Source organism: Apteryx rowi, unplaced genomic scaffold (assembly GCF_003343035.1).
Source record: "Apteryx rowi isolate R43461 unplaced genomic scaffold, aptRow1 scaffold_958, whole genome shotgun sequence".
NCBI lineage: Eukaryota > Metazoa > Chordata > Aves > Apterygiformes > Apterygidae > Apteryx > Apteryx rowi.
Window position 1 is genome coordinate 124079 of NW_020451269.1, and position 110496 is coordinate 234574.

Here is a 110496-nt window from a genome sequence, read left to right on the forward strand (position 1 = left end):
GAATAACCCCATGCACCAATACAGGTTGGGGGTTGACCTGCTGGAAAGCAGCTCTGCCGAGAAGGACCTGGGAGTGCTGGTGGACACCAAGTTAAGCATGAGGCAGCAATGTGCCCTTGTGGCCAAGAAGGCCAATGGTCTCCTGGGGTGCCTCAGGAAGAGTGTTGCCAGCAGGTGGAGGGAGGTGATCCTCCCCCTCTCCTCAGCCCTGCTGAGGCCACATCTGGAGTACCGCGTCCAGTTCTGGGCTCCCCAGCACAAGAGGGATGTGGCACTACTGGAGCAAGTCCAGTGAAGGGCTACAAAGATGATTAGGGGACTGGAGCATCTCTCTTATGAGGAAAGGCTGAGAGCGCTGGGCCTGTTTAGCTTGGAGAAGAGAAGGCTGAGAGGAGATCTTATCAACGTGTACAAGTATCTGAAGGGAGGGTGTCGAGAGGATGGAGCCAGACTCTTCACAGTGGTGCCCAGCCACAGGACGCGAGGCAACGGGCACAAACTGAAACACAGGCAGTTCCATCTGAACATGAGAAAAAACTTCTTCATTGTGAGGGTGACAGAGCACTGGACCAGGTTGCCCAGAGAGGTTGTGGAGTCTCCTTCTCTGGAGATTTTCAAAGCCCGCCTGGATGTGATCCTGTGCAAGGTGCTCTAGGTGACCCTGCTTAAGCAGGGGGATTGGACTAGATGGTCTCCAGCGGTCCCTTCCAACCTCAACCATTCTGTGATTCTGTGATTTAACCTGCTGATAATGGGGGAAGGGGAAAGAGTTGACACCGCAGAGAAAAATCAAACGATCAAAAAAGTTTTCATATGATTTCTGGACATCAGAAGTTTGTAACAAATGCAGGCCTTCAAGTTATATGGGTTTAACACCATACCTATTCTATAGGTTCTTTGTGGTGCTGGTACAATAATACTTTATAGAACCGAACAGTATGTTCTGATTTAACAGTTACCATTGGCTTGTCCTCAACAGTTTGAGAGGAAACAGCAATTCTGAAGTAGGTGTGTGTGTGTGCACATGTGTGTATGCCTGTATATGTGTGTATATATACACACACACTAATTTTTTAAGGGAATATATCTGTTTACTATGAGTGTTAAGCCCATCAGCAGCATATGCAGAACATGTTTGACCTTGTTTATATTCACAGGTAAATCAGGCTCCTAGTTCCACTGCAATCACAGCTGTCACCTGCTGTTAAAAACAATTGTACTAATGCAGACAAGGATTAGCACACAAGGATTAAGGACATAACACCCTCTTTGAAAGATTCTTCCTATGCAAATCATGTCATTCTACTTTATAAATCCTGCAGTCTTCCTGCTCCAAAGCTTTCAGGAAAAAGAAAAAATCTGTAAGCTAGTGTAGTAGCCAAATAAGGGATCTTCAGTTATTCAGAGCACTTTGAATTGTCTGAACTGGACTTTCTGTGCCTTAGGATTATTAGCTGTCCCACTCCTTCTGCCATTGTTTCTCTACTGTTTATTTAGACGGTACCATTTACAAGACAGACCACCTCTTATGAATTCATTCACAGTCACTGTGTGCTGGCCCTCAGGTGCTCCAATAATAGAGATTAGAAAAGTCTATTAAAAAATTTTTTTTGTGAGCCATATGTCAGACAACTGTGTCCTTGAACTCTTACTAGTCAGTGACTGATACTCTCCCATCGTAGTTTTTAGGCACATCTATCAAACTTATCAAAAGTTTAGGCCAATATGATAAAATCTGAACATCACATATTATGCTAGCAGAGTAGGGACTCAAAATTCTTATAGGAATTATCAACATGATGCAGAGCAACTTGTAATGCACAGTGCCCAGACTAACAAAAAGTTTTAGCAATACCTTTGTTAGTTATTAGGAGATCTTTTTCTTCCCTTTAAGGAAAAAGTTAGAGTCTGCTTAAATTATTCTAAAACACATGCCCACCTGCCAAAATTTAAAGGCTGCAAAACAACGTCATCATATACAGTACAAAAATATTTCTAGTCAGTATAAAAACAACAGATCAACAATTTAATTAACAAGCCTTTATGCTCTATTTTTTAAGGAGGACACAAAAACATGGGCTAAAGTTCAAATTGTTCAATTTCTTCTACCAAAAATCTGCCACAAATGATGTTGAAAGAAACAACTATTACCCAGAGACATAAACAAGACTTGTTCCCAATGAAATCCTGTGGTATTTTGAGGGAAGCTTTTCTTGAAAAAACAAAGGTAAAAACAATGCATTTAATTATGCATTTTACATAATGACTTCAGCAGTTAGCAGGGCAGTTTACATGGCAGGGGGCAGGATGGAGGCCAAGAAACTCTGCTCCAGATAACGTGGGACTGCACAAGAACAGTGATGAGGTGCCTCAGCGCTCAGTCCCCAGAATCAGCTGAAAAAAGTATCCTCAGTGCATCAGAGGCCTTCACCCAGACAGAGCTCTAGAGGGAGGATGCAGCCAGCCAGTGCTGGGGCTGCAAGAAATGCCTCAAGCCTCTCCCTTGGGCTGGGGGAAACAGTGGCCTCACCAATGGCCTCCCAAGATGGAGGATATCTAGTAGCACATCTGGTAGCAGCAGAAGGGTTCCTTCTCTGCCCTCAGATCTGAATTTACAGAACTGGTACCATGCTCTAATAACCAATGCAGGAGAACAAGCTAGATTAAGTGAGGTCTCAGAGCCAGCTGGGCCTGAACTAGCACAAAGAGGAGGCAGCATGTTTTAGGGGCTGGAGATTTCCTTTTGCAGAGGATGGAAACACCCAGCTGCTAACCAAAAAGGCTGTAACGAGAGGTTTGTTGCTTGCAGTGGCCTGGATTTGGGGTGTTACAGAGAGACTGCTGAGGCTCAGCTGGCCTCTGATTTCTACTTCTTGGTGTTCATCCACAATGGCACCACTGACACTGTCAAGGGAGACCTGGAACAAGAGGAAAAACAAAGAGGGACTACAGAGCTCTGGAGGCAAAGGTGAAGGACATGAGAGCCCAGGTGTTGTTCATCTCAATTCTACAGGTAAAGAATAAGTGCTTGCTGAAGAGTGGAAGCAACCTGCAAGTTAACAACTGTTTGTGTGGCTGGTGTTGCAAGCACTGCTTTGACTTCTGTGACCATGGTCCCTCTAAGGAATGAGGATCACTAGTGAGAGACAGTATCTATTTAACAAAGAGCATCTGTGCTCATGAACTTGCCTGCATAGTGAGAAGGGTGTTAAACTCAGTATGTCAGGGACAGTAATAACAGCTTGCAGTTTAGTAAGGGAACAGAGATAAGGCAGTAAGTGAGCGCAGGGTGATGGGAGCAAGAGAGCCCGCAGTTAGGATAGGTGGCAAAGAGCCCACCTCAAGTGCCTGTACACAAACACACACAGCCTGGGAAACAAACATGAGGAACAAAACCTCTGTATGCAGTGCAGAACTACAGCACTGGGACAACTGAGACGCGGTGGGACAGCTTGCACAACTTGCAGCTCTGTGATGGATGGATACAAGCTGTTCAGGAAAGACCAGCAGTGAAGATGAAGAGGCAGGGGTTGCCCTTTATGTGAAGCAGCTTGAACATATGGAGCTCTCCTAGGAAGGGGTGACAGGCTGGTTGAGAACCTATAGGTCAGGATCAGAGGAGAGGCCTGTAAGAGAGACACTGTAATGGGGAGGATGGGATAAAGTCTTCCTTGAACAATTTGAGAAAGTCTTCTGATAACATACCGTTTCTTACGGGAGATTTAGCCTCCTCTGCTGGAAGGGCAACATGGCAGGATGGAAGCAATTCAAGAAGATTTCTGAAGAGTATCAGGTACAACTTCTGGGAGAACCAGGGGTAATGCTCTCCTGAACCTGCTGTTTATGACCAAGGAAGAACAGGTTGGAGACATGGTAATAAATGGCAGCCTTGATTGTAGTGGCTATGAAATAATGAAGTTGAGGATCCTGAGGGGGGTGAGAAAGAAGAGTCGCAGAGTACAGATCCTGGATGTCAGGGGAGCAGACTTTTCCTTATTCATGGAACTGGCAGATGGAATTCCATGGGAGGCAGTTCTGAAAGACAAAGGAGTTCAGGAAAGCTGGCAGGTCTTTAAGGACAACCTCCTTTAAGCACAAGAATGAATCATCCCCACGGTCAGAAAAGTGAGTGTATGTATCAAGTGACCAACCTGGCTAAACAGGAAAGGCATTGTTGAGCTTCAATACAAAAAGTATGTATCAGGAGGTGGAAGTGAGAGGAAGCTACAAGGAAAGAATGCAAAAACACTGCCTGTGCACGGATGGATCATGTTAGGAAAGCCAAAGTTCAGCTAGCATTGAAACTGGCAAGGGACATCAAGGGCAACAAGAAAAGCCTCTATTGCTATTTTAACAGTAAAAGAATTAACAGTCCCTGCTAAAGACTTAATCACTTTAAGTGAATTAATGCCTTCTTTTCTTCACTCTTCACCAAACAGGTCTCCTAGACCTTTGTGCTGAACATATTAGAGTAAGAGGCTGAAAGGAACTTCATGAAAATCAACACAAAGGTGAAGTCCTGCACCTGGGACAGACTAACCCCCTGCATTGACACTGGCTGGGGAGAAACGCTGCAGAAAAGGATATATGGGTCCTGGTTGACAGTAGGCTAAATATGAGTGCACTGGTAGTGATGAAAGCTAACACAGCACACCAGGCTGCACCAACAGGAGTTCAGCCAGACTGAGGGAAGTGATTATTCCCCTTTACTTAGCAGTCATGAAACCGTATCTAGAATACTGCATCTATTTTTGGATCTCCCAGTACAGGACAGACATTCATAATCTGGAATGAATTGAGCAGAGAACCACCAAGATGGTCAGGGGCTGGAGCACTTGCCTTGTGAGGAGAGGCAGAGGGACCTGGGCTTATTCAGCCTGGAGAAGAGAAGGCTTAGCAGGGACTTAATAGCAGCTTTCCCAGTACCTGTGAAGAAGCCACCAAGATGATGGAGCCAAGTTTGCTATTGAACTCCATTATGGGAAAGTAAGAAACCATGGTCATAAAATGAAAGAGGAGAGATACCAACTTTTGACTGCTAAGATAATTAAGTAGTGGAACAGGTTGCTCAGAGAGATTGTGGTACTTCCATCCTTGAAGACTTTTAACACTCAAATGGTCAAAGTCCTGAGCAACCTGTTCTGAATTGAGCGTTGACCCTCTTTTGACTGGAAGTTGGACTAGAGATGTCCTGAGGTCCCTTCCAACCTGAACTATACTTTGATTTTATGACTCTGTTTCATTCTGTTAAAAGTAGCTGGCAAATCCTTTTCTGTAAAATGCTGAACTTAGCACCTTAAGTCACAACAGTTTCTATTGCTGATTGTATTGCAGCTGGACCAAAATGATTTTAAATTGCACAAATAGGAGTCAAATTTAATGATTTTAACAATTAAAAGTCAAAACAGAAATATTCTTCAGATTTATAGAGGCAAACTCTTTCTATTGCAGTTTTAAAATAAATACTGCATACAAATGAGAGATCTGTTGAAAAAAGAGGGGTACCTCATTCTGAAACTCCACTGAAGGCTACCCTGTCTGCTCTCCAGCATTTCAGTCATATCTATTTCTTCCTACCTACAGCCAATTACACAGTACAACATCATTTTCTTAAATCCTATACTTTTCTTAACAAGTCTTGCTTCTCTATTTTTAGTGTCACACAAATAAATAAATATTGCCATTAATATTTACTGCCTATTCAGCACTGCTAAACACAAACCTAATCTTTTGAGTATTTTGATAATTTCTGTATTTTTTCTAAAATGTTATGTTTAAGTTCAAGAATAGTACTCTGATTAAAAACAAAAAAGAATATCTTCTTGACAAGCTTTCTGCATCTGTGGAGGGCATATGGAAAGAAAATAGTCAACGCAACTGAGATCCCAATGGCAAAAGCAAGACTGTAGACAGCAGAAGACCAACATATTAAAACTGAATATTAGTCCTAATCTAGTTGAAGAGCCCCTTTATTTGCTCCTGGAGGTCATATTCTCTAACATCATATCACCTAAAGATAGAAACATTCCTTAAGCTACCTTGTCATTCTTCTCTTCTCCAACTCGTAACAGTATGGAATGGCCAGTAAATCAATACCAGTAAGGTATGTTAAATAACACCACAAATCATCCATTGGATCTATTTGTCAAAAAGTAACCATCTCCCAGTGCAGACCATCTGGGAATATCAGCTGCACAAACCTGACACACTGAGCTGCTGATGTGGCACAAGCCGGCTAAGAAATTTCAGAGGCAAACACTGCAACAAAATCTTGCCTTCTTTAAATGTAACGAGCTCTTATACAGCACCGCATAAGCTGTTTTTAATTGTCCTTGTGAAATACAGGGAAGGCAAGGACCTACTAAATTGCTCTAAAAGTTAAATATCATAATAATTTGGCAAGTTATGAGTCTTATTTTAGCTATGAGGGTATATTTTTACAACACATTCTACAGTTACGAATGACTTCTACTTTGCAAACACAAACCATAAGGAAATATTTTGTCAAGAACTAAATAATTAATATTATTAGCAATCAGCCAGTTATTTCTGGAAAGCATTAGAAGGTATACTTTTAATAACCATCTATCCTTATACCAATTCCAGAGATACCGGTCACAAACAAATGAAAGCAATGAATAACACAGACATGAAGAAACATGGAGCTTTGCTTCACCATCAACTATTATAACACAATTTTAGCAGCTGCATGAGTGATTTGTTGACTTTGGTCCAATGTTCAATTAACAGCTATTCACATTTTAAAACCAGAGCCCATTCAGAGTATTCTTATGGTGTTTCAAATAGTACAAGTTGGTATATACTTGTTTCCCCATTAAAGACTAAGGTAAAAATCCCCTAAACACTTTCCAAATACAGTTTTCCATACAAGCTGTTAACAATGGATATTACTGCTAAACCCAGTCAAATTTTGAAAAGTATGTCCAATCCTACTCTTACAGGAAACAGCCCAATACCGTTTCAGAAAAATGTCTGCAATGGTGGCATGTAGATAAGGAAAAAATGTGGTCGTAACCGTTTCCTGCTTGGAGCGTAATGTATCCACTCTTCCAGGCTTATTGCTAGAGTGATCAGCACCAATCAATCTGGTTGCATCAACTTCTGATGCCCATCAGAAGCAAGAGGTTTGGAGGAGTGGGGTGTGAATGATCCCCCCCCCCCCAAATACAGCATGAAATATGGTTCCTGAAGAACACTGCTGAAATACACTGCAAAGGCAGTATCTGGAAGCTGTGACTGATCAGTGACTAGAACATTTTGTTTGCTTTCTTGTGAATCAAGAAGCAATAATACATATTAAAATTCAACTATATTTTATTTAAAGCTAATTTAATACTTTGACTGCTATCCTCTAATTGAAAAGGCACCCCAAATTTGCAAGAACAGCCTTTTATAGCTATTAAATGTGAATTTACAACTTCTACATTAATTGATCTTACATGTAAGAGATTTTTATATTAATCTTATATTCCATAAATATTAAAATTCAGTACTTATAAATATTAAAATCCACATGCTAACATTCATGCATTCCATAAATATTAAAATCTCAAACTCAATAATCCAGTATTTTTCCTGTTGTTCCCTTAAGGTATTCTGGTCTAAGTCAAAGATTATTTGGAAACTTGTTCAAGAATTACAGTGCAAAAATCCTTTCCACATCCCTGCACAAATATTATAAATACCCAATTTAGATAGAACAAGTTATGCATGCTTTAAAAGGAAATATTTTTGCAATCAGCTCTTCTAAAATTCACTTTTTGGCAAAATTTGCTGTTCATACATGTGCTTATATGGTATTTAACTGTCAATCTGCATGTCTCGGACACCATAAACTGTTTCCCTGTTGCAGAGAGGGAAATATATTACACATAACGAGTTCTTGTGTGAAAGAAGATATTGGCATATGTACTGTCAAAAATTTTAAAATGAACAAAAACTTTATAATTTCTAAGAAATAACCCTGCTTATCTCTACAATTTGTTGTTACAACTCCTAGCAATTTGTTGGATAAAATCATTTCAAGAAAACACTAAGAATATTTACTTCACATCTCCCATTTTCAAAAGAAATCATAACATGTTAATCCGGATTTAAAATATGCACACCATGACTTTCAGTGGTGCCTGGCAACTGAAGACAAACAGCTATTTATCTGTTTAACCAAAAACATGTGAATTACTGTAATGAAATGCTTCTTAATGCATGTACCTTAAAAATGTTTTAAATTACGTTTCATTTAGGGGAGAAAACTATAAGCCTCTGTACAGATGTAAATTAGGAAGAAGGACTGCTTACACCTAAAATTTTCTCTAAGTATCAATGCCATCCAACAGAGAACATAGATATCTAAGATTTGTAATGAAATATTCCAACAGGAGTGGGAGGAAGAACTCTAAAGTAGGTGATTCATGACCCATAGGTAAACCAAAGAGTCTTTGCTAGGACAGCACCAAAAGACTAAAAATTCCATCAGCAAGTACAAAAAAAAATTTTTTTAAGGGAAGAGGCATGAGTACTGTTCTAAAACTTGGAGAATTCTCTTTAATTCTTTCTTTGTAAAGACAAAGACAACTCAGTCATCAACCTCTTATTCAAAAGGCTTATTTGTCAGGTTTTATTCAAGAGATTAGGATCATATTTGTTCAGCCAGAAAGCACATATCAAATCAAACAGAACCTGGACAGTAGTTCTTTAGAAAACCTTCAGGAATTTATTAGAAACAAAGATATTGCAGTAATCAAATAACTCCCTTCCTCCACAAACTTGAACTATTATTTTGACAGCCATATGTAGTAGTAGTAGTAGTTGTATCAGAGGTTTCTTTGTGCACAGGTTGCAGGGCAAAGGCAAAAGACAAAGACTTCTTGAACGTTTCCAGGAAATTATATGGGATTATTAAYTAAAAATTAGTAACATATAAGAGAGCAATTCAAATTGCATATTCTCTCTACCCCAACTACAAGAAACAAGAGTTTGACTTTTCTATAGATGTTTAAATAAAAATGAAAAAAGTAAAATTCTCTAAGCAAAAATAATGAAAATTTTAAAGTGCTTTCCATTTAATCACCAGAGGAAAATTTGCTTATAAGCTTGCAAATTTGGAAGCATATTGGTGATTTGGGATCAAGTCAATAAGAAAACGTTACACTGCAAAATTATCTCACTCTGTTTGTTAAGAAAACCTCCTGAGGAATGCAGCATTTCGAACCACATTAGAACATTTATGGCTTGCAGATCAGATTTACTGTAACCTACTACATTCAGAGATGCATCGAAAATAAAGAATTCAGAAGGAGGAAGTTTAAATGACCTAAATGAAATGCCTTCTTGAGTTTACCATGACATCAAATGCTACTATTACATTGGTGTAAAAAAGGGGGTATCTCCATGAAAGTTAAAATTATTTTGTCTGAAWCATGTCATAACATAAAAGAACCAGGCTTCCCTTATTTTTGTAGAAACATGCCCAGATGCCCTTAATTAACCTGTACTCTGGCAAAGCACAGAAGAAATCTTAATCCCATTTTCTCATACAGTAGCAGCAGTTTAATGTTAAACAATCCACCTCTACCATGCTGCCCTAAATCTCCTTTTCTTTAATGCTCTCATTAGTCCTGCAATATGTACAATGGAGCATAACACATCCATCCAAAACTTTCATTGTTCTCACAACTCTACTTATTGTCTGAAAGGTCTCATTATTTTGAGTTAACACAATGAAATCATAATTTCTCTCAAGACAACTGCTTTAGGCACAGAATTTATCAATTTATCAATTTTAGCAAGAGAGAATAAGCTGAAGCCACACTGGAATTCTTCTGTTCTGCCTTCTTTGGGAATCCCATCTTCTGCAAAGTCCTCATCCTGGATTTGCTCCTAAATTGCTCAGCAAAGCTTGATTTGCCTCAGTTCCTTAATTATCTTATTTGATTTCTCTTCTGATTGAAACTGTTTTCTTCTCACTGATTGAAAAAAAAAATGCTGTAAATTGTCCAGGTTTTTATGTAACACTGTTTGGCTCTTAAACAATGTCAATTTTCATTCTTGCAAACCAATCTCCCAGCTAAAACTATACAAGCTGTCACTAAAAAGTTGTTGTGATAATGTCTTTACATTTTTTTTTGCTAACTAAATTAAATTAGTTCGGCTTTCTGCTCCACTTCTCTATCTCCAAAGCCTTCAAAAGTTTTAATAATCCGTATTGAAAAAGTAAACAAGGTTAAAGCTGCCTGAGTGAAAACAAGTAGTCCCTAAAATTAAATCCCAACTTCAACTTGTGTTGCTATCTAAATTTTGCCATTACTTAAGAAAATGTCTTCTGGAATGCCTTTTAGGAAAAGAACAAAAAATCATTTTGCTTAAAACCAGTAGAACAAATGTCAATTTACCATATTGTATCTGGATATAATAAAATAACCACAGCACCAACAAGGTTGGTAAAAGCTTGGTAAAAGCTTTTTGCAAAAGCTTGATAGAAGACAGTAAATTAAATAAAGATTATCTAGCTAGAAGAAACATAAGCTAGCATCTGAATAAAAAAAACTGTTCATATGGATTGATAGTGAAGTTCAAAACAGCTTCTGCCAGAATTTCTTTCTTCTTTTTTTCTGACAGTTAACAGATTATAATTATGAAAAAAATATGTTAACACATAGCCTATTATACTACCCCTGCTTAAGGCATAAGGGATATACCATTAGGGTCTGATGCAGGATTACAATGTACATTAAATTATTCACTCACATGCTATCCTGATTCTCTGGACATTGAGAAAGTAGTCCCAAGGCCACTAAAAAGGCCACTCTCAGATTACCTGCAACAAAGATGGCTGAATACTGAAATTCCAGAGTCAAAACCACACTGAGCATCTGATCTGCTATGAGAAGAAAAACATTTTCTCACAGAAACATGTAGACCTACTCTTCTCACTTGGGAGACCTTACCTTTCTTAAGGCTACGATCTGAAGGCCAATAGACCATGAACAGGTCTCAGAATGTCCATACCATTTTTACTCCAAACCAGTTCATTTCCCTGCATTTTTCTTTATGCTTTATTTGATTTCTGTTATGATTCTCATTTAACATCAGTCAATTTAGTTTGGTGACTACCCTGCTATCCACCACCACTGATGAATTTCCCCCTTATTTTATAAATGAAAGCAAGTGTTTTGGACAAAATAATTTCTTCCCTAGGATTTAAATTTGGGCAAAATTAATTCTCTCTGTATTAATTTTGCTTAATATGTTTTCTACAGATTTGAGTGCCCTTTTGTGAAAGCATAAGATATGTTTGTGAGGAAAAAAAAAAAAGGAAAATTCTGAAGCAGCTGAATTATTGTGTAAGCTGAATTAAAGCAAAAAGGAGTAAACTGTTTGTATACTGTTACTTGCAATTTCAAGATCTGAACTCATTAAAATTCCAGAGTTAAGTGGAATTAAAAGCTTAATTTAGATAACCAATACAATCAATACAAAGTCTCTGTCTGCTAATTTCTTATTGAAGATAGCTGGTGGCATGCTTGTAAGGGGGAATGGTTTGGATGAAAAATTCTCATACAAGAACTATGTGAGTCATCTTTAAAGAAGGCACCACACAAATGACAGGGAGAACAAACACCTTTGCAACCCTTATGCAGTACTAGCTACACTGACTGAAAAATACTAATGATCACCCCGTCGGCCTTCTAGGAAGAAGATCACTAGCATAAGATTACCTCCTAATATAAACAAAATCAAAAAAAAGGTAACAGTTTATAAGTAGTGAATCTCCTAAGGTTCAGGACACGAAATTCACCAGGATGACCTGTAAGACTGAGGAGTTCACTGAGGACTACAGATCCTATGATGCCTCTGATCAGTTTTGCATAGTGGGCAGAAATTTACCATTCCCCTCCTCAAAGGCTTGAAACTGAAAAAGATGACACAGCGATACCAATCTTGTATAGAGTTATGAACAGCTGATAAAATTTGGACCCAGCATGTCAAACAAAACAATTCCTTCCTTGCGACAAAGAAGAAAAACCCAGATGTGTGCATACACATGTACAAGCATACACTCTATGTACATTTCTATCAATGTGCATGTATCTTGCAGTATAGATGGGCGTCATCTATAAACATGTACTAGTCACACTATTTACAGCTTGTGCAAACAACTGAAGAAATGCTTAGCCCAATACTATTCTCTTATATCATAACAGATTAAACTAACGAATGGAAAGCGTTTTGAGATCTCTGCGTGAGGAGCATTACAATTGCCAAGCAGAGATTTCAAATAAGAAACTATATATTTTAATGACAAATCTGAAGGCAAATTGGACAGTTATATATGGAAAAAACAAAACAAAACCAAGAACAAAACCACAATGCCTCTAAATTTTGGACGTTTTTGTTACTAACATTTAAATAGCAATTACATTTTATGACATCTGGAATAACTTCCCCATTACAGGCTTTATTTGATGCAATGCATACCACCAGTTCAGATGTAAAAAATACTGTCTCCTCTCTTAATTAATTCATTCTTCCATCAAATAAAAATACACATCAGGTCTGAAACCAAAAAAAGAAATCTGAGTATGGATGGTGACAAAAAGTGCTGCTCTAATGGTAAGTTTAGCAGCTTACCTGTCTATCTAAAAGAAGGAATGACACTTGTGTTTACACAGTTTGTCAGTAACTTGTTCATCCAATACAGTAACATCATGAGATGTTAACGACAGACTTGCAGTAATATACAGATTTGTATACCAAAAAGAATACAAAAATCCACAAAGGAAAATTCAGTTTTGGGCCAACTACAGAAGTACCAAACAAGATAATGCAATAAATTATCTTCACAAAAAACAGAATCAGAAAAAAGGTCTATTGAATCTTAGTCTTTCTACCGCCTCAGTTGCCAAGAAACCAGTGAGTTGGTGCAAGACATCAGCTAAGGATGAATTTGCAGAAATTAACACATTATATTATAAATGCAGGACATATCTGCAAACTAGAAAAGACATAAAACAGTACGGAGTTACTGAAAAATAAACTTGTCCCCCCAATCTCATAGAAATATTTAAGATGACAGATTGAAACAATACAAATGAAAAGCTGTTATTACTCCCCTAGCCACACGCACAAAGTAATAATTAAGCTAACATACTAGACTAAAATCTAAGATTACTGTTAATGTTTATTTAAGATTAAACCTAAGATTGAAAGCTGTTTGTCAGCAGTCTAATACTTCAAAATGCCTGGACTAGATTTCTAGCAGCAGCACAGAGTTTCTCTGCTCTTGGGCAAACTACTCACTTTCTTAGTACTATGCTTGTAAAATAGGAAACAAATCTTTTTCTCTTCCATGGGATTTTGACTTATGTTTATAAACTATCTGCAGTAGAAAAGTAGAATCCAAATCATGCTTCAGATAATTAGATGATAAATAATGCATATTTGACCCCTCATCATGTTTATTTTAAAAATTTTCAATTGAGGGCTTTTTTTTTTTTTAAGCTCTTCACAGTGAATAAATAATGGAGGTGATAAGTGAAGGCTGTTTTTTCAATCATCAGATTTCTTTCTACTTTAAATGCCTGCCTTGCTTCATTTATTTTTGAGAAAATTTTACAAAATTTAAGTTCACTAAATATATTGATATACAAAATCTAAATTTTATTAGAATTAATATTTTATGTTTATTCATGCTTCAAAATATGAAAGTTAAGCACATCGCATAAGCTTTTGTGGATTCTGAAGTTTAGTGTAGCTCTTAAATTAGAAGCCCAAGGAAATTGTAAAAGTATAGTACAGTACTGCCTAGTCTAAGAAGGTCCTGAAGTTCAAGATCAAGAAGCGGCTGTCTTAAGCCTTGTTAAAAGAGTCCATGAGGATTATTAGGAATTTTCAAAAAGTGAATGGGTTTTGGAAAACAGAATGAAATTAAATTAGTAAATAATTTGTACCTACAAGAAAATTATTTCATCACTAAACATCAAAAATGCATTCATATACAATAGCATAGACTTTTCACAAGAAAGATGTTACAATCAAATATGAAAAAGGATTTTGCAACAGCATCAGAGAAATAGTCAACTCTCAGCAGCTCCTACTGCACACAGTTTGCACAGAGTATTTTGAACTGCTAACTATATCCAAGAACTAAATTAACTGCGAGGGAGAAATACAGCTCCACCAAAATTAAGAGGAGAGGCAGAAGGAACTATTGCCACTCTTCCTACCAGTAAAACTATACTTTATCTCCCCTTCCTTTTTCATCCACCAACCTTATCGCTGACATAGCAAGCAAAATCTCCCACCCATCCTTTTGGCAACAGAAACGTCTCAGCTTTGAGGAATACCAAGACATCAGGTCCTACACACTGGGAGTGCCACGACCACTGCATGATGCGATAGACGCTTCAAGGCACATGACAAAGAAAGAGCAGGTGCACAAAGCTTTAACTGGGAAATGCTTCTTCAGCCTAGATTCCTGTCAGCAGAAAGTCCTGTGAAGAGAGACTTCGCAGACCGGCAGCAAAGACGAAACTCTCTCCCCCAGTCCTGAATCAATAGTGACTGGCTGAGTCATTGCAACCCAGGCTGACCAGGTGCATCCCAAGAGAGAAAAGGAGAACCAGCTAACATACTGTGCTGCAAATACTTAAGATGCAACACYAAAGCAGGGGAACATGAAACTAGATTTAAACAAGCATTTCACTTTTGAAAGTGTCAAATTTAACAGATTTGTTAACAAGACCTTTCCTGGTGTCCTTCAGTCTCAGGCTACAGAATTTTACTGGCTGAATTTTACATGCCCCTCATATTTTCTACTCTGTTTCTATCTCTCAGATCTCCCTGGCACTAGGACTGAAAGTTTCCTGCTGAGGTACAACAGCATCTCCAAAATTAAAGCAACCTTTGCACTGACTTTTGTCATTCTGACTCATTTTGACAACAAGAGGCTAGAGCGAGCTACAGACTCTGATCAAAATACTTCAAATACTGGTCACACAGCAAGCTGCCAGTTGGGCCACCAAAGGAATTTTTCTATAAGCATTATAGTACATGCGTTCAACACTCTGCTTGTGCTCAAATTGGACCAAAGAATGGCAGACAGGTTGCCCAGTAGCTGCCACCCCTTAAGACACAGAAATGAATTCAGTCAAACGCTGTCCTTGATGATTGTTAGAGCTATCATAAAGAAACATACGGCATTATGACCTTTCCAAATTGCTGAAAGAACAGATGTTCTCTGAAGTATGCAGAAAATGACAGCAAAAGCATACAATTTTTTCAGTGAAAGGGCTTATCAAGGATACCTAAAGGCAAGGCTGGTAATAAAAGTCAATTTAAATTAGGCATCACCAATCAAGTAAGAAAACACTCCAGTTTACCCTAATCTTTAAAAAGTTTGTTTCCAGTTTCTGTGGATGATTACTCTTGGCTGGTATTAATGCACTATTCTTAAGATTAAAGAGCACAAAATGTTTTTGAAAATATCTGCATCCGGAGATTTTCTTGTGCGACGCAAAGCTTCAGAAAGAGTTCTCCTTCCATGACTTGGATCTCATGTTTAAACATCACACTACTAAGGTTATAGAGAACTAAGCAGAGTTTACAATTAATCTACCTCTTCGCTTTTGTTCGCTTCTTATTCACTCGAAAGAAAAAGGAGGCAAGTCTAACCCCAAGAAAGAAAATGTAATTCAGTCTTACAGCCTTGGCTGTATTATTAGACAGAACCCTAATATGCACAGAAATCACTATACATGGACACACAGGCATACAGTAAAATTTCAGAAGATCAGGAAGTGAAAAATGTAGGCATTGGAAAAAACTATGACCAGGGGAAAGTTGTGGAGAAGTTTTGCATAGAAGGTGAGTTTTTCTAGAGAAATAAACAGAAGATTTGTTGCAAATACAAACAAAAATGAGCCTATCTCTACGATAATTTCTGTTTTTCATTCAGGCAATGCGTATCTGACTAGAAAAGGCTCAGGCAAGAACAAGACCAGGCCTGGTGCACTGCAGTAACATCCTCACTGTCCACACCCCACCAAGGTTCCACTAACTAGGCCACTAATTCGGAAAAGCACACGCTGGTTTAACTCTGCATCTACAGCCTGGATCCTACAGTGAACTCTGTGGTAGCGGCCCACAGCAGCAGCACGGTGCTCGCTACAGGCTCCAGGCCTAATTGAATGAGGTTTCAAAACTCTGCGCAGGAGCACAGGCCCGTTGCTCATCTCAACTGCAAGAAACGCAACTTCTCAAGGGCGCTCGCTGCACCTGCCCAGGCCGGCTCTGATCCTAGGCTCATCGCCACTGAAGGATCTGGGGGAAGGGGTCAGAAAGCTGAGAAAAGAGGTGGAAAAAAGCCCCGACGAGGCAGGTGCACCAAGCAGCCGCCGTGCCCACCCCCACCCGGCCGCCGCGGGGGTGAGGGGGGCGCAGGGGGGCTGAGACCCGAGGGCGGCCGGGGGCCGGAGCGGGGCTCGGGGGCGCAGGGACGAGCCGCGGCGCGGCGCTGGGGAGGAGGCGCCCGGGCTGCGGGCCCCCCGCGCGGGCCGGGCCGGGCCGGGCGGGGCAGGACGGCCCCGGCCCCCACCCGGCCCCGCGGCGCGGCTCGCTCACCAGAAGAGCAGGTTGGCGCAGAGGAAGCCGCCCAGGCTGTGGAGGGGCCGCTCCCAGCTCAACGCCGCCGCGATGCAGCAGCCCACCGCTAGCCCCGTCTCCCCCAGCAGCGCCGCCGCCGCCGCGCCGGCCCCGCCTGACACCTGCGCCGCCGCCGCATCCCCAACCGCCGCCGCCGCGCTCCGCTCCTCCAGCGCCGCCGGCCGCTCCCCGCCCGCCTCCGGCCGCCGGGGCGCGGCGGGCGCGGCGCTGGCCATGGCTAGGGACGGCGGCGGGCCGGGCGCGGCTCGGGCCGGGCGCGCTACCAGCAGGCGGCGGCGGGCGCGGCGCGGCGGCGAGGAAGCGCCGGGGCGGGGCCTGAGCGCGCAGCCCCCGCCCTCCCTTCCACCCACCCGGCGCCAGTGACGTCACCGCGGGCCGCGCGCGAGACAGGGGTGGGGGGAAGGTGTCCTCGAGGCAGGTGTCACGAGGGGCCGCGCGTGCGCGAGGCAGGTGCTTGCGGCGGGGCGGGGGAGGAGCGCGTGCGCGAGGGGCACCCTTAGCGGCCGGGGCAGTTGGCCGTCGGCCGTTGTGGGGGCGCGCGCGGGGGGACGTGAYCCCCTCCATCTCCCCCCAGCTCCGCGTGCCGGTTGCTCGACCGTTAGTGCCCGGCGGCGGGGCGCGCTGCCGCGCAGTTCTGTCCTCGGCCGCAGCGCGCCGGCTCGCTGCTCCTGTCCGCTGCGTGGCCTTCCTCGTCCTGAGGTGACAAGCAGTACGGTCACGCTCGGAGTGGATTGTCGGAGTAACCGGTGCCTTCCGGTGAGTGGTGAGGGGCTGCGTGGAGGGGTGCTAGGTGTTTGCCCCAGTTGCAGAAACCGCCAGGTAAAAGTTTTGAGGATTTTGCTTTGCGGTGTGGGGGGAACTAGAGAGCCAGCTGCCTTATTAATTCGGTAAGCAGTGTGCAGTCAAACTTCCCCCAAAAATGTTAGCACAGGGACTCTTTCATCTTCTTCTTACGTATATCCCACAGAGAAGCAACAGTCACCAAAATTCTCCAAAATTGCAAGTAGAACGATGTTGACGTTGTGCTGGAAACTTTTGGAGACCCTGAAGAGGACTACAGGAGGCTGTTTCCATCAGCATCTGAGGTCTCCAAGAAACATACTGAAAACCTCTTCCGTGTTGTGCTGTCGTCTGGACTGCTAAAGATCTGGCCAGCCTCAAATTCAAGATGGAAGCTTGGTGCAGTCTTTAAGGTGATGACATGCATTAATAGCTAATATTGTCCAATCTTGTGTTTCGTGAAAAACTTTGGGTGGAACTGTGGAGTAATTCTGATGGCAGGATTAAAAAGCTATTTCCAGTCTAAACGTGCTGAATATGATGACTAGGCAATTCTACCTGACAATCAGTTAGAATTATATTAATTATATTATTATATTAATATTATCTTATATTCTTAATTGTATTAAGAAGTTGAAGTATATTGAGGGAAAAAAAGCAAAGTGAGTGTCTAATAAAAAAAATCTAAGAAAGTGAATATTAAGTGTGCAGTCTGATAACAAATGGAATATTAAAGTTCTTGTTTGCCTCTGAAGAGGTCTATGTTGTTTGGATTTACAAGCAGATTCTGATTTTCTTTATACTGCACTTTAGTGATACTATCCTGGGTTTTCACATTTATACAAAATCTACCAGCTGTGGTTTTAATCTGTTAAATCTTTGGCACTAAAGCAGATATTAAGTGTTGCAGCTAAAAGTTTGAAGATCTTGTCTGCTTCTCTGGATAGTCTTCATAAAATAGAAAAAGTAGGACCGATGGCGGACTGTGTATTTCAATGGGTTTTTGCTCATCAGCCACAGATCTTCCTAATTTCTCAATCAGCGTTTAAAATATTGTTAAGGGTAGCTTAAAAATGACTCTTAAAAAACTTTTCTGTATTTTCTAAGTTGTTTCTTTTTATTAGTCATTTCAGGCGGGCACTTCTGAGAATTGAAGACACTGAAAGCCAATGTACAAAGCTAGAATGCCTCTGGAAGAACAGATCATGTATATATGATGCTCCTTTCACTTCCTCAGTTCTCTCCCAACCTCCAGCTATTCTGTTCAGACAATTTCTTCAGCCTCATATGATTTGTCTATTTAGCAATTCTCTACCGAATTTATCTTCCAAGCATTCCCATAGTCCATCTTTGAACCCCTGTTCTTGGACACACTCCTTTATCAATGAGTTACACAGGTCTGCTACCTGTTATGTGTAGATTCACCTCTTTGGGTTTTTTTTGTTTTTAACTTGCTTTCTGTTTGCTTCATTTCATCACTGAATAAGTTAGTTTGGAAGGAACATCTGGTAGACATTTTGGTCCAACCTTCCCCCCGTCCCACACACATGCTCACTCAAAACACCTTTGCAGTTGCATCAGGTTGCTGAGTGTCATGCCCGGCCAAGTTCCGAATGTCTCGGAGGATGGAGATTCTACAGCATACTCAGGGCAGCCTGTTCTAATGTTTGACCACCTTAATTGAGAAGAATGTTTTCCTATTTAATCGGAATATCTTATGCTGCAATTTGTGCCCATTACTTCTCATTTGTTTGCTGTGTACCTCCAAGAGGATTCTGGCTCTGTGTGCTCTATAACTGTACAGTAGATACTTAACATTTAGATCCCCCTTCACCTTTTCTCCTCCAGAGCGAGTAACCCCAGCTCTCTCAGCCTCTCCTTGTACATCATGTGCTCCAGCCCCCTGACTTTCTAGGGGCCCTCTGAACTCAATCCAGTATGTCAGTGTGAGTCTTGTATTGGGTAGCCCAAAACTGGACACAGTATTCAATATGTTTTCTCACAAATGGTGAAAAGAGAAGAATCACTTCCCTTGTCCTACTGAAGAACCATAGTTATTGCACAGCTGTTGACTCTCTATGCAGTCTTCCCCATGCCACTTCTTGTCCCTTTTTTGAGGCTGAAGAGTCCCATTTTAGTCACTCATTCTATGGTAGTAATTCTGTGATTTTGATCATCCTTATTGCCCTTCTCTGAACCTTTTTTAAGTTCTAAGATATCCTTCTCAGGCAGTTCCAGTCACATCATCACTGCATTCAAAGTGGGAACAGCTCGTGGATTTGTATAGTTTCGTAACAGTCCTCTGTGGTTTGTTCTCTATGCCTTTTGTAATAATTTTTAACATCCAATTTCTTTTTCTTTACTGGTGCTGAACATTTAGTTGATATTTTCCTAGAACTACTAAAACCTCCAGATTTTGCCCTGTAGAGGTAATGGTCAGTTCAGAGCTTGTTGTACAGCTGAAGCTGGGATTGAGTGTCCTCCCCCTGCCCCCCTGCATCTCTTCATCTACTTTGAGTTCTACCATTTTATTGGTCAGTTATTCAGTTTCCTTCTCATGCGGCTGCATAGCTTCCTTAAAAGCCTTAGATGATGAATTTTGTCAAAAGACTTTTGGAAATTCAGGTAGACCAGGTTGCCCTTATTCATAGCCCACTGAGCCCTTCAGAAAACTCCAAGAAGTTTGTCAATCAGTCACCTTGCCAAACACTTTATTTTAGAGGCTGCCCCCTGCTGTTTTTCTCAGCCATTAGCTTTGCTTCTTGTTTGTTTTTTCTTTCCTGGAAGTAAATACAGGATAGCAAAATGAACATATTTTTAAGTTTTGCATGTCAAATGCAGCAAAGTGTATATATATTGACCCAAATTATATTTTACAAAAACAACTTGAGTCACTAAGACTTTGCTTGGTACTGTATGAGCATTGTGTGTTGTTTTTTCTTCTTCCTTCTCATATCTTCATAAATATGTGTTCAATTTTCTCTTTCTCTGAAAAGGAAGGGCAGTTTATTGGAGAACATCATTTAAAAAATAACACACTGTCATCAGCAAGATTATGCTGTTTGAAATGCTTGCAGTGCCTCTGCTGGCTTTTTAAGGTTGTACTAATCTGGAAAACAGCACTGGCCGAGAGTGAAGAGACCTGCATTCTGCTTCAGTACTCCCATGTCCTGCTGTGTGAGATGGGGAAGATTGTTTCACCTCTTCCTGACCTGCTCTTTGTCTTCTCTGTTTGATTGCAGTCATTACAGACTGGGTTGACCTCATAATGTGTTTTTGTACAGTGCCAAGCATAGGCAGGGTGCAATCTCAAACAGATTTCCCAGGTACTTTCCCAATAGAAATAATGAAAAACATGAAAACTTGTAATTTAGGAATCAAAACTGTGGTTGATTTATAAAACAAATCTAAAAAAGGCCTGTGCTTGCAAAGGCTTGTAAGTGACCTTAAAATTAAATATTTAGTTGCCTGAGCTAATGACACTGCTTAGCAGATACATAATTATGCTGGATTGTGGTAGACAATATTAGTTGTTTAAAAAAAACAGTAGTACAAGATTAAAACTTGGTGCTTTCAGCAGCATGACTGCAAAGACATATATTTAGGGAAAAATGCATGACCTTGCATAGCATACTAAGCAAAATTTGAAGTTTCCCAATTCTGACTTTTCAAAATGTTCTTATGTTACACTGAAACATTGTCTATTGGGCATCTAGAATCCATGTGGCCTACTCATCATGTAAGCCAAAGCTCCCAGGTGATAGAAGATGAAAAAATATGAAAGAGTGCATATTTCCCTGAGGGGGAAAAAACACCTTTTATGGTAGGATGGGAAGAGATGAGTTTATACTACTTGGAAATTTCTGTATCTAAAGAAAATCTCTGATCAATGCTTCAGGGAAGCACTGTCTCTTTTTGCCACCATAGGTGTACCAAAAACAGACTTGAAATCAATAGAATTAGGATTCAGTTGTTTGAGACTAAATTCCTTAGGGCATTATGTTACAGTTGTTTAGGTAGTTTCCAGATCTGCAGTGAGATGTTTGTGGTTTTTAATGGTTCCTTCAAAATTTCTGCTAGTCTGAGAGATCTAAAAGAAGCTGGAGATGTGCAGATCTTCTTCAGGTGTCTTTATTCAAGGTGACTGAGCAGAAATACAAATAGTGATTGTATTAGGTGCTTTTAAACCACCTCTGCCTATTCCTTCCACTTGGTTTAGTTCACTGTCTGTACAGAGCTATTCAATTATGGAATGAAGATGAAGTAATGATATAATACAGGACTCTGGTACTGCCATATCATATCTTCAAAGGATTAATTTTCATCTGTGAGGTTAAAAAACTTTTTATTTGTCTCTATTAACAGCTGTTATTGAGTGTGATGACTAGAAATATTTCAGCTGTGAACTATTCAAAACAGTATTTTAGGAAATTTAGGAAATTTAGGAAATTTTAGGAAATTTATTTGCAGCAGCTGCAGACTTCTCAATGAAATTACATGAATGTTGATGTTGCTTCTTATCCAGAAATGTTAGTATCTGTTGTTTTTTTTTCCTCTCCATTAGGTTATGCTTCTTTTTAATGCTTGTGAACTCAAAGCTTTAACAGTAAAACCCAACAGTATGGAACAGTCATGCTTGTTCAGTTTTGCTTCAGGTTTTTCTGTGGTACAGAACACGATCAGGATACTGTGATATCCCTGCATCAGATATTCCTTTTTGTACGGTTAACATGTGTGAGAACAATAGCAAACTTTTTTTCTCAAATGCAGCATTGTTCTTTTCTGAATCCAGGTATTATAGAATTGAGCTAGATGACAATATGCATTTCTACATTTTGAGCTACATTTTGATTGCTTGGATAATAAGGACAGATCAATTTTACTCTAAACAAGAAATCAAGATCTCTCTGATGTAACTTTCTAGGATCTGAGACAAAGGAATTTGAAGAAGGTATATGCTGAATGGCTCAACAGCTATGGTTAAGCCAGCTAAGAAACTGCTCACAGCATATGTTTTTAGTCCAGAAATTGTATAATGGTCATGTAATATGAAATATTTATGCAACAATTTATAGATGTTGTTCAGTACCAAAAATGTGATGTGTTGCTGTTCTTGCCTGTTCAATCATGCCATGTGAACGATTAGCAAGATTAGTAGATTTTCATGGATCTAATTCTGGACCTAATTACTCTAATCTCTTATATAGCATTACCTGTTTGAATATGTGTGGTAGAGTCTATGACTTTATTGGTTTAACTCCACTCTTGGGTCAGCTTTGCCTGAGAGCAAGCCAAGCAGCCAGCAACCTTTCTAAATCTAGCAGTTGTTTAGAATTTATAAAGCAGGTGCATTTATATGGAAGTTGTCATTAGCAAAGAAGAATCAAAATCATTGGCAGTCAGCCAATTCATACATTTTATTTGTAGGGAGAGTGATCTAAGCCAATACATTATAATTGTGGTCAAACCATAAATGTCTTAAATATTGGGGATACAAAAGTAATTGTATACATTAGATGGACTTTCTTTATGTCTTTAGATACAGGCTATATGGTGGATCCATGCTATCAAGATTGGGCATTTGAAACAGTGTTTGTTAAAATATTTAGTTCAAGGGATCTAAGAGAGGTTCTTAAACTGGGAAAAAGAATGGGACACACAAAATTGGGAGAAATGGGAATGGAGAGAGTATGTTTGTTGTGTAAGTAAGTAGTCAGAACTGCACCCCTAGTTGGTGTCAAGGAGAGTGCTACAAAATCTGCATGGCTAAAGCTGCATGAGGACAGTGGATGTATCATCTGTGCTCTGCTGCACTGGGGAGGGATAGTAGCAAATACATACTTTCACTTGACAGTTAAAGGCAGAAAGACAAGAAAAAGTGCCCCTCTTTACCAAGGACAGTCTGTGGAGAGGACAGTTGGGCGGGATGTTGGGTTTAGCAAATTGGCAAGCTCCTTATGAGGAGGAGACGAAGGTAGTGCCTAGCTAGAGAAAACTGGATTGGGGCAGTGTACTCAGAAGAAAGTGACTAAGCACTGTAGTAGCATGGGTGGGGAAATACTCTCTGAGAGCATATGTAGGAAAAATGATGGGGAAATGTCCTCCCAAAGTCTTAGGAAAAAAGGGAATGTGATCTAAACAGTTTGAGAATTGCTGTTTTAAGATACAGATGGAAATTCTTACCAAAATAACATGGGTGAGAAGGTGCTAAAGGGGGAATTTTTAGGCATCCTTCTAATATAAATCACTAAAGTTAATTGTGTTTTCAGGGATGGGTTGGAGATCGTTTCTAGATGTTTTTATTAGTGACCTGACTATAAGAACAGTATTTTTCATGTGGATGAAGTAAAATTAGGTAGGATAATCATAAAGGACTGGATAATTTTATGTACAGCAGAAAGAGAAATGAGAGGTAACAATGCAGAATGAAAAGTCATATACTTGGGAAATAATTTTAAGAATTTCTTCTATAAACTTGTCTTATCAGCTGATTAAATTTGGCCCTTTGCCCCCTCGTGTTATCTTTATCAGTCTAGAATTCCCATGAAGAATTAAAGGGGTGTCACTGTGAATAAGACTAGTGAGATTATAAGATGCAGGTAAAGTACTTTTAGTAGATAAGAGTATTAGTACTGCTGTATAAAGCAATGGTAAGGTGTTTAGAACACTGTACAGTTATGATCTACTTTTTTCAAAGAACTTGAACTGTAATAGGTGCCAAAAGAGGCTATGAGGCTGATTATGGAGGATAGAGAACTTGCTTTTGATAAAAGTTTATTTAAAAAAAAAAATCTTAGTTTGAGTAACCTGGCAAAATGAAGCTTGAAAGATGATGCAAATACTAATCAGAACTTATTAGAGAAGAGTAGGTAAAAATATATACATTGAGGAGAAAATTCTTAAAATAGAAATACTGTGCTGGAACAGGAACAAATAGTTTGGTCACGAATCAACTTTAAACAAGAAATTTTGAAAACAGGTCTGTCTACAGAGGACTCCAGGAACAGCCTTCTAAACAGGATAATGGGGGCAGTAGTCTAAATAAAGCAAAACAAAACACCCCTCTGTCTTCAACCTCATAGAAAATGTATTAATAAAGAGGTGACTGTTCAGTTAAAAACTTGTAACTTTGCCCTGTGAAGTTTGACTGATCATTTTGTTGGTATCCCCTTTTCCAAACTCTTTGATGCTTAATTTATTTTTCGCTTTCTTCTGAAGTATTAGTGATTGGCCAAAGCTAGAGATGGATTGGATGTTGGGATGTCTGAGAGACATCCTGAGTGTCTAGCTCCTTGTCCTAATCATGTGCGTGGTGGACAGAAAGAATGAAGAAAGGAATTCGTCTTCCTTCTGCTACCCCTTGTAGTCTTGTGTGTGTGTGTTCAAGTACAATTGTGCCAACTGCACAGTTTATAGCTGTATCCCTGTATCTGATGAAAGGAAATGTAGTAGATTTCCAGTTCTGGGCACTTTGCAGAATTACTTATATTCAAGACAGTGCTGTTAATCCTTGCTTGGTAGTCTTCTGTATTTACTTTGCAGAGCTGTAAATGATAATGATAAATGTGCACATGCTATAAGAACTAGGGTCTGTCTGTATCCGAGAAGTTGCCAGTGTTCTGCCTGGATTGCTGTAAGATGGACGTAAGCCAGCATGATTTGCAGTTCTGTAGCATGTCTGTTAGGGATTTGTACTGGTGTAAACCTGTGTGTACCTATTAGAACTATATGGCTCAGAAATGTGGGGCTTGAAACATAGGTCCTGATGCAACACTTTCTGGGTGAAGCAATTTCCTGTGCATAGCTTGTATAATTAAGTTTATTAAGAATTCTGGCACCCTTACAAATGAATGTATTTATATTATAAGGCACAGGGAATGTGCATGTTAGACTGCAGCCTGAGGACAGAAGTGGAATTAACGCATGGCCAGCTCTTAAGGGATTTGGATACTGGATAAGATGCTACAGAATCACATTTCCTTTGCAGCTGGTGCATTATTCTGCAGCTTACCTGGGCCGATTGCTAGGCCTGATTGAATAGTTCCTGCCTGCGAGGGGCTCAGGTAGTTTATCTGCCTGGTGGGGCCCCAGGGTCTCTCGCACTGTGGTTATATGCGACCAGGTGCAGGCAGGGTTTGTCCCCCAGGGGGTTTGGCAGGGTCAGTATAACTGCGCAGAAGCTGCTGAGGCGACCCGGAGCGGAGCGGCCGCCGCGCCGCGGGCTGGGGCCGCCAGGGGGCGCCGCCAGGCGGCGGGACGCGGCCGGTGCAGCGAGCGGGGGCGCCGCCCGGAGCGGCTCAGGCGGGGTCTGCTTCGGGCTGGCAGGTGGGAAATGGAACAGGAATCGCTCTTCCTAACTCTCTCGGAGAATATGAGCATTTCAAATTCTGAAAACCACAAAATAGTAAAATTACCCTTCTCTCTGGTGGAATTGGATCAGGCACTGTGTTTGTCCTAGAACCCTTAAGCAGCTTAATATTCTGTACTTTGTGATTTCTGATATGCTCAACCTGTGGCAGCCACGAGCCAGCACCATCAAGCCCCAGAAGTTAAAGGAATTCCTAGCATGGCCTGCTTGCTCGTACTCCATCACTAAGTTAACTGAAACAGAGGCTGGAAGAGTGAGAATAGAGCTGGTAGAGGAGAATGCGTATAGTCCCTTCTATTTCCATTCTTCCTTCCTTAGGTGCTGCGAGTTCTCTTTAAAGAGGTTAACTGATCTTATAAAACCAGGGATCTCTTGTTTTAAGTGTCTCAGTTTTCTGGTGGCACTCACTACAGGAGAAAGTTTAACTGAATGTGACTTGAAGTCTGAAGGTCTTTAAAGGCAGACATACTTCTGTAGACCCAAACATACTAAGACAGCAGAAAGTATCAGTTGCAATCCTATAACCTGCCCAGAAGTATAGATCTACTCTTTTGTAAGCAGTGGTAAGCTTCTACAGAATTGTTTTTCTGAAAATACATGCCTTTATTTCAAACCTAGACTAACAGCAAAAACTTATTCTGATTTATAAAGGACTATTCCTCTTCTCTGTTCAGATAAACTTGACTGCTACTGTAACAGAAGAGAGCATATGCAAGAGATTAGTTCTAGCTCTCACAAGAAATGCCTTGTATTATTGGAAGAAACCTATTACTGAAACCCCCCAAAATTGCAAGAATGGATCACCTTCTAAATCAGTGTTTAAATATTTTATAATTTCAGGGACACTGTTCTCATGTCCAAACCCAGGTTTGTGTTAGGCAATACTGATTTTGATAAATTGTACATTCTTCCTTGTGAGTATCAACAATTATGAAAGCTTTTATTTACCTCAGCAGCAGTAATTGAAAGGAGGTGTGTGGCACGTTAGCAGAATTGGCATGAATGAAGAGAAACTCTTATATATAGTGACAGGCTGTTCTGTGTATTGACTAAGAGTGAACATACCTCCTAATGGTTGGTAGCATTCACAAGTTAATTAGGAGGTGAATGAAATGGGACTGGAGATGTGGCTTCAACTACGGAGGGTGCGACCTTGAACAAGACTGTCACCTTATATTCCTGGGGTTTTTTGACCAATTAATGATGATGTTGTGGCAGGGACTTCTCTGAGCATGTTTATGAACAGCACTTAGACAAAACTCAGCTTTGCTGCATTGACTTGAATGTGTACGTAGTGTCATTCCAAGGATGCCTTGCTAAAAGCAATCAAGCTCTTTATAAACAACTTATATATGGAAAAAATCAGAATGGTTATGGTCACAGATACTGTATGTGTATATAATATATACTGGAGTTACAGAAACAATGTAGTTCTATATCCTTTTTTTCCTTGAAGAAGTTCACCTTCAGAGAGGAGGGAAAAACATGAAATGTGGAAAACATTTAACATCATTCTTTAGCAAGCCTTATGGACTGAGGGGCAGCTTCACAGACTGAATGAATAAATGTATTTGCCAGGAGGATTATTCATTGCAAGTGTTGTAGCCTATGAAAGCTATGTGTGCTTATAAGGGCAGCATATGCTGCATATGGCTAGTGAAGACAATCTATATTAAATCAGGGCTGCACAAATAGCAAAAGCTTTACTTACATGTTGCTTGTGGGGACTCAGCAATTCTTCCCTTCTATTGTTTTGGTGTTATTGACACACATTACATTATCAAGTAGATCATTTTGATTGCAGATGGAAACTTTCCTGTTACTACAGAAAGCACATGCACCCTTCCAAGCAAAAGCGTATACAGCTTACACTATGTTCCTGTTGGCTCCTGAGAAGTCAGAAGGTATTAGAGCTGTGCTGAAAGTCCAAGTCAGTATAAATGGGAAACAAATCATATTACATATGATATTTTCTTTATTGCTGGACTTTAAGTAAGTAGGCATGATTCCTTAAAGGCTTAGTTTTTTAATAATGGTAAGGTTTTGGGGTCTGTTTTTTTTTCTGTGGACAAAAAGATACCTCTGATCGAAATTTTGCTTTATCTTACAGTATTTCTGTACAAAAACAAAAGTCCCAAATCAGCTTATTACTAGCTGATATCCCCCAAGTTATTTACAGGTGTCAAGAACCTTCATTAAGCAACCAGGTAAAAGAGAGCTCTATAATAAAGCAGTTTGACTGTATAACTGTGCATTCTCTAGTAAACTCTGAAGGGCTCTGACCTTTTCCAGGTAGTTTGGGTTGGAGAGTCCAGCTAGAATTCTAAAAGAATAGTGTCTTTTTAAAAGAAAAGTTTTTAATATTAAAAACTTTAGCTGACATTATGGAATATTGAACTGATAATTGTATTTCCATATTAGGGTAGTCTATAAATATTCTCAGCTACATCTCTCTTTATAATACAGCAGGTACAGAATGCAGACTTCTGCTACATATATGGTAATACATATTTGCGATAGTAAATCAGTGTATGAAAATTTCAGAATTTACTTGTTAATAAAACTGCTTATAAAGTAACCATACAATTGTAACAACTATACCTCTGAACTATTAAAATGTACAGAAAGACTGTTTACATCATTGCACATACTTATTCCCTTTGCTTCAAAAGACTTGTGAAATACAGAATAAAATTAGTCAAATTTTCCTGTCAGCTCAAATATGCACATGCAATGTGCATATCCATGGAAGCAAGGGGAAACAAAATGTTGGCATCTGTAAGGAAGGCTGCCAGCAGCTCCCCCAAAATATACCTCCCTCTTCTTCCCTCCCCCATTCCCACATGTATGGAGGCTAGTAGGTTAGTGCAGAATGGATGAACTTTGTTTTCAGTGTTTTGATTGGAAAAAAAATAATCTTGATTTTTATCAGCAATTGTAGGTTAATACAAATTGGTTTTAATGTTGTAAGGCACTTTTACTGCTTGTATTGCAAGTGGGTCAAGTCTTAAGGCATTTGTTGCATAAACTGAAGATAATAATGCTTTGGAATTTTTGAATGAGCCAGCAGTTCTAGTATGTGACTATTCCAGCTGATTTCCTTCCCACCCCCCACCCTGTGGTCTTTTTAAAACAAGGTTTGAAGGTATTTTCCTTGGAAATTCTGGTTCTTGGTTAGCTTGTTAACAAATGTGATCGGTATCATCAGGTCATTTTGAGGCCAAGCAGCGATAAGTTCTATTTAGAGGACATTGGAACTGGTTTTGTTTTCACCTGGAGCTGCCTTGACTTCCATGACTACTCACTGATCGAGAGGTGCTGTAGCGCTTTTTCACAATCATACTGATATAGGCTTTCATCAGCTTTGCAATGTCAACCACCTGCAAAAAGAGTACAAAGAATCCAAAGCCCTTAGTAAGGTAACAGTGTGTGAATGAATTTCTTTACACAACAGTATAAAACTGTCGAGCTTTCAACAAAAGCCCTTGCTGTTAAACAAATGCAACTACTCAAAACCTTTGTCCATCTTACTACCTCTTCTCTTTAGCTTTACAGAGGTCTTGAATGAGTTTGTAACATTTGCAGCTATTATTTTAATTAAAAAGTAGCCTAGCCATCAGCACAGGAATACAATACTATTAACAAAATTCCTTCTTTCTCTTACCTCACTAGTCTCAAAAAGCAGTTCTCTCTCATCCACCACAATCTTGTAGGTGTTGGCAAGTGGTGCACCAAAGGACAAGATATGTTCATACTGAAACACTTCTAAAGGTCTTCCTTCCCCGCGCTTATAGACAGAGACTGCGTCAGCGCTGACTCCAAGCCACAACTCTTGTGGAAAGCCCCCTTCTTTACACTAGAGAAAAGAATATAAATTAACAACAAATGGAACTGGGTGAGTTGCATGACACTTACTGTTGAAGTCCTTTCTGTACTCATTTTAAAAGAAAAAAGTGCAGGTTGCTTGTCCATCTTTGAACACAGCCTTTACACATCTCCTAACTTGTATGCAACTTATAAGGCTAGCATTCCGTTCCTCTGAATTTTATGGGGTTAAAAGGCTACAGCGTATGCTAACTGGAGTATGTTTTAGTATGTAATATTTAATTATGTCATCTCTCTGAGCATTGTGATATGGTATTTAGGAAACTACTCTGTAATGTAACCACCAACTATAGCAGTATAAACTATGTTGTGAGTGTTGAGGAAGTCTTACCTCTACATCAAACAACGTTGACCCATAGCCAGGCCATTCCTTAATCAAAGCCATATACTTTGCCATAGCCTGCTCCTGGTTCATTCTCTGCAGTTTTTTCCATTTGTCAATAATACTAGTCCTGGAAGCTGAGACTTCCTCTTTGACCCACATGTCTAACATCTGATCCTCCTCAACCTTCTGTTTGCTGATAGAGCCACTGCGGAAACTCCTCCGCAGTGTTCCTTCGAGAAAGCTGGCTCGTTTCTTCTCAGCCTTCTCTGCTGCAGTAAAGGTTTTGGTGGATTGTGTAATCCGAGACTTCAGCTTTTGCAAGGGATAGACTTCCTCCATTTCTGGTATGGTGGTATGCAGAGTGTAATCTCCCTGAAGGTACTGAAGACGCAAAGCTGCAAGGACCTGAAGGGTTTCTTCTGGAGCAGGATAGTGTCCTCTAATCACTGCTTCATGAGCCTAGAGAAGGGGGAAAAAATGTATCTTTTTATGTACAAACTCAGTCTTTGAAAGGACAGAAATAGAAATGGGAAGTAGATTTACTGCCACACAAACCCATGACTTGAAATAAATGATCCACTAAATAAACCAAGTATGATAAATTTGTTAGTATCGGTAAAACAAGGCTTTCTACAAGAACTGCAAAACAAATGAGGAACTTGCTAAAGGAGAATTACTGCTACTAGTACAGCTCCTAGAGAACTGGAATATGTAAGAACCAACTGGGTTACTAAGAAGGAAAAGAAAATGTAAAGGGGAGAAAATCAGGATCTAAAACACCTGATGGGAGGGTTAAGGGGGTGGAGTTTAACATCTGTGTTAAAGGACATTAGGAAGAAATGGATATCTAGACTTACTTATTGCTCTTAATAATCTGGCCGTGAAAACTTAAGTTGCTAGCCAAATGAGCAAACCCCTAGGACATTTTCATGATAAACCTCACTGAGGGAAAACAGTGAATCTTAGAAGGGATCTAGATAAAATTAATAAAATGTTTATATGGCATAGTTGTCTGGAGCACCAGGGATCTGACTGGGAAGTAAGATGACTGCTTCAAATCCTAGTTCTTTCTTTGTACACCCATTCAAACCTTTGGAAATGTGTAGCATCTAGGATTTTTTTCATATGAAACTAATACAGGAAAAAAACATGCCTCATGTCTGGAGATGCAGGAACTGCAAGCAATTTAGTAAAAGCATAGAGATAATTCACATCAAAGTAAGAGCAAGTTCATCTAGGCATATGGTTAAGATGGAGACAGAATCTGCCTGTAGACATGCAAGACAGTGTAACTGGGATTGTATATATGCAGAAAGAGCTGTATTGTAGAAATGGAAGGACAGGATTTTAATAAGGAAGAGGAACTAAAAGATTTTTAATCAGCATCTTATGAATCAATTCATATTTTAAAATAGTGAGAGAGAACTAAAACTGAAGATGCAAGGGAACTCTTAATTTATCTGCTGAAAAAGATTCAATGACTGACAGCAAAACCAGGCAATTAAAAAAGAAAAAGATCAGAACAACTGATGTTAGAATGTAATTAATTACCTCCTTTAGCTAGTGCTGTGATATTAATCTTAATGATTGAATGTGCCRTGTTGTCTAACTGAAATACTATTGGTCTTGGCATGATGTAAAACATTTGGCTAACCACCAGTCAGCATAGACTGCTGCATGAAAACCATCTGCTTTAGTGAATGTGCTTGTTTCAGTAGTCCATATTGCAAGCCACATAAAGCTGCCATTTAAACCAGTTTCAAAATGTAAAATTACTGATGCAGAGCTCTTATCAATTTTCTTCTTACTGTTTAAACTTGATTCCAAAACAGAGGCATTAGCTGCCTGATTCTTCAATATGTAAAAACATTATGTCTTCAGGCTGGCAACACTTCTAAGCCCAGCCAAGGCAGTCTATCGCCCAGATCCTTTAGCTGGTAAGATGCAGTTGTGGGTTGAGCTACAGTAGTGGGCTCTGGAAGGAGACTTTTGGTAGACTCATGCTGTAATATGATGCCTTAAGTCCTAAACTGAGAACAAGGAAGCAATGCTGTATTACAACCAGGATGTTTCTGATCCTGCAGAAGGGGAAGAAGGCTTCATTTATAGAAAAAAATGAAACATATGTCAGTCCCTGATTATATCAGGCTTGCTTAACCTTACGCAGCAGTCTTCGACTGTCTCTAGTGGGTACTTGAAAGAGGCTGTCCACTGGAAGTTTTCTTAGCCATTTGCAATATAGTAGAAAAGAAAGCAGTCAATCTACAGTTAAATGCCATCAGTGAGAATTTCTGAGTAACTGCAGCACTTCCTGTAATAGAAATCCAACTGCTAAGACATTTAATTTTCTCTATAAATCTGTTTCACTTTTATGTTTTGCAATGTGGCCTAATTCTGAGCTCAGCACATTCATTAACTGGATTTTGGCTTATCATAGCTATCTTATGATTACTGCTGAGACCTGACTGCTTTGTTTTTTTATGGTGCCTACCAAATCCTAAACAATTTTTGAAAATAGAAAAGCCACTGTCTGATTAGTTGTGTGCAGTTGCCAGTATGGTCTCTAATGGTTTGCTTGGCAATTACATATTTTTACTTTATTTCTTGCACTTTAAGTAAATGGATTCATAAGAGCAAAATTAGAAGCAAGTATTATTATTTGCTCTCGTTCCAGATATAAATTATCCAGCTTAGATCCAGTTAGCCTATCTCTCTCACTGCAATACATAAAGCAATTCACAAGTAAAAAAGGTACTGTAATGCACAAGCAGAAGGGTCAGAACACTAAGTAAATCATATTCACTTCACTTGTCTCGGATAATCCTATTTTGACCAGTAAACTGCTTTCTTTGCATTTGCTGCCTGAGCAGTATGTTTAGTTAAAAACATAACCAAAACTCTTCCTGTGTTGCCTAAATCTTTTGCTTTTTCTCTCTTAAAAACTCTTCACAACAGAACCTTGTTTTTTACCTGCTCAAACATAAAGGCAAATTCCACACTGTCTTTTGGGACGTTTTCTGTGTCCAGGAAGCAGTAGAGCTTGAAATAAAACTTCCAGTGCATCTCTCCAGCCTCAGCAGAAGCAGCAAGCCTACATGTTTGGGGGGGGGGGGGGGGGGGGGAAGAGAGAGAGAGAGAGAGAGAGAGAGAGAGGGAGAGAGAGAGAGATATCAGATCTGTGCAATCAAACGCCTTTCTGAATTGACACCTGAAGAATCTAAGCACATCCTTGGCTGATTTTTTCTTTGTTACATCAGGTATAAATCTGATATTGGTGACAGGAGTTATTTGTTTTCATCAGTATACTGATCAGTAACTATACAGTTTCAATTCCACTGGTAAGAGAAATGTTCTGAGCTGTACTGTGGTGGCTTCCATGTGAAGTCTATATGAAGTTATGCAATAGGCAGTCAAAAGGGCAATGACTGCCAAGAGTTCAGTTCTCCCAGCAGTGGGGCAGCCACAGTGCTAGTAACGGTGGAAAAAATTGTAGTAGTAGAACCCAAGTGAATAGGCAGCTCATTAATTCCTTTAAGGAAAAAAAAAAAAAAAAAAAAGCTTTTTTCCAGAAATGCCTGCGTGTTGTCATTCAACAAACAAAAAAGGCACAGGAAGAGAAAATTCAGTATTATTGACATTGGAAATGTATTTAATTGCTACTTATTAGAGGAGAGAGAAGGAGAGGCACACTCACTTTTCAAACTTTGCCAAGATGTCAGCCACAATGGTTCTGCTTTCAATTGCTTTATCAATAGTTCCATTGTATTCAAACAAAGCGAACATATTTCTGCTATCCTCCATGGCCAAGCCACGAATTAACTTTTCAACCACCTAAAGAAAAACAGCACATCAACAAACCCATAGCATGAAAAGGTAGTATCACAGAGTTAAGGCACATATTCAGGAGAAAATTAAAAACTAGATTTTACATTAGGATAAAAATGTTCCTAAGATGTTCTTATCAGGTGTATTCATTGTTCTCAAATACAGCTTTAATTTTTATCCTAAATACTTCTAATTCTTTTAGAAGATAGATATATATATATATATATATATATATATATGCTACCACTTGGCCAGATATAATCCCTGTATTTCACCAACTCAGCTAGTCTCTAGCTTTAGGAAGCAACTTGGCTCTCATACACACCAATATGTACTGAAGTTATTTCAGCACTGCCGCTATTGCATTGTTCAGTCTTTCCAGTAATTTTTCCTGTAAGAGAGGACTGGAGTTGGGTAATCCTCTGCAGCGTAAAGACAGTCTTCATAGCAGGGATTTCTCTAGATCACTGGGGAGGGGAGGGTCTGTAAGCCTCCCCTCCACTGAACGGAGAGGTGGTAATCTCTCAACTGGACGTCAATTGGTAGCCAGAAATCCTCAGTGTTTCCAGAGTTTAACACCACTACTGTCTGCATCTGTCACATAAAGAGAAACACCAACTGATTTTGTGCCAAAGCTGTTTTGTCACCACTTCTTACCTCTCCAGCTGTAGTGTGAGAGTTGATTGTAATCTTACAGGAGCCACCACCATGACAATAAACTGTAGATGTCATTTCCTGTCTGCTGATCAGAGCTTCTATTTCATCCCGCGATGGCACAAACTCTCTGCATTTGTTTTTTTTGAGAGATTCGTAAGTAAAAAGTGCGTATTTTTCCATTTCAGTTCCTGGAAACTGGTCACGAACCCTGTGAGACAAATGTTATTACTTTAAGTTGCCAGTGTGTGAAATAGAAAATTTACTCATTTGAGAATGGTTTTTTCCTTAAAGTGATAAGGTATTTCTGTATCCAGTATGCTATTTAATTAGCACAGTCAAAGGTTAATCTTCACTGTCAAGGAAAGCATCCTAAAGTGTGTTTTACTGTGGGATAACTTACATACATTAATCATTTTATTCTAAAAACCTAACGGAAAGCAAAAGCTTATAGCATTAACTATAGGAACCTTGTAATAATTCAGATTTGACAGCAAGATAACCATAATAATGTTACTGTAATCAACTCTCCTTTTTGTAATTGTTGAATGAAGACAAAACTGCATTGAGGTAATACAGAAACAAAGCAATGAAACAGATTTTTGACTACTCACTTTTGCAGTAGTGTCACTTAGGATGCTTGATTTCTATTCCTGATTTTCTTACAGATTCTCTCTAGACCATACTGTTCAGCAGTTACTCTTAGGAGTATTCAGTAACAGCTTTAATGAACTCAGCTCTAATTATTGCAATTTTCTTAACTGGGAGGCTATTTTATGGACTGAGTTAAATTGAGAAAGTGAATCAGTTAGATTGTTTTAATTTTACACACTTGGATATAAAGTGATTGGTGTTTTTCACTATATTTATTTTGATTGAAAGGTATAGCTTCAATACGAGCATTTTACAAATATTTATAAAATAGTTTAGATTTAGTAAAGTGACTTACCAAGTCTGTGTACTAGCACAAATACAGACATAACTTTTGAATTATTGAGAACAGTTTGTTTTTAATGGACTAACTTTTCTAATGACACTTTGCATTCTTCTGATGCATTAGAGCAAGAGGAACTCCACATTCTAGTTAATGCTCAACTGTCACAAATGAGTTGTTTTTTTTTTTAAACAGTCATTATCATATTAAAATTAGATTTACAAGCAGACATTTTTACCTTAAATGTAAACATCATTATGTTCTTTTATGTACATGATGCATGCTTTATGAAACTAAACAGGATGAAGAATTTTTAACAGGTTAATTTGGACAGTTAGGAGTAGGACCTGTGTGCAGTGGCTGTAAGTCATTTAAGCAACTTTATACAGTTGTTTAAAGCTCCACTTTTGTCAACATTAAACAATGCATTCAGTTTAGTGGGACTTTGCTTGATTCTTCAACTGAAAATAATTCCAGCTAGATCAACTCATACACCGCTTTCTTACAACATTTTTTTAGATTTTTTTGGATTCCTCATTTGGCATAACCAGTTCACCAAGTTGAATGCATCTTCAAGTCTCACCTCAAGATGTCTAAACACTCTTAAATGGAGGGGGAAGAGAGAAGCAATGAGTGAAGGAACTTTGTCTTGCTCAAGCAGTTTAAAGCTTCTCACCTTTTGAGATGGAACTTGAGGTATTTGAGGATGCTGCGACTGGGCAGAAATGTGCAACTCATGCAGGTGAGTATCTGCCAACTATACAGGTTCCCCACGCTCCCAGGGTTAGGTACTTTATTGGTCTGCTTGATGAGCTGACAGTAGAGCTCATCTCGAAGAGGTCGTAAGTCATGCCCGGTTTGGAGGATACCTTGAATTATAGGGATGGGATCAGACATAGACTCTAGCTGCTGTAAAGAATTGAATATCTTGATGGCTTCGTCCTGCAGAGTGGTGTAGCCCTTGTCTTTCAGCACTACAAAAGAAAAAAGAAGGGTGTTTAGACTGAGATATGAAAGAGAAAGCACTAACTCAGGCTTAATGTAGAAATTGTTTAGTGAAATTCTGTGACCCTTCTTATGCAGGATAGTAGATGGATCTTTTCCATTTTATATCTATGAAATAAACTTGTTTTGTGAGCTATTTTGCTATTAAGATTTGTTTTGAATTTAATGAAATTTTGAAGTTTCTGACAGCATAATTTAAAATGTGTATCTTACTTGATCAGAGTTTTTTGATGGAAAAACTTCCTTCCAGTGATTATACTGTTGAAGTGTCTATCACTTTTTCACTGTCACAAGAAAGTGCAAAGCTGATAAGGTCATAAGCAAGATAAAGCATGATTGTGTTATGGAAGGTGACAAAGATGCCAGACATCAGTTTTGTCTATGGCAGCAGCATTTTGTTTAAACCCAAACAGTGCTACTAAACTAAATCATTGTCATGATAGCTGCAACTTGCTTTTCAAGTGCAGGACGGGTGATTGTTTTTTGCACTACAGTTTATTCAGCATGGGCTAATGACTTTCACAATCTACTTAGRAGCACCATGCAGTGCTGAGGTTCAAGGGATGGAAGGGATTGCTATGATGTCTGAATCAATTAGACCTACTGCCCATCAAAGCACAAAACCATACATATGTATCTTACTATGAATAAAAATTTTCTAAGCTGACATTGTAAGATTACCAAAAATAACTGGAGTTCAACTGCAACTCCAGGCAGTAGCCCAGCATCAGCCCTTCTATGGAGCAACATTTCGTATGGGAAGACTTTGGCAAGACTTCTGCCTCAGAAGGAAATAGCCTTTTCTGTCCATGGGGCATACAGAGCATCTGTGCTGCACTCGCACATGGGACAAGCAACTCAAGTAATGGGAAGATTAGACCCGTGTCTTGCCACTGCACAGGAGGAGGTAGGGGAAGAGAAGGAAAAGGTTTCTTCAAGCATTTTCCTTTTCTTTGTCGTGTTAGCAGCAGGGTATCATTTGAGTTATTAGGAAGTATTACCCGAAGTATCTTAGTTTTTAATCATCCATGACTTCCCACTGTCCTTCCAAGGATGAGACTTCTGATCTGATTCATCTCTTGTTTAGTAAGCAGTTTCAAAATAACATAAGCATATTAATTTAAGGACACCAAATTCACAACCAGCTCTGAACCATTGGTTCAAAACACCCTTCTAGCTTAGTGCCTTTTAACATCCTTGGCTCAATCACTACTACACCTGTTTCAGGAGTAATGTATCATTACTTTTTCCAATCACGTCTACTTAAATCTTTTTTTATATATATAATGCTTTCTACCACATATGATGAAACTTACAGTTGTGGACTGGAAGTTGTGGCAGCTGCAGCTGATGGGGTAGGAATGATTTGAGAAGGGGAACATGTTGTTCAAGGAGACTGAATGAACTAGGTTTTGTTGCTTATTTTAGGCTTCTCAAACTTGGTCTGCTTAGCTGGGTTGGAAGTGAGGGTAACAAACTTGTATCATAGCAGCAATAGCAGCCTTCCTTTCCTTATCACCCATGTAGAAGCAACAGCAGCCTATGGTTCCATGCTAGACAAACTGCTATTCTCTATCTTTCATAACAGAACAGTGAGACTTGTTTATTCATACTATAAGAATATATATTTTGCTTACTGGTATTGCACTATAGCACATGGACTGAAAACTCCTGTCCTATGGTTTAGTCTATCATAGGGAAAAATGTTTGTTTCTATAACTGAAAAACTTACAGTTTAGATTGATGTCCCCATATGGCAGTGGCAGTAATGGCGAGTGCAACGGATGATGAGTGTAACGGAGAATAGGGTTTCTCTTATAAATTTGTTCAACCACCTCAGCATTTAGGCAGTTTTCCTGTTGGGGTAAGAAAAAAGCTTAATTTGGGGCCCAGCATTAACAGTAATACAATACTTAGTGCCTGTAAGTTGGCTGTAGAAAAATTAGTCATTAATGTTAACAACGCTATCTGGTGCTAAATCCAGTTGTGGGTACTGTGGCTCCCATGGCACTCTGCATGCTATGAATGCTCAGTGGCTGCTGACCTCATGCCTTGCATAAGCTTACCTTGTCTGTGCACTAAAAAACCGCAGCAGAGCTGCAGGGGACAAAAATGCAGTTTCATAAAACTTTTTGAAATGTGTTTTCATTCTGCAATTGTTTTTATTCCAGTCTTTCATAACTGGAATTATATCAAGACATCTGTCTTTAAGTTTTGTTTAAAAATGTTTCTCTAGCATAACTAATCAGCCTTTTCAGTTGCAATCTAAAGGAATTACCATAACAAAATAGTCCAGAAAAACAGCTGCTGCAAACCTGATGCACCCATTCTGCCTCTGACATCTGAACACTGTTCTTAGTCAAAATTTGTCAGATGTGTGAGAACTGTCTTCTGTCACCTATGAACTTCCCTACATTTTCTCCTGTTCTAAAGAACAGTCTTCATATTCTTGAAATCTAGGATTTAATATGTCTTTTYCATGGGGAAAAGGGAGGACCTACTATGGGAAAAGCTTAGTAGCTGATCTTACCCCTTCCCCCCTTTTTGGTCTCTCCTGAGAATCATCATCCTGAAGGGGGACTAGCAGAAATCTTCAGAAAGACCTGGCTGGCTGTGCACGCAGTATCTCCAGAAGGACCATAAAGCAGTAAGCATTAATTGGATACATTTGCCATTACTCAGAGGCATGAAATGCTTAGGTCAAACTATTCTAGAACAAGATTTGAAACATAGTGAAAAAACATCACAGGACCTGGCCAGTCCACATCCTGCCATGCCACTTACTGTGGACATAGCCAATCAGGTCTGCTAACCCGCAAATTTCCACACTGCACTCTACTGCCTGGTATAGCAGCATCTGTTAAATTACACAAACAAGTAAAGCTTATTACTGTTTTCAAGGAAAAGAAGTTATCCTTCTTTCCCTTCAAGTTACACTTCATATTTTGTTCTTAGACTGTTTTAATAGAAATTCCTTTAGCAGGTGAATGACTACATTCAGGTTCTGCAATTTCAGTCCATGTCACTGTGTGATTAAAACTCACATTTTCTGCTTGGCAAAAGGAACATAAAAAAGACTGATTTCAAGTATCTAAATAACCCTTCTTTCCCACCCACCTCTGGTTTGTTCCTACCTTAATATCCTGAATAAGTTGCTGGGTTGGTGTATCAATTGGTGCTTTTGTGTCAATCACATTCTGGATGGCACTTGACCAACGAGTAGCCTCATTAAGCAATTTTGTATAGAGACGGTAACAGTGTTTGCGTCCGTATACAGTTACATTCCAGTAGCCTAGCACAACAGTAAAAATCATTCATCATAAAAGGTATATCTATAAAAATACCACAGCTTCYAGCTAAAAACAGGTGCAGTCTCATCAGACCTTGACTGCTGATTTCTGGGACCTGCTGGCAGTTTTTTTTAGGAACTAAGAAGTTTTACCAGTAATTAACTATCCTAAAACAGACTACAATTGTAAAGGAGAGAATGAATGCAGAAGGGTAATATCAGAATATAGCCACCAACATGCAGCACTTCATTTTATCCAGTGATCATAGTAAAAGTGATCAAAACACAACACCATGGAATGCTGTTAGCTCTGTGTGGCTTGCAGGCCAGTCCTTTTCCAGTCCTGTCTGTAAAAGGACAATATGAGACAATCTTGTGTTATATGCGAGAGTCTTGCAACATCTGTGGCACATACACAAACAGACATAAAGCACATGCTACCTGTTCTATAAGAGTCATTAATTTCACACAAATGAAGTGGTAACTATGACAGGAAGAGCATTTCAGTTCATCTTATTTCTACATCATTGCATAGGCTTTTTTATGAAGCAATTTCAACTAAAGAAAATCTATTTAATCTTTCACTATCAAAAACCTCTTTGAAGTGTCAGTGACCCCGATGAGGTTACACAGGACAGTCAGCCATCACTTCTCATTTGCAAACAGCCACATCAGAATTGAAAACCAGTTTTGAAAATGCACTGGAGAGCTGACTCAGATGTAGTATGTAGGTTAGCACAAACTGGACTCTTACTTGCTCAACCGTATACTTGCTCCACCAATGTTAGTCTTCAGAGCTCCTCTGCACAAAGTTATGTATGAGAAGAGTGCTACCCATATGCCTTTCCCACGCCTTTGATGCATAGGTATTCAAGCTACCTTACCACAAGTGTCAGTCTGAGGTAACTTGAATGTCAGTAAGAACAAGTTCTACTACTGTATACATTATTACTGCTGCCTTTTGCCTAGTATGTCCCTGTAAAATGCCTCAGTGACTTAGGATTTGTTCAAATTTGTTCAAACTGCCACCTTAGTACTCCATTTAAAATATCTTTATGCACTGTTTGTTGCATAAATAGGTAGGTCAGAAGGCAACTGAAAGCATATTTGACAAACACAAACAATTACCTGTCTCTTTGAAGATTTTTTCATCAGGTGGGACTACAGAGCAGAGGCTGTTTAGGACCAGCGTACCCAGTTTCAAAGCATTCTTCTCAGAACTCTTGTAGTAGTCCAAAGAATTGTGCGTCAAAACAAACCAACGCTTCTTTAGTTTTAATGAAGACATCTTTGGGTTGTTTTTAACTTCCTTGTGTAGCCATCCTGTTAAAGACAATTTGAATCACACTTCTTTATTTTGCAGARTTGGACAAAATTAAGTTGCTAAAAGTTAGTTGTTTACTTTTTACAACAAAAATATGCTGTGAATTGTTCAGCCCACATATTAAACAACTTTGAGTAAAATTCTCAAAAAATGAAATGTTTAAAATACTATATAAAATCTGTATGACAAATTTTCAACATTGTTGTTTACCCAGAAAAAYTGTTGTTTTGTGATCATTACAGTGGCTTCTTACATAGCACAGTACGACTGTAATTTCAGATGTATTTAATTATGAGTAAACTGCACAGTACAAGGTAGGGATCCAACACTGCCACACTATACTAGCATGTTTCACAGATTGTAATTTGGGAACAACCTCTTTCAAGGTAAATGGATCTTACTTACTTTGATATTGTTCCACTCAGTTCTTACCTCTCACAATGAATTCTTGTCCCTCCACTCTGGTGTCCCCCTTTGACCTTTGCAGTAGGGTTATCCAGTGATGCATCTCTTCAGGAGTATCAGCATTACAGTGAAGAACACGATTAGCAGTGATGATCACAAATGAATTGGGTCTATGAAAACAAATGAAGATTGAAAAAGCCGCTACAATAGGAGTATGTACTGTTTACCTCACTTGCCATAAGCATAAACAGTCTCCACTGTTTGCATTTTCTATTCAGACAAATACTGTGTAGCTCTAAACCATTTATTTCAACACCACTAAACCTAAAAAATATTGGGCATTTGAAAAGACTTAATAATGCTGGATTCATACCAAAATGCTAGGGCTCCAAATGGTGGGAAAGTTTACATTAAATTGCAGTTTGTCCTTTCTCAAAATAAAACCGTAGTGAGAAAAACCTCCAAACTTTAATCAGCTTTAGATATGAATCAGAACTGTATTTCAGGGTCAGATCTATTTAAAGTGTCTGCTTCAGCAGTTACATTAGCTAAAACCAACTACAGAGGTCCATAATGAAGCAGTATGCGAACACAGATTCTTTTCTTTGAATACAGTGCAACTCAATTTGCAGACACTACAATCTATTTTTAATGAGAGTCTGGCTTTCACCCAATCCTACACCAGCATTCACTGAAGCATGAAGAACTAGCCCAAGTGAACTGTGTTGATAGCTCTCTGGATTAGAGGGGCAGGTTTTTCAGTCTACAAACCACTTGCTTTAACCCTTTACTATCAGAGAATGGGATAAAGAACAACATTAATAAAATGATTAGGAGTTAAAATCAGAAGGGTGTGTGTGTGGGGGGGGTTACAGCAATCCAAGCAACATATGAGAAGCATGCAAGTAAGTTCTAATGATGTGAATACAGAGAAATAAAAAGCAGCAGCATCCTTTGGATACCTTTTATAGAAGGGGAGGAAAAGATTATCTACTGTTGTGCTCATCATTGCCAAGAAGGGTAAGGAATGATCAGAGTTTTGGTCACATTCACATTGGAGAAAGAGTTAAATTATTCAAAGAAGAGTGGTGGAGAAGGAAACAGGTGGAGATGTGAACTGAAAAATTCTGTTGACTGTATTTTAAAACCAGGGTGAAGAAAAGGGACCTGTAGACTGAACTAAGTGAAGCACACACTAAAAAGCTGGATAATATGGTATCCAAAAGAGATGTTATAGATAAGCTGTAGCAAGAGAATTGAGAAAGAACACAGCTAAGGTAAAAACTAAGGTTGAACAAGCTAATGAACAAGAGGTTACGATCAAAAGCATCCAACTTTCTGGGTTCCCCTTCCTCCTCCCCAGTTTAAAAAAAAATGATGGAAGACCATTCTTGGGATTCTTTATGAATACAGAATCAAGGGTCTCAACTCAGTCTCTCTCTCTTGAACTTGCAATTGTGGGTCCATATGTGTCAAGACAAAAATACTCTATTGCCTATATCAGACAAATTATCTTCATTTCGTAATTGCTTACAGTTGAAAATCCTTCAATCTCTGATTTACATTCCTAGACTCAGAGAATTAAAAAAATTAGCAAATTTACAAGAAAAAAATCTGTGTGAAAAATGCTTTCAGGAGAAAAGTCTTTCTAACTTAATATTTTGAAGGCTTTGCACATTTTGTATTATACTGTTTAGGAAGCCTGGGCTTATAATCACAACTACTTGCAGTATCTGGATTTTGGTAAACCAAGAGAAGCCAATTACTTAAAACCGGTTGTTTCACACATTTGCAATGAGGAGACTGGAATGAACTGTTACAATACAAATAATACCTGATAGCCAGTAACCTTATAACTAGAGTCACAGCCTGGACCCAGATTACTTTTTATCTCTTAGTTCAAGAACTAAGAATATCATGACCAGGTTTTTGATGCTGCATTGTCTTGTTATATAAAAAAAACCCTACACACACACATACTGTTCTTATTCTAGGAAATAATTTTCATCCAAGTCACTATCCTAGTAGAATACACCCTTCCTGCACAAGAAGATGAATAGCAAAATGTTAGAAGAATTTTTATGCCTACCTCATTACTAAAGGAAGAGAAAATAGGCTTCTCTTTTCAGAAGCATTACTTGTATAAATGAAAGACATACTTATATTCTACCTTTGGATCACTTTAGTAGCAAAATTGCTGAACAGTGCATATATGGAACAATGTCAGGGAAGTTAGTGAAGCTCCCACAGAAAAAGTACAAAATTCCCACTTTTCCTGTTTTAATACATGGTGTTTGATATTATCAAAAGGAAGGCAATAACCATTTTCATGCGTAGTTGGTCAGTAGAACATGGAAACTGAAGTATAAAGCATCTGATTTTGGCTAGAGAGAGGAGAAGAAGAAAGGAAGTTACCAGACATGGTTCTGACTTACCTATCTGGATTGTCAGCAGCACAGACAGAATCAATTAGTCCTACATCGAGTGTACCCTATAAACAAATATCAAACCAGAAATGAAGGAAGACATTTATATTACTCACTGTACACTACTCAAGAGATAGGTGAAAGGAGTAGCAGCTTTGATCACGCAAAATGAGCTGCAGATTTGGGCATCACTTTCTCCTATGCATTAAAATTGCAGAGAGGAAAAGCAAAAAGACTCAGATTAACAGATCCAATAAGAGATTATATTTAGTTAAGTTGAAGGCAGCTCAAAAACTACTCTTACTTTTCTGTGCTTCCAAAGCTGCTTGAAGTTTTGACCTGAAAGTGCCATTCTATTGTAAATAGCATCCTCTCAGAACAAACTTATGAAGTCATTAAGCAGAAATTTTTATTTCCCTTGCTTGATAGTAGGTTTTACATTTATCATATTATTCCCAGTGTATGTTGTATAACATGATAAATGTAGGATTGGAAAAATCTCAAATTTTTGCTCTTGGGTTTTTAATTTACTCATTAACTGTATCTTTGCAAGACTTCAAACTCAAGTGTACACTGTGGTTTGACAGAGAACTGGACCAGAAAAAAATGAACCCAACACACTCTCTTTTTGTCAAGGTGAATGAAAGAGGGAATAAGAACTCTGTCCCTCCTCTTCTGTATGTACAAGGCATGGGACTTGGAGCCTATAATCAGTGTCACAGCTACCACTGCATTTAAGGAAATCTAGGTTGTGACTGTCAGAAGATATTCAAGCCCATGTCCCTTGTTTTCTAAAAATATTTGCTTTGGAAAGTTCTTCAGATCTAGACTTACCACAGCATTCTGTGGATTTGCCTGCTCATCATGCATCTCTCGGATCTCTTGCTCGGTGGATGCATGGACTTGACTCAGTACACTAAACCACTGGCTGTGGAGAGAAAGGCAGCAGTGTAAGTAAAATATTGCTTATGCCTTTTGTCACCTTTGTTCTGCTAGACATCTAGCAGGTTCTTCAGGTTTTTGAAATTGCTTAAGATCCCTGTTGTCAACATGCATAAAAGCAGCAAGACTTTATGTCCGTTCAAGTAATACTGGATACTAACAAGCCCCCTCAGATCTCCCCTCCAAGTTCATGTCATAACCTTCTCTCTGAAAACAAAAACCTTGTATAAAAAGTGGCATCTCTGAGAAAACTGGCAGTAATCACACTGAAACACCCGAATGATTAGGAAGTATCTGTAACACATTCTACACATTTCATCCAAAAAACCTAACATCACTAGCTACACACATAGCCTTTAATGAGACTCGCAACCTTCAAATGATAAATTCTGCTGCACTGATGATGCGACTGGCAATAATTTCCTACTATGATATTTCTGCAAAGACTGCCTAAGTCCATCAAATCTTTGCTACAAGTCCAACTGAAAGGGGAAAAAGAATAAAAACCCCAAGCAACTATCTCTACATTTTTTGTTCCCAATGAAACACTGGAACATCCCACTGCTAGAAGGACTGGAGTCAATTTGTGCCACTCCAGTGGCCTTGCATTTTCACCAGGAGATAAGCAGAGAGGTTTCCAGTATTCCAACACCTAGTGCTGAGCAGTAATTGCAGTTTATAATTCCAACCACACCTTCTGCTTCTGGGAAATCTCTACCCTCCTGGCACTTGTATATGATAAAGTTCAACTGCTCTGAGCAATCCCACTGAAATTTGAGGGCAGAGCTTGGCCTGTTTGGCAGGTTCCTGAATGCCATTCTTTGAGATATGAATTTGCCATTCTAATGAAAGCTACCTGGGGCCAAGTTTTCAAAAGGCTGACAAGCCCAGCTTTTAAAATTGTCTCCTCACTTCTCTGCAGAGGGTTCCTGCCACCACCAGTGAGAAAACAAATGCAAAATTACTGGCTTTAAATATAAAGCTATCTTTTCTGCAAGTGCTTATAGCCACAGAATTCACACCTATAAAACTAAATTGCTGCCTCCTGAATTCCTGCATTAGGAAGGCAGCTGCTCACCATGACTCTGTATATCTCTGGAAACCAGACTGTCAAAGTAGCTAGAGAAAACCTGTGTAGTTAGTCAAGCAGTACCACTGCTGCCATATCATCCTAAATCCTTCCTAACAGCTTATGTTTTCATTAGAAATACCGCAATGTGTGAAGAAAAACAAAGATTCAGAGTGCCTGACAGTAGAAAAGAAGATGAGAATATACTTAGTTTTGATTTTTTTCTCTCAGAAAAGCTCTTTTGTTAAGACTCAAGAGATACCCACAGACAGGTTGTGCATGACACTTTCTTTGCTGAAAGGACTACTGACATAAGACAAGGTCACTGAAAACCCCTTAGAATGAGGGAGGGATATCAAGATAGAGGAAACAGTGAGCTGAAGAACCTAAACCTCAACTACCAAAAGATTCCCACAGATTAAATTCAGCTTTCCTTTTGGGATCATAAATTGCAAATCTATTTAAAAGTCAATCTTTTATTAAACAAAACAAAACAAGACTTCATAGCACTGTATGGACAGTTATTAGTAATTTATTACTGGCTTTTAAAAATAGTTTTCCTAATTTCATGTAATCTTTGTGTAAACAATGAAAAAGAAATTCAGTGTGGCACTCTGTAGAAGACAAAGACAGATTTTAGTCTCCCTTTGTTTTCTTCTCTCTCAGGGCTGTCCTTGTTTTTTTTCAGTTGAGTCTTAAAACCCAGGAATATGGAAAAAGAGAGACTGGGCTGAAAGAAGTAAACCCACAAGAATGGCTGCCCATTAAAACATTATTTCTTTCTTCAAATAGACTTCCATGATCAAAATTTTTTTTTTTTGATTTTCAGGTTTCTCTCTTTCCATTCATTTGATCAAAAAGCAAACTCAGATCATTCCCAGCCCAAGTGCAAAATAATTTTTTAAAGGGAAAAAGACCTTTAGATGAGTACTTCAGTAATTGTAAAAGGAACTAATTCTAGATGGTCTCAGTAGCAGGTTTAGAACAAACCAACACAGTCCAATAATTTTGTACTTCATTTTTAACAATGCCAAACAGTTTTGAGGCTTTGACTTAAGCCCATCTGCAAATCCTTACACATCACCAAGACAGGTTAAAGTTTTTCAGGAGGACTGTGAAAAAAGAAACAGGAAATACTCCAGTAAAAAGCAATTTAATCTGAATTGCATGTATTTTGTGTACTATACACAATGACAGTGACATACTCCTCCTCCATGTTTAGGAAAAAAGAGATATATATATGACAACAGACATAAAAGTCTTTACACTGGTAATTTGCTATTGGTCCCTGTGGAATCTTTATCAGGGATTGTACAGAAGTTTAATGGAAGATAAAATTTTAATTGAATCTTCACTTTTAAACTTAATCACATCACACAATAATATTAATGCTAGAAAGCTCATACTTATTTTGAGTGTAATTTTAAGGATGCCTAAAAATGAGTAATGATTCTGCATTGTAAGCACTGCTAAATTTATACCCAGTATCCTGTGATACAGGAAAGTATTATACCTATTAAAAAAAATAAAAATATGAAGCAGCTTTCAAGGCTCCRGAGCAAAACTAGCTCAGGTAATTTTGACATAGGCATCCTGTATCGGCCTTGGGGTAGCAAGGCAGTGGGTAATAAGATTTGATTACTGAGTTCATTTCATTTAAATACTTGATTTTATAAATGAGAGGCAAGTATGTTATTATCTCACAGAAAGCATAGTGTGGGTTTTTTTGTTTTATTTTGCTTTTTTTAAAGACACACTACAACCTATCAGACAAGTTAAGCTTGCTCCTCACCTACCAGCCTTGTAATTTCCCCCTAAAGTTTGATATGGATCTTTTAGAAACAGAAGCAAGGCCCTTTTTAAATCAGCAGAAAGGGCAACACTGTTGCATGCTCTTCTCATTCATGAATACGCTTTCACCCTAAAATCCATGGATCACATTACAGCTTTCAGCTGAAAAGAGTTTAGGCTCTGCATAGGCAAACAGATCCCAAGCCTAAAGAATAGTACTTTATTTCAGAGATGACAGGGTCTTAAATATTGAATTAATCTTTTATGCAGCTAAAGACAGTCAGGGTAATGCACAAGAAAAGCAGCAAAGGCAGATTATTGCCTCTCTTCAGACACACTTATTTCAGGTAGTTACTAGTAATAAATGGGGAAAGCACACTCAGCCAAGTTCTAGGCAAATTTTCGTTGACAGTTTGACTCTTCACACAGGTTTCTTTTCTCAGCAGGCATTTCAAAAAAGTGTTAAATGCAAAGTATTTGCCTCAACTTCAGTATTTTTTGATAATGGGCAAATAAAATGAAAAGCATGAGTCAGAATGGCATGGAGGTTTAAAAAAAAAAAAAAAGCCTAATTATTTTCATACCTTGCATCCTCAGGAGACTCAGCAATCAAATGATAGGTCCTATCACCCATTATTAGATCAATACCGTTTTCTTTGCCTGTATTATCAACAATCTCTCTGAAAACAAGACAAACAAAGATTTAGTACTAGAGATCTTCAATGTATTTTGAAAATGCCATTTTCCTGAGAGGCTCACAAATCACTGATACTTAAAAATGACAGCAATCAGCATTAAGCAGGTTCATTTGCAGGATGCGCAGTGAGATCAGTTCACCAAAGCGTAGTTGCAGTGTTTTCTGCCTATACATTACAAATATTGAAACTGTTATGAATGTCACTATTCAAAGTTAACTATTCTGCTAGTGTTTTAACAAGAACTAAAGAAAAAGCATTATCAAAGCTTGAAAGAGGCAAAGATAACCAGAGCTGAGAAGTGGATTCATTTATGATCTCATTGCATACCTAAGTGATTCTAGGAGTGGTGAAAGGAAAGCTATTAAAGAATAAAAACAAAAAACAACAAACCCCTGATTAGTGATTCTGTGCAGTTAGGAGTCAGTAGAGACAATTCAAAAAATATTATTCTCAGAAAAAGCTGAGCACTTGTCTTCTGAAAAATTACACCTTTCTGATTTGCAGTTTGGACATCTAAATACTGATATATTAAAAATCATGAACTACAAAACACAAGATTTTTAAGGAGTAACCTAAGTATTACATTAAATTTGGAAGTTTCTAATGGAAGTTAAGATTTTGCTTAAGCTTAAAAAATCAACTTGTTTTTCTTTCTGCTGCTTTACTGTATTTGTCTGAGGCTTATTATTTCCTTCTTAATTAGCTATACTTCCTTCTCAGTTATACTATTCTCATAAATCTCTCTCCTATCTACAATGTTTGTGAGCTCTGTTTATCAGCCTCATGAGGAAAATTTCTTTATTTGCTATTAAAAAGGTATCATTCCACTTCTTATTATTTAATTTGGCTTCCTTCTTCCCAATGACAGTGTCTGCAGAGTACATCCCAGTTGTGAATTTTAAGTGAAGCAGCCCAAGATTTACTTTATGTGAATAGGATCCCTAATATGCAGTGGTGAAGTATGTAAGAAATATGTCAGGAATGTGCTCAGTGAATATTAAAGTTACCTAGAAAAACTATTGCTTATTTCTCATAACATACAACTCTTTAAATACAAGTAGCTTTTATTTTGGTAATTTTAGGTACAAATACTCATTCATTGAACCTACAGTTCAAGTTAAGTTCAAGAATCTTTGCATGACAATTTTAAAGATAAGTTCAACAACAAAAAAAAAATCTCCAGGCTACAGTCAATGAAACTATATAGTGACAACAAAAAAGAAGGTTTAAATAAATTAGAAAAAGGACTAAATAAATGCTATGTCACATGAAGTGGTCAAATTCAGCTGCAACAAAAAATTTGTGGTAGGAACTCAGTCTCTATTCAGAGATTTACTTGACAGCCAGCTGCCCATTGCTTTTACACAAGCAAGTCAGGATGCTCACTAAAACTATTTATTTTGTTTTGCTTGAATCAGGTTCAACCAAAGACTTCCAAATAAAAAAATTAAGTTTTTAATTTAGGTTAAATACTCTGTTAAATTAACAAAATAAAATGGATAGTTGCAGTTCACAAGGAGCAGAGTGAAATTGAGTGTTACAGACATTCCTACTTTTCTCTACCAGAACCATGAAGGATAGCTTAGGTACACTTTTATGCAGAAATGAGACTACCAACAGTAGCAGGCTCTGATTTTTGTTAGATGATCCACGAATTCGTAAAATGTACTGACTGTTTAAAAGGAAAAGTACTATCCCTTTAAAAACTTCTTTTTTGATGCATGCCCCAAGAAGCTTAAAATTATAAGGCATAAGGAATTTTGCTAGCAARACAAACTGTTAAATTACGTTTACTAATTCTAAATTTTTGAAATGAATATATGCATTTTAAAGACTTTTCTGTCAAACTGCCACAACTACTTCAAAGATGTAAAGAAATCATAAATTAATAGACAAGATACAAGCTGACCCATGCTAGCTTAAATATATTCATGGCCTATTAACTCCACCCTCTCCATTCTAGGTTTGCCTATAGCTACAGTCTTGGCAACATGCCCCAAATTGCCTTTGGGATCATTACAGGCTAAGAAGGGCCTCTAGTCTGAGAGAAAGCATAGATGGGTTCATTATAGCTGCAATTTTCCCAAGTATTCAACACTGGCTTAACTTCAAGCGCTCCGTGGACTTAAGAGAGAGCCAAGTAAAGACAATGCTTACTTTCAAGATCTTTGTCACAGATATGCACATGCTTGCACACATACAATTTGAAGTCAGGGCATTCAACATGTCACCAGATTAAGTCCCAAGAAGCATTTAGCAGGAACTATGACATATATAAACACATATAAACCTACTTGGCTGTTCGAACATCAATGGCACCCTTTAGCTTTTCTTCGCTGTCATTTTCAAAGTACATCAACCTGGACTGTCTGAGAACAAACCATCGTTTCTTCCAGTTCCTTCTGGAAAGCGTAGATGATCCACCGCCCTTTTTGTGAAGCCAGCCCTGCTTAAGTGCTTCCTGCTTGGAACGAAACCAAAGGAAGGTCTCATCTTTCAGGACACACCAGCGTCGCTTCCATGTGTTTATTAAGCCACCTGGCAAAAGAGACAGAGGCTGGTTTATAAGCAGTTAAGACAAACAATTTTATTATAAACCAGAAGCAGTTAACAAACCAAGACTGGAAGATGCTGATCAATAATTCTGCRATTAATGTGAGTCTCTGCTGTAAGCCATGAAACCAAAGATCTCATTTTCACATATTCTGAAGACCACCATATTGCTTGCAATCTAAAGACACTTAAACTATAAGATAGTCTTACTGCAAATGAGAATCAGATCTTCAACACTATTTTCAATATATCTCAATGATAATCTAAGAAAAGTTAATGTGTTCAACCCTTTCCTCTGTCTAATTTTCTTAAATACTTATGGTTAGTAAGAGGTAAACTCAAACCCACAAAATCTAAAAACCTGTACTTAGAGTAGAAAATACACTAGTGTGAACTCAGTCATACCAAAGTACCTATACTGTTTAACTTCATGTGAGGTTTGTAATGGTAGATAACACAGCTTGTACTGTAGTTACATCAGTCATAAAATCCTTAACCAAACCATTTTACTCCAGTCACTCTGCCAAAACTTATTGCTAACCTTATCAGAGGGTAAAAGCCATACTAGTGAAGACTGCAGATATTATTTTTCACACAAGYATACCTACGCACCCATTCATCACTGTTCCAATTCCATGAAAATCAAAGTAAGTTATGCTGCAATGATGGGTAGCATACAAGAACTCATCTAGATTATACATTAGTACCACTCATCAAAGGTAAAACTAAGAATCGTAACCAGACAACACCTGTGTATATTCTTTCAGAGACTTTCGTGCCCCTTTGCTATACAGGTGCTCTTCCAGTCTTTCAGATCCCAGCTGAAAGCCCATCAAGGTCAGTAAAACTGGCCCATAATGCAGAATGCTGTCTATGTTACAGGTTTTCAGGGCCAGGAAGCAACTTTCCTCAAAATTTGCTACAATTTGACTTTGGGAGTTATTCTGATATATTTGTACTGCATACTTGCTCCATTGTTCATGAGCCAGCAAAGACATAATATGAAACAGAGGCAGACCAAAAATGTTAATGTTTCTTTGCAGAGGAGAAAAATACTGCCAAATGCAGGTCACTGCAAGTAACTTAATTTTAGAGCAGCTCTCTCCAGACTTTTCTATTGCTCTTTGAAAAATCAGAAAATACCTTAATTCTACAGGAATTGGAGCGCAAAGTGTACTTAACGTTTCTGGCTATTTTGTATCTTGAGCCAATTCTGATTCACCCAGTACCTTTCATGTACAGAAAACTGTGGAAGTAGGGCAGGCTGACACAGCTATAGACTGAATCCCTCCGGTAGGAAAGTTCATCATCTGTATCAAACCTGGAGTCGAAATCTTCTTCACTATCTTCAAACTACAGAAGAAAGGAACAAAGGTGAAATGATCTTTCAGGAAAGAATTTAGAGAAAATAATTTTAGAAGTCTTTAGCCAAAACATTTATGGTATATTCTAAAGAACATGATTCCTAGCTGTGTTTTGTCCACTGTACTAAGGGGAGTACGCTTTAGTAAGTGGAATGAGTCATTGCTTTAAGTTAAAAATTGAGAGTGCTCAGCTTTTTGCAGGCTGTCCTCTTTAATTATACACTAGCCCTAATTTAATATAACAAATCTATGAGACAGTTTTGTAGCTGCTCAGGGAAGTTATCCAACCCAAAGAATCAGAGGTTAGCTAAGTTTCTGTTCTATTTCTCTCTTTCTCTCTCTCTCTGTCTCACACGCACACACATACACACACACACACACACAACCATGAAACACAAAGGAGTCTTCAGTAGAGACAATTAAAAGTGTTCTCCTCAGAGGCAAAAACCATCAGCTTATCCCAAGGACCGTGACAGCTAAATCAAGATAGTTCTTTGACTGGATTTCATTACCTCAACTGTAATAGTCATTTTAGGGTTATCATTTTCCTTAAAAATAAGTCAGTGTTGCTGAAATACCCTTTTTCATTTGACCAATCATATAGTCTCATAGAAGTATTGTGAGGGTGGTAGGGGAAATCATATTCTTGCAAAAATATTTTTAAGAGTAAAGCCCACAGTATGTTCAGTAAACATCACTGAAGAAGAGCTCTTCAAGATGAATGTGTGCCTCAAGAATGCCATTTCAAGAATTTCACGACATTTGCCATCATGTGAAATTTATTCACAAAGTAATATCAATATACATTTGGCATTTCAGGGATTTCTGCAAGCAGCTTGTTCCGTACTGTTCCAACTTGCATGTATAACCAAAGACACTTTTTCTGAAATCATTTCCCCCCCATGTCCCTCTCTGCAAATACACAAACAAAAGAATTTTGCTTATGAATTGCATCCAAGGCCACACACAGAGGTCCTTGCAAAGTTAACATGCAGTTCTGCATTAAAACAGATGGAACAATATACTTGCATAAGCAGAGTCTGGTAAAACTAAGGCACAATCAGCATTTGAGCTGCTTCTAACTCTAATGCACTCACCCCAGTATCATCTAGATGGCAACAGACAACTATGCCCCAGTACGGTGTAAGCATGTCTAACCTTATACAACATAGTCATTTATAGGAACAGCTACAATGCCTAGAGTTAACCCTCATCATTTTCAAGGGAAAAAAAAAATCAGAAAACTTGTATCAATTATTAGATAACAAAAACAAAGATACTTACAGAAGACTGAGCTCCTTCAGAACTAAATCTGTATGCTCCAGAGCTATTGTATGTCCCCACTGAGCATCGGTAGTCAGGGGACCACTGGCTACTACGTGAATTAGAGAAGGTCACACTGCTACCAGAAGTAATAGCACCATCTTCATAATTATCTTGGTCATAATCATAGTCTCCATCAGGAGAAATGAGTTCCACAGAATTCAGGGGTCTGCATGATACATTTTCTGGCATGCAGTATGTGGATTCACCACTTGAAGAGTTGTGGAGACTGACTGAATCATGGGTAGGAGGTATAACCATGGTGTTGCTAGGAGCAGGAATTGTTGGCACCACAGTATCATTCATGTAGGGATCCTCTTCTGAGGAATCATCACTTGTTCTGATGCCACTCGTCCTTTGATCAGAATGGCCATGCTCACTTGGATTGGGCGAATCCTTAAATGCATCATCATCAGCTTCAAAGCCTTCATCTACCTCCTCCTCAGGATATGGCTGGCTGAAGTTAAAATTGGGCTTTTCACTGCATGCATTCCCAGTCCATTCAGTGAGCTCCGCAGGATACCCGCTGCCCACAGACAGTGACCTCTCAATGTTTCGGACACATTCATCAATCTCATCAAAGTTCAGAGATTCAAGAAACTCCTGGGCTGCTCGACACGCTTCATCCTCAAGCCGCCTGAGTTCCTCGTCTCGGAGCTGCTGCAGCCTCTGTAATGAAGCCTCTGTCAAGGACAGCTCCTGCTGCTCCTTCATGCGCTGCAGGTCTTCAATTTCTTTTTCCAGACGCAAGATTTCTTCCACTTGTCTGTTTTCTTTCTGCTTCTCCACCTCTTGCTTCAGCTCTGCCTCCTTCTGGGCTTTCTGAATGGCAGCCAGTTCCTGCTGCTTCCTCTCTTCTTCAGCCTACATTCGAAAAGAAAAAAAAAAAAAAAAATGCAAACTCAAGATTCCTTATTTTGTTGTTACTAAAGCACTATACTCCAACCATGCTGTTCATTTAAAAGGATCCTTGTCCCTACATAGAAAAGAAAAGGAAAAGAAAAGAAAGTACGATTACTTTTACTCACAGACACTGGAAAACTCAAGTATGTGCAGAAAGTTCAGTCTTTGACAGAAATTAAACGAAGCATGAGGTGAAAGAAATTTCCATGCAAACAGCTGTATCAAGTTTCCTTTGGCTTTATCTGCCAACTACTGTAATAAGTTTAGCTTAAATGCCATAGATGCCTTTTTTTTTTTTTTTTTTAATGGCTGGGCTGAGATACTCAAATAAACAGGATGGCAGAAAACATTAAGTATCATTTACCTGCTGGGCAAGACGCTCTGCTTCTTGCCTTAGTCTTTCCCTAGAAGTAAAGGAAGAAAAGAAAGTTAGCAAATCAAGCTCAACATAAGCTCATCACATACCTGTGCTGGGCCAATAGCTGCATTTACAGGAAAAGGAAAGTCAAAAATAAGGTCACCAAGCATATGTTTATGAATATGAAACTACCATGATAGCTACATGCATCTTTCAGCAATAGAAGTAACGATTTCCCAAATCACTTATTTTCCCTGAAGCAAAGGCTATTCAGATGAAACTTTATATGGCATAGATAGGAAAGAGTGATGTAAGAGTGCTTACTGTACCTTTCTTCCTCCTCTTTTCTCCTTTCTTCCTCTTCCCGCCACTTCTCCTCTAGTCGCTCTCTGTAAACACGTCGAGCAAGCTGGCCTCGCCGCTGCTTCTGAAGGATTATGGCTGCTTTCTTCAGGCAAAGGAACCTTCTCCTACCACAGAACGCTCTGCAATTCTTCTGAATCACAACCACGTAGTAAAGAACCTTTCTATACCGCTTTCTGAAAAAAAGACAAAGCAAGTTTCTAAGGAAAGAAGGATCTAATGGAATGGTCCTGAGAGGTCCTGCCATGGTGACCTGCGATAATGAGCCAATAGTGGTAAGACAATTTATTATTTCTAGCTCTGAGACTTTCCCCATTCTAGCTCACATTCTCTTCCTTAGGAAAGAGCTTCTCTCTCATTTCTGTGAGAGAGCTATCTCCATTTTCGTTAAGAAAATGTAATTACCAGTCTTGCATGTTTTTATACCCTGACAAGAAGGTTCTACAAAGTACAGCTTGTGTGCGCCTGTGGAGAAAAGAAGACACAAATATATCTATCCCACATCTCTGAAAAGAAAAATTAAAAACAGCAGCATAGTTTTGTCATTAAAAAGAGAATTGTAGTTTTTGTGTAACATACTGGTCAGAATATGTAGACAAGACTAATATGTACATGAAAAGATATTATCTCATTATGCAAACAAGTTTCCTTAAGCTGTCCTCTGCTGATTTATAGAAAAACTAGAGAAATAAACAGATGGGATGAGCAACTCCACCTAATACATAATGCATGAAGCCAGGTAAACAAATAAAACCAGTTACCTAATATCATGGTTCTTTAGGTGCCATGGAGCTATATTTCCTACCACAATCAAATACCATGATACAATTATATGGATACTGGCTGACCTCCTATCTCTTATACTGTCCTATTTGTTACGTTAAAATAATTCAAACTCCATTGTATTTTATTTATGGGACTGGCAAAGACAACAGCTGGTATTTTCAAAAGCCACTTTCAAGATTTGGATGCCTGGTCTCTACAAGAAATTAAGAATTATGCCAAAAGTATTTAGCTGCCTACCACCTCACCCATTTATTCAGAAGCTTAACTATTAAATATTCTCAGCTAGTTACTTACCGGGCTGCATAACCTAAGATGTGTGCTTGGATAATCATTGCTGCCTTGGTGACTTCCACCTCTCGCTGTTTCTCCAACTTGTKTTCCAAGGATTCACGGAGAAAAACCTATGCAAGAAAACATTTGGCTTAATAACTTGTGGTAGTGTCTCATGTAAAGGACAGACAAGGTACTGTCAATGTCATTCTGTGCAAAGTCTGAGCTTCAAATTCAGAGTTAAATGTATGATTTCCTTAACAGAAAAGAAAAAGCAAAATGTTTTACTCTTAAAAGAAAATCCCTGCACATGTTCCTCTGACTTTGGATTTCAGTGGGAAAATCCTGATTATGGCAATAGAAATTTTAATTAGTAGCAGGAGGTTTCCAAAAGCAACATAATTACTGGATTCATTAACTAGACTTTCCCACCAAAGAGCAACACAGGCCAAAAAAATGGTAGGACTTAAGGTGAACATTCTCATTTGAGGGATGGAAATAACACCCATGGGAATTCAGTGGCTTCTCAGTAAGAGCAAGTTTCCACAACCTTTTACAAGCCTCATTCCTTCAAATGCCATTGGCATAAACCTGCAGAAGTAAACAGAAATGAGAGTGGTTTCATATTCAGATTGACTGGACTGTCTTTTCCTGTCATTATACATTGATACAGCTGCTGGGGCCAGATACGGCCTCACAGATGTGCAGCCTCTTGCAGAAGAGCTGCTCCCCAAGGCCTTCTCTCATCTGTGCTTTGTCAGCAGTTCAGGAAATGTCAGCCACTTTCTAACACAGAATAGCTGCAGTTCCTCCAACAGATGCAACACTTTTCTTCTGGCTAAAACTGAGAGGAGTTAGAAGTTTATAGAGGCACAGGTGCCTCGGTTAAGAGTGATGACAGACTATTTGTGCTCACAGACCTGGGAAGGACAGATGAATTCTCCTACAACATACCACCTACCAACTCTCCAAGCCAGTCTCTTTAGCAAGGTTGAGAAACCTGGATTGTTCACCTGGACTAATAGTGCTAAGCATAAGTAACTGCAAGCATAAGGCTATAAGGGATGAAAGCCTATTTGTCCTACAGCATGGACTCCTAGAGGCATGTTTAGCATAAAGCATTAAAATAAATTGAGCTAAACCAGCTAAATTTGCCTTAAATGAATTAAACTGCATTTTCAGCTAAGCAGAGGAATTGGGGATGCAGTTATCCCCTTCCACTGGCACTGATCAATGTATCTCAGTTTCTGTTCTTTATTGTACCCTCACGAAGCGGTGAGTTATCTGCTTTTTTTGTCAATGCTTTTTCTCATTCTCAACATTTACTTTTCAAAGGATGAATTCTCTGGCACCAGCTATGAGACAACAGCCTGAGATTCTGCTGCATAAGACATGAGTAGTTGGAAAGATATAGTTCAGTGACACTTTGATTGTCTAGGATCAGAGGCAGGCTACACACCACAGTGTGGGGATGAGGAAATCACATGGACAGTGTGGGCTCTGCTAAGGCAAGAGTGCTGCAGTTGCTACTGCAATAGACCCCAGACTCTATTGCAGGAATGCCTCCTTGAGGTTTTTTTTTTTTTTCTTGCTGTGAAAACAGAGAAAAACGCAGCCTTTTGGGAGTGTTGAGGTGGAAAAAAGGTGTAGTTTTTTCCCTCTGTGTTTAGGGGAAAAAGCCCAACATCAGTTAGACCAGCAGCCCTCCTGATGAGGGGCACAATTCTGAGTTCTGAGAGTAGCTAAAAAGGGATTTGATTTTGCAACACATAACACTAACACTAACTTTACTCATGTATAAAAAATAGGCTGTGATGGAAAAAGCCTTCTTTTTCACCCAGTAGGCAATCTTTCTTTGCTTTACACACAGGCTTTAAAAACATACTGAAATTCAGATTCAGAAAGGCATTTGGCTACTTCCTGAGCAAAAATGGGTGTAAGCACGTACTAAGCACAGACTAATGCATTTTCCTGAACAGGTGCATTGCAGCTAGGCATGTAAGAACAAGGAAAATTCACACTGAAAGCTAATCATCACAGTGTTGTTATTACCCTCTTTCAAATGACACGGGCAGGATAGTGCACTGCACTCTCTTCATTCTGAAACCAATGCCCTCTTGTTCTCTTCTAAAATAAGCTATTCATGGAGACTCTTAAAAACATGCACACAGCTCCTGGGTGCAATTATTCCTGGCCCCAGCATGGGAAGTTATAAACAGAGCTCTGACTCCTGCTGAGGTCCTGACAAGCACAGTTTGTTCAAACAATTTGGGGTTCTCATAAATGTATTTCCCTAAGGTTCCAAAGCACTGTCTGGAGTCTAAATCATTTGAAATTTTCTTGGAAGAAAAAAAGATGCAGGTAAAGTTCAGGTTGTCTGGAAGGACACATATTGAGGTTTCACGTACCTCAGAAGACAACTCTCAAAGCTGACACACTGAGAGCTCAGCTCTGTCATACAAATACTGGGTAAAATGCCTCTCCAAAATTTCATCCATTGAGTAGATGCCATGCAAGTGGATCTACTAGAATGAATGGAGCTCTTTGCAGAATGGAGTATTACTTCGTGTGCTAGATTCTTCTAAGAGTGATAAAATCTAGCAACTATGTTTTAAGCCCTGATCCTCACCAGTGCTCATGTTCATAAGCAGTGGTGTAAAATTCAAGGGAACTCTTTCTCCATGAACAAACTCACCAGTAGGCTTAAGTGCCTTAGCCAGCAAATTCCTTAGCGCAACTATTAGTTGTTACTATATGGTTTCAAGAGGACCAGCAGGAGTGCTCAGCTTCTTCTAAGGTGAAAGGTAGTTACCATTACAACTACAACTCTGCAGCTGTGCAAGCTAAATCCTGTCCCAAAGCTTTGTATAAGCAGCAGCCATAATATGCAGTCAGATTATTTTACCTTATTTTTTCCAAGCTGCCATTCAGTACTTGTGTTGTCATACAGACGAAGGAGGACAGCACACTTCTCATTTAAATCTTCAGGCAGAGTTAAGTTTCTCATGAGGACTTTATACCTGGCAACCAAAAAGTATTTTTATTACTTCGTATAAGAGAGAGTTCTAGTTTTGCCATTTCTTTAGATTTTCAATTTATTCCTCAACAGAGAAACATTGATAATGATGCCCATGACCCACAACTGATGTGTATAACTCAGCCTATTTACCTTTTATAAAAGTCTTGAAAGGGCCTTCGGACTGGGAAGCCAGCCCTTCGAATCCTTACTGTTTCCAACATCCCAGAATAGCGCAGCTGGTTAAGCACCAAAGTCTGATCAAACTGGTCTGGCATCTAAAATAAGCAGGTTCAAAATGAGGTTTTTAATAGCAATGGTCATCACCACTATCATTCTACAGTATTTGTAATGGGAGATGTCAGGAGAAATAAACAAAGGGCTATATATAAATCTGAAATGCACAAATACTAAAAAACTAGCTACACAATTTCTTAAGCACATTGTCAGTTCAAAACACATAAAAAGCTATCTACAGGATGGAAATAAAAAAATATTTACACAATATAATCTCCATACTTAGAGTATTTACAGCCATTTAACCCAATCAGCAACTCCTTTCCTTTTCTGTTAGATTTGCTAACCATTGCTATGCAGAAAAAAAAGATGGAAAAAACACAGGATAGCTAGGTCAGTAGCTACAAGCTTGATTGTTTTGGTTTTTTAGCAGCTGAATTTATATTCCCTGAAGATAATGCCAAATGTCAAAGATACTAATCTAGTGGTATGATACCATTTAAGAAAAAACAAAACCAAAAAGGCAGAAAAGAAGATTTCATTAATTTTTCAAACGTAGTGACATTTCATCTTCTATTGATAGTGATGGAAGTTTGCTAGTGGTAGTTCAAAGCTTAAATAAGCTATATTGTGAAGAGTTTCTATTCTCTACTAATTATGAACAGCAGAAATATTATTTTCATCTGTAAACAGAAAAAAACCCCTGCTTATGTGAAATGAGTTTCCTTTAGTTTGCATGGAGGTCTTCTAGTGTCTTTTTTCATTGAGAAAATAATCTCAACCACTCAGTCATGAAAACCTGCATATGATCATCAGTCATGTTCCTATTCAAGCTCTTAGGATCCTCTAAATCACCTGTGCTTTTGCCATATGCTGAGATAAGCCAGCCTCAGCCACAGCCACACAAAGCTACTCAAGTTAGTGCTAATCACTATCCTGCAAAATGCTGACAACTCTGATACTGAAATAACAACACATGTAAATACACTGTTCAATTCAGCAGCCCAACAGTCCACCTGAACACACCAATTTACCCTCCTGCACAATGATTTGCAGGATTAGAGTACAGTGCTTAATATTTTGCAAGAATAATTCAGAAGGCAGGATCTCAAAGATATAGTTAATGGTTTATACAAAAACTGATCTAATGTCCACCGCAGTCAGTGCAAGTTCTTCAACTAATATAAGAGGCATCAAGATCAAGCTTCAAGCAACTGTAAATCAGAGGGCTCTTCCATTATTAGTAAACTGTTTTTAATCATGCTTCTTGTTCAATTTAGCAAATAAATGGCTCCCCAAAATTTTAACTTACCAGAAGTAATTTTTGGAAACCACAGAATCAAAAGTTAGTTTAAACTATCCAAACTAAACTTTTCCATCGGTGCCTGTTTCTGCGTAAAACAAAAAACTCTGTGCTAATGATAGCTACTCTGATTTGTCAGTTATGCAACTTCAAAAATATCAACAGATTAGCTTCTAACTCCCTCCTGTAAAAGGTAAATGTCTAAAACAAAATGTTGTGATTGTCTTCTTTTCATTAATTTCGTTTCTGGAGCAGTGTGAGTTGGGAGACTTCTCCACATGCAGCAGCCCTTCTGCACAGAGCTGTTCCCGAGCCGTTCCCGAGCCCTGCGGGTGAACAGCTCCCCGGCATGCACCACTCCACCACCAGCAAAAGACTTTTCAACTTCCTCCTTAGGTGCAGAGGCCAAAACTCATTTGGAAAAATACCACCAGCCTGACCTTTCCTCCACAGTTAACAGCACTGAACAAAAATGAAAACAATTTGTGTTCCAAAAAGTGGCTGGTCCCACGGTGAGCCCTGCCCTCTCAGGGTAATTAGCGACGTGCAGCTGCAGGATCTGATCCTGCCCAAGCAGGGGGAGCAGGGGCTGTGGAGAAATTCAGCCACACCAGCTGCTACTTCTGTCCTCCCAGTGAGATGGGTGCTTGCATCCTAGGGGGACTTGGGAGCTACATAAACTCTGCCACTTTGGCCATTGTTAGAATAATGGTCTTGTTACAATATGATTTATATTTTGTTTCCACACCTCCACATATAAAACATGAGCATTCTCTAGTGAGGGATAATTGCCTCTGCAGGTGATACAGATGCAGATGACACTGTTTTTCTTGTCATTAACCGTACTTAATTTGGATTTCGCCACCACTTGTAAAATACACCACAAGTAAAACTTTTATGTTTGACTGAACATATTCTAGGGCACCCTATAAATGTTTACAATAAACACATCAGTATTGTCATGATTGAGACTGCCAACAGTGCTTTCCATAAGTGCCCAACATATGGCAGTTGTGCGTGTCAGAGAACTAGCCTCGCAAAACTGCAGTTATGATGGACACGCACAAAACCTGCTTGCCTGTCTCTACACAGGTGACTGATGATCCCTGAAAGGGAAGGGAAGGACTGAACACAGATGCACACACAAGCCAGGACGAAGAACGAATTCACTTTTGCTCTGTATAACCCAAGGCTGATTTGCGCCACAAACTGACACATGGCAATACATCTTTTTTCTTTGACACTATACCTGCTTTTAGTCTTTTTACCTCTATACTTATGGGCTCAAAGGGTCACATTCTTCATGTGACTTGTAAAGACAAGAGCATTTTCAGAGTGGCAAGGTGAGGAGGCAGATGCACAGCTGGGAGTGGGGATACACCAAAGCCAGGCAAAATTTCAGTGACGCTACTAATGCCTCTCTCGGGAGGCAGCCTTTCCCTCCACAAGGGAGAACCTCCTGCTTTGAGAGCCAGATCACCACAACACTACCTAATCCTTTTATTGCCAACCCCAGGCACTTAAAAAGTCAAAAGTCAGCCACAAGACGAGTCTGAAAGCTCCTGTTGCTTTTTTTCCATTCTTTTTATTTCCATCCATGTTTTGAGCCACAAGGGAAGAAGAAACATTTTCATGACTTTCTTCCTGCATCTATAGTCCTGTTTTTTCACTAAAAACTGAGACTGTGAAATAATCACCTCCCTTCAAAAGCCTGCATTTTTAAAGAAAAACACGAAACACTGCAAGATATCTTAACATGCTATCAGAAGGGCAACATAAAGATCATCACAGTTTTAATCACATAAGCTTACTCCTTCATTTTACATTACTAATTATTTTTAATTACTCACAGACACATGAGGCTATTAAACTGGAGGACCAAATCCTGCCCTGGTGTAGCACTGGAGTTACACAAGCAACAAATCTGGCTTTCTTGTGAGTAAACCTTGTGGGGCGGGGCAGGGAAGATAAGCTGGGCTCATATCTTACACTTTAAATTTGGAAGACCAGAAGACACAGTTCCCACTACCTTAGGGCTTTTAAAGGCACTGCCATCCTGGCCCCTGGGCTTCCCAGAGCTCTTCCTCTGGTACGAGCAGGGAAACAGTATCGACTAAGACATCACAGAAACTTTTCAGCCCTAAGCAAGAGGAGAGCTGCAGCTAGGCAGGAGGGGAAGGAGCCAAAACTCAAAACATTTAAATGCATCCCTGGCTTCCCACCTCTAATGAAAACCACCAGAATAAGTAACAAACTTGGTCCTGTGTACAATACCAGAGCATTCAGCATTATCCACCTTATGACTTGGTGAAATATTTCAGACCAGCTAGTTTTACTTTGTGGATGAACAGGATTTCAGCCTCAATCATATAAATACTTACAAGCATTAACCTTAAGCCTAACTTCCAGTCAGCAGGACTCCGCATACTTAAAAATCAATTGCATATGCATTTACCTAACTAGAATGTAAGTACTGCCTATACATACCACTATTAAACTGCAGACACTTCTAAGATGGAGAATGATAATGATCTCCACTGGAAGCACCTATGCTAAGTACAGCACTGACAAGTTAAATATGCAACAGTATAAAATCTCCATGGCAAAGGGCTAAGTAGCTGAAACACATTCTGGTACGTTTACTGGTATTCCTTCAGACTTGCTATGATAAACAACTTTCAGATTTATACCCAAACCACATAGGGCAGGATTCATTTCTAGGGTCTGGTAAACTTTTGCCAGTATTGCTTTAAAGTGGACTTGCTTTATAAGTGAACACTTGTGAAGAAATTGTATTCTGTAAAAATTTGCAGATAGACAACAGAACCATAATTGATTTTAAAACAATATCAGATTCACACTAGGTCTTCCAACGTAAAAACTGGAATTACTTGCTAAAATTACGACTCCTATAAAGTAAGATCAACTTTATAAAATGGAAGCCAACAGAAAAGGAAGCCAATCTATGGCTTCCAAAATTGTCTGAGATGCAATCAACTTCAAATCTATTCAATTTTCATAGTTGTTGCATTTTTAATCAAGAAATGGCAGCACCCTAAACCCCTCTGATACACATAACCCCCAGACAACAGTTACTGACTCATTTGGGTCAGGGCCACGTTAGGGCACTGAGCAACAGCAACTTGGAATTTCTTATGCTTTGAATAGCTACAAGTCAGGACTGTTCTACTTGATAAAGTTGTTTTTTTATGGTGCATTCTTTCATAACATAACTTGTAATTTATCACTTCCCAAATCCAAAAGTCTCCACTGAATTTGCACCAGACAGCACGAAAGCCAAGGCTTTAATGTGACCTGGAGTCTGTGTTGGCGAGACTCTGGCTCCTTAAGCGCTAAATGCTTGCTCTGTTCTGTTCTGAGCCTCCTAAAGGGCAAAGCCTCTGCCTAAAATCACAATTAGGTGAAGCCACTAGGTCAGACATCCAACACCTATGCATAATTTTCATTATAAAATAGTTCCTTAGATTACAGTCTGACTGAGGTGCAAAAAAACAACTTCCCCTTCCCCTCAACAGTACCCTTAGTGGAGAGCCCAAGTGAATAACACATACACAAAATAAAATAACAGGGTTTTTTTGTTCTGCAGATCATTTGTTCTGTTCAAACAAGGAGAATATCTGACTTTCCCCACAGAGCTTCCTTTTTTATCACAGAACTACTGACTGCCTTGGAAGAGGACAGTCACAATAATGCCAGATTGCAACAATCTCATAGAACTGATTTAGGCAGGAGGAATTTCACAGAGAGGATCAGGAAAAAAAATAAAAAATAAAATAAACAAAAAAAAGCCAGTCCCTTGTTTCTAGATTTCTCTGAGAGAATTTGAGAAGGACTTTGTGCCATATCTGGCAAGTCTGAAAAATCAAAACTTACAAAAATGTTTTGTGAAAGACAGGTAAAGAGAAGAAAAAGATGAAAAATAAGGTAAAAGGACATTAAAAGTAGGTTTTGTTTAAAAATAGCAACTTTTTGAAATCTATTCTCCTTTACTCCTAAACCGTAACCTTGGCAATTCGATTTTGGAGAAAGCAGCAGGAATTAAAAGAGGTCGGTCTTCCTCCTACTTATGGTGGGTTTTGAACTTGTTTTCACATGCTAAAGCATATTGATTTTTATTCAGAAACAAATGTACACATTATGTCTAAAGATCCTTGTTCACACATAATACTCAGCAGCCTCTACTCATGCTGAGGATTCAATCCAATCACCTGAAAGTAGTAATAGGAAAATGCCTGCAGTCATGATAGGAAAATACACTGCAGAGCCAGGCCAAGTAGAAGCTGGTGCCACTTACCTATCAAATCAAGAGATTTGAGCGCTAAGGCCATGTTGGTCACACTCTTACCTTGAACAAACCATTTCACCTCTCTGCCCCCTACTCCTCTAGCCATCATTTCTTCAGCTGCTTGCACCATAAGCTCTGACCATGTCTGCTTATTCAGTAGGTTCAACTTCATGATTGCTATGCTTACAGCATATGGAGCATGCAAACCTGAATGCAGCCTGCCCAAGGAACTGGACCATCGGGTCCCACCAATTTAAGTACAGGCATATTTCAAGGAAAGAGATTAAGATAAGAAACCCTCTATGGTTTTCTCCAGCATGCAGCTAGCAGTAACTGGAAGAGATTCAGACTAAAACATAGACAAGTTTGATGCTTGCTTTGTTTTTGAAGAAGTTCCCTTACTATTCCAGAACGTGTGTGTCCACACAGACAAGCACTGTGTGAGTATAGGAGAATAAAAACAAGGAACATGCCACAGCTAGAAAGCTTACTTTGTATTTCTACTGCATAGCAGTGGGAAGTCACAAAGTATTTAGGTAAATATGAAAAATCAGTAAGTATTTTGCATGTCTAAAATTCTCCTGGTCTTTATCCTCACGTCTTACAAAAAAACCTAAAAGCCTTTAAAAAGATTACTAATACTGCTGATGGTAACTTGCCAAGAAAATAACGCAGGTATATTAAATCAACACTTATGCCTTAAAAAATTCTGTTGCAAACTCCAGGCCAGATTTCACTGTTAACTCAATAATGATATGCTGGCTTTTTTATATAATCTCTACAGGTCTGAACGTGAAAGTGCTACATTTACCAACAGCAAGTGATTACACGATTAGCTGATCTTCTCTTTAATTCCAGTTACTGCATCTGGTCTGCATGACTCATCTTCCAATCCTGAATATTTCAAATAGGTGACAGACTTCAGAATTTAGCCACTATCATTCCACAGGTTAGAATTGCTTGTGCTAAAAATAATGCTGTATAGAGGGAGCACTGTAATTTTAGATTTCTTCTACTGTACCAAAACAGTCAAAGGAGGAAACTCAATAAATGAACATGAAAATGCGTTTGCATTTATATTCAGCCAATCATCCAGCTTACTTTACAAGCAAGGGCATTTCAAGGATATTTGTAAGACAGCAACCATTTAAGAGGTGCAAGGCTGTACATTATCACACTGACCATTTGCACTGGTGGTTGAAGACTTCAACTAGATCAAGACACTACTGAATTAGGCCCATCTACAAACATGTTTTAGTCACTTTTCAGGTCCTATGTTTCTGTAGCAAAGATAAGAATTAGAACTAGCTTTACAAATTGGAGGAAAGATGCTGAAATGATTCTGTCTGACTAGCTGTGATTTCATAGTTTCACCAACAACAATCAACAAATTCACAATGCTGAAGCTATTTAAACTACTTTTTATTAGTTGGTGTCACTGCAGTCTTGAATTTCAGAGCAATTTTTTGTTTGGTTTGTATGGACTAAATTCTACCCTGAGTATACACAACAGCCTCTTTGCGAACCTTCTTTTTAAAGGTGTCAGAAGACAGAATTTGTCCACCTCTCCCACTAGTGATGATTCCTAGAGGAATGCTATACCTCCTAAAAATAAGTGTATAATTACTTACACACCGGTGTAAGAATCCATTCCTATTCCATAAAGTTTTAAGGCATTAAATACCAGAGACTTCTAAGTTATCTAAGCACATGTTTAGAGCTATGCATGTGCCTAAGTTTTCAGCTGAAGTGAGCCCTTGCTGCTTGAATATATTATTTAGAGAGTCCATTGAAATGCACAGCAAGTCTCATGGGCTGTTTATTCCACAACAGCAACTGCATGACCATCCATGTGAGACAGACAATTAAGAGCATTTGGGAAAAGAGGGGATTTAAGATTTGAAGCAGCTCTGGCAGAGTCTCAGTGCACTGACAGAAGGTGCAACTCACAGCACAGATCCCAGCTGGAAAACTTCATGGACCCTCCTTCTCCACCTGTGAATAATCTGTTGCCATTTCAGCTAAGGTCATCCTAATTAAAGCCTCCAATCCCTGCAGACTAAACCCCAATCTGGCCTCATTCTCCCCACACTGTGATCAGTCAGCAGGCTTCTCCAGAAGAAAATCAATCAGGCTGCCTGATAGTTACAGACCTACCATGAAGAAACATGCTGTGAGGTACTAATTACAAGGGCAGCTGTCCTTCTCTACCAACCCCATGGCAAGATAGCCAACACCACTGTCATCATTGTTCATTACAATGGTCAAGAGGACAATGCCACAKGCCTGTGGTGTACACTGCTCCATGTCTGCTGAGGCTAAATACAAACCAATCAGATATGGTGAAATCCTGACCCTTCCTGTCAGCAGCACCTTGGACTAACTTGCACAGGCCAAGACCTCACCCATACCTTTCCTTATTTTTCCACTGTAGTGTCACTCCTCCACACTGGACTTTTCAACTGGGACTTACAAATTTTTGATAGCTGACAGTTTATTGGCAGGTTGGGTGCATAAGCCCATTTCTATATTTAAAAGTAATCAATCACATTTTAGGATGGCTGCTGTAACATGATTTCTTCTTGCCTGTGTGGCACAGAGAAAATGGGGTTTAGTGTCACGTTTCTATTCCTGAAAGATATGAAGGAGGATACAAAATTAGGACAAAAATACTTGTGAGGACCTGTTCCAAGAAAGGGGTTAGATCAGGCACAACCAAAGTCTGACACAGTTGTAAAACCTTTCATTCTAATCATCCTTTTAAGAAGCTAATCCCTATGTACTTCTAATATCTAGTATAATAGTACTACAAGTAATCTCAAGCTTTAAAATGTGAAACCCTCCATGTAGTTAAGTCTCACTGAAGTGCTAACACAGTATCAATTCAGCAGTACATACTGAAACAGTATTGCAGAAATAACTTTGTTCCACATTATCACAACTCTCTTTGCTTTTCCTAGGTGACATGAAACTGAGTGACTCTTTTTTGGACTGTAGCTCTGCTCAGGGAGAGAGGTTATAGGGACACTTGTCTCCTCCCCTCTACTGCAAGTAAGGAGAAAGGAGGAGATGGAAACAGCTTGGAAGAACCTCATTTCCAGCTACAAGAGCTCATTACACACTGGGGTGAGGGGTGGGCAGCAAACAGCACTTTCCAGAAGGACAAAAGACATCAATTCATGGAGCATGAGGAAAGCAGAAGAGGAACTGTAAATCCAAATCTAACTTTATTCTCTGCTTTACTCCTGGGGCACCTACCTGTCACTTCTCTTGATCTGGTTACACTCCATACATTTAGGACTGCATGCCTGAATACCTTTAGGACTTGAAAGTCTTCTCTTTGGTGGCACTGCTTTAAAAGGAATACTAAAAATTCTCTAATAATTATGAAGTCTATTCTGTGATTAGTGAGCTAACCTATGTCTCTCAGCCATGTGATTGCTACTGAAATATTGTGTCCAATTTTGGGGCATAATAAAGGAGATTGCTAAACTGGAAAGGATATAGAGAAGAGCTACGAGAATAAAGATCAGAGTGAAAAAAAGCAGTAAGACTTCAGTAAGAGACTTGAGGAGCTTATCAGTGAGAAAGCTAAGAGAACTTGAAAATAATCTGAAAGTAGCTATACTATGAGTGTACATTCAACAACAGAAGTTTCTAAAATATAGCAGAGAAAGACAAAAGAACTATGAAAATCAAAGCAAGACATATTCAGATCAGAAGGCATGCATTTTTCTCATTTTGTAACTGACTATTGGAATAGCTTACTCAGGGTGGTGAGACCCTCTAAAACCATTCGAAACTTTAAAGAAAACACTGGATATCTTCCTCCTTCCAGCATGTGTTAAGCATTTCCCTACAGTTTGCCATGCAGTAGGTTAGATTAAATGATCTAACTAGTCCCCTATCAGCACCGTATTTATGGAAAAAGTACTACTTTTATTATTTTAAAAAGTTTAGTGCTAACTTCTTTAACTTTCGATACTGGACTTCCTAAAGACTGAATTTGTATCAAAGACAGAAACAAGACATACAGTTTTGACCTACAGCACACATTATAATCCAGAACTGCACTTCCAATGTGCAGGCTTCATCTTGGCAGTAAGCAAGCTCATTATCTATAAAAGTATTTGACAATCCAGCAAGAGAAGTTTGGCTGAGTTTTTATTGTGGCTGACTGTCTACTAAGACACAGCTGCAGCACTATGGGCTAGCTTAGATTAAGTCATTAGACAGCCTTCACACATTCATTGCAAGATAACAAAAAAACCCTCCACAGAATCAATTCCAATTGTTAAAAACAGGAAAAACCCTGCAACAATCATGAATTACACCTTTGAAAATTGTAAGATTTAAAAAAAATAAAAGTTTGAGTTATTTTTAATTGAATTAAAAGTGTGGAGTGTACAGACTTGTTCCCTGGCCATAAGGGCTAGCAACTTCCTAGTTAAAAATCGTAAACAGATTCAAGCAATGTTAAAAAATTAGCTCTTGATCATATTCTTTTTTAAGGACATAAACAGTTTCTCTTTCTCTGATGTATTTTGCCTCTGCACACTATTTATTCTATTAGTGGACCATAAAAGAAGCCTACAAAATACAAATCTGACGTAATGCAGACTTGTTGCTCAGTGTTTTCTTGGCAGGTAAATGTTCCAGTGCAACTCCCGCTCTGAAAAAAAGACATATGAATTAGAAAATTCTCTCCTGAGAGCCCTTTCGCTTCTTCTTCGTGTCTGAAAGTCATAATGGGAAATTAGCCAGGCTTAAATCACAGCCAATATTTGATATGTGTAAATTAGGAACGCTACAAAATATTCTACTGAACAGCTCTGAGTTGCTAGGAAACCAAAGGTCAGGCAGCATTCAAAGGGCAGATTATTCCCACCCCTGGAAAACGCACAGGGCTCTGTTCATGCCAGAGCCCTGACTCCGTCGGTGCTGCCTGCAAAGATGCTGTGACCCAGCACTCTGGAGCATAATTGGTGTTCAGCTCTCCCGGCCTCGACACCAAATCGCTCTAAACTCCCACAAGGGCTGCAGCCTCTCTTCGTGAAGGCTGCCCCTTCTGGCTGAGCACAGAGCTTGGTATTTTTCATCTACCAAAGACTTGCTTCAATCTGGAGGAGCCCAGGACATCCAGGAGCTGACTGAGAGCTATCCTTAAGCTGACTTGCAGTGGGAGGCCTGAAGATCTGCTTTAAGTTTTTAAAAAATGTATTATGAAACATGTAACACTGCAGTAAGATTTTTTTCCAGTCCACAGAGGGAAACTCAAGTTTACAGAAAGTCACATGGATCCCTTTGATGAGTGCAGAAATCATTTCTCTACCTGGCTGACATCAAGAGTTGCATGATAGCCTAGAAAAATGACTCAATTTAACTCCATATAATCAAGATATTAATTACTCCTGCATCTTGTATCTCAGAACATCTCAGCATCATTCTAACTTTGGTATTTTTCTTCAAATTTGGTCTATCATGCTGCTGCTCCTATATCCCTGCATACTTTTATATTATAAATTCGGAACTTGTCTTGCAGATCTACAAGCGACTAGAGAGTAAGACGTGAAGACCAAGTGAAATGTGTATGTGTGTGTGTTTGTGGGAAGGGACACAAAATGAAGACAGTAGTTTGTTTTTGTGTATGCTCATTTCACAGAAAAAAAGACAACAGGTATGTTCTCCTTGAACTGCTCTGTTACAGTGCAATGGATCTTCTCTCTTTTAATTAAGAGTTGGAAAATCTCCTATTTTAGTTCTTTGATGTTTCTGAGAACCACATAAAAATCAAATCAGATATTTCTGGTAATTCTGAGATTTCCAYCCTAAAACAAAAAAGCATCATACTGATTTCTTCATATTAAACAAATGCAAAATCGAGGAGCTCTCTCCCTCTCCCCAAATGCAAATCACAGTTGTTTATTGTACTACTCTAGTGGCCAGACTCAATGCACAAACGGGCCAACATCCGGAGCAGAATCTTGGCTAGAAGAGTGGACAGCTACCAAGGCTTACTAGAAGCATTGGTGATAATCACTTTTTGTAGAGCAAAACACCATTGTGGTCTCATTGGTATTGATTATGTATTGGCAAACATTAACTTTGTAGTGAAAGTCACCATATATTTTTCTCTCAGGAAGAAAATGCACAAATTACTTGTTTGTTCCAGTTTCTATGCATCTTGTGAAATAAGAATTAACAACTACAGAGTAAATCAACTTTGCTTTAGCAGGGTCCGGAGTCACCCAAAATTGACAGGAAGAACCATCCCTTGATACCAATATACTAGTTGGTTAGATTAGTTAATAGTTACATATATATGTACACATACAGAAAGAGACAGAGATAGAGAGAGAGAAGATTATAATAGATGGTTAAATTAGATCAGGACCTAAATAATTTAAAATTCAACCACCTTCTCAGTGAGTTAACTGGGCTGCCACTGTTCATATCTATGAAACACATAGGATTTACATGCAGGGACTCTGACCAATGGCCCTTTGTTTCTTTTAAGGCAAGTTCCATTTCTCCTTAATTACATGAAGCATATACTGAGTTGACTCCTATCCATTTCTTAAGATGATCCCGTGGAGACGAGTTCTGCTCTTGCTGTTTTGCAGTCTGCTGTGTCACATTTAAGTAAGAATATGGCTTTCCCCTCTCCCAGAGGTGGATTTTCTCTGTCCATGTTCCAGAACTTCTGATCATGGTGAGAATACAACGTTGAGACTCCATAATCATTTAGATGCATTTTCACTGCTGACAGAACAGTGTTTTCTTGGGACTGGACAGCAGCGTGAACTTCATGCCACTGGAGCAACTGATGTAAAAAGCCCTCCTTCTTCTGCACAGACAACTGGTAACTTTCGGCTGGGTACCTACTTGTAAGCAGAGCTGCATGTATGCCCAACTCCTCAAAGCTTTGTGATGAGGTATCTTGCCTCCAGGTACTCTAGGTAATCTGCTGGCCAGCACACCCACAGCAGCATAAAGCCAGCAATAACTTAAGCAAAGCACTCAGATATATGCTTAGAGCTCACAGAAGCCAACAAGATATACATGCGCTTTGACAGCTTTCCTGATTTGAGACATTCAAGGTTGTACACACCAGTGGTAACAGGGAAGTGGTAGTTCTGGATGGCCAAACAACAGTTTCTTCTCTGAGAAATTCCTAGGCTGGTGTAAGTACACAACAAAACATAACTCTTAATGTTTGAGTCAGAAAGATAGAATCAGCCTTCCTAAACAGGATTCTCTGTTTGCTAATGTGAATTCTTTGCTTATATTAAAACTTCTGTGAAATAATTAAAGTGTGACACCACTTTTAACAAAAATCACCATTTCTTCCACAGAAAGACTACTTAGTTTTTGAGACTACAGTGCTAAGGCTGGACAGTACTTCTTTTTGGTTAAATAAGAATAAATGGCATGACTGGCAAGCTGTAGATGGGTATACTCTGCCTTTTCATGCTGAATCTGGGGCAGCCATTCATTTGAGAAAGCTGATACCAAAGAGCATTTGGCAATTATCTGGCTTTCTGAAAGTGGTAATTTCTCTCAACCCATTTATCTTTGCTTGACTATAAAAAGTTTTGAGAAAATAAAAAGCACCTACTTACTACATACTTAATGCTTAAGATACTTAGGTCAACAGAGAGTAAGTTTCAAAAATGCCATGATATATCTCATCATGTAAACTGTGAAAATATAGCATTAAGAGTTTAGGAAAAAACTTGCCTTTTTTACATTAAACTTTATGCAATACTCAAAGGTACGTGTGACAATCCAAGGCGGCAGCCAAAACTAAGAGTTTCTCAGTGTCCTGAATTATTACATGGTGCAAAGGATTTCTAGGCTCATGTGCAGAAAATCAGTAACTGTGCAGAACTGAATGCCTAAATAAAGTGTGCGTTTACCAGGTGCTTGGGACTGAGCAACAAAATTAATAGTGCCCACAGAGCCTGAGGAGTTCCACCTTACACCTCTGCATCTAAGCTGGAGGCAGCAGCGCCAACGTCTGCTGTCCAGCTCTTTACTGGCTGAACGGGGAATGCGCCCCAGGAACTTTCAGGAGGCAGATCGGTAACAGCAAACTCAAACCTCACCATGCTTTAGCCAAAAAGCTGCTGTAGTTTAGACTGATTGCTATCACACGGGTCCAACTCAGCTAATGTCCTGAAATGTAGACTTTAAAGCTACTAAATTCTACTTCATATACTAAAAACACAATCTCACTTCTGTAATTCTAACATTTAAGTAACAACAGTGCTAGGCATGGAAGTGCCTTGCTTTTTAGGCTTATAAACTGCCTAAAACCACGAGGAATAACAAATTCTAAGTTTAACTTAGACAACTAAGATAAGATGCTTCAAAATGCTTTCAGAAAATGTTTCCTGTTAAGAGGCGACTGCAGATGTTTTGTAGTGTTTTGAAGTCCTTACAATTTTATCACAGCAAGTTTTTTCACCATAAAATCTTTGCTTGTTTACAGTATCCTGTGATTAATTAAAGAAAAGCTATGTGTATGTATATATATATATATATATACACACACACACACACACACACACACAGATAATAGATAGATAGAATTAAGGAGAAAAAAAATTTAATACTAATCCAAGCCTTCTCTAAAACAGCATTACCTTTTGGTTTTAATACTAATTTTATGCTTTGAGGGTAGCTCTACAAAAGATCTGTGAATAGTCAGGACAGTCCTACAATTTTTAGATAAATTCTATCAGTAATCTAGTTGTACTGGAAAAAAGGCATTGTTATTATGTTTCTATTTATGCTGCAAGTTGTTCACGTTGTTAATAAAAAATTTCCAATAAGCAAATGACAAATGAAAACCAAAATGAATCTGATCTTTTTTGAAACTAAGCAGCTTTAGCAAAAGAAATACTAAATACATACATTTGATGTTCCACAAAACAAAAATAGTTACGTTTTGACCTATCACCACTGTTAACACATGGGGTTTAAAAGGACCTATCTTAACATCAGTGAGAGAAGAACAACTAGAAGTTATGAGAAACCCCCTTCCCAGTCCCATATACATTTATCAGATCATATCACCTCCATCAAGATTTGCAAGGCAAATTTAGAGTTGCTCTTCTTGAGACCAGAATAAAGCTCCCATAGACTTCAGTGATGCAGGATCAAACCCATTCCCTTCATAACAGGTTCTCTCAAGCATTTTTATCCTAATTTTCTACCCTGTGGCTGAATCCTAGTGTTTGCAGAGGCAAGCCCCTTAAGTGGGAAAGCAAGAAGCAAAATGTAGATCCCAGAAGCAAAGGCAGTCAACGTTCTGGAGGGTCTGACTGGTAAAGAAACAAGCTATTTTACCTGCCGGGTTGGGGTGTTTGTTTCCTTGGTGGGGCAGGGGGAGGAGAGTTGACACAGAGCAAATAAAGTTGAAGTATACTGCTGTTATAATATCCCTTCCATTACTGCGACACATTTTTTTTCATGCATTTTCCATTTCCTGTGTTTCTATGGCGAAAGAATTATCGTCCCAAATGTGCCCCATCAAGTTTCTCCAGTAAAACTGCAAAATTAATTCAGACTTCTGGGTGCAGTAGATATTGCACTGGATTCCCCCCAACACACTTATCCCCACTGTCGCTTTCTTATAATGTAATCAAAGCAAAACTACAGCCATGCCTTATGCCTTAATAAATTACAGGAATGCTACTTTCCAAAACTTTACATGACTGGTTTTCCTACACATATGCCATGAACTGCTGAATGACAGAAAAGGTCTTTCTCTACAAAACAGACCATCACTACCACACAAGTCTTCCCCTCTTTGCACACACGGCTCTAGTTCTGCTGACTTTTTTCCTGCTCTGTGAACAATCACTCCTTTAACTTTCAAACAAAGTGTGACTTATTAAAGCAGACTGCTTGGATGGAAAGCTTTCCTGGCATTCTAAAATGTGATTAGACTAATAATTTCGTCAGTTGTTCATAAACCTGATCCTGCTTGCTTTTACCCTCTTTAAAAGCAAATGCAGGGCTAGAAACATTTCCAATATAGCTTGCTCTGTCAAACTCCAGGGACTTATCTTTTCTCTTTCTACAAGTCCACTGCAGCTCCAAGCATGCAAGATGAAAATTATTAAAAAACCTGCATGAATTAAACCCCTTACCTTTTAAGGCTTCTTCCCCCTTCAGCATTCACCCATTGTGAAAAACTGAATCTTTAGCAGCTGCAGCTATGCACACACACACACAGACACACACAGAACAGGGCTTTCTTCAGCTCACTGGTATTTCAAGACTTTCATGTGATATCTTTGGCTGTACTTGCTTAATTCATTCCTGCTGCTACTCAAAGGAAGTCATGCCTAGCGAGGGCTGGCTCTACAGCAATTGCTGTAGATATTCCTGACTAACAGGACACGAGGACTAATCTCACCTTATAAGCATCAAGAATGTAAATATATTTCAAAGCCAATGAATTTCTAAACCTTAAGAGATAAAATGCACAAAATGCCCTAAGACACAGTTTAGCAAGGGAGTTAGGAATGGTAAAGTTTTTGCTAGAAAACAATACTCTCTTCCCCAACACTGCTTTTGGAGCCTTAACAATGGCTATTTATCATGGACTGTGCATATTCTCCTGTAGTAGTTACCATGAGAACACAGCAAACAGGATTTGAATGTAAATTGCCATCTAGAGATGTTGGGGGATTTTTTTTGTTGTAGTTAAATGAGAAAACTAGTCCCCAAGCTTGATGAAGTACACACTTTTCCATGCATATATTTGCATGACAATGCTTGCAATTCAGATACTTGGTAAAATGTGCAAGAAGGAAGAAAAGCCAAGTTCTTTGCTTGGTATCTATAAAAAGCAAATACTTCAAACTTGTGGTTCATAGTTGCAATTCCACAAATGACCATCCATGTCATAAAATCACATATGAAGGAATTCACAGAACGCAAAGACAACCAATAAGTATCACAAAATACAGAATTATTCCAGTGCCTGAACACAGACTGAGGTGGTAGGACCCTCCCCACTGCTGACAAACCAACTGCTGCGGCAGTCAAAATTCATTTCACTTCTAAATATTACAAACATCAGTTCAGAAGAATTAACTACACAACAAGCGTTATGCTTCAAAACTTTGCCGGCGCTATGCATTTTATCTTTCCACAGCATTGCTGGGCACAGCACTGGAACTCTGCAGTTTGAGCCACCTCCTTCCAAGTCTCCCTTCAAACAGCGTTTGGGGTTCGCTCTCCACACATTCCCCCACCCCACCCTGCCCACAAGAGCACAAGACATTGCCTTTTTGAGATCTGAAAATGATTCCTATCACTTGTAGACAGGCTCTTACCAAATGATCTTTCTGGGAAACTTGGCAACTGTGCATGTAACGTGCTGCAAAACATGCAAAAATCTATATGTCTGCACTGCCTGGAATTTGATTTAATCTTTACAATACATGTTTTCCCTCTCCCCTATAGCACTCCATCTCATGTTTCTATCCTGAGCTTTAAACACCCCACTTTTTAAACTCCTTACACCACAGTCACTGAAAGATAAATTCTAACACACTTAGCAAAGGGATTCCTAGTCAGCCCTGCTTAGTAAACAACAAACCTTGATGAAGAAGAAGGACATGCCTGTGTGGGTGATTGCCTGGGGAGAGGAATGACCTACTTCAGTCCAGCAGCAGCTATGCTCTGAGAGAGGGATAAAGGGAGAACTCGGTGCTCCTCAGCAGCATTACTGACACTCTGCCCTGCACAAGTGACAGRGGCGATCTTTTGGAGGCGACACAGAAGATGGGCACTGCCTGTGCAGCACAAAACTTGTTGCCAAAATCATCTTGTTCTTTCAGCCGTAAATTCAGATCCCTAGAGAATATTACTGCTGACACTTCGCAAACAAGAACGGTTCCTTCACTCACACCCACTCTCTTCATCGTTTTCACCTAAGGAATCTTCTAATGCCTGACCTAAATACTCAAGTGAGGTGCCAGAAAATGATGCAGCTGGGTCAAACTCCACAAGTCTTGATTTGAAGCTATGTAATTCTGTAAAACCCAAGGCGACAAGATCCAGGTAGCTGAATTAAGAAGCGTCAGCTGGGCAAGATGCCACACCTTATGACTGTGCCTTCCTGATTAAGAACAATAAAGCCTTATGTGCTAGTTAAAGGACTAAGAATAAACAGTTTGTGTTTGGCCCCGTGCACTTGTGCCAAAAGATGAAAGAGTGGGCAAACATGCTATTTTTTTTTTGGAAGTGGTCGCTCTCCTTAGAAGGAAGAGCCTGAAGAGCAGCTCTCTGAGCCCTTTGCAGACTGTCTCTCACAGCAAGCCTGGGTTATGCATGGAACCTGTGGCTCTGCTTCCTCTAGAAGCAATGAGAGCAGTAACTGGCTATCAGACAGCCTGCTTAAAACAAGTATTTGTTGAGAAAAACTGAGATTAAAGAGGGATTCTTAAAGTAGACAATGAGCTGCTCTAATGTGTGAGCCATTCATACACCTGTAGCTGACTACTGCTAGACCTTTGCTTTCTACAAGTGGCAACACATGCAACCAATAGTTGTACCTGAGACATATAATCTATTCGCTTTACTTTCAAAGTATTACAGAGAAGCTGTTAAGGTGGCAATCAGGCTTTCCATTCCCTCTTTCTTTTACATAACCAGTCAAATTTACCCTGTGATCTGCTAGCTCCCAGCACTAGAGAACACTGTAGCTTCACTGGAGAAGGGTTACCCTTGGGCTCTACTGCTGAGTAAACCATAAAGACACCTCTTTTCAGGGCCTAACACTTTTTTAGCTTTTACCGATTGGGTTCTGCCACTTTAAAAGCCCACAAAGGCATCTACTCCCCAGTCAATAAACCCAGAGTGTGCTAACTGTCTGGGACTGGTGTATAAAGCACATGTTGGGGTAGAACTGTAGTAGGATGTGCATAAAAATTTGAAGCTGTACCACTTTATTTAGAATAATTTTTTAAAATAAATACTTTGCTGATTTTGTCTGGATGCACAGCAATGCTGCGTTGCAGACATGATAGAACATCCTTGAAACTCAGAGTCTCCCTCCCTGCTCTTTTTCAGATTTTATGTCGATGCTGTTCCCAATACAGTGTCATTTGACTTGCACTGTCTTCATACACGTTGCTACCAAAATCCCTCTACAAGGCAAACTCAGTAATTCATATAGTCAAAGCTCTAAACAACAATATTGTAATTCCAGCTTGACAACCAGTTCACATACTGCATTCACTGAATTTGTGGCTGCTCCACACCCTATGTGCAATCATCTTTACAGAGAGGACCAAGCTGTTCTTTCACTGCTCCTTTGTACCATGTTCTGGAGCTGTACTACTAATTGGTGTTTAGGTTGTTATCATGCTATGCTCATGTTTATAATACTTCAGAGCTATTTCAAGAGCACAATTTTACTTCAGATGCCAAGCACAATAGGTTTGCATCCTACTTCATATTAGGGGACATGTTGTTTGCTATACCACGGCGTGTCATGGCTATTAATGACCTATGCCTTAAAGTACATTGCAGATGCCAATAGCTATACCTTGATCCTTTTAACTGCCTATGTCCCTGGCAGCTGTGTTAGTCATCTTATTGCTTTGACAGTAATTTTCCTAGAATAAACATGCAGCATGATAACAGGACTCCTAAATAGTAATAAGCCTCACAGAATCTATTACAGACTTATTTCTACCAGCCTTCCTTTGAATTACAAAGTTATTACTAGTTTTACTTTTTCTGTCGCTCCTTGTGACTCCTTTCCCTGCAGTAGGTTTACAATACAGCTTTAATTTTGTCTCATTTCTCTACCTGACAGAATTAAATTGTAAGATTTAAAAAATTAACATAAAAATAACTGCAGAGAAACAGAATTGCCCCTTCAGAGATCAAAAGCTTCAGAGAAGAAGGTTTTCATCTTGCCAGTGGCAAGACCATCACTGCAACAGAAGAATGAGACCAACGATAAATGAGCAGAAAGGGAGGTGAGCAGAGGCACAGAAATTCTGTTCAGATGGTACACTACAACACAGGATTCTTAAAAAACAAACAAATAAAAATAAAAAAAAAGTCATCATAATATCATAACATTCATGCCAACTCTAAGGAAGCCAGGATTCTACCCAGCAGGACCAAACTGGTATTAGATCTGTGCCTGTTTAAGTAACCGAAATGAAATGGATGTACCTATCTACATGCACGAGAAAATAGCAGCATTCTGAACCTGTTGAAGTGTCAAGAGCAGGGAATTACAGAAGGAAGTTGTAATAATCAATATTAATAGAGAATAGCACAGATAAGGCAATGCTAAATAAAAATGTGGACATGGTGGTTGGGGGAATGGGGGGACAGGGACCCATTCACAGTGATTGTGCCAATATTGAGATTCTAAAGAAAGAGTCTAAATGGAGAAAGGAACTTGAGAAGGGAGGCCCGTGCCTGAGATTAGCTCCTTCTGACCAAAAGGAGAATTTTTACCTCTGAAACAGCTAGTACAGAAAGTTCACATCTTAAATTTACCCTGAACAGTCTCCAAGTGGCACAAAGGCTTAACAACTTTATTAAAAGCTGGAAGAAACAATCATCTGAATGGTTGTAGAAATGGTTGTAACTTATTTTACAATATACTTTTTTTTTTCTTAAGGCACACAAAAAAGGAGGAGGATAGACGGAGAAAGGAAAAAGCAAGGTCTTGGTGCAGGGAGGAATCATCACATAGACTAGCAGGCAGAAAAAGAAACATGAGAGAAAAAAAACAGAGAAAGTTGTGTCAGAGTTCACAAGAATGAAATGATACACAGTTTTGAATACCGCATTGAAGTTAAGGGGAACGGAGGAGAAAGATCCTTCATTAGCAGAAAATACTTATTAAGCATACCAAGTGGAGCAGTTTCTACTTTATGGCTAGTTCAGAACAGACTGGAAACTGTGAAAACAGATACACTGATTGGGTAGGGGTCTACCAAAGATTAATGGGACCTCTGTTCTTCTGTCTGAGGCCTGTTTGCTGAAATGCCTTGTGACAAAAGGTCATGTATTCTATGTGCTCCCTTTAGGAAATTGCTCTAATGAGCGTAGATTCTGCTTTGATACGTAAATGTCTAGTGGCTTACTGCATATGGTGAATTGTTTTTGCTTGCCACTGTAACATATTTAAAAATTAAACTTTTGATCAATTAAAAATCAAATAATTACTGCAAATTATCATATCTCTTATCCAACATGAATAAACTTTAATGTCTAGAAGAGCAGCAGTAGTCTGCTGTACGTTCTGCCTTTCAAAGCTTTGAATTTGTCTTCCATTTGTTCAACCTCATTCACCTACAAAATTCAAACACGCTTACGAAGTAAAATAGCTCTCGGGCACCACCTTCTCCTCCCCTCCAGAATTAAAAGGATGCTCAATGATAGGTGTGTCACCTATTTATGCCCAATCCAGAGGGCAAAGAGCAGTTTGAGAGGCTTTGCTCCTGATGACACAACTTCTGCTCTCTCCCCAGAGTCTCCCTGGTCCATGTCTCCTTTAATGCTACACATTTCAAAAAAGCAATTAAAATGGCCCTTTCTTTCACATCATTTGTTATTTTGCAAGCACTGTTTAAGCTGAGTACTTTCTGAAGGGTGATATTTTAGCATTCCATTTCACTCTCACTGTCATTATGCCGAGTAAAAACTATGGACAGTAAAAACACAGAAATGATGGTTAGTGAAGATTGTACTTTCAACCTTCATTTTTCTGTTTCAACAGCTCCTCTGAATGGCTCATCCAGTTATGTTTCTATCCAGCCCTGCAGAGTGAATCACATATGTGATAATCCCTGGTAGTCCGAGCACAAGTAACTTGTCTCTGAGCTGTGCTCGTTCACAGCTATACAAACTGACCCACCTTTTTTCCCTTCGTCTAACCAAAAAAGAAGCAACAAGTCATATGACAGGATGAAGTATGAAAGGTTTAATATTATAATAGTAAAATGGTATGCTAGAGATATTTTCAAGCAATAGATACAACTTGAAAGTTCTTTTTCTTTTCATAAGTAAATAAAAGCATTAGCTGTATTGTGCATCCACAGAATCCAGCTAAGCTACGGAAGAGTTAAATGCTGCTCACAGGCCTGCTTCTGCACCAGCAGTATGTACTAGGAGTAATTCCAGCAACTTCACAAGCTTGACACTAAAAGTCAATGTGAGAGTATGGTCATGTTCACTGTTGGTCACATCCAGTATCAATTACCCCACTACGTTCAAAATTGCCTTAGAAAGATAAGAACTGAAAAAGGTGTGGGGCAGGAAAGAGGACTATAGGCAGAGTAATTCTCATGCATCCTTTCTTGCAGTTTCTGCAGTCAGGATTTGTAGTATTTCATCTAGTAGTTTATTAATCTGCTTCCACCGAATTTCAAATACTGTTTTTTAACTGCAGAACTGTATTTCTGCCTACAACATGTGAAAAAATACTTAAAAGCACACCATGTCTGTGAAACAGAGGCGAAAACAGATAGCAGCGCACAGTGGACAAAATTTGAAACAAATTTAAATCCCAAAATGGATTTTGAGAACATTTCCCTGAGTGAAAATACCATTGACAAGTATCACATATGCCTTTCCTTCTCATTCCCTACCAATTCTTCTACTGAACCAGCTACAACAGGTAAAATGTGTGACCCTTTTTCTGTTAGTACGCCATCAATCTCGTTCTTCAAATAGGATTTCTTATTCAGTAAAGCCATTGAATCAAATTAAATTTACAACCAAACTAAAACAAATAGAAAACAAGAACATACATTTTGTGTAAAATTTCACTGACAATTTATACACACTTTGAAAGGGACAATCTACAGGCATTTCCCAATCTGTTCCTCCATACAATCCTACAATTGGACACGGCCAACTGAGGCTGTGTCAAGCTCCTTTAGAGTGTCTGCTTTCATAATTGCCAATTTTGTGAGAACTTTTTTTTAATGCCAGTAAAATGTGCATGCAGATACAGTAGCATATGCCAAATTTGGCAGGGATGGACCATTGTAGTGGGAAATGACTGTATGAGCAGCAGTGAATATGGGAGAGGAAACTCAGTGGTTTCCTTACTATGAAAATGCAACATATGGCAACAAGCACTTGGTCCTGGCATCAACCATGGCAAATCCTTGCAACTTTTGTACTATGGAGATGAGCCTTACTCAAATGTGAAAAGTTATTGAAACATGCAAGTTATTGAAATCCTTCTTATACTCCAGTGGGAATAGGTGGGCTTTATAAGGATTGTGGAACTCCCTGACAGCAATGGGGACAGGGAAGAAAACAGGCATTTCAAAACTGCAATCACCCAGGGATCAGGGACTTCGCTACATACATGTTCTCACTGACTCCAGCTTCCTGTCGAGGCTCTGTCATCCATGTGGGTTTGGCTACCTGCTGTCTGCAAAGCAAGGCTCTCACAAAGTTGTCAAACGTACAGTGTAGCATTCTACCTTCCTTTTATAAAAATCCTTAGAACTGGTCATTTATCAGAGAGTTTTGAACAGTGACTATTTAAATGGTGCCCAAAGAAAAAGCCTGCAAAAAAATCAAAAACTTTTTCCAAGGCCTTCACTTTGCAGAGCCTTTTATGAAATTAGTGCAAAATGTGACCTTCTGCCTCACACAGCAGTAAATAACCAAATAGGCAGCGAAAGATTAGGCCTGAAACATTTCAAAAAGTCAGGTGCGATTTTAAATCTTACCTTCTGCACGTTGGGTTTGATGCAACGAACAAAGAAAGGATTTGAAGAACTCAGCGTTGCCATTAAAGAATGAAGCGATTCCTAAAACACAGTTAGGAAAAAGACAGCACTTTACAAGTGGACTTTTTGTACAAGCAAAATATTGAGGCAAAAGCTCTCAGAGTTTAGCATTGCAGACAACATCTACTGCAACACCTAGTGGTTCACACTAGGCATTACAATCGTATATAAACTTGCTATACAGTGAACATAGAGAATAAATACATGCATGTTGGTTTCCTCCACTGGCCCCATTGATCAAAACCATCATCGCTACTTTACAGGGATCAAGATACAGAGATTGACATGAAGAAATCTTTTTATGAGGAAACACCACCAAACTGGAAAATTGCTGCTACAAGTGTCTTTTGAAAGACTATGACTAAGGATCCACATTCTCAAATTGCTATACTCATGCAAGTCACACAGCAGGATAAGGGGTCTAAGGCAAAACTAAGGTAAAACTAAAATAACTGCAAAGATGCATTTCCTTGCTTCATTACAACTGCCTCTCACCCATTCATTTTCCATTTTCCCTGTAATCAACAGCATTCTGTGCACAAGAAGTTACTCTCCCCACTACAGTCTCTATCTTTCTTGCTAAAAGGACACTGTGATGATAAATAAGAGCCAACAAGAGGGCAGAAAAAAATTAAAACATTCCTGGAAAAGAGAGGTATTTTAAAAGTATAGTAACCATTGTTTTATCAATATTAGATTTTCAAACACAATCTCACAAATCAACAAAAATTGAGTGAGGGATAAAGTGGTAACAACATCTTACTGAAAGATGACTGTAACAGCATTAAGCAAATAGTAACACAGTAGTTCCATTTTTTAACTAACTCCATTTAACAATAAAAAGAGCGATTATAGGGTTCAGTTAAAATATATTTTCTTCCCCTAGTTTTAGAACTCTGAATGACCCAATACACATCAGACTATCAGTTATTTGAACCTCAAGCTGGAGATAAAAATCACAAAATCCCTCAGCCCTTCTCTGATTATTATTTTAATTATACATCCACCCCTTTCTCTCCTGAGCCATCATTCCATATCTTATGCCAGTTTGCCTCATTCTGTATCATTAAGTATGATACCATTTTACATTGAAACCTTACATTTACTTTGCAGAGGTACAAATGACTGCACAGAAGCAAAAGCCAGACTCCAAAAAGCCCAGAGAGCTAGCAACACTAATGTCTCACCCCTCAAAGGTGGCACCATGTGCCAGGCAGTGGAAAGAATACAGAGCAAGCTGCCAAGGAGATACAAAATTCACTTTTTAAAGGAGCAGCAGTGTGTGTCCCACCATGTGTTTCGGAGCAAAACTGCGAATGGCAATGTTACATTAAAATCTTGCTTTAATCTGCAATTGAAGGGCTTTCTTGCTGATTAAACATGAAGTGATAAAGGCAACGGGCAGAGCTGTGGCTGTGCACAGGAACTGGTTCACAACGAAGAGAGCAAATGGTGAAGTGATTGGGAATATGATTGAGAGAGTTTTGTGGTTTGTTAGCCTGCATTGGCTAAGGACACGAAGCCAGGGACAGTAAATATTAAACAGTGAGAAGATACAAAGACTAATATTTTCCTGTAAAGACAAATATTTACAGCTTCAAAAAATAAAGGCTTCATTTGTATTAAACCTATGTGAACATTACACTATCTATGGACAACTAAGCCAGTTCTCAGATTTTCTAGCAACACATGCTACTACTTGTAGAAACTGGAAAGTCAGTCATTCTAAACAAAAATGATTTATTCTATTCAAACATTCAACTCTGGATACAGACAGCCAGATTCTGCACAGTGCTACACAGCTTTAAGTCCATGTAAGATGACAATGCTAACTTGAAGTTAGCCCTGCTTTAATCAATAGGCTGAAACAGGTGATCTCCAGTGGTCCCTTCCAATCTCAGCTATTCTACGCTCACCTCTTAGGACTGCATTAATGAGCATTCTGAATCAAGGTTGTTAAAAGAAAAACAGTAAGTTAACAACAGATTGATCTACTGTAAGAACTTTGCCTTCACAGTTTTATTCTTCCCATCTTAAGCTGAAAGGAGACAGACTACTCCCTGGAATGCTGTAAAACATGGAAAAGAAAGCAACCAAATCCTTTGGGGGTGACATGATGTGAAGGTCAACCTCTTCTGAAGCAGCACAGCTGGTTAAATGATCGGTTACTGCAGTTTTATATAAGAGGCCATGATGTTTCGATTTGCTGTTTTATCATGCTTTATGCTGTCCATGGTCCCTGATGGAGCACAGAAGGAGCTCTACTCTACACTATGTTCCACCTTGCAAAGTGGATGTAAAAATACGGACAATTTTTACACGGCAACATTTTAGATTTACTTTTCACAGGTACGCATGACTATGTAGAAACAGTATGTACCCTCTACTATCCCAGAGAGCTAGCAAATAATAGCACCTCATCACAAGAAGAGGGTATTGTGTGAGACCAGGGATGTTGTTATAAAGCAAGCTGCCCAAGGAACACTAATATTAGTGTTTAAAAGAAATTGTGTGCACCCCACCATACATTCCTTGTGGTTCTGTCTAACCATTAGCAATAGTCTATTAAGATAAAATCTGCCCTAAGGGGGTTGAAGTCTACTCCCTTTAAAAAAAAAAAAAAAAAAGTGAATGAACAGAGCATTAATTTAAGCAAAATGAAAGACAACTAATCCAGACTTGTACTCATGTAATTTAGAGAAGATTTTGTGCCAATCTTTCTCTTTTAAATAATTTGGAGATACACTTTATGTTAGATTTCAATTTGGTGCCATTTTTGATGGCACAGTTATAAAGCTTCATAAAAAGGTGTTTAATAAAAACACCTTCCAAACTTTAAGTTAAAAGGCTAGGCAACACCTTAATGAGATATGTATTCAGTACTTATTTTTCATAGCATACAGGCACTGCTGTAGGGCTTTGTGCCATTTTGTGGTTGGTTTTAGATTAGAAAGAAAAAATGAGACAAGAGAGACTAGCTTCATGAAAGACCTTTAAAATAAGGACAAGGAAGCAAATGGAAAGCAAAGGGAGTTCTACGTGAATGCTGTAATACAAAGGTTAGTTTCTGCTTGAAGCTAGTGTGGCCAATTAGTTGATTAGTAACTGCAGTTTCCTAGAAGAGACAGCAATGTTTGATGCTGAAGTTTTAAAAGTTTTAATCTGTAATTGTTCTTTACTGAACAGAGTTTATCTATCACTGATTAGCTACAGAGCAGAGAGAACACATTAACTAACCTTGAACTGTAGGCTGACAGTGGGCTTTCGGTGCTTGCTTCCACATTTAAGAGTGTCTTGATTGTTGCGACTTGAAACATGTTCAAATAGATCATAGATGAAATCAAGACTGAAATGGGAAGGAAAAAGAAAATTTCAAAGATGTATCTTAACAGACCACAAGGTTTACCACTGTGCAATGCAGCATATGCACTGTCCCTTAGAAATCAATCCCCCTCTGTCCAAAAAACCACTTATGACTTCTRCGCTACAGATCTTTTTCTTTGCAGAATGTATACAGGGGAACCAAAAAGGATAATCCAGGTTCTCTCCTCCATTCCCAACATATCATTACAGAAATGAAGAGTGAAGTCCTACAGACACACTGAACCAAAACTTCAGGTGACTGTAATGGGAACTGTACCTGAATAAAGATTAAAAAAGATTTCCAGTTTGCTTCGGACCATAACAAATAACAACAACCCACATAAGCTTCACTTTCAGATGCTAACTATGTATGCCATTTTTTACACTATCCATCTTGTATCCTCCTGTTACCACTTCTACAGAAACATGTCTTTTAACTTAAATAGAATTGCTCCAGACAGACACTGATGCAATTGCAAAATCAGGCCCTGCAGCTTTAACTCTTTTATTACTTTTATCCACATACTTCAATTGACAGATGTTATGTCAGATCTGTCATGAAAACAGAACTAACAACATGCAGATGGAAATATTTATTAATAGTTTCCATGTATCCAGGTGCTTAAGGGATTTAAAACGAAACTACTCTCACAGCAAGGCAGGATGACTGGATGGGCTAGGGCAGCAGCCAAGAATGGAGACAATCTGGGTTCAGTTCCCTGCTCTTGTGTGAAAACTCTGTATGTCTTGGAGCCTCAATCATACATGTAAAGAAAGGGATATAGCATTGCTCCAGCTCACAGAGGTACTGTAAGGCTCATGAGACCTTACACAGCAGAATGACAGGAAGCACACAAGTACTAAAGACAACCAGCAGACTTCCAGTAGTATAAATTCTTTATAGAAATTCTCCTTTCTAAGACATTACTAGATGGCAATTTGTACTGCGATACATCCCTGAAATATACACTACCAATATCACTAAGCTTTCACCCCAATCAGAGAATACCAGAAATATAAACAAATCAGGCTGTATGTGAAGCAAGAACATATGCATGCACACAGCCTATGAGTGCACCCTGAAACAGTTAAAAATCATCACCAGTTTTCAATATCCTAGCTCACCAATGAGTAGCAACTGAACTTTCTAACAACCCCCAAAGTAAATAGGAACAAGCTACTGCACAATGTGGAAAAACCTCACTCAGTGAGAACTGATTAAAGTTAGTTCTGTTACAGGCACCTCTACTATTTCTTCTATGCTCCTTTCAACTCTGTTAAGCTCTGATGCTATGCAACATTCATTGCACTCAAACCCTGGCAGAATAAGGTGATATGGCACCCCCTTAAGATGAGGTTTAAACAGAAATCATAGAAACATACCAGCTTTCACGCAACAAGTTCAAGAGATCATCTCTGAAAGTATCTCTGTTCTTCTCCAAGATCCCTCGTACATCATACTGGACCTAGTGAGAAACAGTGCAGATTCAAACAAAAAGCAAGTCATCACGCACCTCTCACAAATGCAGTACTGTAAAAAGTGCTGAGGGAACAGAGTGCTTTGGTTAATTCTGAACAGCCTCAGGGCTGTTAAATTAAGCTAACAAAAACTCTGCTTGGAATAATTTTAGCAAATAAAGAAAAGAAAATTACCTCTCCAGCATAGTGTTTCACTCCAAAGTTGTGAATGGCAACTCTTGGTTTTACATAAAAAGGGTTGCTCTAATTGGAGGGAAAAGAAAAGAGAAAAATATATTTGGGGTCAGGAAGTATAATAATATAAAGGGTTACATTATCCTCTCAATCCAGATTTAAACAAACCCCTGTCTTCCAGTGAACTCCCTGGAAGATTAGTGCTCTGAAAGCAAACAACCAACTTATAACGATAATAGGATTTGTTAGTCTGGGTTGCTGCAAATGCAATAATAACAGATTTATTGTACCTAAAAAAGCATTATACTAAACCTGAACCCATCTGGTAGAACCATCCATTAAAGGCACTTTGAAAAAGAAGGACCTGTCTCAAGATAGGTGTTATGGAGACAACCGTAAGCTTGTATCACAGAAATTCTTGAATACAATTCTAGGATCACAAACAAAGGTAAAGCTAATCTGCATGAAGAAAGCAACAACCATTTAATAAATGCCATCAACTGAACACTTCAATACATCAATGGAAATTGAAGATCTAAGCAAACTGAGTTACTGCAGGTTGTCAGAGATGTAACTAAGAGTAAAATTTGACATTTCCACCAATATTGAACTCTTTAACTGGATGGTAACACGGATACATTTTTTCAGGTAACTCTCTCAATCCTGAAAGCAAATGATATGGATTGCCATGGAAGTAAGATCAGGCCCAAAACATACAATTACGCATTCATATATTTGAATCACGAATTTCTGTAGAAGCAAAGACACCCTCCATAATTTGCACAAAATACATTAGCAAAACATTACATACAGCATGCTGGGCATTTAACTTCTCCAGTAAGGTGGAGTCAGTAGCTTGAGGAAAATGGCTCTCTTCATTGATGAGTGCCAGCAGGCCAAGTTTCTAGAACAGTGAGAACAGGCAGAAGATGAATTAGCGCACAGGTGGACACTGACCTTGTCCCCAGTTTGCAAAATCACAAAGTTCTTCAAGTTATCGTGCAGAGAGGCACAAAATCACTAGTACCTGATTATAAACCCACTCTCGTAGGAGACTGCAATCCTATTTTTCTGACAATACTCCTAACCAGAAGAAGCAACAGTCTTCTTGATGTAGGGAGTTTTTAGGTGCAAATAGGGACATTACCACAGAATACACCCCCAGCCTCCAAGATCTCCAATGACCAGCAGCTCAGGGATTCCTTGAGTCTGAGGAGTTTGTGTAAATAGCCTTTCAAAAAAATGTCTTCCATGAATTTATCTAATTACTTTTTGAACCAATGCAAACTTTTAGCATCTACAATGCCCAGGGGCACAGCAAAAGTTTCACAGTTAAACTATGCAATGTGTAAAACAGAACCTCCCTTTGTTTTGCATATGCATCTGGATAATTTCCTTTGATGTTTCCTACTTCGTGTATTAGAAAAGATGGTAAACAAAGTAAGCTACCTTACAGTTAATTAACGTGTCCAGCAAACTTTAGGTTGATATAGTCTCTCAGAAAAACATAATTCTCCAGGTGCACATTTTAATAAGCCATTTCCCCTTAGCCTAGAGCGGCTTCTGACAAACCACCCTGTCCTCATGGCAGTTGCATCCTGACAGCTGAATCCCCTGCCCACTACTTTGGAGAGACTTTCCGTGATCATCTAAACTCAAACAGCAACACATCCCACTGCAGCGATCAATTCATGCAACCTCTTGTATTGCTGACAAAAGCAAGCAGGACCAAAACTCTATACACCTTATCCTTTGCCATCCAGCCTGTAACTATTAGAGATGAGAAAGAAACGCTGGAGTTACCATTTCTAGGCAGCAAATTTGGATCACATCTGCCCCTCACTGCTAACATTCCTACCAATAACCATGCAGATACTTCACACTTTTTTTTTTTTTTTATGTTTCTTTGGTACAATAAGAATACAAACAAAATTGTGGATGAAACAAAAACTGGCAGGCAACAAATGAAGATTACCCGCATTCCAGGAAAAGCAATAATGCAGCAAGACATTGTCATTCTTTCCCCCCACCTCCCACCCAAGCAGCTTGTCAATCTTGTCTTTTGGATTGAAAAATCTTCAAAGCAAAAATTGTCTTGCATTTTACATTTATACAGTACTTAACACTATGGATTTTATTATGTCACATTCATTATTTTTACTATAAGGTTTACTGAGTAGTTACACGCTAATAAAYAGAAAAAAAAACAGGAGGGCAAGCTTTATGACTAAAGACAATCTCTATTTCACCTTTTTAATCAATACAAATATTGCTTTTGCATACAGTCACACACTGTTAAAAGTTACTACATGGAAAGACAGGTATATTGACCTTACCATATAATCTAGAATATGGCCATGTATGAGAGTGATCACATTAAAAGATCACTATTTAAACATCCATGAGCTACTTCTTCACTTGTTCTTTGTGTCAGCAGGTGTTTTAAAAACTTATCATTTCATAACAAAAACTAGAAATATGAACTGATATCAAATACTTTATTACCTTTTCAATAAGATCCAAGCACTCTCCATTGTCTTTCCAGTCAATGTCTTCCCAAACTAGTCCTTCCCTAGTGAAAATAAGGAGCAGCTTTTTATTGACAATTTCAAAACCAAAGATTTTAAATACAGGAATTAAGGGAGCTGTTGTATTTGTACCTCCAAAGGAAGCTACAGCAGCCGGGAACCCAAATTTCAAAAGATACGGGTATTTTCAAACTGCTCTCAAATTTCATCTGCAACTCTTACCTGCTGTATTCCAGTTGCTCCAAGGAAAAGATGTGTCTGTTGAAATACTCCTGAAGCTTTTCATTTGCATAGTTAATGTTAAACTGCTCAAAACGATTAACCTACAAAGACAAGAAACTTTCAAAAATGCATAGGTTCAAAGTATTTTACTTTGCAAACAATGAACTAATTTAAGTCATAACATGTTTAATGATCAAGTTACAGTGAAGATGAAAAAGATACGTAGAACAATGAAGCATGAATGTCAGACAACCCACCTGAACAACCTCGTAAAACCTACCTCAAAGTTTTCAAATCCAAATATATCCAGAATTCCAATGGACTTGAAGTCTTCCTTGCTTCTGATTCTGCTGTTGATTTTCTTAATGACCCAAGCAAAACACTGAGAATAAAGTGCCATAGCCATAGAATCTCTGCTATCTATTGCCTGCATTAGAGAAGTAACACACATTATAGTAATCATCATTGGAACTGAGAAGTTACCAGATTTTGCCAGTCAGTGTCTTTTGCACAGCATAAGGCAAGGTATACTGCAGACAACTTTGTATTCCTATGTACCTTGATGGTTGTTATATTATCAGTTACTAAGAGTCCCAGTTCAAGTTTTAACACTGTAAGTTGTAACAGTTTTATACTTATGTGGCTTTAAAATTACATTTCAAAACTCAAGCATTCAAAAAATAGGAAATGATAGACTTAAGATGGGGAGGAGGAAAAAGAAAACGGCAGGAAATACTACCCTAATTCACCCCTTTTATAAGTAAGCATATTACTGATGTTTACCTTTTTCTTCTTTGTACATTACTAATGTATACCTTTTTCTTTTTCTTCTTATTTTTCTTCCCTTCTTGTAAATAACCAATGTATTTTTGCTGAAAGTTTCCAAAATTGCTCACCTAACACAGGCATCCATAATGAAAAATGTCAGCCTGCATGATTAGAGTTTGGAAAAAATGGTAAGCAATAAGACTGAATAATAAATCACAGGAACCAAACTAGAAGCCCTGACCAGAATGGTAGGATGGGATCTATAGAAATTTCTAAAAATCCAATTATATCCTTCTTAAAAAATTAGACAGTGTTCTTGATAGCAACACAACCTTGATGCATGAAATAAGCTTCTCTTCCTAAGCGATCGATGGACTTCAAGACTGAGCAATGTAATTTAACAGACCCTAGTAACTTGTCAAAACTGAGATGCCTTTACCTGTTGTATACTAAGAGGTGTTAGGATTTCTTCTCCCCTGAGAATCATTGACCTCTGGGTCAATGCTTCAGTTAGCTGTGTGGAGTCCAACCCCAGTAATTCAGCAGATCTTCCCAGAGCTGGCAAGAGAAAGAACCAAATATAAATATATTCTTAAATGTGTAAGTGTATGAAACTCAGCTTATTATTTATTATTATTATTATTATAGTTGTGATCATCATTTAAGATGCTTCTAGAATGATAGGAACTAGAAATCAAAACACAGTTAGAATTTCTAACAGCAGTAAAAAGGTATAGAATCATAAATATGTACAGTTGAAGGAATTTAGTAGTACATATTCATCACAATTAAGTCACAGATATTTATTTTCCTCTTAAAATTACAAGTTAAGGTTTCAAACAACCTACTACTTTCACCAACATATTTCCCCAGCTACAAGCAGTAATATCCTCTTTGTCTACATGAATGTGTTTAAGCTCCCCTCGGGATAATGAGAATAAAGAAAACCAATAAACTAAGAAATCTTTTCTTACATGCATATTCTAATTCGCAATTTTGCTGTGATGTGGTATATAAAGCAGTACATAATGCTACTCTTTGTTACCGTATTTGAAAAAAACATTTAAAACACTCACAAGCTCAATCTTTAGACATAGCAGCACATACTTTCATATTGCAACTGCAATACCGAAAGCTCTAACAAAAGATAGTTTAAATGGAGAGCTCAATTGTGGAACATACTTAATCACATAAGTTTTACCATACTGAAAATACGCTAAACCAGGAATTAGAATACAGTGGAACTTCACTACTGTTTATGGAATAAATATCTACTCAAGTTCTTTCCTAATCTAATCCTAAAATGTAGTGTTCAGCAGCAAAGACTGATTTGCCTTACCTGTCAAAAAACAAAAACAACTTTTCAATCAACATTTACAGAAGCTGAAAAGCAGTCAGACCCCTTTCATTATTTGTCCTTGCTTTGGTCTGGTCTGCTAGCAATGAGCAATGAGTATAACTTTCACAACCTCAAGAAACATTTACGTGCTACAAGGAACCACAGCCTTCTCACCTGTTTTGAAGGACACTTGTGCCCCACCAGCAGTGATAAACTCAATGTTTCCTAGATGCAAAATGCCAGCTAATAGCCTCAAAACTTCTCGCACTTCCTCCTTGCTGAACTGCATCACTTCCATTGCAGTCTGGAATGACACGTGAACTTCTTAAACAAAAGGCACATTAAAGCAAAAATGGAGACATGGACAAAACCACCAGCTGTGTTGTATGGCCTTTGAAAGGCAAGTCAGTATTGACAGAGGACTGGCAGGGGTTAATTTCTTTGGTCTCATCCCAGATCACATACATTTTAAGACATTACAGGGACAACTTTGAACAGGCAAGTATCACTGTTTTTACAAACTCTCCTTCTTTTGACACTGTAGGAGCATTATTGCTTTCAGATTCTTCATTATGCTTAAAATTATAAAAAGACTGAAATGCTTTACTGAGTTCTGTATCAGACAGCTTCACTCATTTGCGCTAGTAACTGATAACCTCCTCTGTTTTTACCAAGTTTTGCCAATTAATCACGTAGGTGACAAGGCATGGGGGGAAGGAAATGCTGCAACATACTAGATTTGCACATTTATTTTCTCAGCCACAGTGAATTTAGAGGAGGCATTCTGTAGCATATCCTGGGAAAGCAGTGAAGTCCAAATAACAGATCTTACCAGTATACTCTGACACCTTATCACAAAGTTGARCAAGAAACACAGATCTATACAAAACTTGTTGAATTTAAGAATTACCAGCATGGCAATGATCAAGGCTCTACTATATAACAAGAAGAAAAGGCAAATCTCCACGTAAAGAAATCTTAAATTAAGAGCAATGCACACTTTTATCTGATAGAGAGGGGATAAGTAATTGTAATCCTCTGGAAACTACCTGAATTTACCCAAAGTGGGTCTACTATGCTTCTGCCTGATTTACAATGTTATGCTCATGGTAAGTGTCTGATTGAGGACACATGACACATTTTATCTTTAATAAATCTATCAGTTACAAATGGAAACCCTCAGAATCATCCCAAAATGAAGAAAGGTGAAAGCTGTGTTTTGTATCGGAGACCTTTTGCAACAGTGCTCTAAGAAAGCTGGCAACACTGTTTCTGAATACATCTCCAAGCTTACAGTGCAGTTCCTCCCAGTCCCCTTGCAAAAGGACAGATACAAAGAAAAATGTCTAAAGTGCAGCCACTTGAAAATCATCTTGCCTCTAGGAAAGTATCAATAAAGAAAGCACAGACAGGGATTGATTAAAAAAAAAAAGTTTCACTTAAGTGACATTTCTAGGACTTAAACTGTAAGAAAAAATATGGAAAGGGGATAAACAGAGTAGGAAAAGACAGGAGAGCGCAAACTGCAAAATTGCGGTCCCTCTCCTATTCTAGGAAAGCAGACTGGAAGCCTCATTTGGTGCACCAAATGTGTCTGTATTTCCAGCAGAATACAAACCTAACCTGTCAAGTTAACTTCATGCTCTACACACTGTGGGATAATTAGCACAAAGTAAATGTCATGCTAAACAGCTTAAGCTATGTGACTCTAGTGTAGATAAGCTAACAAGTTTTCCAACACCCTTCACCAAACTAGAATAGGAGGTTTTACAGGAAAAATAACTGCTGCATCCACTACACAGTAATTTGTCATTTTGGCAAAGAAATTAAAATAGCTAAGCAAAAATAATTTGGTGAAGGGCATTAAATGTGATTTTTGTTGATTTTTAAAATCTATCACATATCATTTCAGTAATATGGTAAGCAATTAGCAATTATCCTAAAAGTTAGTATAGACTAATCACTGTAGCCAATTGCCAACATTAGTGTAGGTATGAGATATAAAGTTGTTCAAAGTTGTTCTCCATCAGGACCTGGTTTTAACCCATGTTTCCATTTTATTCAACTGTATTCTGTACATTACTCCATATAACTGGATCTCCTAACTGCAACTTAAAGAATTACAAAAGTCCACATGCTGTACTCCACACATGTTGCACTACAGACTTGGGCCAATAGACATTACATGATCTGTATAAAGCTTTAAAATGAAAAAGCGGTGAAAATACACATACATGTAATATAAAACATCTGATAAAATAAGCCTGCCTTCCCATAAAAGGCAGGTTGCTTCCTGATTGCTGCATGTTTTTGACAATTTTATATGAGTAATTGCACACAGATAACTAATGAACAGACATGAAAATGAGCCTTTTTATAAATATAACCAGCCATCTCACTACATTCACAGTAGTTCTATTTATATTGGAGGAGGGCAAAGGAGGAAAAGGAAATCTAATACTGTATTTTTTGAGCTTTTAGATTCGGGAACAAAGTGCAACTCTGTAGTCTGAGGATGCTTGGCATGAGTCAGATTTTAAAGCATGACACCAAAACTTACTGTCTGTGAACACTCTTGTTCATATTGCTGTGTTTTATTTGAGATACAGGCTACCACGATGAAGGGACTACACTTATGTTTACTCATAACATCTTTCTTCAACCAACACTGCATACGGAGAATTTTGACACAAATACAAATAGATACGTTCATTATTCTGAACTCCTGTAAATGTCACTGCAGCTGGGCATGAATGGAAGGGCAAAGGCATGTGAATGTCTCACCGTTTTTCCAACTGATACTCTTTTGATTCCAAAATGTAATCATTTCACTAAATTATAGCACAATTAGAAACGATAAAGTAAAATCAAATATTGGAGACAAGGCAGAGACATGCTCAAAATGGCAGTGAAATGTTATCAGAAATGTAAGTCCCTACAAGTCTAGTGCCTGTATGATAGAGTGCCATGTAGTGCCTGAAAGTCAAGAAAAGCACAGGTAAGCATAAGAAGGCTTTGTGCCTGCTCTGTCAATAGGTCCCAGGCATCTGCACTACTAGCACCCTTAAAGCATAAAGAATTAACAAAACAACTCACAATGACTTCCTTGAAAGAGTCTTTGTCACTGATTGTCTTGTCCGCTATACATCCAGATTGATTCAGGTAGTGGTAGTTCTCTGGCACAGATAAGTAAAAAGCATCTAATGAGGGGAGAAAAAAGGAGTGAAAAAAATCCACAAAACAAAAACACTCCACAAATTCCTATGTGACAGCTAAATAGTTCATAATTCATTTGCTCATAAATAAACATTACGCACAAACAAAGTTTATATTAAAAAAAGATACGGGTTTTATTTTGTTGATTTTTTTTGCTTTATTTAGCTGTACAATGTACAGCTGTACAACTTTTTAGCATGCAAAGACAGCAGGCCCACAGGGAGGTGCTGAGACAGCCTTAGGCAATTTTGCACATATACAAATGTCATTTCTTTTGTTCAGTGGATTTATTCTTTATAAGAGGGGATTAGAGGAACAAGAATTCTTCTCTTTGTTGCTATGGAGTTATTCAGTACCAGCAAAAATATTCAGCTTGAACAGAGTAAGCATGTTTGTCCTCAAATAATTTTCCCAGGGCTTCAGCAGAAGCTGGGAGTAAAATTACCCGCAGCCTGGTGACATTTTTCAGCTAAGCAGGTTGCTTTATCAAGTTGAGCTCAAATTCACACTCAGTGAATTCATACTTAATAAATAATCTATTTCTCTGCTTGGGCTATTGGGTTCCTACAGTTAAATTTTCCACCACTGTCACCATGGCTGACTACTAGCAGAGCCACTACCAGTTGTGTGACTTGCACTTTGCCACTCACCTTTCTCTCTCTCTTCTACCCCTGCCAGCAGAGCGTAGAATATATGATAATTTCTTTCCCCAGGGTTCTGCCTTACTACACGGTTCTGTCAAAGTAAAAAATAGTTTCCATTTAAGGAATCATTTTTAAGGAGAATTTATTTATCCACAATTTCAAAAGAATAAATAAATCGAACAAAATTAGCTGAGCAAAAGCAAGTATCAACTTACTTTTTCCAATAAATCTACAGCCACATACAAAAAACTTCAGTCAAGGAATAAAGCAAAAACATTTAATGCACAAGCTATTTATAACCTTCCTTACGCYTTCATTTCAAGCAACAGGAAAAGACTCACAGTCTTTTCCTACAACTTGCCTACTGCCATAACAAGATGAATAAAGTAGCAACAGTGATAATATTACAATAGTTCTAATACCAATGCGTTCCCCCACCTTCATTTCCTCCATCCCCTCCAAAATTGGACTTGTCGCATTCTGGATTTTAAATGGCATCTGCTTTCCTTTACTTTGTCTTTTTCCTACTAAAGCTCAGGAACAGCTTTAAGGATGAATTCATCCCACCGCAAAATCAGTTTATATTCAAAACACTAGGTAGGATTTGAGAAAGTGGTGTCAGCAGCATATTTCCCCCAAACAGGGAAGCAGGATGCTTGACTATTCCAGTTACTGTTTTGAAACAGCAAGCAGTCTGCGATGKGCCTGCATAATCTGTTACATCTTCATCTATACAGCTGTCTGTCCCTAGAGCTCTGGTGCTCTTTTAGAGCTGCCTGATAGTCCAATTTTGCCAAAGGAAGGACATATCCAAGGACTCAACCACCCATGCTCACACTACGGAAATTCAGCAGCTCTGTTCTTTGAACTACTTTTCTAGTAACTAAGAAATTTATCTTCAGATATAATAGCTGAGGGAAACAGTTGAGGACTGAGATTAAGAATTAAGGTCCTATTAGCCCATGATGTAGGAAGACGTACATGAACCACAGCATCAGTAGCAATGCAAGATCTTGGTCCTCTGAGTGTATATATGACCCACTCTGCTACAAATGCATGTGTGCATGAGCGCAAAGGTGCCCACAGAATTTGCTTGTACCGCTTGCCTTTCCCACCTAAATCAGGTCAAGTGAATTGTGTATGTTTTTGGGTAGGGTGAAAGGACAGAAAAGGGTGAGCTGCTTCTCTCTCAGCTCTCCACAGAGGAGGTATATGCGGGCTGCCCGGAAACACTGAGGCAAATCACCAAATAAGGATACAATCTATAATTCTTCCTCCCTGAATGTTTCCTTTCTGACAGATGTTCAGCTGAACAAACTTCCCAAAGCGACTTGAGTTGTTGTTGTAAACAGTCTTCGCATTTCCAAAAGCTTCCATAATTGGACTGTGAAAATACAGAAGAATGACAAAAGTGTTAATGTGTGACTAGCAAGCTAAGAGTTTCACATGGGACTGGCAAAAGGAATGGCACTGTGCCCATTTTGACATCCTCCTCAGCCTTAGGCTATATCCTCAGCATTATCCTGACAACGAACATCTCTGGTATCAACAGATGTAAGTATTCAGGCAACAAGATCTACAGTACTAAACTACTGCACAGTTTAATCTATTACAGTGCAGAAGATGCAAGCAATTCTCTTCACAGTACTCAAATTACAGCAAGTTGCTGGACAGATGCAGGGAAAATAGTCCTTGTCCTATGGCAATTAAAAAAAAAAAAAGTTCTTTAAATCAAAATACAGCAAGTAAGCAGAGATGAAGCATGATAGACAGAAGTAACAGACCTTAAACTGACTCTGTTTTTAAATAGCTTAGAAGCATATGTTATTTCATTTGAGCACTGAGTGATTTTTAGCTTGTATAGAGTGTCCAACTTATCTGATGCATCTACTCATCTGTCATATCAGCTTTCCTGATCTTCCTTTTCCTGAGTGTGCTTCTACCACATGCGCTCTTTATCCTTCTCATGCCCCATCTTCCTTACCTTTTCTTCAGGCTACACACACCAAGCCAACAGTTCCTCTCTCCCATTACCTGTTTCCCTCACTTTGATTATCTGAATTCAGACTCAGATAAAAATGGAAGCCACCATTAAATCATCACCCATTTCAAAAATCTCCATCTATGTGCTTCATTAAGATATCCCACTGTGCTCTTAACTTTCTAGAGCACCCAGGTGATATTGTTTAATGGAAATTTCCCCCTTTCCAATATTCATTTTATTGTTTCATAAATTCATCCACATATTTAGTTACATTACAAGCTCTTTCACTTCATTGACAAGGCTTATGTCTTCTGGAAAAACATCTGTGTATTTAGAGATTTGGAAAAGCAGAATTAATTAATTGCATGTTATTTAATTAAATACCACTGGAAGTACATACTACTCCTATAAAGTCAGAGAGCTTACATCACACTGCACATGTAAAGAGACTGTCTCAAAACCATTTCTCAGTGATTCAGTCTTTTCCTTAAAATGTGACCAAGATAATATAGGCAAGAATTTGTACAAATCTGTGCTAGGAAGAATGTGAGCCTTTCTTTCTCGGTGAAATGGGTTTCAGAAGGGATGAAAGGCATACACAAGGCATTTCAAAAGAAACAAAAGATTCTCTAGCCCCTCACAAGCTGCTTGAAGAACCTGCACATCCTCACACATTTTTGACCCAAGTGTCTTTCAGCTAAAGAAACCACACCTTAAGAGGTGCTTAATAGCAATAGGGCCTGTGCTATAAAACAGACTTTTATAAGGAATTTTCTAACCAGAATGTAGCATCATGTAAACACAAGGAAAATTGGTTTCTTTTATAGCAACAAATCAACAACTGAACAAGACTATGTAAATTCTTAACAGGGCAAATTTATACCCGTCAGTTCATTCCCTGGCACCAGAGTATGAATTTTCCCTTATTTCTCCACCAATGTTTTTACATTAACCTAGATTTTAAATATTTCCAGCCTCTGTGACTGTCCCATCTCAGTTAACAGACCCTTTTGTGCAAAATCCAGGACCACATACAAGAATATGAATGAAGTACCTGCTTTCAAGAATAGCTTGCTCCACGCAGAAGGTTTTCTCTCTGGAAGACAGTTCCAATGAATGTTGGCTCATTGCAGATAAGAACTTGAGAATCAGTTTAGTGCTTTCTGTCTTACCAGCACCACTTTCACCACTGAAAGAAGAAGAAGAAGAAGAAGAAGAAAGTGTTTTGACAGTTCCAGCTGCAGAGGTTGGCTTTGTCTGGCCAACCCTCTAAATTACTACAAGCTAGGGAGACTGGGACAAGTATGCAAGACTATCAAACAGCAGCAGAATTCAGTAAGTATAATACACCTTTAAACTTGCTGAATATGACATTCAACAAAAAAATCATGCTAACTTCACACTTTGTACCACTTTTCAGACAACATTTCAAGGCATTTACTGAATACAGATGCGCAGGACATCCATGAGGCTAAGAAGAGTTCTCTGAACACAGAGTACCAACAAACCGCACCAACAGAGAAAAGCAAAAATAGCACAAAGGGGCACCGCCTCATGGTTTAAAAATGGACAGTGAGAAAGTCCAGAATGTGGAGACTTTCCCCACATGAATGAAGCTGGGAAGGTCTGGAATTAAGTTGCAGCAGTCTAGCTAATGAGGGAGCCTTGCTGCAAGACAGAGAACATTAGAGACATCAGTGCATGTTATAGCACATAAAAGCTACTAATACTATTAATGCTGATATTCTTCATGAGGTACACATGCACAGAAAGCAATACACTTGATTTCCTTTTTTAGACCATCTGACTGAAAGGTGTAAATTTTGCTTGTTTCTCCAGGCTCATTACTCTTCAATCATGTATCTTTGTAATTAAAAGCACACTGTGAAGTATGAAGAAACAAAGCTTGTGGTTTAAGTTTGTCTAATTTGCTTACTTTTCATCTGAAGTCATGGCATCAAATTCTAAGCTGCAGCCTAATTCCCAGTTTTTGTAATTCCTAATTAAGCTGTGCCTAATTCCTGTTTACTTCCATGGGAAGGAGGTACATTTTGGCCTCATCCTACCCTTTTCATTGTAGCAAGTGGGAGTTCTGTCATTGACTTTGATGGAGCATAACTGGGCATATGTAACAAGCACAGCCTTTTCTTGTGCCATTGTAAGTGGTGACCCTAGTGGTTTTAGGCCATGACAAAGGATAATGATGGTTTCTAGCAAAAAAGCAAAGAAGAAAGGTATAGCCCAAGGAAGAAGCAAGTCATTTTCCTGCAAATGAATATGAACAATTACAAAAATAATCAGGGAAGAGGCATAAAGAATACATAATGAGAGACTAAGAGTTTTTTAGCTGAGATTTATTTTTAAATATTTCCCAGAAAAAATCAGTAAGTCTTTAAAATGTTTCATAAACCTCATAAAAGATACACTATATGCTGTTAAGTTTGAGTTATGTATGTTTCATCCATCAGATATTTACCATCTCAAATAAATTCTGCAGCATGTTTAATTTATTTTTACCCCTGACACTTGGGATTCCAGCTTATAACCACCCTTCCCCAAGGTCTGAGCCTTCTTGGTATTTGTTCCCTTTCTCTCCACAGACCCACACCCATTCATGTTCCTTTGCCAAGGAAGCAAATCTTTACTATACCCTGTATTTGATACTGGCTCCTTGTATCCTAAAAGACTAGCACAACACTTCTACTACTAGTTTTGAAATAAGTTCACATACGTTCGCATTATCTTTGTCTGGTGCAAAAATCTCATCAAGTGGCACATATCTCTTTCTGTCTACATTCTCCTGCTCTGAGCTCCACTGCAGGGATCTGGGTGTCAGAAGGACATCAGCTCTTCTGAGGACACTGTCCTTTACCTGACACCATCCCACAGCCTATGCTCTGAAGCATTAATAGTTATTCCATGGAAGCTGTGTTACCCCAGTGCAATCGAGAGCAATTCTGTAAGTGATATATTCAAAGCTCATTGAAAAATATTTTCTATGCTTATTTCCAGTACAGTTGATACTATGCAGGATTATATGCTCTTGATTTTTTCTTAGAACACTAGAGGCTCAGGACTGGGTCAGGCTCAGTCCTGTATCTGACAGTGACCAAAAGGGGATGCCCAGGGAAGGCAATATTTTCCCTTCCATATTCTCCCAGCTTCCTAGCATCTTCTAATCCTCAATGGATTTATCTTCCATGAGTTTCTAGCCACATCCCTTAAAAACCTTATGAACTTTTAACACCCACAACATCCTACTGTAAAGATCATTACCTGCTGTACGAAAAGCCACCCCCTGCTGATTCGGATCTCCCTATTAGTTTCATTTGATGCTGCCTAGTTCTCATATTGGAAGGAGCAGCAAACAATACATCCCTGCACTCCCTCTCCCTGCTGCTCCCGACTTCCTAGACATCGATCACCCCGCTGCCAAGCTGTCCAGCTGAGTTAGCTATACGGAAGCCATTCTACACTCCCATTCCCTTTTGTTCTCCTCTGAAGTGTCTCCAGTTACAACAAGTCCTTCTGGATATAAAGCAAGGGAGGAAAGGCCTGTTCACAATAATAAAGACACGAGCAAAGCATGCATTTACACAATGATCTCTATTTTGTTCTCTATTCCTTTACTAGTAATGACTAAATTCTATTTAGTTTTACAAATACTACAGAGCATTGAGTGGATGGTTTCATGGATCCCTCTAGCATGACTGTAAGACCTCACTCCGGCATGATGTTGCTCAGCTCAGGACCTATTATTTTGTGTGTGTGAAGGTAGCTCTGTTTTTTCCCCTTGCAAAATGCTTCATAAAAGACAGTTACAATTAATAAGATGAAAATCAAAAACAAGCATGCTAATCTTCCAGGTTGTTTATTCAACCCACACAGTACAAACATCAGAAGTAGGTTAGCCTGGGATCAATCTTTCAGAATCCTTAGAGAGCCTGTCCCTATAGGATGCTGGCAAGTAAAAGAAGGGGGAATTTTTTAGTACATGCTCAACCTTTCCAGCAGCTCTTCTCCCCATGAGTTTAAGTGCCCAGCTTGTTCCACATCACTACACTCAGTATTCTGAATATATTAAGTATGACAACAACCCACAAGGCCTCATTTAGGAGATCTTTAATCTTTCTCCATGACTTGTTCTACACAGGGCATCTCACTAAGGGCACAACAGTCTGAACTCCAGACTGCTGCAATGAAAAAAGGGGTCAGTAAGACAGACTTCTCATTCTGAAGGACTTGATGCAAATAAGGCTGGATCAACACAACTCTAAATCACTTCTCAGTTCTTTCTTCTGGCTTTAAAGCCCCAAAGACAGATACACACAGACAAAACAGGCCTCCTCAGCAAACAGTTTTTTCAAATGCACAAGAGAACTTTGTATGTCAGTCTCATAAGTAAGTCTTCCATCAAAAATCTGAGTCTTATCCAAAGAGTAGATTGTTTTATGTTGATTTTCAAGCTGAACAACAACAAATAAATGTCAGGCCATCAGACGACAGATATATAACAGAGAGAACAAACTGGTTTCTGACTGTGATTTCCCACTCATGGCATCGACCTGAAAAGAATGTAACTCAGCATGGCTGTTGCTGCTCCTTCTATTGCTCTACGCTTCTGAGACCACCTTATGCAAAAAAAGCAACAAAAATACAACCTAAATATACAAAAATACAACTTAAACTTGTCAGCCAATCATGAACTGCACTCAGTCATGTCTCTTGACTGCTTTGCTATTCCTTGACTAACAGCGAGGGATTCCCTTCCTGCTCCTGCCATGGTGCCCAGATTCCAGATCAGCTATTCAGCTTGAGCTGTTCGTTTGGCTTTCCATAAACAGCAGCACGGCAGCTGAAAAATCAGAAGATGTTAATAGTTTTGTAATGTGTCTGTCACAGCACCAAATTTAACTTTGAAGGGCTTCCCCCCCCTCCCCAAATGCAACTGGCCTTTGAGATAAGGTTCAGACCAATATGAAGTTGAAAATTCTTTGCTATAGACATTTTCGAATGAAAAGTTTTAGCTCAATAAGCACACAAGCAATTTCTAGCCTGGCAGAACAAAAACCATTTCACAGTTGTGTTAATATTCTAATGCACAGGTTCTGCACGGCTTCTCCAGTGTGCTCTTCTGTTGACATTATAAGCTGCTAAGTCATTCTTCTGCAGCATTATCATGAATAAGCCTGTGTAACACAGACCAATAACCAGGCATCTTCAGATGACTTCATGGAATATTATTCCTTCTGTATTCCCTTCCTTTTCACCTTTACTCTCAGTGGTTATACTGGAAAAATGGTCTGTGCTTTATTTTACATTTTAGGTCTCTATTGGTGATAATTTTTGATTCAAATTCTTCCTTTAACTCTCTCATCTTATTCCACTCAGAAAAATTCAAAACATTTCAAAATAATCTAGAAGCTTTTTCACAGGTTTTTGAATCCAAATACCACATTCTTAAAAAAGCATCTCCAAAACAAAGCTGAACAAATTCCGACCGCCAGCAGGGGGCACTTCAAGTCCAGAGGATCATTAAAAAAAAAAAAAGTTAAAAAAAAACCCACGGTAAATGCCTTATTTCATAAGGCAGTTTCAACTTGCTATTGAGTTTTTAGATCTCCAGACTAGGAACAGGTGAAAATTGCATATCAGATTTTGAAACCTACTCTGACAACTTACTTATTTTAACTGAATGTAATTGTTTATTATGTTTTCATGATGGAACAAAATTTTCTTTTGTATCATCTCTTACATGAAATATAATACTAAATTATTTGCCTGAATTCAGACATTAGCCAGAGTTCGGCTTGACCATTTTTTCAAACACCAGTAGTAACCAGGCAAACCCGACAGTGAGTTGTTGCAATGTCCAGTTCTAAGACACTGAAACATGAAGGCGTGACCAGGATGCTGAGCATGACTAGGAAATTGGCTCTGCCTCCAGTCTGATGCCCCAAACTAAATTATGCAATCACGAAGACCTTCCTAAACTTCAGAACAGCCACTGGAAACATCTGGTAGCTTTAAAAAATCCTGCTCCGAGTCCTTCACAAGCTACAGCAGATTATCTTGCTTTACAAAAGGAGATTTTATTTTGTATTTGTTCTTGTAAACTAGAATTACTCCCATACGCTGTAGAAACTGAAGACGCCCTTACAAGGTAGTATTACTGCACTTGTCCAAAACACTGAACTTATTCAAAATCATTGTTTTAGTCCAAGACCACGGTAAGCTATCTTAAAAAGGACTGTTAACGTGAAACTTTTCCTTATTATGGCTTGTCTGTACCAAGGCACAGGGTTTGCAGAGCAGAGCCTGCCAGGGACTCCTCTGGAACAGCCAAGACTTTTATTTCCTTTTTAGGGCATAACCTGCTTCTCTCTTTGTGGCTTGTGGAGAACTGGAAGGAAAGGTAGATACTTAGGCCAGTACATAATGGGATTAATAAAAATACCAATGGCCACTGGGTAGGCACCAGAAGTGATTTCAGTGATTTCAGTCCCAAAGATTCAGGGTATGTGGGCTGTTCACGAATAATTACCTGACAGTATGCCATGAAATCATGATTCCAAACTATTTTTTTTTCAGATGACACAGGGATCTGTACATTTCATTTTTTCACAGAGTGTCACCTGGACTGAGCTTTAAATGTACAATGGTATATATATAAAAGAAAAGAAAAAAAAAAGGGGGGGGGGGAAGCAAGTCCATAGTTGAAAATACATGCAGCCCTCCCTATCGCTGTGCCACTATTAGGCAGAACCTGCCTGGAGAAGAGGACAGAGTGGGACTGCCAGCTAAGACCTTTCAGAGAAGTTGAAAATAGACTTAGCTGTGCTTTATCTGATCCACATTTCCAAAAACAGCTTGGGTTTTTAACTACATGTGCCAAATCATCTTCTTTTCCAGGAAAACTTGCAAACTGGTCTGTAATTTTAAATGTAGGTAGAAACCCCCTACTGCAAAAGGTGCAGTTGTCACTTTGCCACATCCCTTCTCTGCCCTGCCAGCTGCTTGGTGCCCCAGTCCATGGCTGTTGCAAAGGCTCCCCTGGAGGTCAGGAGACAGCCAAAATCGTGTCAGCTTGTGCCTGAAGAGTTCTCACTTCTGTCACATTTGCTTGTGCTCGAGGCTGCTGGAAGGCGAGAGCAACCAGGCTTAAGCAAGGCCCTGTTGCACCCTAAAAACTGCAGAAGTAAGAGCGCAGTGAGGGAGGGGGAAGAGGAGCGCTCTCACTCACTGTGCATCCACCCCCCTAGAGAGTGGAAAGGTGCTGTGCAGCCACGGCCACCACGCTGCCCCTGCCGATGCAGCAGGCAGTGCCAGCACACCAGGCAGGCTTCAGCTCGCCCGCCGCGTGTGCGAGCCAGCACAGCTGAGCTGGCACGCTGTGCGAAGGAAGCCACATGGGGAAAGAGCTGGCGCTTTTTACTTCTTTTCTGGAATGTGAAGGCAGAGGGGGCTGAAAGCAACTAAAAGCTATTGAAATGCCAACTACTCTCCATGTATGTTCGGCAGCAGTGAGATTCTGAATACAAGCACCACAGTGGATCAAAAGGGAAGCTATTAAATCACCATTAAATTAAAGCACAATTAGATTAAGCAAGGAAAATTAATCAGGCAGAATTAAGTGGCTGAAACGTGGAGGGTTTTCTCTTTTGCTATTATTATTTATAGCCTTTCTCAAGACTGGGGTGGGAGTTTTGTTTTGTTTTTTCTTCTCTAGGTACAGGGTTCAGGGTCTAGCAGTGACAAACTACCAAGCTGCACGGTGATGTATAAACCAGTAGGGGAAGCACTTAAACTAAAATCAGATGGATAAGTAGCAAAAATGCACAAAAACAACAAAAATATTTTTTCAATAAATTAAATTATAAGATGYATAAGCAAAATGAACATTTTGTCAGAGGTCAACAGAACAATACATAGCTAATTCAAAAATCTCTTCCAGAACTCTGATGATTTAAAAACATGCTTTCTTTTAGAGTTTTCCTCTCCATTTGGCCCAAATATATGTTTCTAAATCACCTCTAAAAGCTCACCAGCAGGGATAATTTAAGCAGCAGCCATTTACCTGATGAGGATACACTGGTTGTCATGACGCTTCCAAAGGCAGCGGTAGCACTCGTTTGCCACAGCAAAGATATGAGGTGCAATCTCTCCCATGTGGTGCTTGCTGTATTGCTCCACGGCAGTGCAGTCGTACAGCCCTGGAATGGTCTTGTACGGGTTCACAGAGGCAACAATGGAACCAATGTATGTCTGCAAGCACACAATTCCCCCAGAGTTATTACACTTGGTGTAATAGCATAAAGGTCAACAGAAAGACAATAAATACATGTTTGCAAAAGCTTAGCAATCCTTATGGAGTTTGGATACAGGCACTAGCATTTTTCCCTGCTTTTTTCCCCTTTGACAAAAGCAACAGAAAGGTGAAAATTGCTTCCACCTCCATCACGTTTTCATGCTTACCCCGTGTACAGCACAGAACTCCTCCACTGTACAAATCCCTGTGTTAACATCACTTACAGTTGCACGCTAACATCAACAAGCACTGGTGAAAGTCTGCTTTTCATGCATTCCTAGGTACATACTGAACTTACTGAAATCTTACTGTATCCATACGTTCCAAAAATTGGTGTAAAAGTCTGTAACTCCATGCACCATATCAAAATCCTTCTCTGCTCTGCTCCCTATTTTTTAAGCAGAAATATCCCTCACTATGGTACACATTAACACCATTGTACAGTAAAGTGCCCTAAGAAGAGCATGTGAACAGGCAGGCCATCCCAAAAAATTGAGCGTCTGCAACTTAATTTACTACTGCTTTGATGTACAATGGCAACTTGATGAGGCATTCATTTCTAGCACACTGCAATTACAGAGCACATCAGTTAAAACCACCCAGGTAGTAGTTTAAGCCCCTTCCCATTGCCTTAATTCATTAAGCTGCGGTAATGTGATCATTTGCAACAGTCTATTCACACTGCTGTTCATTTTCTCAGTCTTTTTCTCCCTTCACAGCGATCTTCTACCCACTTGAATATATTTTTCAAATAAAATTATATTAAGTAAGATAGATAACAATAAAAATGTTATCTCCTGAATTGACAAATATCATTCTAGGGTATGTAAAATTGATATATCACATGGTGGATGTGATGTTACCGCTGTGACACTAATTTCATTTTGTTCAGCCCTCTTTCGGAGGTTACACGCAGGAAGCTAGCACATGGCTTTCAGCAGCCCTGCTGTGGACTTGCGAAGTACTGGCCTGCTAAAGTTCAAGTCCTGTAACAAGGGCTTCACGTACAGACAGATGCTTTGTCTGCAGATAATCCTGTGATCATCACCAGGAACCCAGCTATGAAGTTCACAGCATGACTGGGCCTTTTTCATTACACCACACCTTATCTAGAAAGGGCTCCACAGGCAGCTGCTTGCACTTTACAGAAACGTAGCCCCAAGTTCACTACTCGTAGCTCTTCCCTTCTCTAGCAAGCCATTACAATGGGCTTTAACGAGATTCCCTCCTCTTCCCATTAATTAATATGTAATTACGATTATGAATTAGCTCTCCCTTCTCACTGTTACCCTGCTGTCCTATTTCCCACTATCTATCTGTTCATCTTCAATGAGGCCCAATAAAAGCAACAGCTCTGAGCTTTGGTTAAAGGGACTACAACAATGTCCTTGGTACTATGACAATTTTATTAAATACAAGGGGAACCTTCCTCCTCGCTCTAACGTATATTTTACAGAGCTGTGAACTTTCAATCTGTGTGTTTTATAAAAATCCCCATGCTGTGCAACAGTTCATAAAGTTTCATCTAGAGGAAAGATACCATTTCAACACAAGATTGTATCACAGGCCAATTACAGCACTGAGACAACAGTTTTATTTCCCGGGATCGCCCCTCTTGGGGTTCTCAAATAACTAATGAGGAAATCTCTAAGAACAAACTTCCTCAGTTTCATACATATTTCAGCACAGACTGGATAGGCAAAATTTTAGCAGATTTATTTAAATTTCATGAATACAGTGCAGACATGATCAATAAAACAAACTGCTGTACTTCTAGTTCGTTACCTTTTAAATAGTCTGAGTGGTTAAGTAAAAACAGTAACTTGGGGTGTACTATCAAAATAGATACCATTCCAAACAAGCAAATAACTCCCGCCCCAAACATACAAACACTGATACCCTATAATTTTATAACTATAAATATCCACTTTACAGCTTTCACATATCAAATATGTAACAGAAGATCATCATAACACTCCTTCCTTGATCTTCCCGTGATAAAGCACTGGCAAAATTGCACTGCCAATGACTACAATACAAATTTTCTTGCTTCTCCTATTCCAAACTGTACATACCACCAGAGGCAACAGCAGCCTGCTTTTGCATTAGTGCTCAAAACAATCTTTCATGTGGCTTAAACTTAAAAAATGATATAAACACTCTGCAGAATCATTACTATGAATAAGAAAAGTTGTGGTTTTTTTTTTTATTAAAGCAGGTCAGCTTCCTTCATTCCTCATAATGAATGTAAAGAAGCATGAATAGAAAAATACTGCATTATGGTAATAGCAGAAACCTGGTGAAAAACAGAAACGATACTAGTGAAAACTATTGTTATATCATCTCAGGGAGTACCTTTTAGGACATGTCACTATTTAAAAAAAATTCTTCTCTCTTTTTCTTTTTCAGCAAAGAGCAGGAGAACCATAATTTCTATTCAAACAGGTAACATTTTGTGGTACCAGTCTTCTGCTGCTTTGAGTATATGCTATCTCTTTGCAAAAAAAGTTAAATATATGTACAAAATCCTATCAAATTATAACAACACAAGCCAGAACAGACTTAAGACCACAAAAATAGTTTTTTCATCCCAAGACATGATCACTAAAAAGCGATACTCTTCACAGGCATAATGGATTAGATTCATCTTCTAGCAAGTGTGGTAATCCAACCCAGCAGCAGTCAGGACTAGATACCCAACAGACCACAACTGTCCCTGCAAGAACTAAGTATGGCTTAGTTGGCCCAAGTGAACATTTCACCTTAATGCAAGGTAGTCCAGCAAGATACTGATGAAGTTAAGCAGCATAATTTTTCACATATTTCTATTTTATAAATGTTAAAAATTACAACCACTCTCATTATTTAAAAAATTCCCATTAAAGAACAAATCTTCCCAAAATCTTCCTAAACTTCCCCTGGGACACTCTACAGCAACGAGATCTGTTAGCAACTTCTTAGAAGTACTTCTTACATCAGCGCAGCTCCCAGAGGCAGCGAACAGATACAGCAGTTTGCGCAGCAGTGGTTGGGCTCTGACTAGAACTTGAGGATCTTGTTGGAAGTTGTGGGCTTTCTGAGGACCCCCGAGGAACTAGCAGGTGATTGCTGTGAACAGGAAAGGGGAAGCTAGGCAAGGACAACTGCAGGAGGCCTTGACTTCTCCTGGGAAAAGCTCTAGCTAGGAGCGGCTGCTACTAACGAGCTCTCTTGGCTGCCCCTGACCAGAGGGAGTTGGGGCCTTTGATCCAGGTGGCCCTTGATTAGGGCGGGTCAAGCACCCTGTGAGTCAGTGCTAGGGAGAGGCCTATATAAGAGCCAGGCCTAGAGCACAGCAAACAGATGCAGCAGTTTGTGCAGCAGGACACACAAAGATATCTTTGTTTCTGTTCCCTGTGGTGTATGCTTTCTCAAGTATGGTCGTGACACGCCGCACAGCGCGTTCCCCAGCGGCTGCTGGAGTTGCTGTGTCAGAGGCT

The 110496-nt window shown here is 39.0% G+C and overlaps 2 protein-coding genes across 2 annotated transcripts in view; both read right to left on the reverse strand.

The window, feature by feature from the left end:
• Positions 1-16898, reverse strand: part of RETREG1 (reticulophagy regulator 1) — a 74102-nt gene extending 57204 nt beyond the window's left edge. The window contains exon 1 of the mRNA XM_026092291.1: positions 16642-16898. Within this exon, the coding sequence (XP_025948076.1) occupies positions 16642-16898 (257 nt within the window). The remainder of the gene's footprint in view (positions 1-16641) is intronic.
• A 12202-nt stretch (positions 16899-29100) lies between these two features.
• Positions 29101-106893, reverse strand: MYO10 (myosin X). The gene is made up of 38 exons (XM_026092288.1): positions 106787-106893; positions 99764-99898; positions 97985-98109; positions 96941-96954; positions 96732-96816; positions 95962-96065; positions 93040-93169; positions 91966-92084; positions 91039-91185; positions 90759-90859; positions 90514-90580; positions 88820-88912; positions 88009-88077; positions 87739-87821; positions 86230-86338; positions 82933-83013; positions 59493-59617; positions 59229-59343; positions 56348-56454; positions 55234-55443; positions 54911-54950; positions 53605-54507; positions 52186-52309; positions 50698-50941; positions 48290-48385; positions 44738-44831; positions 43913-43968; positions 41505-41647; positions 40877-41071; positions 39594-39751; positions 38192-38315; positions 36131-36428; positions 34524-34731; positions 33736-33872; positions 33012-33132; positions 30048-30500; positions 29496-29687; positions 29101-29211 (listed from the first exon to the last, which is right to left on the reverse strand). Exons 1-38 carry the CDS (start codon positions 106876-106878, stop codon positions 29101-29103), a joined length of 5808 nt encoding a protein of 1935 aa, XP_025948073.1. The 5' UTR covers positions 106879-106893.
• Positions 106894-110496: the final 3603 nt, after the last annotated feature.